This window comes from Barbus barbus, assembly GCF_936440315.1.
Source record: "Barbus barbus genome assembly, chromosome: 13".
Taxonomy (NCBI): Eukaryota; Metazoa; Chordata; class Actinopteri; order Cypriniformes; family Cyprinidae; genus Barbus; species Barbus barbus.
In genome coordinates, this window is record NC_136741.1 from 4,449,377 (window position 1) to 4,593,555 (window position 144,179).

General features: G+C 37.5%; 6 protein-coding genes across 8 annotated transcripts; 2 read left to right on the top strand and 4 right to left on the bottom strand.

The window, feature by feature from the left end:
- Positions 1 to 18,584: 18,584 nt before the first annotated feature.
- On the bottom strand, positions 18,585 to 32,283 carry LOC306878929 (reticulon-1-A-like). Of its 3 annotated transcripts, none has more exons than XM_079431542.1 (7): positions 31,642 to 32,283; positions 24,960 to 25,167; positions 23,477 to 23,615; positions 20,676 to 20,745; positions 20,509 to 20,555; positions 20,305 to 20,363; positions 18,585 to 19,588 (listed from the first exon to the last, which is right to left on the bottom strand). In XM_079431542.1, the coding sequence occupies exons 1-7, from the start codon at positions 32,102 to 32,104 to the stop codon at positions 19,546 to 19,548; spliced, it is 1,029 nt and encodes a 342-aa protein (XP_079287668.1). In that variant the 5' UTR covers positions 32,105 to 32,283; the 3' UTR covers positions 18,585 to 19,545. The 3 variants fall into 3 exon arrangements, with proteins under 3 accessions (XP_079287668.1, XP_079287669.1, XP_079287670.1); XM_079431543.1 differs by lacking the exon at positions 31,642 to 32,283 and adding an exon at positions 29,796 to 30,005; XM_079431544.1 differs by lacking the exon at positions 31,642 to 32,283 and adding an exon at positions 26,772 to 26,877.
- A 4,906-nt stretch (positions 32,284 to 37,189) lies between these two features.
- LOC306878875 (ubiquitin-ribosomal protein eS31 fusion protein) lies at positions 37,190 to 40,137 on the top strand. The gene is made up of 7 exons (XM_079431454.1): positions 37,190 to 37,821; positions 38,394 to 38,481; positions 38,585 to 38,649; positions 39,208 to 39,262; positions 39,476 to 39,561; positions 39,660 to 39,791; positions 39,898 to 40,137. Exons 3-7 carry the CDS (start codon positions 38,602 to 38,604, stop codon positions 40,045 to 40,047), a joined length of 471 nt encoding a protein of 156 aa, XP_079287580.1. The 5' UTR covers positions 37,190 to 37,821; positions 38,394 to 38,481; positions 38,585 to 38,601; the 3' UTR covers positions 40,048 to 40,137.
- Positions 40,138 to 43,017: 2,880 nt separating this feature from the next.
- LOC306879083 (girdin-like) lies at positions 43,018 to 61,927 on the bottom strand. The gene is made up of 27 exons (XM_079431788.1): positions 61,687 to 61,927; positions 60,952 to 61,052; positions 59,814 to 59,919; positions 57,939 to 58,008; positions 57,560 to 57,618; positions 57,331 to 57,414; positions 56,842 to 56,982; positions 56,421 to 56,587; positions 54,401 to 54,482; positions 54,012 to 54,170; positions 53,532 to 53,678; positions 53,265 to 53,406; positions 52,368 to 53,035; positions 52,154 to 52,281; positions 51,888 to 52,029; positions 51,504 to 51,656; positions 51,118 to 51,279; positions 50,339 to 50,616; positions 50,054 to 50,197; positions 48,999 to 49,185; positions 48,638 to 48,783; positions 47,914 to 48,006; positions 47,585 to 47,808; positions 46,468 to 46,551; positions 46,035 to 46,214; positions 45,335 to 45,400; positions 43,018 to 44,387 (listed from the first exon to the last, which is right to left on the bottom strand). Exons 1-27 carry the CDS (start codon positions 61,744 to 61,746, stop codon positions 43,714 to 43,716), a joined length of 4,647 nt encoding a protein of 1,548 aa, XP_079287914.1. The 5' UTR covers positions 61,747 to 61,927; the 3' UTR covers positions 43,018 to 43,713.
- Positions 61,928 to 64,183: 2,256 nt separating this feature from the next.
- pld5 (phospholipase D family member 5) lies at positions 64,184 to 85,029 on the bottom strand. The gene is made up of 10 exons (XM_079431456.1): positions 84,729 to 85,029; positions 72,599 to 72,735; positions 71,370 to 71,553; positions 71,041 to 71,149; positions 70,596 to 70,723; positions 70,088 to 70,285; positions 69,125 to 69,276; positions 67,743 to 67,908; positions 65,910 to 66,000; positions 64,184 to 65,555 (listed from the first exon to the last, which is right to left on the bottom strand). Exons 1-10 carry the CDS (start codon positions 84,894 to 84,896, stop codon positions 65,305 to 65,307), a joined length of 1,584 nt encoding a protein of 527 aa, XP_079287582.1. The 5' UTR covers positions 84,897 to 85,029; the 3' UTR covers positions 64,184 to 65,304.
- A 2,584-nt stretch (positions 85,030 to 87,613) lies between these two features.
- Positions 87,614 to 103,430, bottom strand: LOC306878947 (centrosomal protein of 170 kDa-like; the record flags this gene model as incomplete). Its single annotated transcript, XM_079431573.1, has 18 exons — positions 87,614 to 89,975; positions 91,006 to 91,057; positions 92,004 to 92,097; positions 92,435 to 92,523; positions 93,117 to 93,254; positions 94,197 to 94,302; positions 95,742 to 95,985; positions 96,081 to 97,448; positions 97,531 to 97,666; positions 98,046 to 98,174; positions 98,316 to 98,701; positions 100,857 to 101,330; positions 101,507 to 101,644; positions 101,718 to 101,871; positions 102,379 to 102,430; positions 102,606 to 102,703; positions 102,798 to 102,887; positions 103,326 to 103,430. 18 exons carry the CDS (start codon positions 103,428 to 103,430, stop codon positions 89,737 to 89,739), a joined length of 4,092 nt encoding a protein of 1,363 aa, XP_079287699.1. The 3' UTR covers positions 87,614 to 89,736.
- A 3,766-nt stretch (positions 103,431 to 107,196) lies between these two features.
- On the top strand, positions 107,197 to 132,189 carry LOC306878939 (B-cell lymphoma/leukemia 11A-like; the record flags this gene model as incomplete). The annotated part of the gene is made up of 3 exons (XM_079431563.1): positions 107,197 to 107,251; positions 109,944 to 110,279; positions 127,825 to 132,189. 3 exons carry the CDS (start codon positions 107,197 to 107,199, stop codon positions 129,780 to 129,782), a joined length of 2,349 nt encoding a protein of 782 aa, XP_079287689.1. The 3' UTR covers positions 129,783 to 132,189.
- Between the last annotated feature and the right edge of the window lie 11,990 nt (positions 132,190 to 144,179).

The window sequence follows — 144,179 nt, forward strand, 5'->3', positions numbered from 1 at the left end:
CAAAATGACGACTGCACACATTCAACATGCAATCATGTAGAGAGAGAAAGAGACTGGAGAAACTGGGTGCTTACGGTACCCAAGGGACTCGATGTAAATTAATATAAACGAAAAATAAAAGGGTGTCACAGTTATAACGAGACAGGTGGTTTCAGCAGCTGGAGAGAAAGAAGAGAGGATGATAAAAAGAAAGACGCATAGAGAGAGAGAGAGAGAGGGAAAAGAGGAAACTGAGTAAATTAACAGAGGCGAGAAATACGCTGAGAAGCAATGGAGCAGGCAATCGCAAAACATGCATGCGTACTGTCACATTAAACAGCAGAATGCAAAACAACAGAATGCAGAGAAAGGAAAATGTAATACAGTCGATGGAGTCGGTTATTACTGTACACCAAAACAATAACAGTAACTGACATAAAACAATTACTGCTGTGTAATCAGGCAACAAACTAAAAACTGAAAACAGTGGCTAAAATAGTAACATAAAATAAGTCTTAAGTCAGAATTTGTAGTAATGGATGAAAAGGGGAAAAAAGTTGTCTGTGGGGAAAAAGTGTTCTCACAAATATTGTACGATAGTTACAGGTTTGCTTTTTTGTTTTTACAAATATCCAGTTTTTAATGATCAGTTGTCTATTGCACAAAATACTAACAGGCTTGACTTTTTAACACAGTCCCCTACTGACAACATAACAAAATATTAGATAAGACCGGAGGGGTCTGTTGATTGCTTCGCTTTCAATCAGACCCCAAAGGACAAGAACCCAGAGGTCACTGTCACACACACACACACACACAATCATTATAGATGAGGTCTGGTTTTATAGCTCATGCTTATGTTTATGAATGCCTTGTGTTCAGTTCATTTGTATTGATTATCTAAAGACTGAACAGAACAGCTCACCACCGGTCAGGTGAACGCAAAGGGCATGAGGGAGGGTTTGGCGTGAGACGCCGTCTGCCCGGCAGCTGTGACCTTCTGAAGGTCACAGACGATAAAGAAAAAGCATACAGGCTCGGTGACAGGCGTGCCGCAGACCCAGGGGACTGGATGGCCCACTTGTCAGGTGTGGCTTGAAATACACACACACACACACATATGCCCACAAACACAGACACACACACTCTCTCTACAGGTGTTACGGTAGTGATGGGTGATAAAGACAGCCAAGAGGAGGAGAGGAGATGGAGTAAGAGCTCATAACTCTTCGCACGCTTTTTCAGCTGATACATCAAGCTCTGCACACGCAGACAGTAATGAGCTGTACCTGTGAAAGAATGAGTTAGGGTCACACTCACGCACACGCGCACACCTGTCAAGAGCAATAGGGGAGCCCTCAAACAAAGACAAACTGTTTCTGGAGTGGGCAAACAGGCAGATGCTTATGCTAAAGCACACTATACAGAGATGAGCCAACACACTGAGATGCAACAAAATGAGAACACTCCCAATGCATATTACCTACTTACCTACTATTTTAGTAAGATAGTAGCATGCAGTATGTATACTGTGAACAGTGCAAAATATGAGCACTGCACAAAATACTGTATCCCACAATGCACTCCACCTTCCATTTCCAATGTAATAATTTAAGGAATATCAGCCATGATTTTGATGATTTATGTTATTGTTTTGCCAAAGCTTAAGACATTTTTACACAAAATTGGATCACCATTCAAAAGTTTGGGGTCATCTTTTGTTTTTTTTTTGTTTTTTTTTATGTCTTATGCTCACTACGGGTGTATGTATGTAATCAAAAATGCAATAAAAACAATAATATTGGGAAATATTATCACAAAGTTCCTTCTGAAATCATTCCAATTTGCTGATTTAGGGCTCAAGAAACATTTCTTATTATAAATGCTGAAATCAATTGTGTTGCTTAAAATTTTTCTGAATTTTAGTGGGGGATTTTTTCACGATTCTTTCATAAATAAAACTATAATTTAAAAAAATCTGCATTTATTTGAAATAGAATGGAGTAAGAATGTAAAAATGGTAGACTACCAAATGAAAAAAAAATCTTAAAAATCTTTAAAAATCTTGTTGTTTGTTTGTTTGTTTATTTTTGTTTTAAATCGGACTCCAAACTTTTTGAACAATAATGTAAATGCAAATAATATTAGTATTATTGCACTGGTATTAAAGTGGTGGTTCACCCAAAATTTTATATTTTATCATAATCTATTCATACTTCTATACCAAACCCATACCACAAAGGAAATGTGTTGTACAATGTTCTGACTACTCAGTAAAAATGAATGGGGACCAGGAAAGTCAAGCTCTAAAAAGAACAATGAAGGAACATAAAGGCACCTTAGAAGTAGTCTGCACAACTGACAAGCAATGTTCCAAGTGCTTTGAGGTCATGTGACATTCTGTGAGGAACAGGCCTAAATTTGAGTTGTTATTCACTGATGTTCCTCTCTGCAGGAGCTTTCAAATGTCATTAATGCTCAAAAATACGGCATGCCAAGGAGAAGTGCGGAGCCCCTAAGGGACAAATACGAGATAGGAGGACAAAATATATTCAAATGATTTTGCTTTTGCGTGCAAAACTGCATGATTGCGTACTACATTCTGTTGCACATACTATTTGTAAACAACTATTTGCATACGACAGTACACACCCTGCTCTATTCTGTGAGAAATACGCTATATTCCATTCCAAACAAATCCTGTAAGAATTTCAGAGCATAACAGCTCTTAAAAACACAAAGTCTGAGACAGATGTTATGTTAATGGGAGCTTTCCCTCTTGACAGAATAGGTAGCGCTGAAATGCCACGAGGCTAAATTAATGTATCACTTGACATAAAAGCAAGCAGGAACCCAACACGAAAGGCCTCAGGCATGTTTTACTGAAGTAACCTAACCAAAGTTACAAGATTGCTTCGTTTTTTAAGTTAGTGCTAATGGTTTTTGCTCATATGGGACATTTAGGGCAAGGTACCATGGCTCAAGGCCTCATCTTGCACATTTTATACAAAAATCCTTCAATCAAACTAGGCTTCTCATGACTTTGCTCGTTTGCTCTAAGAGGGTGTGCGCACACACAGTCAGTTAATCATCCTTCTGGTGCAACAGGAGAGGAGGAGAGAGAAGCTAGGTCATTAGGGGAGGTTGGAGAGATGCAAGATGCATCTTAACGTAACATGCACACTGCTTGGTATGCCGGCCACATGAGGGACAGTGCTTTTTTATTTAACACGAGCACACACACACACACACACACTCTCAGTGAGGGTCCACGGTAAATTGATCAAAAGCGACCTTCAACAGGCGATCCCAAAAGGTTAGGCCTCACACCAAATAAAGTCATATGAATAATCATGCTCGCTGTATCTGTGTAAATCAAGCTCGGTTAATCTTCTGTGAAGCCATATTTCAAGGACCATAAAATGAAGGCATAATTTCCTGGCGAATTGTATATTTAAAGAGTTTTAAAGAGACGAGGAAGAAACAAGACATTTTCCTTTCCTTCCAAGACGTGGAAGGAAAGGAAAATGATAAAGAGAAGAGATGAAGAAGAGACTAAAATGAGAAGATGCAGTGGAGGAAACAAGCGTTTAGGAAGAGAAGAGCATAGAAAAAAAAACATGAAGAAAGACACTAGATAAAATGCGATAAAAAATGGGACAAGTGAAGACAAAGGAGGAGACGGAGAGAAGCAAAAAGAAAAGACGACGATGAAGAAGAGCAGGGAAGAGAGAAAAGGAGATGAAAGGACAAGACAGGAAGAGAAGATGCAGAGGAAGAGAGGATGGAAGGGATGATACAAAGGTAAGTTCAGAAGACGAGAACGAGAAAAAGAAGAGATGAGGACTAGACGAGCATTAACAAAACTTGAGAAGGTGACAAGACAGAAGAAGGGATAAAGAGATGAGGTGAGATGAGGAGGGGAAAATGTTGAAGATAAGGGAAGATGAGAGAGAAGAAAGGAAGAGAAGAGATTAAATGAAATTAAGTGATGAGACAAGATGAGATGATGCAGAGTAAGAGATGATGGAAAAGTTGAAGGAACGAGAGACTAGACAAGACAAGATGAGAAGACACAGGAAGAGTGGAAGAGAATCAAAGAGAAAAGATGAGACAATACGACGTCAAATGTCAAAGAGAAGAGACGAGATGAAGAGGAATAAGGAAGGGAAAAATGAGATAAATGGACGAGACAAGATGAGAAGATGCAGAGAGAGAGAACATGGAAGGGATAATATGAAATGGAAGATCAGAAGAGACGAGGAAAAAGAAATAATAGAAAATAATAGATTGAGAAAAGGATGAGACAAAACGAGAATATGCAGAGAAAGAGATGATGGAAGGCTTGATGAAAATTAACACAAAAAAGAATAAATGAGAAAGAGGAGAATATGAGATGAGGAAAAGAAAGAACTGAAAGAAAGTATCCAAAATGAAACAAAGGGCTAGAAGACTGAGGAAGAGAACAGAACTAAAGAGGAGAGAAGAGACGAGACATTCATTCTGAGTTTTATTCCAGCCTTTATCTGCTAACAAAAGCTTGACCAAACAAAAGCTTAAACTTTTGGGCTTTATGTCTTCTTACTTGTCTCAGGCATTTGATTTATTTTCTCCTCCTTGTGGGAAAAGCATATGAATCATAACTGAACTTGAAGAGAGGAACAAATGTTCAAAAGCATTTGGGAGAGAAAAAAAAAATGAAAGAAAGGCAAGGCCTTGAATGCGTTAGTCTATTTCTCAAAAGACGTGTGTTGACCTTGTTTTGACAGGAGTCACTGCGTTTAAATTTCAGGGTTTTAGAAGCATGGATTTTGTTTTATGCCTTTTTAATGGAAGCCTCACCTTCTATTTTAGACCTCGTCCCGTTGACCTTTCTTCCTCCTTCGCTCTCTTCTTCCGTGATCTTCCTCCGTCACCCTCCCTCCCCTTTCCCTGCTCTGTAATTTCAGATGGAGTTTGTGGAGGCAATAAATGTAATTAGTATCGTATTTCAGATGGACTAGACACAGAGAGGGAGGGAGATATTATGAGAGAGACCCTCCCTTTCCCTCTTTCTTGTTCTGAGCGTGCTCGGTCTCTCTCCCCCTCTCTTTTTCTCCATTGTTGTGCCAGTGTCCCCTCTGTCCTGTCCTCGTAGCGGTGTCACCGTAGTGCTGGCTTGACTCTGTCTCTCTCCATTTATCCGCTCGGTTCTCCTTGCTCCACACTGGATGGACTCAGAAAGGTCACGCAGACCAGAGTTGCTTATTTACCAGAGAGCCGGTGACTCCCTGGACTGCAGTAGAGGCGGGCAGACAAGCAGGAGCAGATGAGGAATGTGTCATACACCAGACCCACTCAGAGGCTGTGATGGGAATGCATTCAGACCACATAAACACACACATAAGGGATCAACGAAAACTCATACACACACATTCATGCACACAGGCAGGCAGCCAGTTCTAACATTAATGGACAGCCCTGAACAGACTATATCTGTGGCCTATAAACAACTTTACACATAAGGTTAAATGCAGAGGACAGTCTTGCTGTAGATCTCAGAGAGGACAGATGAGACCACATGAAAAGAGAAATCAAAATTGCTTTGACTATTTTCTTTAAAAAAAAAAGAGAGAGAGAAGAAGAAGGGGGGGGGGGGGGGGGGGGTTGGGAGGACTATGCAGACACGTGAAGCTTATAATTTTATAAAAGCATATTCATTTAATATTTATCACATTCATTTGTGTGACAAAACTGCATTATTTGAGATGTAAAGTAATTTTTACAGTTATTTTATACAATGTTGCATTGTCATGGAAATGTATAAATATTTGTGCTAAAAAAATGCTAAATGCTAATTGGTTAACAGAAGTTATCTTACCATAAACACTGAAAAATGTGTAATGGTTTATAACATTGCATTGTACGTACATTTAAAATGCTATCAAATTCATGGTTTTTGCTGGTAAAAACTATGAATTATTCTATCATTTTTGGTGAAAAACTGTAAAAGGACATTCAAGTCGATGCACTTTTTAGCTAGACCGTTTTTACATACCTTACTGCACGTTTCGCCGCAGTTTCAAAGAGAAATGTCCTCTGAGTGGCGCTAAAACACGGGTTCAATACGTGAACCCTGGCATGTTTTTATTACGTTGATATAGGCACGTATTGCTGTGTTTTTATTACGTTGCTTCAGGTAGGCTACGTATTGCGGCAGTTCAGAATTCAAATATCCAGGGACCGTCGCTAAAAATGAATGCTCTATCGTATTGGAAATATGCCCTACACCAAACCCAACCCTAAACCTACCCGATAGTGTTAACAAATCCAAAACTGATCTAAAACGCATTTGTTGATGCAACCATGTTATCTGAACTTATTTATATGCAGATTTGAACTGTTTTAGCTCCTCACGTCTCAAGTACGTCTCCGTACTCTGTGAGCTACTAAACAAACCTACCGTCTATGAAAACCTATAGAAATGAAGCTGGATATGTGCGATGCTAACATTCAAAAACATCAGTTTTCAAATATCCCAGCATATTAATATTGCTTTGAAGTCATAACATGTTATTCTTCAAGTAATTGTGCGAAAATCACGCTTTATTAATCGGAACTCTGTAAATTTGTGTGAAAAGTAATAAAAGGCGTCAGAGTTTTACTGCCTCTAGTGTTCATTTCTTTTGGAAGCTGCAGTGATATGTACTTATTGAAATTGTCAACATATTTTTGATGAAAATTTCTAGCAACTACACCTTACCATAAATTTCATATTTAACTGTCTCACTGTAGCTTAGATGTTTGCTTTTTTTATGAAAGAATGTAAGTTAATTTATTTTTGGTAATCAACATTAGGTCACAAGTGCTGTTGATTGAGCTTAACTTGTACTGATCCGGAATATTCCTTTAATTTGGCAGTGTGTCTTAGAACTGTAAAAGCTAAATTAATAAGACATTTCCCTATGGATAGAGCAACATTTCATTATGTTCCAGAGTAAAGAGGTCTTGTTTTGCAGTTCTTAACAACAGCTTTAACTCATTTCATGATGGCAACACTATTTTTCTGTCTTAATTTGACATGTTTCTTAGGTACACTCTAAAAAAATCCTGTATTTTATTTTTATTTTTTTAAGCACAAATGCTGGGTTGAGCCTTTTGGGTCATTTTTTCAGTGTTTTTAGTGTAACCCAGCTCCTGGGTCAAATGTAACAAACCAATGTTTGGGTAGTTTTTTAGCGATACACAGCTCCTGGGTCACACATAACCTAATGTTTGGGTAGTTTTTGTGTTACTCAACCGCTGGGTTACGTCTGACCCAGGATCTGAGTTATTTATCTCGGGGATTTTTCGTACTCTTCAGGACAGAGCAGATCTAAGTGCTGTCGAATTGATGCATTTCTTCAGTAAAAAACAGTAAAATGCTTTTGAACATTTGTGTACATTTTGTTTTATCTATAAAATCATTACTATGCTGTATATCGTTCATTTTTATCCAGAGCAACATAAAGGCTATCTGTCACCTAAACGAGTGTCGCTCACGTCAGTCTTATCGCGTGATGGAAAAGCTTGATGCTTTGCATAAAATAAACTATTTTATTCATGAAGATATGAATACAAATACTTTGGATGTTACCAACCCAACCCAAATTGTAGAAGCACCTTCAACCACAATCAGAAATATCTCTTCTTTAAGATAGATGCATGTGTATTAAGTAAATAGTACCAATTTTGATTTCATGTTGAGTTTAACAAATCAATGACCTCTTCCATTATTTCCAACATAATTGAGTTTAAACTCCAGATTGTTCAAGTTAATCTCCATTCATTCTTTTTAGCCTGTTTGCTCTGTCGCTCTCTTTGTTCTCATCAATCTCCCAAAAAGAACATGACATAACTGCCATCTCAATCTCCTCTTTAGCAAATCAAACAAACCTTGGTCATTTCTGGATACTTTCAGGCAACTTTTGAAATGCTATTTAAGAACAAATTTAACCCCCATGCCACCACGGAGATAGTCAGAGACAGCTCTTTCTCTCTTGTTGGGAATCTGTGACAGGAAGAGAGAACAAATGAATTTCCTGTTATTACATTGCAGGGTGGTATTAGTAACTGTACCCTAGAGGTGGTCTCCTAATTAACTCCTGCCAAGTGACACTTCCTACAAGTCTCCCCTGGATTACAGAGTCGACCTTTGATCCGCATTTTAATTTCCCATGGAAGGAGAGGCTAACAAAAAAAGACAGAACGGAAAGGGGAAAAAACATGATGTCTATTTTTAATAAATGAGAAAATGGACACTGTGGGGAGTGGCTATTTAACGAGACGCAAACAAACATCACACAGGCTGGTGAAATATGTCATAAAATAAACTTTAAGTAAAATGTCAGCACTGTGTAATCACAATATAAAGGTGAGCATGTGTTAACAAAAACACTGGCTCGTTTCATTGAGGAGATTCAAATTGTCTAGCAATAAATGTATTAGCAGCAGTGGGCAAATGTTTACCATGGCCTTTTTTTTAATCCTTCCTATTTCTATCATCTCTATTCTCGGTTCAAATACGAGCAAAATCCCTACAGATAATACACTCATCCGTCAGAGAACCAGAATGTATTTCTCTTTTCCTTTTGTCTGTCCTCTCACCACTGGACAGATCTGAAATGACAGGGTGGACCTGAGCGATGAAGCAGACACACTCTCTTTAGGCCGGTGAGGTGTTTTCACCTTATGTCCATTCAGCTGCCATTCAGACAGCCTGCATTGCCACCTGCTGGAAAGATGCATTTTTTCCCAAAAAATCTCAAATTAAATGTTCTTTTAATGCTTTTTTAATTGTACTAATCATAGCCTCAGCATGCTGATAGAGACACTATACATAATCATTAAAAAAAAACAAATTGGAGGCTTTTGATAACGTGAGTTTTATAAATGTGTGTGTGTGTGTGTGTGTGTCTTCAGCAAGGTACTAGCAATGATGGTAACAGGGTTGACAGTTTTTCAGCCTACTTTGACATTATTAGAGCCTCTAAACTGGTATACAAATTGCTGCTTAGTAAGAGCATTAAATGCTATTATTTAAACAAATGTATAATTTTAATTATCAGTTGTGCACCATATAAATTCATGATTACAGAGATGGAACAGAGCATAAAATATTATTTAAAAATCATGCCATTCATAATAAAATTAAAAAATATATATGATATGACAGCAATATCACATTCGTAGCGGTGCGATATGGCAGGCTATAAATGTCACGAATCCTGGCCATGAACTTCCATTCGCTCACCACCAGAGGTCACTCGCTCACTGCATGGACTCTTGCACTACACTACACTACTGGCACTTCACCATTGGACTACAGTTCCCATCATCCATTGCACTGACGACACACACAGCTGATTTCACTGATCACACAATCACACACTCTTTATAAGCCTTGGACTTCCTCTCTGTAATCGCCCAGTATTGTTTAGCATATATCCTAGCGATAGCTACTCTACAGAGGCCTCTCATTTGTTATAGTTTTACCTTGTTAGTTGTTAGTTAGACTTTGTTTGCCCCTCGTTTGGATTATTGCTGTGTACCTGGATTATCTCTCTTGCCTTTCCCCTGTTGGATATTGTTCGCCGATCGAAGAACCACGCTTGCCCTAGGACTACTCTTGTCTTGCCATTTATATACCTGTTTGCCAATGTTTGACCCATGTCTGTTTGATGACCTTGCCTTTGAATAAAGCTTGCACATGGATCCGCATGTCTCACTTCTTGTTCGCCCCGTTACAATATATCAGCACGGCTGTGATTCAGCCATAGGTAATCACAGCGTGCTAATATACAGCCACATTGCACTGCTATGAGTGTGATATTGCAGTTATACAACAGTTTGATGGCATGAATGTGTAAATGCATAAGAAAAAACAACAAGTGTCTTTAAAAAAATCTCTCTTGTGTGGAACTACTTCCTCCACGGATTCAAATCTCAGTTTAACATCTGAGCCCAAGCATCCATTACTAATTCGAAAACGTCACTTTAGAACTAGTAATTGAGTTACTTCATTAAAAGTTTATTGTATTACTGTATTAAAAGCTCACTGTATTATGTAGAATAGAGTATTATATGAGAGATTGACTGAGCAAGTGTGATTACCTGCATTTTATACAGCATTCATTCAGTCAAAAGTACAAAGGCAGCGCTCTGATATACAGCATTAAACTGTTATGATACTTTGCCGTCAACCAAAACTATTTGCTCTGGAACAAATTATAGATTCATGAGACCAAATACTGCATGTTAGATTTACCCAAAACAAATGATCTCTCATGTTTAACCACTATAGAGACATCAGAGGCATCAGCAAATTCCAGAAGATCTGGCTGAGGTGAGTCGTTCTCGACGGATTTATGAGCACCGAACAGCCGCTGACCAGGGGGCCGTGTCCCCCCCAAACGAGTTACTGTGCCCCCACCCCCCACCCCCCATCCTCTCCCCACCTTGCTGAACGCGATCGATTTTGAAAGCGAAAGTACCGATAAAACAGCGCACATAAGAAAGCGATTGCACGCTTTAGCGAGCGTCAGCAACTGCACGAGATCACAGATTGCAGCCCCCCCCCCCCACACACACACACACACACACACACACAACGTGATTTGTGAGAAATTTAAATGCCCCCCCGATGGAGGTGCCCTGGCGCCGGCTCTGCCGCTGACACCCTGGAACTCACATCTCTGAAAACGTTGAAGCAAATTTTCAAATAGACATTATCTTTATTAACAAACCACATATTTGAAGTCTAAACAGTGACATTCTCAGCTAAAAACTCCTAAAACTACATTCCATTACAAAAAAAAATAATAAAACTGGGTCCCACTTTATATTGTGTCCCTAATACCTGTGTACTTACATAGTAACTAGATGTGTACGTAGTATGTAATCACAGTGTAAGTACACATTGGTACATAGTATCTACAGCTGTAATATTTCTGTAACTACACACATGTAGCAACCCTAAAAATGATATGTGTAAGTACAAATGTGTAACAGGACATTGTTAACAACACTTTTTTCACTTCACAAAGTGCTCATGTAACAGGAATTATATTACTACATTTTGTAACAACAGTATGTATAAGAGTAATTGGAACAATTTGATCCAGGGGGTGGAAACGGGTAGGTTTAGTGATATGTAAAGTGGGAGGAGTTGGATCTCGAATTGGTGGAGTTGGTGCACCACTGTAATACCAGTGTACTTACATGGTAACTCCTCAGGAACTGTCTACTTAATATAAAGTGTAACATTCTGGACACCAACCACAATTTATATGTAAAGCCTAACTTACTGGCCGCTGCTGTGTAACATCAGAGTAATTACATGGTAAATCCATAGGAATTGTTTACTTAATATAAAGTGTAACACTTTTCTTTACCAAAAAGTGCTGTTAGTCCTGTTACACATTTGTACTTTCATTACCAAAAGGTGTTGTTACCAATGTCCTGTTACACATTTGTACTTACACATACCATTCAGTGGGTTGTTACATATGTGTAGTTACACAAACATTACAATTGTAGATATTATGTACCAATGTGTACTTACACTGTGGTTACATACTAAGTACAGTAGTTACTATGTAAGTACACAGGTATTAGGGACACAATATAAAGTGGGATCAAAAACTGTAATATTTATAAAATTATAGTGGATTTGGGTGTCTGCCATGACACTCACTATGATAAATACCGCAAGCGGAGTGATACAAACACTAAAACGGTTCTGTTATCACTAGAATATCGCACCACTGGAAAAGGCTCTCAGCCAATCAGATCCGAGGACCAGAAAGAACTGTTGAATAAATCAATTATATTTAGGCCTATGTATTTATTCTAATTATATATATGTAATCTTGTATATAAAAGTAATTGTGGTGCTATAATTCATTTGATAATATAGCTTTTATTTAATCAATGCACTGGTGGACAGAAAAACGTTGATGTCTGTCAGTGAAGGTGTTTGGAATCACAGGGTTTTTACACCCCAGGGCAGAGGTAGATGGGGTAATATTCATTGCTGGATATGAGACTCTGCCACACATCCAAACAGCATCTGTGAAGGGTTAGCAGGAATGAGATCGAGATTACAGCCCTGGATGTAAAGACAGACATGTAGCCTACTGAATCCAGTATCCAGGTATAAACACAGCATACGTTCAGAAAGCTCAATACTTCGCCTTCTGAATACTGTGCAGTATAACCAGGGCTGTATAAAGTGTGCAATCATCGTAAAGACACCTTTCTGAAACACTCTAGCAACAACACAGCAAAGAAAAAGGGGGGACGGGGATGCTGGGAACCCCTTGGAAACTGCACCACTCAAGTAGGATACACCATAAGAGATGTTCTAGAAAATAAAGGAGAATTCCGTCACATAAACAATTCTTATTGTACATAACTGTCATCAGTACTTCACGATATTCAAAATTATTAAGCAAAAACATATCAAATTAATTCAGACTCATTACAAATGAAAACTTACACGAGCAGCATCTTTAGATTCCATAATGGAGATTGTTTGGCGTGCTTGTCTTGAGATTTAAACTCAGATTCGTGACTCCGTTTCAGACTCTTTGCGAACCCCTTTGACAGTTTCAAAAGAATCGTATTTAACCGAAGATTCGACTCAACTGATTGATTCGCGAATTAGGTATACCCACATGCCGCCTACATTTCCAGCTGTTTGCAGTAGCAAATGTTGTGAAACCATCTGCACTGAAAAAAAAAGATCCATTGAATTTACAAATTTTTTGTAAGGTAAGTGGTTCCAAACTATTTCATTTTAGCTACATTTAAAAAAAAAATGTTGAAAGTTAGTCAACTAAATTTGTTTATTTAAAGCTGCAGTCCGTACGTTTTGCCTCTTTGTCGCCATCTCTGTTTGAAAACCTGGAATTGCAGTTACTTGCGGAATTATCTTGATTGTGTGGGATGTGCTCTGGTACAGCTCCAGCGTGGATGAATCTAATGTTTTGAGGTGAATGTGGCAGTCAGTCACCGCACCGGTGAGAATATTCACTGTACTTCAGAATCACAGATTCTAGACTATGTCTTGGAATATATGACCCAAATAAGATTTTTCACCGGATATAGTCATCTGAACAAGTAAGTAACAAGTCTGCCACATTTGTTCTGACCAACTGAGGAAAAAAGCATTACAATAAATCACGCTACCAATGGTGATTTAATCTAAAGATCGGACAGCTCATATCACACCAAACCGTGCAAATTGATATTATTGTATTGTTATACTTTATTCTCAAATGATTAATGTTAACAACATCAGCATTGCGTGACTATGGGTATAGTGTGTATTAGCGTGTAGATTTCAATTTATGCACAGCCTAATCTAATTGTCATGCCATTCGAATTTCATATTAAGAAATTATTTTAACCCAAAAAGCTAATTATGCTCTCTTCGAACTGGTTTTCTTTCAAATACAAATCTTGTGTAATTCCAGGCTATCTGTAATCAGCACATTTAAAACTGGAATATATTTTAATTTCATTCACATGTGTTTCATAAACACATAATCCTTTCTGGATTACAATCCACCATCAAAATGATATATTTAATTATTCTAGCTGCTGTGAGAAAAGGCTATAAACGAGCCGCCAACTGCAGGATCCTCATGTGTGATAGCCTAGTAGCTGGGACAACTTCTTTATGTTTACAGACGTGACGTAATGACGCTGTGCCATGCTCGAATTTCCTGCGAAAACCTACCCTTACCACTCAAATTAGAAAGCATTATTATTAGCTAACCGTTGTGAATCAGGCTAAAGTAAGGCGATAGTTTTGAACACTGGCTGGTTATGTACTTGCTCAAATATTGATTGCAGATCATTTTTAACCAAAAACGTTACGGACTGCAGCTTTAAATGTAGCTAAAATAAATTGATTACAACCATTTACCTTAAAAAAATTAGTAAATTCAATTAATCTTTTTTTTTTTCAGTGTGGAGAAAATTTTCCAGTGTAAAAGTATTAATTTCCTTTTCAAAATATTGAGATGTAAAGTCAATAGAAACATTTATACTCAAGTAAAGTACTTAAAACTTTACTGGAGTAGTGTTTATAATCGCTTAAAATTGTTAATAATTGCAGATTGAAAACTCAAACTTTCAGGGAAAAGTTTTAAAATGAAGATTGAAAGAGAATTGGTAGTGATGTTGAAGTCATGCAACAGTGGTGTAGTTGATTTATAGCTAATGTTTGTATAGGCTACTAAAAGGGATTGTGTCTAGGCTTCAAAATCCAGAGTTGTGTTCATTTGTTAAGATTATCATGAACAAAACGTGTTAATCATAAACTTTTGTTGGTCACGGAGGTTATTTTCTGCAATAATCCAAAAGCCAAAGGAAAAATCCTAGTGGGTTTTTCTAAAGGGAACGAACTAGGTTGATATGAACTTGCAGGTTGGCCTACAAAAATACGTTACTTCAGTGCTTTATTCCATGCATACATAAAAATTGCATTCTGCATGAACCTATGTCAGCCTACTGCAGATATAGTATGCTAGGATTCTATTTCGAAATGCACACACACACACAACACACTCAAGTATGACATACCTTTATCCTGAAAGCGGAGGTTCAACATGACACAAAGTGTGTGTGAGTCTATTACCTTAGCATCATTTTCAATTATCTGTCAGCATTGTCAGAGGGAAATTAAAAGAACCCAATTTCCGCTTCGGGTTCCTAGTTTTGGACACATATGCAGACACTGTTATTACAAGAATTCTGTGTGAGTGGCGTGACTCTTCAGAAATCTTCAGTGGTTGTGTAAAATCGGCATATTTGCAGTCATACACTGTGAGAGTGTTTTCATTTTTGGGGGGGGGGGGGTTGCAAAGTCGGTTGGCTGCTGTCTGTATTCGTTTTATCATATTTGGAGAGATGCTAACCGGCTCTGACAGGGGCACATACAAGGGGTCCATAAGGTCACATATTTGGAAAAACGCAATGGAAAAATTTATTCACTATCATTTTGACAATTCTCTATCAAAATCAACTTTGACAGCACATTGCTTGCGTCCTATTTTTGTCTTTCTTTTGGTTTATTTCCTTTTTTTCTTATAGTTTCTTGCCTCAGGTCATAAAAACATCTCAGGAAAAACACTAGAAAAGCCAGAATACAAGATTATGTCCCGTTTTTATTAGTGCCATATGAATGTAATCCTTTAGCCCCCCTGGTATTTTTCATTTGATGTAACTTTCTAATTTATTCCTGAGTAAATAGCAGTCATAATGCGAATGGAATGAAGAGCAGGCAAGAGGCGCGTGCCAATGAGAGGAAAGCGGCCCACCGTGCAGCAAATTATCTTCCCAGCACGGAAGCATCTGTGCTCAGCCGAGACGAGAGAAAAACAAGGCTTACCTCTCCTCTCCTGCTCCCTAAAAAAAGGCCAGCAATCAATAGAAAGTTCATTTCAGAAAGGCAGTCTGGTAATCTGTTTGGCTGCACGCGCACCTGTCCTTAATGATCTTTCCAGCACAACAGAATGACCTAATCTTCATTCAAATGAATGGCTGCACAACACGGACAATACTTTATCACTCTCTCTCTCTTACGCACTCAAAGTGATTGGAGGCATGAAGCCCAGTGGAAGACTGATCTGAGTTCAGTGAGTTAAAGGCAGCTTAAGAACATTACTTTTTTTTAGAGTTAGAAAATGGCTACTGAAAATAGGCCCATGCTGTTTATCAGTGCTTAAACTGGTTGTTTCAGGTTATTTCTTTTATATCTGTTTTCATGAACATGTAGAAATTGGGGAAATTCATTCTAAGTATTACATAAAATAATTTTTTTTTAGTACCATATGTCATACAATTAATCATAACAAAAAGGTCATTAAACACATCAAATGCTTAGCTTATGTCAGACACAAACATACTACCGCTACATGTAGTTTGGGGTCATTAAGATATTTTTCCTATAGAAATGAATACTTTTGATCAATTTAATTTGTGATTGCTGTCTGAATAAAAGTAATAGTAAAGACTTTCATAATTGTACAGTTTTCAAATACATTGTTGTTGTTATTTTTAACTTTTATTGATCAAAAAATATTTTCTTTTTTTTTTTGGTGATTTCCACAAAAATTATATAACATCACAACTGTTTTTACCAGCATATTAAAATAATTTCTGAAGGATTGTGTGACACTGCAGACTGGAGTAATGATGCTGAAAATTCAGCTTTGATATTACAGGAATAAATTACATTTTAAAATAAATTTAGATACAATTATTTTAAATTGTAAAAAAAAACATCACTACTACTTCTACTGTATTTTTGGTCAAATAAATGCAAATAAAAATGTTTATTTCAAAAACACATACACACACACACATACATACATGTGTATATATATATATATACATACAGTGGGGAAAAACAATTATTTGATCCCCTGCTGATTTTGTACGTTTGCCCACTGAGATAGAAATGATCAGTCTATAATTTTAATGGTAGGTTTATTTGAACAGTGAGAGACAGAATAACAACAACAACAAAAATCCAGAAAAATGCATTTCAAAAAAGTTATAAAATAATTTGCATTTTAATGAGTGAAATAAGTATTTGATCCCCTATCAATCAGCAAGATTTCTGGCTCCCAGGTGTCTTTTATACAGGTAAGGAGCTGACATTAGGAGCACTCTCTTAAAGGGAGTCTCAGTTTGTTACCTGTATAAAAGACACCTGTCCACAGAAGCAATCAATCAATCAGATTCCAAACTCTCCACCATGGCCGAGACCAAAGAGCTGTCCAAGGATGTCAGGGACAAGAGTGTAGACCTACACAATCCTGGAATGGGCTTCAAGACCATCACCAAGCAGCTTTGTGAGAAGGTGACAACAGTTGGTGTGATTATTCGCAAATGGAAGAAACACAAATAACTGTCAATCTCCCTCAGACTGGGGCTCCATGCAAGATCTCAGCTCGTGGAGTTTCACTGATCATGAGAACGGTGAGGAATCAGCCCAGAACTGCACGGGAGGATCTTGTCAATGATCTCAAGGCAGCTGGGACCATAGTCACCAAGAAAACAATTAATAACACACTACGCCGTGAAGGACTGAAATCCTGCAGCGCCCGCAAGGTCCCCCTGCTCAAGAAAGCACATGTACAGCCCGTCTGAAGTTTGCCAATGATTCAGAGGAGAACTGGGTGAAAGTGTTGTGGTCAGACGAGACCAAAATCCAGCTCTTTGTCATCAACTGAACTCGCCGTGCTGGGAGGAGGAGGAATGCTGCCTATGACCCCAAGAACACCATCCGCACCGTCAAACATAGAGGTGGAAACATTAAGCTTTGGGGGTGTTTTTCTGCTAAGGGGACAACTGCACCGCATCAAAGGGACCGGGGCCGTGTACCGTCAGGGCCAGGGCATTGAAGCCAGCCAGGGCATTACAAAATGGGTCGTGGAGGGGTATTCCAGCATGAAAATTACCCTAAACACACGGCCAAGGCAACAAAGGAGTGGCTCAAGAAGAAGCACATTAAGGTTCTGGAGTGGCCGAGCCAGTCTCCAGACCTTCATCCCAGAGAAAATCTGTGGAAGGAGCTGAAGGTTCGAGTTGCCAAACGTCAGCCTCGAAACCTAAATGACTTGGAGAGGATCTGCAAAGAGGAGTGGGACAAAATCCCTCCAGAGATGTGTTCAAACCTGGTGGCCAACATCAAGAAACATCTGACCTCTGTGATTGCCAACAAGGGTTTTTCCATCAAGAACCAAGTCATGTTTTGCAAAGGGGTCAAATACTTACTTCACACATTAAAATGCAAATCGATTTATAACTTTTTTAAAATACTTTTTCTGGATTTTTTTGTTGTTATTCTGTCTCACTGTTCAAGTAAACCTAGCATTAAAATTATAGACTGATCATTTCTTTGTCAGTGGGCAAATGTACAAAATCAGAAGGGGATCAAATAATTTTTCCCCCACTGTGTGTGTGTGTATATAAATAAGTATGTTTTAATTTAACTAAACCATAAAATGCTGCTTTTGTCCTTTTATATTTACATATCACATACATAACACTATTTTTAAATTTTTTTCAAATGCATTTCGACATGGCCAAATGTCTAATATATATATATATATATATATATATATATATATATATATACACAATTTAAAATACACCATATTTTTTCTTACTTTTCTACAGGTTTTGAAAGCACCTTTATCCAAAAATAATTTGCTGAGAGAGAGGAAATAAATGGGAGCATTTTATCGTGATTTTCATTTGAAGAGCCTGACTGTTACACGCTATTATAAGGGTAGAAAAAAGCTCATTTTTGTTCCCAGAATAACCAGCTTGCTTTCTCTCATGTAAATATCTCATGCCATAGAAACTATACAAGGTAAATGTCATTTACAGTATCTCTGAGATTTGAAATATCAAAATTCTTGTTAATGTCAGGAATAAATCTGATGCTCAAAATGACAAAATCAGATCAAATTCCACACAACGCCACTGGATGACACCAAAGTACATATGACAGACTGCATTGTAATTATCAAATAAAGCTTCAAATTAGGCACAAAAGCCAAATAGTTTGTCTACAAGCTTTATTGGTACTTTATTGGCTTATGTTCACAATGCATTTCACAGACAGTCTTCAGCATATTTTCATCAAAACTGAATTATCATTTACAAATGACCTGCATGAAGAAACAGTGCTTGAAGTTTGCAAGTTTTTAGAGCGTGTGCCGTTTCAGGTATTCGATCCACGATGGAGACGGCAAATTCTGCAAACATGCTGATTTTGACACGACAGGAAGGTGATAGGCCAACACAGCATACATTCTAGTTTGCTTTATTTTATTTTTTTACTAAACGGCTAAAAACAATTAATAGTTGGGTGCAATATGACGTAACAGATCCCTTTGAAGACAAGTGTGAAATAAAATTGCTCTTAAACTCTGCTACAGAAGACTAGAAGCCTCTTCACCTCTAACACAACTGAACTGCATCAACTTGAACACAGTTACACCACAACACACTGTGTTCTAGCACGCCAAGTACAAACGAAAAGGAAAAAAAATAGCTAAAAACAAGACTTGTTGTGAAGGAACTTCATAACCAAAACAATTCACTCCCTTTATCATACTGAAATGAATCAAAATGGCCTTCAAACAAGGTGAACGCTTCACTGACCAAATAGTAAACGAAAAAACCTCATCGATTCCTGCTTTTGCCGACATCAGTTTCTTAGACTACATTCTGTAATGGTGTTACGTAGCTGCGTTTACTTCAAACATGGAGAACTAGATCTACTGTGAAAGACAGTGTTGACTCTGCTTGTGTGAGAAACTGATAAGAGGTTTAAAGATTTCATTCTCAGTTGCGCTAACAATTCAAACGCTGGGGGGATGGGGAGGGGGGGGGGGGGGGGGGGTAAAGTTTACATTGCATCGTCTAAGGCCTTTTTCCAAATCAAACACGATTCTGTCCATCTTCGCTTGTTCCACCGTAACTTCTCGTGCACGGAAATAACACACTAGCTAACTTTCTTCACTCTGTCTTTGGCTTTGCTCCGGGAATCTTGGCCTGGATCCTGTAATGACACAAACAAAAGAACATGACTACACTCCACAAGGAACAGGAAAAACATCCATTTATGCAACTAATCATTTATTTAGTAGTAGTCTAGTTTAGTCATTTATGGAGAAAATGTATACTACTGTCAAAAACAGTATACCTTGTGCATGTGTATATATAGGCTACTACATATATACTGTACTGTTTATATATCTATAATTTACACTAGTCAACATTTGAAGTGGATCAAACATTTTCAAAGTTATCCTATAACCTAAAAGCCTTCTTGTCTTAGGACAACTTTGGTGAACTTTTTTCATCCACTTCAAATGTGGATTTGATCCACTTCCAAAAATAAGTAAATATATAAAAAGTTTTATTACTTGAAATAATAAAGTGAAAAAAAAAAATATTACACAATACATACGCCATTTGCCAAGAAATCATTCATTTTTAATTTAAACCATTTATATTAAATATTAATAGACACCATATATAGATAAATTAAGTTTTCTTCAAGATAAAAAAAAAAAAAAAAACAACATTCAACCACATGGCAACCACCCAACATTAACACTTTTAAAATTAAAGTGGAAAACTGATATAAAAATTAAAAAAATAACACTATTTTGTCTACAATTATTTTAAATATGCTACAAAATAACATTTTTTTGTCTGGTTTATTGAAGAAAACACCCAGTCATATATATTTCACAGTGTAAACAGACTTACTTTCCCAAAACATCTTTGATTTGCTTGCTCACCAGTCCATAGTAATGGTCAATTTGTGCCTGTATTAGGAGTGAAAAAGAATAATTACGGCATTCAGGTATACATTATAGTGTTTACTGAAACTGAAGACTCTGATAAATACTTAATCAGCCATGACAGCTGCCTGAGCCAGAAGTTAGCAATGCATACACATTCCAAACATACCTGATGCTTTTCATAGATCACTGGCCAACTGAAAACACCTATGAGACCTAAAGAAAAAACACATTTTGAAAATTATGGCATTATCTTATAATTCTGACAAGTGCCAATTAACTGCAAAAACATGTATCGATTTAAACTAATGGGACTACAGTCCCAAATGGACTTACCCAAAATAAGAAGGGTCAGACCATTGAACAAGGCACCAACATAGGTCAGGATCCACATGAGCACTGCAAACTGGAAGAAGAGAGGAAACATGTCAACATACAACAGGCCAGAGGAAACACTGTAGTTACGTGTGAGAAACATGTCAAACTCATGCAAGCTGTAACAGTATAAAAAAATAAAAAATTATAAAAAGAAATATGTTCTGCTCTAATAAAAAAATAAAATATCACAGTTGCAATCAAGTAAATAAACATTAGGGTTAAGGTTGCTGCTTTATTTCTTTCTCAACACTGAGAAGTGTTATTTGACCACATCATAAACCATGCCTGCTGAACGTTCAACAGTCAACAGTTCTTCTAAATTGTAATATTTTACACAATATTACTGCTTTGCTTTCACTATCTTTTAACAGATAAAAACAGCCTTGGGGAAAAAACTATTACATTTTGTGTTTGGCTTCAAAATTTCCTTAACTCTCAAGAGTCAGAAAGATTGTCAAAATTGTAGTGAAAGCTAAATTATAATTGATTAAAAAAAAAGATTGCAATTAAAAATACACTTTCAGAATACTATTGTAAACTCGAAAACATTTCACTTGAACTCAAAATAGAAGGGCGACCCCTTTTTTGCAAGTTGACCCAACAAATGGCAGAGCCTGTTCAAAACCCACCGGCACACAAACGGTCACTCGTAACTGGACACGTCACTCAATATAGCCGTCTGACCACAGAGAGACTGAATGCTGGGACGCAATCTATCCGTCCAGCTGCGGAAGACCTCCAGAGCTCTGAAAGGGCAGCGGGGTCTGGCTGTAACTCTATCCACAGCCCATAACCACTTCCCCCTTCACGGGGCAGTAAATCTCCTTACACGGATGCTTCCATCCACTGGGCTCCCCGGCGTTTGAGACGTGGGTCAATGCAACGCCAAGAAAAGCCACGAGGTGCTGATTTATCATTAATATTAGTGGCGCTTTTCCAGTACACCACAAACTTTGCTTGGAACACGGCGACTCCTTAAAATGTCAGACGATTTGACGCAAGATTAAGCAGCGCTTATCCCTGGATACAAACACGTATTTTAGAACTTTAGAACATGTATTTTACCAAATAAGCCAAGTTTATTTCAGTTAGTCTGACTTATTGTCAGTTGATTTGGTTCAAAATAAGTCAGACCAACTGAAATAAGCCTGGCTTATTTGATAAGTCATCTGGGGCCTGTTTCATAAAGCAAGTTTGAGACCTCTAGTTCTGCTACTGTCAAAAATTTTAGGCTTACAGGCCCAGAGTGAATTTTCAGAAGTAATAATTGTTATTGTTATTAAATATATTTTAAAAAATTCAGGATTTTGATTATTGGAAAGTAAAAAAAGAACAGCAGTTATTTAAAACCGATAAATATACATGTTACAAAAGAGTCCTATTTATTTAACTTGTTTTTTTTGAATGGCCCACTCATCAGAACTGGAATGCCCTCAGCATGGCAACATGGACATTTGAGCAACAATCCATAGTGGGCTGGAAAGTTTATTCCAGCTATTCATTCACGATCATTCAGCCTTGCAGCTATCCTGGTCATGTGACTGCATTAAAAACAGAGAGCATCACATGACTGGCATTCCTCAATGCTCTATCACAGCTGATACTTTAACCCCGCCACCTCCAATAAAAAGAGTTGGCTGTGGCGAGAGAGAGAGAGAGGGGTCTCTTTGGCACCATTTCTATCCCATCAGAGCGCAGTCCAAATCCTCTCGGCCTGATCAACAAAGGCTTCTTTGTGGAGCCGTTTATGACCCGCTTCTGCAACACATGACCAAACACCCCAAACCTGACCACCAACCCGGCCGACTAAAAACAAATGGGAAACCCTGTTTCTTATTCAATGTCTTAAGGACAAAATTCAGTATACACAATGGGAGAATTACAGCTGACAATATGAAGTAACGTTAGCTAATGTTTGGAGACGGTAAGGTTGCTTATGCTCATAAAGGTTGCATTTATTTGATCAAAAATGCAATTAAAATCAGTAATACTGAAAATACTACCATTTTCTATATTAATATATTTTAAAATATAATTTATTCCTGTCATGGCAAAGCTGAATTTTCAGCACCATTACTCCAGTCTTTAGTGTCACATGATCCTTCAGAAATCTTTCTAATATGCTGATTTGGTGAAGAAACATTTCTTACTTTTAGCAATATTGAAAACAGCTGTTCTCCTTAATATTTTGCAGAAACTGATATACATTTAAGGATTCTTTGATTAATAGAAAGTAAAAAGAACTGCTTATTTAAAACAGGACTCTTTTGTAACATTATAAATGTCTTAACTGTCAATTACCACTTTTATGCATCCTCGTGGAATAAAAGAATACATTTCTCTCTTTTAAAAAAATAAATAAATAGTAACTCAGTTACTCAAGAAAATAGAAATGTGCATGGAGGAATTAAGTGGATGTCAGATTTTGAACAGTCCATTGAATTGGCTAAGCTAGCTCAATTTTAAAATATCACAATATTGGCTGGACTGTAATATAAATGCATATCTGTCAATCCAACACCTCATAAGCAGAACTGTTTTCATGTACATGTGTACGGAGGCCAGTTTCTAGCCCACTTCTTCAGAAAACTCTTTTTATCAAATTTAGCATAAACTGTACAGCTTACAGAGGCATTATTATTCAACAGCCTCATGAAAAACATCAATCTTCACCCTGAGAGCAGATATGGAGCCCCAAATCAAATAAAAGAGGCTAAGCTGAAAGCAGCAGGCTTCTCTGGTCTCCTGGAAGAACAAACCTTGAGCGAGTCCACCAGATCCTCCACCAGGAAGAGTCGTCGCAGCTCCTTAATCACACGGTTGATGTGCGCCAGACCCGTGTCACTGTACTTATGAACCAACTCTGAAGAGATCCCGATATCTTTATCCAGATACATCCTGTAGGAAGAGAAAGAAGGTTTAGCGTGAGACCGGAGCCCTGTTCCATGAACCTAGCGAGTTAGCAACTAGTTATGGGTGCTTGCTTCATGAAACTTTGACGGTTTAATACATGCTTGGTCGCTGGTTTAAAACAAATGATTCACAGGTTTCAAAGTCACAAGATTTAGTAAACAAGGCTTCATTACATTTATTACAAGGCTTCAGTAAACAACGTTTTATTACAAATTTGCTGCAATCTCCGGACCCGTGAACTAGTCTCTATATGGTTTTTACCTGATCTCAGATGAGTATTACAAATTTGTGTTTGACAATTGTAATTGACACATTTGTATACTTAAAAATATTGTAGTTATAAACTTTTATTGCCTTGATTATGCAAGAAACAAAACAAGTCCTAGTTATACAGACACTTCACGTTTGGAGATATTAAATGATTTGCATTTAATAGATTACACATTCAATAAAACAGTTGAAACTGGTTTGTCAAAGGAGTTATGTATGTATGTTTGGCCTGAGTATTGACACCATTCTGACCACTTCAAAACAGCAAATCATTTGCAAAGTTCAATACCAAGTTTTCCACTTTTTAGTTAGCCATTTAATTTTTTTTTTTTAAAGACAACACCATTTACCTAGTTTTACGATTCGTTTTTGTCTTGTGGTTATTTATACCCATTTAAAATGGCTTTTTATTTCTGCTATTTTCCTGCAGTGAACATGATTGTAAGTAATTCTCTTTTTGTCATTTAGAGAAAAGCTGTAGAAAACAATCTATGTTTTGGCCATATCAAAACAATTAGCCATATACTTTTTGAAACAAGTTAACATCAAAGTGTGAGTCAGGACGCCTGTGTGCTTTGCTTAAGAAGCCTCGTTTGTGTAGATCAAGAAGGTTGCTGCCAATGTAGAGCCTTTCAAATGTACTACTTAAGAGGCTTCATTTCAATTAAGATGTTGCCTCTGAAGGTAGCTGACTATGCAGTAGACAGCAAAGCAGCTCACTAGGTTTGAAACAGAGCCTGAAACAGGCTTTCTGAGAGATACAAAAGATACCGCTACCACTTTACTTCCAAAACAACTTTAAGATTCTTTAAGTGGTTGGATTTTTTTCTATTTCACAAGCGAGGCTTAATTTTGGCAGGGAAACAAAACCAAGCACCTCATGTAAGCCCAGAAGCTAAGCTCCACAGATCTGCCTTCTTACAGAAACTGGAACACAAACTGATCAAAGCAGGATTATCCTAACCGTTTTACACTTGGGCAACGCAACGTGAACAAAACATGGTGTGGAAATATGCGAGACTGATGCAACTACAATATGTGGCACGTGTGGGTCCTCACTTGAAGGGGTGTCCATCCTCTGACTTCTGAACAGCCTGTAAAATGCCTTTGTATATCCTGAAGGAGACGGTGACAGACAGCAGGGCAAGGGCCACGTAGGAGATCACGCTGATAATACTGCACACGCTGAGGGACAGCAGCAGGAACAGACTGGCTCCAAACACCACCCCCGTCCTCTGCAGATCTCGCCAATACAGCAGGTCCACCACTGCCGGCAGAAAACAGGAGTTACGTCAGCCCCAAACAGACAGATGATGCACCTTTCTGCTTTCATGCAAATATGAATTTTTACATGAACATAACATTTTTAAAAAGTACTCAGTGACTCATGACCTTCATTTTTTCAAATTGTGGGTTAACAAGAATGGATTTAAATTACGGTGTAAAATTGTAACTATAATTTATAAAATAACATTTTACATATTGCTTGGTGTTTCAATTCAGTAATTTTGTAAAAAAAAAAAAAATATTACACAAACAATATTGTGTAAATATTGCTTAAGTGCAAGTTCAACAATAAAAATATATATTTTACACACACAAACCAATATATTTTAAATATTGCCTAAATGTTTAAATTCAGCAATTTTGTAAAAAATATATTTTATATAAACAAACTCAATATATAAAATTGCTTAATTTAAACATGTCAATGAATTGTTTCATTTCATATACACACACACACCTCTGAAAACTTTACTTAATATATTTACAACATTGATGAACTTAAACACTATTACATTCTTATATAATAATAATAATAATAATAATAAATTTCATAAAATAATTTAATAGTAATTCTGCACAGTTATTTAACTCAATTCACATTAATTATAATATTCATTGCAAGCAGAAATATAAAACCAATCAGGCAGTTATTTATCGATCTCAAAATTGCCAATATAAATCAATGAATCTAAAATAATGCTGTCAATACCTGGCCTTTTTATATCAAAATGTGTTGATAGCTATTAATGCATTCCTGCATTTGTGTGCAGTCAAGCATTAAAACACTAATTTTTCTTAGTAGAGGCTTAGACAGAATACAGATTATAAACAGAAAGTGATGTGCAAGTAAACAAGCTCAGTAGCTGCAGAGCTGAAAAGAGGATAAATATGTGGAAATATGCTATAGATGTGCTGGTGGCTTCCCAGAGGAGCATGTGGAACAGATCATTTCAATATACAAATTATTTGGACCACATTGAACATCAAAACTCCATTCAGAAACAGAAATTCTGGCTTTACAGCAAACCTAGTCTGCTCGTGCTGAGGGAGGATAAAAATAGGACAGAAACCTCACAGTCAGTCAAGGACCCTTCAATAATTAAATCTAATCTACAATATGTGCCAATATGTCTGATCAGAGTCCATAGCCTCTCCTCTCACTGCATTTCTAAAGACAAACATCATCCATCCAAAAATCCGATGCATTTAATCAATAACTCAGGAGCACTTGTGTTCGTTGCCCTTCCTCTTGTACTCTTGCCAACAGACCGTTGCATAAGCTTATCGAAACTGAGCAGTTCACAAAGTATTAATGCATCACATTTTCGAAAACCAACGCATAATGCATGCATGTCTGCTCATAAATATTAATGTTACTGTGTACCGTTACAATGCACGCCTGAAAACATGTTAAGTCCTGGGGCCTTAGCAAGACCCCCGCAATAAAAACTGCATTTTATCATCATGATTTCATCCTAAATCATCGACAGTGCGTGTAAACACAAATTGAAGTGCAAATGGCATAACTGAAGTGTACCGGCTGGAGGAGGGACGCAATTACAGAGCGTTTACTCACTAACTAACCTTGTTTGGACTCCATCTCGCTCAGCTGCGGTCTGACAGCCAGGGCCAAGAACACACGAGAGGCACGCAGAGACACTGACAAATAGCACTTCCGGTCGAATTTGATGACTTCAAAACAAGAGTCCCTGCGTAATCCAGCACATTTCAGATCAAGAAAAGATACAAAATAAACGTCCCCAAAATATCGGCGTCCGTGCATCTATCAGGAAAACAGAAACAAACACGTTCGGCCAGCTGATCTTTTTTAAACTAAAAATGTATTTATATATTTTTATTTTATGTCCAACACAGATTGCTAGATAGCCATCAATTGGCCAGATTTTATAATACTTTTGAAAAAAGTCTCTGCATTTATTTGGTTAAAAGACAAGTAATATTGATGTATTAGAATTGTTTTCTATTTTAATACATTTTAAAATGCAATTTATTCCTGTGATGGCAATGCAAAATTTTCAGCATTATTACTGCAGTTTGTCACATTATATTTTAGAAATCATAATTTGCTGATTTGGTGCTCAAGAAATATTTGTTATTGTCAATGATGAAAAAAAAAGTTGTGCTGCTTAATATTTTTGTAGAAATTTTTTCCTCTCTCCCCAGGATTCAGTGTTGAATAGAAAGTTAAAAAGAGCATTAATTTGAAGTAAAATTAACACCTTGTCTTTGTCACATTTTAACAGTTAAATGCGTTCCTAATGTATGTATATTACACACACATATACAGTCATGGCCAAAAATATCGGCACCCTTGGTAAATATGATCAAATAAAGCTGTGAAAATTCATCTGCATTGTTAATTCTTTTGATCTTTTATTTTAATTCACAAAAATCTAACCTTTCATTGGATACTAAGAATTTAAAATGGGTGGAAACATCATTATGACATCTCTAATACACTTTGGCCACAATTAACGGCACCCTTTTATCCAACACTTTTTGAAACCTCCATTTGCCAGTTTAACAGCTCTAAATGTTCTCCTATAATGCCTGATGAGGTTAGAGAACACCTAACAAGAGATCAGAGACCATTCCTTCATCCAGAATCACTCCAGATCCTTCAGATTCACAGCTCCAATGACGGTGCTTCTTCTCTTCAGTTCACCTCATTCATTTTCTACAGGGTTCAGGTCAGAGGACTGGAATGGCCAGCAGAAGCTTGGTTTTGTGCCCAGTGACCAATTTTTGTGTTGTTTTTTAGGTTTGTTTTTGGATTATTGCATGGCTGGACGATCCAAATATGGCCCATTATAAGATTTCTAACAGAGTCCGTCACTTTTTGATTTTTTCTCTGTTGGTATTTGATAGAATCCATGATGCCATGTATCTAAACAAGATGTCCAGGACCTCCAGCAGAAATACAGGACCACAACATCAAAAATACAGCAGTATATTTCATTGTACACATGGGGTACTTTTTATCCCGGTGTTCACCAAACCCATCTTGAGTGTTTGCTGCTAAAAAGCTCATTTTTGTGTTTCATCTGACCATAGACGCCAGTCCCATTTGAAGTGCCAGTCCTGTCTGATAACTGAATATGCTGGAGTTTGTTTTTGGATGAGTGAGGATAATTTTTCTTCAATATGTGCTGATGTAGGTGCTGTTTGACAATTTTTAAGGTTTTCTGACCCCAAGACTCAACTATTTTCTGCTATTTTCCAGCTGTGGTCCTTGGAGAGTCTTTAGCCACTCAAACTCTCCTCCTCACCGTGCATTAGGACGATATAGACACACGTCCTCTTCCAGGCAGTTTTGTAACATTTTATGTTGATTGGAAATTCTTAATTATTGCCCTGATGGTGGAAATGGGAATTTTCACTGCTCTAGCTCTTTTCATAAAGCCACTTCATTAATTTGTGAAGCTCAATTATCTTTTGCTGCACATCAGAAATATATTCTTTGTTTTTTCTCATTGTGATGGATGATTAAGGGAATTTGGACTTTGTTTTCCCTCCTATTTATATTTCTGTGAAACAGGAAGCCATGGCTGGATAACTTCATGTTCATAATCACCCTGGAGTGCTCAAAATTGTGAATATGAATGGGAATATACTGTATTTGAGAAAAACACTTCATAATGAGATTTCCCCCCCATTTTAAATTCTTATTATCCAATGAAAGGTTAGATTTTTGTGATTTTTTTTTTTTATAAAAGACCAAAAGGATTAACAATGCAGATTAATTTTCACAGCCGCCTTTGATCATATTTACCCAGGGTGCCAATATTTTTGGCCATGACTGTGTATGTATGTGTAATATATACATATATTTTTTATTTCTGCCCTCAAACATTTTAACAGTATAGTGTATATTAAATGTTTATCATTACTTGTCACTGCAGCAAAAATACTTCCTACTCGAGGAAGCCTAGAAAACAAAAACTAATAACCAGCCATTTTACAACTTTTACATAAAATTCAACTGGAACTCATGAAATGCAAAATGATGAATCTTGACCCCAAACAGCCATGTTCTAGTCAGGCACTGTAGGTGTATCTATCCAGGAAACCCTTTCATAAGCCAGCATTCAGGGTTCACAAAAGTTTACCATAGACGTCACCCTTCATTACATGTTCCCAGCTTGATTTCATTGCCACAATCAGTGCCAACTTGCATAAACAATTTAAACCGCACTGCCTCCCCTTCCGAGAATCTGAGAAGAGCTGTGGTAAATGGCTTTGACATGCTGCATCCAATATTCTTTAACTTCTTTGAAAAATGCCCTGAATTCAGAAAATGCAGTCAGTACAACATTCTGTGCAGCAAACAGGCAACATTGCCTAGAGAATTCTCTGGCAGAGGGATAAATGCTTGCCGTTGCAATATGCTTTGTAATCAAGACACCCCAGACCATTTACTCAGCGCAACTAGAACATTCTCTCCCACAAGCACCTTTGCAAGCAAGACCTCAAAACTGAGCAAAACTCACTCACAGCTTTCCCTAATAACATTTATGGACAAGGCAAGCAGAAAAATGGTCTCCTTAGTCCATTTTCAGGCTTTTTTAGGGCAAAACAAGCATGTACCCTGTTCTTTCCAGTGCTTGATCTCCATCCCTGAGGTTGTCACAGAAGGCGTGTTATCTGAATTGGCGTGCATCGGTCATATATTCCAGTCACAGGTCTGCAGAAGAGGTGGTCAGGGGTGAGGAAGGAGGCACGAGTCTCTGGCTGGGGCAGGACAGGACTGAAGGGTAGAGAGAGACAGTACGGCTCTCCTAGCAGAGTTGTCTGATCACATTCTGCAAAGGCCAGCACTGCTGAGGTCAGCTGACCACATTCAAAGGTGTTGAACGCCGTGTACTAGTAACATGAGGTTTTAGCACATCAGCTGGGTCGCTCACAAACCAGGCACCGTTTGTGTTCCTAACACACATACATTTAATTCTTCTAAATGCATTATTAAAAATAACTTGCTGTGGATGTCCTTTTTGGCCTGTCCTCAGCATTCCTACGAGCAAATGCGCACATTCTGAATTAAATGGAATATATAGAAAAGAAAAAAAATTTTGATTTTCTTTACAGAAACAGTAAGTACCTGGATTCCTATTATTATTCACTAAAACTGAAACGATCGAGCATTTGTATTTATTGATAAAGCTGAAATAAAATTTAAAACAAAATAAATGAAAAACAAACCATTTAAAAATATTGTCTTGGGAACTAGTTGAAAGAATATTAAGTTGAAGCACTAAAAACACACACACACATATAGCACTAATACGAAATAGATACATGAAGCTAATTTTAAATGTTAAGAACATTGTAAATTAATTAATAATATATATATATATATATATATATATATATATATATATATATATCCATCCATTTAATTAATGCCATGTTACCATTACCTTTGTTGGGACAAATTATGAAAAGTAAACATGTTAAAAATCAAGATGACAATGCTATTTATTAATACGTTTTACTTGATTTATCTGGGAAAAAAACACCTCATCATAACTTGCCTACAACTCACGTATGAAGATGGTGTGTGCAAAGTCTTGGTTTAGTAGGACATTAAGAAAAGTGGGCATTTTACTGCTTTAGTAACAGGTTAGTGTTCAGACAGTCTGTCATTTAGGCTGTAATGATTATGACAGGCTTTCACTGAAGTATGAATATCTAATGAATGATTTATGAAGTCCATTGTGACTATGGGTCACTGCGTTTTCCTCGAGGTCAAAGACACTTCTGAGTAAACTCGGTCACTCAACTAAACTGACCTTGGTCCAGCCTGTATTTACAATAGAGAGGTGACCATTAAGTATGTGGAGCTGAATTAAAAACGGATTTACACAAATAGACACACAATTAAAAATTAAAATACTAATAATTCAAAAACAGTGAACAACTAGCACAATTTCGTGGGTTTAGGTTATTTTCCTGTCAGTAACACATCATACTCCACGAGATGGCAGTAAAGGGACGCCATCAAGATGACTTGGATATTTTAAAGATTCCCCAATGATCATCGTTTCAAAATGCTGTTCAAAGTATGTAGCAACGAAGCTGACAAACATTATTAGTAATCATATGAGTCAGTATTATATGGCAATTTCTAGACTGTAACGGTTCATAAAATCTGTATTTTTTAACTGATGCTGCATAAGCAATAAAACAATTGTTGAGATAAGCCCAATAAATATGAATCAGAAACCTCACTGCAATTTAAAAGGAAGTTGAAAAGTCAATCAGTTTTGATGAATGCATGTAATTCAAACGGATCTGACGTCATGTCAATGGTTTCTGGTGTAACATGTTGGGTGGAGTAAAAATAAGAAAAGTTGATTATACTTATTGTAGTTAGTGATAATACTTCCAGATCCTCGATTCAAATGAGAATTTATAAATACATAAATGTACTTACATGAACAACAAGAGTTAGATTTAGATGACGTGACTGTTGTTTTCTCATCTTTTTCTTCTGATTTCGTCGGTTTTGTAGTTGCGTCTCCAAAAGCACTGATCGGTGCTGGTTTGACAGCTTCAGGCTCTGGTTTGGAGGATGGTTCTGGTTTGGAGGTGGAGGATGGTTCTGGTTTGAAGGATGGTTCTGGTTCTGGTTTGAAGGATGGCTCTGGTAGTGTAAAGTCCAGCAGAGGCTCTTCGGTACGTGGCAATGTGGACCTGTGCCTCTCCAGCGCATCTTTCGCTCCTCCAGCCAGATCTAAGATATCATCGTCTTCTAAAACATTAGCCTCTGCCTCTCTTTTCGAAAAATCAGCTCCTTCATCCATCAACGAGTTCTTGTGTTTGTCTGCTAGGTATTCTTCATCATGCTGAAAGCCATATGAGGGTGTCGTGGAGCTTATATCCATCTGATCATCCATCGTTAAGAATAATTTCACACCGTTATATAAGAGTAACTTTTTTTAAAACGTATTTTCGATTTGAAAATATCTTTTCAAAACTTCACCAGCACACCAGCGAGTGTGCGTCAGGTTCAACACGGGCCTAAATCGCAGAAACGGCGCAACTGTTTGACTAGACGCTTAGTTAGAGGAAGTATATGCAAATTTAGCCAACTCTTTTATTGGCTGAACAGTGAAAATGGGCGGTTCTGCGACAAGCACTTCGTTGCGTTCAAGGTTACGCGTTTAATTAGGGGCGGAGTATGGAAGTTTGTTGGTATTTCATTGGATGAGCGGTGAAAGGGGCGGGGCGCGCCCACATGCTTTCTCTTCTTGAGTAAAATTATGAAAATTCCATTTCAAGCATTTTTAAAATTCTCAGTGGTTTGAAAGCTCACAATATGGCAACATCTCGTGCGTTGATTGTGAAATCATTGAATATTGTTGCGAATACATTTATTCAGATGATTCAGAGTTTATCGATCAGCATAAACTAAACAGACTCGTGTGATCAAATCTTTTGTATCATATCACCTTTATATGATGTACTTTGCTGAATTTTTTTTTTTTTTAGCAAGTAAAAAAGCCTTTTATAATTTCAAACATATCTCCCTTGAGATCGTGGTACATGGCTTTTGTGAAATATTTGGTGATTTTTTTTATCTAAATAAACATAAGCATATTTTTACATTTTTAGTAATATGTCAAGATAAACATTTAGTGGACTGAAGCAACTTAGGTTAATTGATTATCCATACAACATACAAAAAAAAAAAATGTCAAAGTGTTCAAATGTCAATATGATAAAACAGGCTGTTGTGAAACTTTTATCAGATTTTTCACAATCATCATTGCATTGCATTATGTTTTGCTCTCCCAAAATAAAAACTATAGGGATTTGATTAAGTATTTAAATATATTCTTACTGCAATAGATTAAGAGATACAGAGTGGCATACTGTTATAGGGATCTCATTGAATTACATTACAAGCTATCAGAAATACGTTTTACTTTTTGGCCATATACAAATAACAGAAACTGACAAATTGAATATTTCTTAATAAAACTGAGATTTTTGTTTCCCCCCTCCTCAAGTATGAGCTCCATATTCCCACCATATCATATCGGCCATACAGTGGGGAAAAAAATGATTTGATCCCCTGCTGATTTTGTACGTCTGCCCACTGACAAAGAAATGATCAGTCTATTATTTTAATGGTAGGTTTATTTTAACAGTGCGAGACAGAATAACAACAAAATAATCCAGAAAAAGCATTTTAAAAAAGTTATAAATTGATTTGCATTTTAATGATTTAAATAAGTATTTGACCCCTTCGCAAAACATGGCACATCTCTGGAGGGACTTTGTCCCACTCCTCTTTGCAGATCCTCTCCAAGTCATTTAGGTTTCGAGGCTGACGTTTGGCAACTCGAACCTTCAGCTCCCTTCACAGATTTTCTCTGGGATGAAGGTCTGGAGACTGGCTCGGCCACTCCAGGACCTTAATGTGCTTCTTCTTGAGCCACTCCTTTGTTGCCTTGGCCATGTGTTTGGGGTCATTTTCATACTGGAATACCCCTCCACATGGCCCCGTCCATGGTCCCTTTGATGTGGTGCAGTTGTCCTGTCCCCTTAGCAGAAAAACTCCCCCAAAGCATAATGTTTCCACCTCCATGTTTGACGGTGGGGATGGTGTTCTTGGGGTCATAGGCAGCATTCCTCCTCCTCCCAGCACGGCGAGTTCAGTTGATGCCAAAGAGCTGGATTTTGGTCTCATCTGACCACAACACTTTCACCCAGTTCTCCTCTGAATCATTGGCAAACTTCAGACGGGGCTGTACATGTGCTTTCTTGAGCAGGGGGACCTTTTCGGTCCTTCAAAAACATGTTTTTTAGATTTTATCTAAAGGTTCAATTACTTTTCTTTTTTTTTTTGTTTTACTATTATTATTATTATTATTTATTGACTATTATTTCATATTTCTTCTCAGGCTTCGCCTGTTCTGCTATGCTCTAGGAAATTCTGACCATTGTGTACTTGGAGCACATACTGTATGTAATGTAAATGTTTTCCTTGTCACACTTGCAAGTGAAAGATCAGTCAACAAAGGAATCCAGGTGTGACGAGACATCTAGTAAAATTACTTTATTCCCTCATCATTATATATAGATACAGTATGTCTCAGGTCTCTCCTTTATTGTGAGTAAAAACTGTAAGTCTGGTCACTTGAAAAATGTATAGTGCACTTAAAAACCTTAACAAAAGCAATATGAGTAAGTCTTAGCAACCACTAAATTATGGTAAAAAAAAAAAAAAGAAATAGCACAACTTATGTGCTATTGATCATTAGCTCTTTTAATACATTAAGTTAATCTTTTAAGTCTTCTTGTTATCTTGTTTTATTGCAGATGGTGAGTCAGTGCATGTCTGCTGGACAGATGTCATTGTCTGTCCTCTGTGCTCTGAAAAGGAGACAAAGGCAGATTTGAGGGATAGTTTGTCCTCTCCAGATACTGCAGTCTCCATTGTCATCCAGACACCAATGGGGAAGCAAAGCACCAAACCGGTTCTGCAGGGTCTTTGTACTGCCCTGGAGTCCTGCCAGCGTGGGCTAACTGATAACCTGCTCTTTGCTTACTGATTGATTAATCTTAGAGATGTTTGGTGCACATCTTCTAATCTGGCCTGCTAGTTAGCTCTTCCTGATCTTATCTTTTTTTGCTTGTGTAAAAGTCATGTCATAATCCATCTTCTGTAAGAGAAAGGATGCAGGAATATATTTTTAGATCTCAGAATAGAACCATTTTACAGTGAAAAGATTAGCTTTAATCACCTTATTCAAGTTGCTGATTCATGTAGCAGTAATCTTGAAATTCATGGCAGTGAGTCAATGTAGTGCAATAATTATTTCCCAGAAAACAGAGTGCTATCATCTTAGTCATCTTAAAGGGAGTCTCCCAGACCTTCCTTTCTTAAACATTCACAATCATTATGATCTTTGATGATCTAAGGCTCGTTGTAATAGTTTATTTGAATCATTTATGCAATGAAGGTCACTTATAAGTAAGGTCACGCCATAGATTTAGTGTTTAAATTCCCAACATACTTAAGCTTGGCTATATTTTGCGGTCTATATCAGTGAGAATGGAAAAATAAAAATAGGCCTATTAAAGGGATAGTTCATCCAAATTCTGTCAAAATTTAATCAACACATTTTCCAAACCTTTATGAGTTTTTCTTCTTCTGTTTAACACAAAAGATGATAGTTTGAAGAATGAAGAATGACGGTAGCCATTGACTTCCATAGTATTTTTTCTATACTACAGCAGTCAATGGCTACCGTCAACTGTTCGGTTAGCAACATTCTTCAAAATATTTAATTTTTTGTGCTCAACAGAAGAAAGAAACTCATAGGAGTTTGGAACAATTTGACGGGTGAGTAAATGTTGACAGAATTGTAATTTTTGGGTGCAGTATCTTTTTAATGACAAATTTCCATCAAAACATGATTTTAAGCAAATCAGTTAAATGTCATCCAAATATTTCCTGTCAAAAGTAGTATAGGGAGGAAGAGACATTCCACTCATAGAAAACTTATGGATAATTGAGGCTCCATCTCTCTGTCAAGATATTTCAGCAGGTTTCTTTGGGAGTAACATTAGTCTTCTTCTGTTCAGGGTATTTTGTTGGTTTGTTGTTCCAAATTTGGAAGAAGAATCTGGCTGGTACTTAATAGAGGAATTTACAGGGCAATGAACTGTGATCTTTCAAGACTCACTTACAGCAGGTGTGGCTCCACTTGGCAACGAACAGCATTCACATAAGCAAACAATCTGTTATTATCACACTGCACAAGCTTATCTGTCTAACTTCTATTTAGTTAACTATTTAATTCTAAGTGAGACACAAACAACCCAATCATAAAATTATGGCTTAGGGGATTTCACCAGGAACTACCTTGCAGACAGAAATAAGACTCATTATAATTGCTGAGATATATTACTAAACTGAATGTTCATGCATCATATCCTAAATTTAGGATGCTCCCAATGAAATAAAAACTGTTTTAAAAGCGAAAGAATATTGAAAATTCTGTTATTATTTACTCACCCTCAATCATTTTGTTATTGGTAATTAAAACAATTCATCATCTGTAACTGAAATATAGCTGAAATCAAATAAAATATAAATATTAGCTTAAACTTTTTTTTAAAATATTGTCCTCTGCAGTGAATGGGTGCCGTCAGAATGAGAGCCAACATGACACCAGTTCATCAACTAATGCCTTCTGAAGCAAAAAGATGCATGCTAGTAATAAACAAGTTCACCATTAAGACGTTTTTATTTTAAAATGTATGTGTACAATTTTATCTTATAATATTGCTTTCTCCAAGTCGTCTCGTCTGAATCAGGAGAGAAATATGCACACATGAAGCACCACTTATAAAACAGTTCAAAATAGTTCTAAACAAATATGTGGGTGGATTTTAATGTGAGAGGACAACTAGAGGATTCATTATTAAGGATTCATATTTTTGCGTTATTATGGATTCGTATATTGTGGCCAGAAGAGATGGATTTGTTACTACAAATATGCAGCTTTTTACTTCACAAGACGTTAACTGATGGACCGGAATGGTGTGGATTACTTGTGGATTATTGTGATGTTTTTATCAGCTGTTTGGACTCTCATTCTGACGGCACCCATTCACTGCAGAGGATCCATTGGAAAGTAAAATTCCCCCAATTTGTTCTGATGATTAAAAAAACACATCTATATCTTGGATGAGTAAATTGTAAGCGCAGTCATTTTTGGGTGAACTATAAGCATTAGTTTCAAACAGTGAGTGTAGTGTGTACATTTTATCTACAGTGAAAGTATGCAATGCATCCCATCTAGCTCTTTGTAACTTTTATCTGCCGTTATCCTTTGTCTGAGAGTATAGTAAGTGACGCAGAAATAGTGCATGCCTGCTCTCTCATGACAGATCTATGACTGCTACACTGCTGTTTAGATCTGACTCCACCCTTGTTTCTCAGCTGTGTTCTGTATCTACTTGCTCCTTCCCCCTGAGCATTTATCACAGGCGGAGGCTGTCCTGTTTTTGGAACAGGTCATGGCACACACAGTTTGCAGGCTTGCACTGGCTGCTTTCTTCATGAAGCAACTCTATAACACCACGTAGCACCTAGATGTCAACAGTAATCACTCATGCCTGCTGGGTCACTTGTCTCGTATCTAAAGGCCATTGCATATTCATGTGTAAATAGAGTTTTAGTGTGCTACATTCTTTTAAATGGTGTGCTGAAGTCTATATGGGAACATGCTGTTCAGAAACTCATGTCATTCAGCACTGGATGCACAACTACAAAGCACCCAATTTCCTCGTTCTGCTTCTGCAGAGCAAAATATTCGATTTTTGGCAATGAGAGATGAAACAGGAGCCATGTTATACACAGGCTGTTGTCTCTGGTTACAAAACCAAGATTACACAATATTCACATAGGAAGTGTTGTGCAGTTAACTGGGTATGTTGGCCAAAGACCATATGCTTCATCAAGGACTGCAAAGGACGTATTATGTAATACAACAAAGAGGAAGAAAAACCTTAGCATGCTTGTCAGGAAGACTTTTTAGGACATTGCATGCATATGAAAGAGCTTGAAGACCAGAGAATGCACCAAGCGACCACAGTGAGTCAACTAAATCCATTTTCATTTCTGGTGTGCAACTCTCAAATCCTCATCTTTCAACATGTATGTAGTGCCAAAACTTGTTATAGCGCCCCTGGAGCCGGATATACATATCTACCGTTCATGCTCAAGATATGAATTCCAAAATATAATCGGAGCAGTAAACAACACTTAGGCAGCAAGTTTTTAAATACTATTAATACAAAATAAAAAAAACGAGTTTTTTTATCCTATGGGGCAAGAGTGTTTTGAGGAAATCTAATAATATGAAGTTTTAGCTGTTAAGTCAATATTATTTGTATAGCGCTTTTAACAATGCAAATTGTGTCAAGCTGTAGAAACACACATTTATCAGTCGACATATGTTTGAATCTGCAGACAGTGTAATATGTTCAGTATCATTAAAACAATCGATTTTAAAAGCTTGATAAAATGTAAATACAAAATAAAATAGTTAACGGTTATATGGTAATGGTTAAAATAACAGCCTATATACGACTAGTCAAAAACTAAAATTAAACATTTTCAACACTGTTAAATACTTACAATATGTGGACTTTTTTTCTCTTCAGGCAGTTCGTCGGGCAGCCTTGCAGCGCTGAAGAGCACGTTGTAAGGTTTGAAGGACCCTTTTCGATTTCCGCCATCTAAGAGCTGGTGGTGAGTGACTCTTGCGAACGAATAATGGCGAAATAAATATGATATTCGCGTATATAAATGCTTTAAAATGACCCAGAAACATTTATATCTGTCTTATACACAGGTGGATTGAACTTCAACATGCAGATTTTCGTGAAAACCCTAACGGGGAAAACCATCACCCTCGAGGTGAGGCGCAGACACGATTCAACACTTTATATTGGATTTTATTGCAATGCGAGGATAATTATATTGCATTATATGCATCTTTAAGTATAAATGTATAAGATAGGTAGCGTTGAAACGTAAGTAAAAGCTATATTTGTGTAGTTATACGGAAGCCCTAAATAATGCTAACGACAATGTGGCTCCGCTAACTTTACATTCATACAGGAGATACATGTGAATTAGATGCTAAATGTGCACAATTTAATGCTTAAAATAAATAATTTTAATTGAGTTATGCAGTTTTAACTGAAATTTCCCTTCAGTTCACAGCCTCAATATTAATAGGAGCCAGTTACAGTGTAAGAATTGATCATCTACATGTAAAAAATACAGATTAATTTAAAAGACGCATCAACGATATCATTTTAAATTCAAAACGTTCAATAAAATGAAAACAAAAATATCAGGATTAACGTTAGACCTCAGAGTCTGTGGTTTTGGTCTCCTGTACATTAATGATAATAGCTATTGGTTTAAGTGCAGTTAACTGTTAAGACAAATGTATCTTATGTTTTATAGGTTGAGCCCTCTGATACTATTGAAAATGTCAAGGCTAAGATTCAAGACAAGGAAGGTAAGTTCCCTTCTATCTATACACACACACAGACAGACACGGTAGTCAACATTTGAACTGGATCAAAAAAAATTAATCAAAGTCCTAAGATAAGAACACTTTTTGTTTTTAGGACAACTTTGATGAAAGGTTTTGATCCACTTCAAATGTTGATTAGTGCATATTTATTTATATATATGACAAAATGCTGACTGCTGCATGTATTGAATGCAGGAATCCCTCCTGATCAGCAGAGGTTGATCTTTGCTGGCAAACAGCTGGAGGATGGACGCACCCTGTCTGACTACAACATTCAGAAGGTTAGTGAATAATGGTACTATCATACAGAATTTTAGGTTCATTGCTTTTCCTATCATGTAATATACTTCAGCTAACTCTATTGTGATCATGCATTCAGGAGTCCACACTGCATCTTGTGCTGAGACTGCGTGGTGGTGCTAAGAAGAGGAAGAAGAAGTCCTACACCACCCCCAAGAAGAACAAGCACAAGAGAAAGAAGGTCAAGCTCGCTGTGCTGAAATATTACAAGGTCAGTTTCAACATCTGAACTCAGTCTTTTTTGCCAGCTGCATGTGTTCTGTTTTCAGCTCTGGGAGTTTCTAGTATGATTTCATGTTGTCTGTCTTGGTCCTCAGGTTGATGAGAATGGCAAGATCCACCGCCTGCGCCGCGAGTGTCCTGCAGATGAGTGTGGAGCCGGGGTGTTCATGGCCAGCCACTTTGACCGTCACTACTGCGGGAAGTGCTGCCTGACTTACTGCTTCAACAAACCAGAGGACAAGTGAAGTACAGTCCTGACAACATGCTCTGTGTAATACAGGAGATCTGTTTTGGAAGTTGTACTTTGTAAATAAAATTGGCCTGCCACAATTAAAAACAAATCTCTTGAGTCTTGATTAATATTACTATTTTGAGTAATATAGAACGTGTCCAGAACTGAGGCCTCCCCTGAAGCGCGAGGGAGAAAACACAATGTTCAAGGGCAAGAAAGACAGCCAGCCTCATTCTTTCATTTACACAGCACTAGTTTAAATTTGAGTCAGTGACTCGTCAGTAGGCCCACATGGAGTCTCCACCTGCAGAACTGTGATGTTCATTTCACTTCAAGTATTTTGACTAATTGGTCATGCTTTCAGTTACCAATGTTGTCTGTAGCACTCTCAGCTCCATTTAACATATTTTACTATGTTTATGTGTCAATTTGCAGATCAATATCAGCGCAGGAAAGTCTATATATTATATCTAGGCCTGGTTGTAAGGGAAGCATGACTGGTGAAGCTAAAGAATTAACCTTTAATAGTTTAAAATTAACAATATGTCATGGAAGTTGCACTTACCGATTATATTTTCATCTGTGCTTGGAGGCAGTTTGCTGCTCAGGTCGTCTTTTAGTTGGTCTATGAGTTTGTAGATGACTCTGTGTAATCTTAAAGGATTGCCCTTCTTCGCAGCCAAGTAAATTAAATATTTAAAATGATGAAGCTTTTATCTTGTTTTTTTAGCTGTAATGGCTTAAAATAATTTGAAATAAGCTATGTTATGCCATTTTATGGCACTTGGAAGTGTGTGGAAGTCCCCCAGGGCGTCTCTGGTTGAGAATCACTGATTTGAATGAATGAAAGCAGCGATTTCATTTCCAGCGGCTGTTGTGGATTCCTACCTGAGAACGTCTCTGCCAAGTTAATGTCTCTTTCTGAGATGTCGCCCACACCAAAATGTACAACATCCAACTCACACTGGTCATCATCAGCATCGTAACTTTCCAGGATGTTCAAAATAGCCTCTACTGAGCCGTCAACATCACCTAAAAAAGAGCAGCCAGTCAAATAATATGTACTTCGCACTCTGTATTCTAATGCCCCATTCTGATTAAAATAGTGTGGAGCTTCATTTTGCCCATCATTAAATATTATTGGTCAACCATGAAATGGAAATCATCCTTATCTATTGTAAAAATTTCATCATGCATTTCATTTTGGCTTGAATGTTTTCTAAACTTCAGACCTGTTTTTGCTAAAATGATCAAACTCTTCTTGAAGCAGAGGATCTATCGCCTCACCTTTGACGATAATGGGCAGTGTGAGTTCCTCTATATCGGTTTTCTCACTGACGCTGTGGGAGAGTTTGTGTTTGTTGGCCTGGTACAGGGAGTTGTGTTTGTTTGTACCGCCCTCCTCTGTCTCCAGGAGAGATGGGCCATGCTCTCCCTGTCCTTCTTATAGCTCTCCTGATGCTGCTTCTGCTTGGCGTCGATGGCCTGCTGGTCTTCTTTCATCTTGTCCTGTTCTTCCATGTAGCTGCGCCACTCCACCACCTCACGCGCCCTTTGCTGAGAGAAATAAACAAAAAACAAAACTATGTGAACTATGCCAGCATGGAGTCATAACCATAACATCATAACATCACACTACTGGTCAAAAGTCTGGAATCATTGGAAGTCTCATATGCTCACAAAGGCTGCACTTATTTGATAAAAATACAGTAAAAACAGCAATATTGTGAAATATTATTACAATTTTAAATAACCATTTTCTATGAGAATATATTTTAAAATGAAATTTATTCTTGTGATCAAAGCTGAATTTTCTGCATAGTTACTTTAGTCTTCAGTCTCACATAATCTTTCAGAAATCATTCTAAAATGCTGATTTGATGCTCAAGAATTTTTTATTAATAGCAAACGTTAAAAATAGTTTTTGCTGCTTAATTTTTGTAGAAACTGTGAAATAGCTGTTCAAAAGTTTGGTGTAAGATAAAAAAAAACAATACTTTTATTCAGCAAGATGCATTAATAAATGCATTGGCACTGAATGATTACTGTATGTGTCAATGTATTTACATGGTACTCCAGCTAATTCAAAGAACAATGCCAAAAAACTTTTTATCACCACAGTATACGTTCATATAAAATGGTTTTACCGTGATAAATGTCATACTCATAAAAATCAAGGCACTTTTAGCATCTTTACATACATCTGTAGAGCTGACATTATGTTACAGTACATTATATTACATTACAGTAGCTCAAGGCAGATTAAAAGCATGATTATTTTCCTTCGTGTGACGTTTTCTACTCACTAAATTAGAGGAAGTGCACTCAACACAGTCACCGTTGAATTCATTCAGTATACAGACTCTGAAAGCAGAGGTGTGAAGACAAAATCAACTTAAGCAACTAATATCTTAAGTCAGATGTCATTTCTGCTGAAAGGGCGCCACCATAACAGTGTATCCCTCAGTTCAAAACACAAACACGCGGTGGCGACATAAACCACTGTTATAAAAAAATATTACCTCAGAAATATTTGGATAAAAAAAAAAATAATGCCCAATACACTATTTATACTTGTATTTTTGTATAGTTTTTTTTTTTCTCTGTACTGGAAGCTTCACAAAGACAAAGCTCTTATTTGTGCAAGCAAACTTTAAGTATGTACTTTTTGCTTGCTTTGTACGTATTTTTGTTGTTATTTTATGAAACATTATATTCCAAATTGTTTGAAAATGTGTGTAAGGCTACTAAAGCGCGTGGTACCTGTTACTTTTCTCAGCCCTTGTCAGGATGAACCAATCACAGTTGTTTGCGCTTAGTGGAGGAAAACATCTGGGGTGGATTTCTATTTGATGCAATTAATATTTTTAATTGATACCTTTAAACGATTAGCTTTTAGTGTTCAAATGTCTCCTATATGTCAGAAAATGTCCTGACATTTCAATGGATGAAAATTGCAACTTACTGAGCCACCAAAGTCATTAAAAAACACATAGTGAGGATTTATTATTCATCAAAAATCAGTCTTTTTATTTCTATTTCAAATCTGTTTTCAAATCGAGAAACATGAGCACAAACCAGCACAACAAACAAACTACTCTTATTTCGTTAGAAGGAAAACATAATTAAACTTAAGCAAGATACACAGGTACTCTGAGATATTTACTGGTTTTTAACAAACACAAGGTGCATTTCAGCTAAAAATACTGCTCTTCTATACTGCAAAAAATTAAAATGACTGCAATATACAGTAATCAGACAGCACAGCAATTTGATGCCACATGCACAGAGGGACACTTGTATTTTAATTTTTTAGATGTAAACTTCATGCATGTAGTTTGAGGAAAAAACTAAAAAAAACAAAAAAAACATGGGATCAGTTACCACACAGTTAAAATGCAAAAAAAAAAAAATAAGATTAGGAGACAATATATGGAGTGATCAGGGAAGAATATACATTTAATTAAGGACCGTAGTTGAGGATTGTTCAAGGATGAGGATTGTTTCTTGGCTTCCTGACTGATTATGCCTGAAATCACCTCAGAGATGGCATAATCATAGTGCATAGTTGCCTTTCACATGGTCAGCATAAGATGTTAGTATTTATATGATTCTGGTATGATTTCAGTAAAGGGGTTTAGCCTACATAGAACCTTTTATAACTAGTATCAGTTCCACTTCACTCACTGAAAATTGTGTTTGTGAAGACCGAATCGATGGTGAACGGTGAATCAAAAAGCTGTTCTGGTTTGTGGTCTTCCTCTTCCAAGACGGGGCTTTCTTTTGATACCTCAACACTGGGGTCAGGCTGAGGTTCAGCACCGTTCTTACTTAACACCAATCCCGCTGACTTCACTGACATAGTGCTGTGGACACTGGCACGTCGACTGTTGCCCTCTGATGTTGAGATGACACAGCTGGCGTGGGGCAGATCGGACAAAACCTGGCCTGTTTTAGGGCTTCGCATCGGTGTGCCAAAGCAGTTCAAACACCCCGATACGGAGGACGACTTCCCCTGCGTCTCAAGAGCAGGTTTAGATTCAGACCCTGTACTTTGCACACTCTGAGTTTTATACAGTCCAATGCTTGCTTTGTCCAGCTTTCGGGCTGAACGTTCTCCAGCGGATCTCCCACTGCTGGTTCTGCGTACTCCACTCCCCGAGGAGCTGTAGCCCTGCCTGAGATCCTCATGGTTGGGTCGAGCTGGGGAAGGGGAGTCACTGAATCGTTGCCGGCTGGATGAGAGTGGATCCGGAAGGGGGCTGCTATCACTGGACCAGGCCTCATTCTCCAGGCTTATGCTGAATTCGCCACTGCTCGCACTTGGGGCACGACTCGATTTGCCATTCAGGCCTAGTGAAAATGTAAATTAGAGGAAGAAGGAGAAGTTCACTTCCAGAATGAAAATTTCCTGACAATTTACTCACCCCCATATCATCCGAGATCCAAGTCTTTCTTTCTTCGATCGAAAATAAACTTTTTTTGAGGAAAACATTTTTCTTTATATAGTGGACTTCAACGGCGGCCAACGGGTTGAAGATCAAAATTGCAGCTTCAAAGGGCTCTACACGCTCCCAGCTAAGGAATAAGGGTCTTATTCTAGCAAAACTATCTGTCATTTTCTAAGAAAAACACAACTTTTATACTTTTTATCCACAAATGCTTGCCTTGCACTAGCTAGACCTCACTCATTATGTAATCACGTACGTGTGATGTAGGCGGAAGTACCAGTGTTTACAAAAGGAACGTGTAAAGAAAGTCACACGTCCTTGACAAAAAATGATTAAACAACGATGTCGGACGATTTGGAGTTTTTTGTGCTACCCTACCTTTTTGAAACAAAGTACACAGACGAAAAACTAACCACGCGTGACCTTTCCAATGAGATCACGCAATACGTGAACGCCTGCGCATCGCAGAGCTAGTACAAGATGAGCATTTGTGATTAAAAAGTATATCAATTTCTATTTTTTAAAGAAAATTACCTATCATTTTGCTAAATAAGACCCTTATTCCTCGCCTGGAATTGCGTAGATCCCTTTGAAGCTGCATTAAACTGCAATTTAGACCTTCAACCCATTGGTCCCAGTTAAAGTCCACTATATCGAGAAAATTCCTGTAATGTTTTTGTCAAAAAAACTTATTTTCTTTGCTACTGAAGAAAGAAAGACATGAATATCTTGGATGACATGGGGGTGAGTAAATTATCAGCAATTTTTCATTTTAGAAGTGAAATTCTCCTTTAAGTTCAACAGGATCATGCATCACTCTGAAAGTGTAGTCTACCTACAAATTATTACCATGATCTTGGCCTTCAGTGCCATTTGCAAGCCTTGGTGGAATGGTGTCTCCTTGAAAATCTTTACCTGAATTGAAAAATGTGTAAACAGGCAGTTAGATACTCTAGATATACACTGTATTCCAGTTACTCTTTAAAACAGACATATCAAAGGTGGATAATTACTAATAAGACTTTTATTTTGCAAAGTAGTGAAGCACCAAAGTGGTGAGATGGTGCTTGCCCATGCAAAAGTTGTGGGCATAATGCAAAGTTATTGGTTGGCAGAATGTTTCTTTGTGGTTGTTAAGGTGAATGGCTTTTAGGATGTTGCTAGGGTACTTTATTGCCAGGGCATTTCTAAAAGTGCATCTCAATTTGCATAATTGTGCACTACAAGATTGCGTGCGTAAGTACATAGTGTATAAGTGCATAGGGTATAGTGTGTCATTTGGGACACAACTTAGTGTTTCTTTCAAGGTGTTGCTATGCAGTTGCAAAAAGTGTCCTGAGTGGTTTTTATCTTACAGTATATAGCTTTATAGTTGCTATAGAGTTCTGGGTTGTCAAAATGTTTGTTTGCAGCTACTAAGGTGTTAAGAATGGTTTTTGGCATGTTTCTATGGTGCTTTGGAGTTTGTTTGTTTTTTACCTTGCTGCTTTTTGGTAGTAATAGGACAGATAAACTGCATCATGTGCTAACGTGCATTTTGACTTAATACCTTGATTACAGATTACTGTATGATTATCTATGGAAGAGTAGTGATGAAATGATGATGATGATGTGGAGTGTTTTTTTGAAATGGCAATGGTGTGCTGCATTATTTGCTCTTCTGGCTGATCTTCCTGCTTCCCAGAGTCCTCATCCAAACATCCCTCTGACTGCAGCAGGTCATTCATGGCTGAGAGGGAACATGACAAGAGATGAAGATGACATGAGATGAGGTCTGCGGGGAGGCAGCATTTGTCTTGCATTATCACTTTCTCTTCACTGAAGAATAAAAGGCATTGATTTACTTCTAAAATGCTAAAAACAGTTTTGCTCATATTTAAGCTCTAACGGCTGATGATTATTAATCTTATCATGTATTCAAATAAAAAGCAATGAAAGTGAAGGCACAGCTGTTACAGGAAGGGCAGGATGTGAGGTCTTACACAGAGATCGGCGGAAGAGAGACTTGACTTTGTCTTTATCCTTTGGTTTGTTACGCTTAACGTGAAACATTTTCGGGGTGCTGACTTGATCACCACAATGGAAAACATGAAGACAAGAAACGAGGGAGGAAACAATATGACATTAAGAACATTTGTGAACATAGTCATAGTGAAAGAAGGAAATTCTTTTGAAGGAAAGAACATGGAAAATCACAAAACAACCACAGACACTCATCTTTTTTGCTACCTACTTTCAATTTTAAGACATTTTGCTAAATTCTATGATTTTATGACACATGTATTTCTTTTTTTAAAGAGGCCATTTCATAAAAAAAAATATGATTAAATATTTGTTTTTGTTTTGTTTGTTTTTTTGCTTTAAACCCCGTTGACTTGCAATGTTTGACTGAATTTCTGATATCAGAGTTCTGAGTTTTGAAAATTAAAGTACATTATCTTTTCATACAGCTCTTTTATCTTAAGCAACATTTGATTCCTCATGATATGACCCCTTTAAAAACATAAGAAATATTTGTTAAGGTGTCCTTGTTAGAGAGTAATTGTGCATTTAAGTACTAAGTAATATTAATGAACTACATGTACTTACTATAAGGTTAGGATTAGGGTTTGGCTTAGGGCTACTTGCATGTAATTATGCATAATTTATTGTTATTATAATAGTAAGTACATGTAACATGTGTAACAAGAAGGACACGTTAAAATAAAGTGTTACCGAAATATTGTGTGGAAAACAACGGAGGGCCAAAAAAGATGATAGACTCACAGACTTCACATAAATCAGGAAACATAGGTCAAATAACTCTTTATTTTGTAGAACTGAACTCTTCTTTAAGTTTTCTGTGGCAGGTTTGCTTAGGGCAGAGTTTGAGGAGTTTTCTAATCCGCAGAGGTGATTTGTGGGGTGATTTACTATGGTAGCTATGCTTTGCTTGGCTACCCCACGTCAGTCGCCTGACACAAATTGTTCCGTTCTCCTTCTCCTGACCTTGGGATGTTGGGATGAAGGCTTTGCTGCTGACCGAGTGGCTTGTTTCTAGATGTTCCTGGCTGGAATGGCTGGACTGTGACAGTTTCATGTAACTGAGGTTATACTCACTGCTGCTCCTCTTAGGGGACACGGTGTCACCGTTAAGGGAGTTGGAAGCAGATTCCTCAGAGCCCTGGGAACCCATAAAGGAGCCGTTGTCGTTGCAGCGCAGGTCATCCAGACCCTCACATGACTCGGAGCGGAGCTGGGGAGTTGAGGAACTAACATGCTCCTGATCACGAGACCTCGTCTTTATCAACTTCCTCATCTTCAGCGTTATCCAGTTGCCCCGTCTGCATTGATTCAATATTTGTAGACAGAAAACGTGAAAAATTAGCATCTGATCTTGACTTTTTTATGCAAAAAGCCTCTGGTAACATCACATCATGAGATGGTACCTGCGTGGTGGTGATGGGTCATAGAACTTGTACTGATCCATGATTTTCTCTTCCAGCTTTTCCTTCTGCCTTCTGAGTTCATTTAGTTTGTCTCTGTCAAAAAAACTTTTCAGTATAGTGCTTACATGCCATAATGTGCCATAAAAGCTTTCAATCTTTTTGATTCCTTTTGACATCCATTGTCCACAACAATATGAATTTTCCAGTTGATTGTGATTTACTTTTTACAGATATTTTTACTAAAAATGTATACAAAAATGTCATGCTTTAAAAAAGTTCACGCTCTTGTTAATTCACTGCACAAAACAAACAGTGGTCAGCTCACCCCATGTTTATCTGCAAGTCAACCCATATTTATTGTCATCTGGGTTATGTTTTTTGACATTGCATAGTTTTGTTTATGGTTTTCGAGGATAAGGGCATGTCGAAGAACCTGCCCATGTTAGCATCTACGTAATTTGATTGGGTTCAAGCAAGCAGCAGATAAATTTGTGCTAAAATTCTAAACTCTGGATGCACAGTCATTGATGTCAACAACTAAAGATATAGGAATTGTTTTGTCTCCCCTTTAATGGTTTATTTGTTGTGTTATCCTAACTATGTATAAATAACTTTGGTAATAAATCATAATGTGAGAGCCACTGCTTTTATATTTTTCAGAATATTATTAAGCTGTATTTAACTGATTTCTATGCTGCATAGAAGAAGAAAAAAAGTCTCTCACATATATTGTCTCTGCTCCACATGAAACAAGTCCTTGCTCTCCATGGTCTGATCTAGCAGGGTTCGGTTCTGCAGCATCAGGCTCTGGATCTGGTCCAGCAAGTGTCGGTTCTCTTCCTCCATGTTCGCCTTCAGCTGGGTCAGCAACTGAACAGAAGCACAAAAGAAGGTGATTCATCATGAACTTACAGTATTTAATCAGTAGTTTTGTTTGAAATGCAACAAAGTACAGATGGCAAGACTTTGTCCAGTTGCTACCAGCACTAACCAGCAAGGATGATGACATGATCTGCAGGTGTGTAAAAGATGGAAGTAAAATCTTCCAAGAACATTCTGCTTTGATTGAGTGAACTGCTACGCACCTCACACTGGTTGGTCAGTTTAATGCTGGTGATTTCCAGCTGCTGGTTCAGCTCCTTGAGTTTGGACAGCTCTGACTCTAGCTGTGTCTGCTCCAGTTTGCAGGAGTTCAACTGGCTCTTTATGCTCTTGTGCTCAACATGAAGTTCCTCATTCTCTGCCAACAGCTTCTGGTAGGTTTGATTCAGCCTGGGTGGAGGATAAAGCACAATGTTTTGTGCGGTTAATCAAATAATATGTGAATCTAATTCTCTATTCATATGTAATATAATATTTATATATTTAAGTAATTGTATTACTGTAGATCAACACTAGCTCTAAAATATTATGTTTACCATTTGTACACACTATGCAGAAAATAGCTATCATTATGCCACATTATCACCAAATCTTGGATTCAATCTTTTTGTCATCTTGTTTTCTTTCAATCAGTATAGGTTTTGTATTTATTTTTGTAACTGATTGATCATAGGTCTCAATTACCTGAGCTTATGCACCTGTTTTTGAGTGAAAAAAATAAAATAAAATAATTATTTGTGGATAATTATGCCAATGTTCACTCAAATACTAATGTGCATAAGCTCAGATCAATGAGACAATCAATCAGCTCCTAAAATAAATACAAAACCTGTGCTAATTGAAAGAAAACAAGTTGATAAAAAAAATACTGAATTCAAATTTGGTGATAATATAGAATGAGACATTAATAAGCAATTTTTGTAGACCAGGAACACCACAAATGAAACAAGCTGGGAAAAAAATCCCAAACATTATTTAAAACATTTGCCTTTTTTAACCTGTGTAAGCAAAGTCAGTAAGTTTTTGTCCAATGCAATAACACTGACTTACATGTTTGGCAAAAAGGAAATCCTCTCTGGGTCATAATGACCATAACACAACATAGAGACATAATTGAGTTCCGTTATGTTCAATGTGACAGCTATTTTCTGAACTTGGCGTACATCAAGGGAACAAACAAAGTATGAAAACACAGTCACACGCATACAGTACAGTATATGAACACTCACACACACACACACACACACACAACACTGACCAGTCTTTCTCGTCTCTGAGCCTTTGGCACTCTGCTGTTGTGTTCCTGTTTGTCCATATCTCATTCTGCATCTTCTGCTGTTCTTCTCTGAGAGCTTTCTCTAACCCCTCCAGCTGAGCGCGCTGCTGAAGTAGTGTGTTATACCTGCAGTCAGGCAGACATAAACAGCGTCATAGTTTAATGGCACTTGTCTAAAGCTGAATATAGCATTATATCTTTACACAGAACTTAAAATTAGCATCTTAACCTGTCATTGTAAAGACATCATATGTTGTGTGTACTAACCTGTCCTCCAGTGATGTGTGCTCTATCTCCAGGGTTCGGTGACTGTCCTCCATCGTGGAGTACCTGTGAGAGAGCACCTCCAACTCTGCTCCCTGTCTCTCATGCAGGACACTCAATCTCTCGTGGTCCCGGAGAAGAAGTTCATTAACGGTGCGCAGATCTTCTCTCTCCCGTATCGCGCCCTCCCTCTCGGCCTCGGAACTCTGCCGTTCCCGCTGTATCTGTGCATTATGGGCCATCAGAGAGGAATTCTGGGAAGTTACAGTGGACTTCTCAACCTAACAGAAAATGAGGATTTATTAGAAAGAAAGAAATTAATACTTTTATTTAACGCAGCATTAAATTGATTAAAAGTGAAAGACATTTAAAATGGTATAAAAGTTATATTTTTCAAATGAATGCTGTTCTTTTTAATTTTCTATTTATCAAAGAATCCTAAAAACGAAATTTAGCATGATTTCCACAAATAATAAGATAATAATAATAATTTTAGTTGTCTTTGAGGCATCATATGACATTAGAAATTGGAATAACAGCCGCTGAAAATGCTGAAAAAACTTACATTTTAATATATATTAACATAGAAAACAGTTATTTAATAATACTAGTCTTCTGCTGTATTTTTGATCAAATAAATGCAGCATTAGTGAACCTAAATTACTTTCTCTAACCACACCCAAACTTTTGAATGGTAGTGTATATGTAACTTTTATCATATTTTATAATACCTATATGTGCAATGCATTTAAGGCAATAGGATTTGGTTTAATGTGACTTACCTGCAGTTGAGCATTGTGTGTCTGCAGTGCTGTGTTGCTCTCCTGCAATGAAGCCGTCTGCTGTTGTAACGCGATTATTTGTGCCTGTAACCCATCCGACTGCATCTGCAATGTCTGCAGTTGTGTTTGCAATGACTGTTTCTCAGCCTGCAAAGTTGCATTCTGCACAACAAAAACCAAAGGCAGACATGTCAGATTTCTGTAGCTTAATTAGTACAGCATGATGCTTACAACACCAATGCTGTGGGTTTGATTTCGAAAAACGTATATCTTGAATGCGCTAAAATTATGAAGATGCTTAGCAGGTATACAACATTATTTCATGCTAAAATGCCCCCTTAAGTTTTTAAACAGATTGTGGACGCTGGCTCCTTCATGAGACTCACATTTCTCTCCACCTCAATGAGCCGATCTTTGAGCTTAAGCAATGCCCACGTGGCCTCCTGACTCTCTCGGTGCCATGTCCTCTCTGGTGGAGAACATTGTCCTGCCTTTTCCTCCTCATCCCTCTGAAGCAATGCCTCATAGCTCTGTTTGACCTGCAAAAAAATCACATATATGTTGAAAAATGAAAAAAGCCTTGGCTTGGCTCTCATGTTATCTGGACCAAGCTAAAAACAAAAGTACAGTTTTTCGCCTGAATTAATTTTGGTCAGATTTTTACTCGTTTTAAAAATATTTGAAACATACGTTTGGTACACTGTTTTGGTCTTTCCCCATTCAAGGACGGCTACCAAATAAATCTTGATTTTGATTTGGCTTCAACTCACAGTTTTAAGATCCTGTCGTAGTTGCTGGTTTATCTTAGCCGATTCTTGCAGACGGGCCTCAAGGGCAGCCATTCTCTCTTTTTTGATCTTTAGGGATTTCATTAGAGAAGACTCCAGCTCTGACTCCAACTGCTTACACTGACTGAGAGTGGGAGAGAGAGTGACAGAGACAAAGACAAAGGTGGTCATTCGACATTTCTAAGGAATCTGACATTTAAAAGCATCACCTTGGGCTTCGCTGAATATATAAGTAAATGTCTGCATACCTCTGGTCTACAGCCTCGTGATCTCCCATTCGCATCTCCTGGTTTAACCTCATCCTCTCTAGTTCATAAGTCAATTTCTCAAGATCAGATTCTTTCTGTTGCAATTTCAACCTCTGGTCCAGCAGCTCCTGGAGCGGAAAACAGTAAATTTTAGAAAAATAAGAGAATATTGAGAAAGTGTCATAATCTACAATGTATTTGCTGTAGTGGTAACCTCTCTTAATGGCATCAGCATCCTCTTGTCCACTCCAGCCTGTTGAATCAGCTCCTGGTTTTCCTTCTCAAGCTCTTTGTTCTTAGCACAGGATTCAATAAGACAGTTAGTCTTTTTAACCAGGGTACGGTTCTCCTTCTCAAGAACCATCAACTTCAGGTTGCTACTATCCAATGAGGCCTCCTGGATCTTCACTTGCTGCCGCAATCTCCGATTCTCCTTCTCCAGACAACTCCTATCATGTTCCAGATGTCCATTCTCATGCACTACACCTTGGTTTTCCATATCTAATTGTCCTTGGTTTTGGTTGAAATTAAAATGAGGACTCTGGTTTTCAGCCTCCAATTCATGGAGCTCTACTTCAAGACAATGAAGATTGCCATTAGTATTTTCCAAGGATGTATTCAAATGTTCTGTGTCAAGGGAATGATTGCTGGTCTTTTGAGTCGGTGTGATAATTTGGCCATAATGTATGCTGGCAAATGCTGGAGTATATTCGTGAGTCTTACAGTCCACTACATCCGTCTGCCCATTTTCCTCAAAATCCAATGGACGACTGGTTCCTTGAAGTTCTTCCAGGGTCTTCAACAACCTCTGGTTCTCTTTCTCCAGTTTCAGCAACCTGCTACACGTCTTTTCAGTTACCTCTTGGCCCAAAGACTTCAGCTCTACAACCATAGACACATTTTAGGTTTATTAAAGTTTTTTGTTTTTTATTCTGAGTAAAAAAAAAAAAAAATGTTTTGTAAGCTACCGTAAGCTTCTATGCAATAGCAAGATCTTGGTTTCAAAGTATGGTTTGGAGTAACGTAGGGTCTTTAATTGCACTGTGCTCCACAAGCATCACATTTTTAAGATGCCTTGTCAAATTGGCAGTGCTAATGTTTTCATATATACCTGAATTCTGCTGGGGGTTCTTGGCAAGTTCTAGCTCCCAGCCCAAACGTTGTAATTCTTCCATACTCCTTTTCTGAGAGAGCTCCAGGATGACGTTCCTTTCCAGCAGCTCTTCTATTCGTCTTCTGTCCACAGTCCTTTCCTAAAATACATTAGACAACTAAGTCAAGCAGATAAAAATAATAATTTGGAACGGCAATAACAGAAAATGGTATATAGTAATATTGTGGTATATCTTTTTCACAGATATCATTTCTTCTTCTTCACCTCTTCCATATCATTAAGTTTTGAATCTAGTAGGAGTTTGTGTTTATCCAGATGGTGCAGTTTGTCAGATCGTGCTTTGACACTCTGTAGCTCTTCCTCCAGCATGGCCTTACTTTCCATCAACACTTGATTATCCTCCTTCAGCTCCTGTCAACGGCAAAAAGAAAGTTAAGGTGAGATTTCTCACTCATGCACATACACTAGAAGCTTGGGGACAGTAAGATTTTATCAGCAAAACTTTAAATAAATGCTCTTTTTTAGAACTTTACATTCATCAAAGAATTCAGATTTATCAAATAATTCTATTTTTTAAGCACCAAATCAGCATATTAAGAATGATTTCTGAAGGATCATGTGATGCTGATAACTGCCGCCTTGGTGAACCTAAGTGACTTCTTTCAAAAACATAAAAAAAAACCTTACCAACCCCAAACTTTTGAATGGTACTGTGTGCACACATAAACATTGTTCTATACACACCTCCAGTTTGACTTTATAAAAGTTCATGTTGTGAAGTTTATCTCGGTAGCGAGCCACTTCACTCTCCAGTTTGTCTGCTCTGATGGCTCTTTCTTTCATTGCATCCAGCTCATCACGGTACATCCTAGCTGCTCGTGCATCTGTTAACAGCTGCAAGTTCTGACCATGGACAAAAGTAGATGGGATAGAAAGAGCAAGGAAGAAAAAAACAAACCTTAAAATAACAACCATAGCCATTTATAAATAAATATAGCACAACTGAACTGGAAGTTGTCATGTCTATAACATAAAACCATGAGCATGTATCAAAATATAAGTTGCGACAAAAGTGAAAGTTCCTTGTTGGAGCTTTGGATCAGACATATTTATAAATATTTTCTTTTCAGTACCTCTTGCTGAAGTCTTTTATGCTCCGCCTCCACACTGTCTAAGTCCTGCCTGCAGTCTAAGAGCTGTTCACTTTTCTCCTCTCTGTTGCAACACAGGAAACAGATGTTTGGAAGATTTAAAGATTCAATACTCACACAGGTTTAGAGGAGTGATTAACATGCAATCACTTAATCAGAGAACAAGTACGTACAAAACCGCACAACAAAATATGTGTGCACATAAGCATAAGTACATGCAAACATAACCAATGCAAGTGTGCACACAAATGCACAACTACTACAAGCACATGCAAGCCAAACAAGAGGCACAGCGTTCCTATGTTTGAGGGCAGTCGTGACCTAATGGATAGAGAGTCAGACTTGTAACCCAAAGGCCGTGGGTTCGAGTCTCAGGTCCGGCAGGGATTGTAGGTGGGGGGAGTGAACAACCAACACTCAATACCATGACTTTGGTGAGACCCGAACCCCCAACTGCTCCCCGGACACCACAGCATTGGCTGCCCACTGCTCTGGGTGTATGTTCATTACTAATGGTTAAATGCAGAGCACAAATTCCGAGTATGGGTCACCATACTTGGCCACACACCACTTTTCTTTCCCCCTTTCCCTATACATACACAAAGATAAAAAGCCGAACCTGCTACTTTAAGATATCCAAAGAAACTTTGACATGAAAAAACTGCACAATGTAATACAGAAAATACATTTGCATTTTCCCTAGAAATTATAGCCCTCATAGATACTGGCTCATTAATAAAGAGCATTTCCCATTGTCAAACAGATGGTGCACATGTACTTGTCTGGCCCATACATTACACAGACAGTGAGAGACAAATTATATCTCACGCTATACATATGTGCTTTTATTAACTATACAAAAATCAGAAAGAGAGTTATTTTAAAATCATTGTGATCTGTTTTCTGCATAGTGCTCTGTTTTTGTAAGATTATGTCAAAAGTCAATTGCATTTATCACATCAGTATATATCATATTTATAAAAATATTAAATGTTTTAATTAAATTAATATTTTATGTTATTGTAAAGTTACACCAGAATGTTAGTATAATCACGTAAAAATGATTGTATCATTGATTTTCCAAACTCAGTTGTTTCATAGCTCAGTATGCCTAGAATTTTCATTACAAAAGATGTTTTATCCCCAAATGAACCTGACTTTTGACTAAACTGAAGTCTACTTCCTATAAATTATGATTGACACAAGACGTATTCACTTTGAAACATTGAGAAAAAGCCATGTTGTTTTGTTCAGACATTAACACTCAATTGCTGCTCGAGAATATACTCCGAAATAGAAGTTCAAGAATGCAGCAGTGTGAGCAGTACTATACAGTGGGTTTGTGGATGGATGGAAAAAAATTGATGGATAGAAGGCTGGATGGGTGGAAACGAGGGGGGTTAACTGTCTGTAGCATTACACTAAGAGGATAAAAGTGGGTCAGCAGAATAAGGACGGACCCTGCACTGTGCCAGGGTCTATTTAATCTGGGGCAAGCTTCCTTTTACCGTAACCACAAAACCAGCTATTATAGATTACTCAGTGAAGCTTTATTTATTATCAAATAAGTAAATCAATGAAAAATAAGATAATATACAAGACTACATTTTATTTGAAGTCCGGTGTAGTGCAAGTGATTATTAATTGCATAAAGAATGTTGAAGTAATATGAAATATATTGTTTTGAACACTGGAAACCAATAAGATAAGCATTCAATATTAATTTAAAAATTAAAAATAAAATATCATGAATGTTGACAAATGCAGAAATGGCTGCGAATATATTGTCTATCACTAACAGTTACAGACACCAGGAAATGTCTTGATAAGTGCAGTTTTCTTTCCTGTGTTGACATATTTCCTATTGAAACAGGAAGTCACAGTCATGAACCATGATTTTCTGCTTGCTAAATTGATTGCAATCATATACCCACATAAACAGTTTGATCTTCATCATATCTGTGCATGTGTAGATCATTTTAGTGTGTGTGCATTTGCTCACAGCTCCTGTCTGAGGCGTTTGATCTTGGCTTTAGCGTCCGTCAGCTCTAGTGCCAGATGCTGCTGGGATAAAGGGAGCCGGCTGCTGGTGGACTCTGTGAGGGAGGAGTCATCACCAAACACTACAGACTTTATCGTCTCTTTCCCCTGCATCAGCTCCACGATGGCCTACCAGCAGAGAACGAGTGAGAGGGGTCAGACAAGAGAATCAATTAGCTAGCTAACTAAACTGTTTTGGCTTCACCCAATAGACATTTGCAGTCAAATGCACTGGCTGTTTATCATTTTATACACCGGCTAATATTTATTTTCCTTCATACTGCAGCCAAGCACAATAAACCATTTTGAAACTGAATGATCATCTCCTAGAAAAGTGGGGAAGGGAATGCATTTTGTCATTTCTAAATGACTTTTGAAGATACCTCAAATTGCCGGTCTCGCTGGTTCACTAACATTTTGAGGTTGATGCTCAAACTTCTGCAGAGATTTTCCCATTCCTCTGCACACAGACCCTCCATCTCCAACCAATGCAGATCAAACACGTTCTCTTGACAATGAGTCACCTGGAGTGCAAAAAGATGTCTCAATCAGCATTTTGTATAGCTTTATAAAAGTACCTACCTACTGCTTAATTCTTAATTCAAAACATCTCCTGGCAAGAAAGTACATATAGATAATAGAAGTTACATGCTGCTGACAATCTGCAAACAAAAAGGTTTCTGATGTATTATCTTGTTAAGTTATTAAGACACGCATTATGCCTGTAAGTGGCTTCTTTCAGGCAGACATGATTTTAATCAGTTCTCCCTGAGAAGTCCAATCAAATATAATTACTACATGACTATACAGATAATCAGCCATATGTGCTATATTTGCCAAGCAATTATGTCTCTTGTAGTCTATTCCAGTACCTCTTGGATATGAGCTGCGACTGCTGCTTTTGTGTCAAAATCAAGACTTTGTATCTTCTCGATATACTCCTCTTTTCTTTCACACTGTAAAACAGACAGTTTTAGGTCTACATACTAGAAGTTGCACTGCTTCAGTTTGATGAAAATGTACAATGAAAAACAGAAAAGTTAAATGAATAGTCAAGTGCTCGGTTTAATACTATCTATAGTGCCCACAATGGCATATTACCTGCACAGCACAGCCAAGCAACAGTAGCAGAAACTTCCTGATCTCTTCTAGGCCTTCCTCTAGAAAAAGGTGTCATTTGTCAAGTGCTTTACAATGGAATGCTAATGATTCTGAATCTGCTTAATCACAGTTGTCTGGTTCGCTCCAATATGTTTTTAAAAGAAATCTCTTATGGTCACCAAGGTTGCATTTCTTTAATTAAAAATACAGTAAACACAGTAATATTGTGAAGTATTATTACAATTTAAAATGACTGTTTTGTATTAGAACATATTTTAAAAAAGTAATTTATTCCTGTGATGCAAAGCTGAATTTGCTGAATTCTATTGTGCACTTTCTCAGAATCTGTTTTTTTTTTTTTTTTAAAGAGCTGACTTACCACAGAGCGGGTTCCTGCCCAGCAGCAGAACATTGGGAGAAGGCGTCATAATCAGCTGATGCAGGGTCTCCTACAGTAAATCAGAAACAGGAGATAAGAGAGAGGAGATCTGCAGAATCTTGTCCAAAAATCAGCAGCTCTGAGTTTTATTAAAGAGCAAAAACAGACCCAGCTGCCATCAGTTTCTTTGCATTCAACCGTTTTAAGCAGTAAATTACCAGGGACTGGGGTAGTTGTTCAGAGACGTCTAAAAGAGTTCAGGAAACTTGGGGGGTGGTTTAAATCAAGACAATTATTAAAACTTTGAAGTGGTGCTTCAGATGAACTTGAATGTTGTGGCCACCGTTATCTGCAATCTTATTAATTTATTTAAAGAAAAAAAAAACACACACACACACACATTAAAGGTCCAATGCAGAGGTAATTCAAGAAGTTAGATTACACTGCACTCACTAAAAGATTTATTAGTCCTTCTTAAAAGGCCACTTAACCAAACAACCACAGTGTTTGAGAGCATTCATTACAGAGCATTCCAGCTTAAATCAGCATGACAATGTGTATTATTCATTATGTAATATTCATTATGTTATTCATTATGTAAGTTATGCTAACACAAATCACTTTTCCATATGGGAATTCGTTAATGCCGATTCTTCTTGGGCAAAATCGTTTTCAGTTTCGCTGCATAAGCTAGATCAGTGATTGAATGCTCTGAATTTCCTCAGGCTAACAAAACTCAAGGGAAGATAAAGTCAGTTCCAAAGAAGATTCAAGATGCTGAGCACAAACAACTCTGTCACACTATTTTACATTAACTTAAAAGTATGTGCATTTATTTTCCCAGCTTTGCTTTGGATTTGCATTTTGAAAATGTGACCACTAAAGGCAACACAAGGGTTTTACAAAGCCATAATTTGCACCAATTAAAAACCTAGTGAAAATTAAGCAACAGGAAATAATTCCATTATTTGGCTGGTCTGTTTTTTTTTAGGGTACTTTCATTAGTTTGACCGCTTTAGCCAGCACCGTGAGAGACAGGGATGTAAAATGGGTCATTTTCCAGCTTTGCTCCGGGCCATTGCTGTTTCCTAGCTACTGATTACACAGATGTTGGCTCGGCGCACTGATATCTAGGCCAGCCTCTTTGAGGGGAGCTTGTAGGTCTGGTGGCGAGGCTATTTCCACACGGACAGATGTGCAGGATGCAGGATAGGTAGCAGGAACTTTAGGGTAAGACTTCAAATCCTGCCCTTCCACACAGAGGGCCTCCATTTGGGAATATACAGAATCCAGTATAGTAAAGAAGGAAACTTTACATTGAACTTGCATGCAGCAAAAACTTATTTGAAAGAATGACTTGGGTTATACAACTTTTTGAATGCATAGAGGGTACAGAGAGCAATACAGCCCACTTTTAAGTAGTCTTGGTTTTGGTAGTGTTTCTCTCTTTCATTCATTTCCAAAGATTCTTCAATATATACCTTTGAAACAATCTAACTATCTCAAAGATGAATAACAAATGGGGAAACAATGTATACAAAAAAGAAAAATACTGTGTATTTATCTCTTTTATTAGCTGTAAGTCGTTGATTATAAGTAGACATTATGTTTGCTGTTTATTGCAAAATATTTAAACAACTACAAACCTAACCTTTTTTCTATTATAATGTTAACTTATCTGATTTATCTTCAGGAATTATGGGTAGAGTAGTTCTTAAACAGGAATTCAGCAATAAATTATTATTTTTGTATAAAAATAAATATATATATATATAAATTCTTATTATATTTATGATATTTTATTTTATTTTTTAATAAACTCTTTTATTGTTTTGATATTTATTTATTTAATTATTAATTTTCTCTGTGCCTTACCTGGTAGTATGATTTGATGTGGTAAATGAGAACAGACAGGTTTTGCGCTCTCTGGCCGACGTCATTGTTCACTTTGTTTAAACCTTGAACAGCCCCTTCGGGATTTCTGTGAAAAAAAGACATGAACTTATTCCTGCAATATAAAACTCAGCAAGAAGCAACTGAGACATCTTGTTTCTGAAGGCCTGTTTAGTACATTAACCTGGACTAAGGGGCACGAGTAATAATAGCAACAAAACACAATCTGTTCATTCATTCCTTTTTTTTTCACATGACTTCATTCCTCAACTAGCCAGCACTCAGGCAGACACAGTCAGAGGCAAAAGCAGCAACATTCAGTTCAGGTCAAATCTTGAGACTTTAACTCTACTAGTTCAGCAGCTCAAGGTCCGAGTCCTGACACAGTGATCTGAAACGCTGCTGTCCCTTGATAAACTTCAGTCTGGGATGCTATCCAAGCCATCATCAAAAAAACAGTCTACAATCAAGCTCTAATCCATCAGCCTCCCTGAATCTGTGGGATTACTGTGGCCGGCTTGATACTGTACGGTTTACTACCTCAGCATCTTTACAGATTATTTTGCTTTTGAAAATACATGTTCTGGGCATTAACTATCCTTTAAATGGCAGCAAAATACACGTTACCTAAAGGCATGGTTGGGTTTTAACATTTAAATACAGCTATGGATTTTTGTCTGAGATGGAAATAGAATTTGGGGCAAAAACAACCCACCCATATGCACCCATCCAAATTCTGTCAAGCCGAACAGTGTGACGGACCAACTACAAAGTGTTCCTTCATGACCATGACAAAGCATACAGTGTTTTTGGTCTCCTGCATGGAATGAGTCATTTAAAAGCTGAAACTCATGCTGTCTACAACACTGCTCGATATTACATGTGAACGACACCAAAGGGTGGTGGTAACTTCACAGTATGGGGTCTGGAATGGGGGCACACAAATTGGATCACATGTAGAGACAACCTGTGAACTGAAAAGTCACTAAGAGAACCCTTTCAACAATATGCCCTTAAGCAATGCACTCAGCTAAAACCTCAAATACTGTACATTTAAACAGAATGCTTACTATTGATTTGAGTGTTTGTATAATATAATTGTGTGCAAATAGATACTTACATTTGATTCATGACCTTGTTCAAGAATATGCCATCCACTAACTCAGTGTATTCAGAGAGCATGTTCCCCTCTTTGTCACCTAGTTGACCAAATGTCTTAACCTTTGGAACACAGATATATATGGGAAATTAAAAAGATATGTCATGAAGTGACAGCAGTGTGACATGCTCTTAAAACAACAATTTTTGAATTAAACAAGCAGTTTTGTGGCATTTCTGAGACTGAGACAATATACTGACAAACTACATGGGATATTCATACTTTTAAACACTCATTAGTTACATTAAGGAAACTGCACAAATATAATTATCAGTGAAGTCTGGGCTGTTCACCACACTTCATTTGAATGAATATTTCTTGTGGCAGGTTTATGACCTCTAATAAAGAGATCAGTGGTAGAGACATACTTTAAAGTCTTGGCTACATAAATTTGATCACCATTATATAGTTTATACTTTCTTGTGACAACATGCCCCAATCATGGGAAAGCTGTTACAGTAAATGGAGTAAGCTGTCAGAATGGAACCTTCCACTGAACAGACTATTATAAGCTTTTTAGATAAATTGTTTTGCCCAACAATATATACATACATACATACACTACACATCAGAGATTGTCAGTTGTCATGAGAAAGATACAGCTTGATCTTCCAATGAGACACTGATACAATCTGATACAATGTTAGCTATGTTCTGCAGAATCTGCACATAACAAACAGAAAAATAGCAACTTACCCAAGTGACAAGAGGGCTGCTCATGAACTGCTCTAATAAGACTGGAATCTCACCCTCCATATTAATATTGCACGATCAAAGAGATTGGAAGAAACACATCAAATCCATATAAATCCAGCACTGGTGGTTTACCCTTCTCCATATGCAGCTGAGCAGAGGAAATCTTGCTGCATCACTGAACAAGGGACAAATCTGCCGTTCACAGCGATGCAAGATTTCACATTCATGTAGCTCGTTCCTCGTCAACAAACTGGTATCTGTTATTAGATTGAAAATAAACGCAGAATGTTGCCTTTTAAATGTTCCATCAGGACTGCAGCATCCTCCGGTGCCGCTCACACATCAGTGCAGCCTGCAGGGTGCTCTGCTCACTGGAGATCCATCCTCACTTACTAGTGCATGGGAAGTTTTAAAGTAAACCACCAACCATTAGAACCCAAATAACACAGGATTTGAATAACTAAATGTAAACTTGAAACATTCAGTGCAGTCTCGTGCTTCCTTCATCAAAGGGAAATATCCCAAAAGGATGTAAAGTCTAGTTTTAGTAGGTTTTTATGTATTTTCCGTCCCACAGCATCCGCCTGATCTGGACAGCAGTGGTTGTGGTTTAGTACATCTCTGACCGTAATCTGTTACCATAACAACAGCCGTCAACCCCCTCAATCACCAGTTAAAATATCATAACAGGCTTATTGAGAGTAGCCTAATCTGTCCCGGTCTGTGCTTTAAATCGTCACCAATGAGGGATGAGTAGAATAATGAGCACCTCCACACATTCTGCTACATTAAACTGTACTGGCGTGTAGTTTGGAAAGGGGGGGAAACCAGTTAGTCTGTGATGTTAATATCTCATAATATAGATAAATTAAATAAAGATTAATAATAATGTAATGTAAGGCTTTGGCGCCACCTTGCGGAAGAGTTAAGATGGACTGTCTGCTGTGAACGCGCAAGAAATGATTGACAGAAAGACAGCCCTCAAAAGTATATACAGTGGTGGTCAGAATACCATCCCCACCCCCTAGATGTGGATCCAACCCCGCTCCATGCAGTGAGGGGCTACTGGAATTATTGGCAGCCTTGGTAAATATGATCAAAGAAGCTGTGAAAATGAATCTGCATTGTTAATCCTTTTGATCTTTTATTTAAAAATAATCACAAAAATCTAACCTTTCATTGGATAATAAGAATTTAAAATGGGGGGGGGGGGATATCATTATGAAATAAATGTTTTTCTCTAATACACTTTGGCCACAATTAACGGCACCCTTTTATTGAACACTTTTTGAAACCTCCATTTGCCAGTTTAACAGCTCTAAATGTTCTCCTATAATGCCTGATGAGGTTAGAGAACACCTGACAAGAGATCAAGAGACCATTCCTTCATCCAGAATCACTCCAGATCCTTTAGATTCACAGCTCCATGACGGTGCTTCTTCTCTTCAGTTCACCTCACTCATTTTCTACAGGGTTCAGGTCAGAGGACTGGAATGGCCAGCAGAAGCTTGGTTTTGTGCCCAGTGACCAATTTTTGTGTTGTTTTTGAGGTTTGTGTTTGGATTATTGTACGGTTGGAAGATCCAAACATGGCCCATAATAAGATTTCTAACAGAGTCAGTCACTTATTGATCTTTTATCTGTTGGTATTTGATAGAATCCATGATGCCATGTGTCTGAACAAGATGTCCAGGACCTCCAGCAGAAATACAGGCCCACAACATCAAAAATACAGCAGTATATTTCATTGTACACATGGGGTACTTTTTATCCCTGTGTTCACCAAACCCATCTTGAGTGTTTGCTGCTAAAAAGCTAATTTTTTTGTTTCATCTGACCATAGACACCAGTCCCATTTGAAGTTCCAGTCGTGTCTGATAACTGAATATGCTGGAGTTTGTTTTTGGATGAGTGAGGAGAATTTTTCTTCAACGTGTGCTGATGTAGGTGCTGTTTGACAATTTTTTTAAAGGTTTTCTGACCTCAAAACTCAACCTTTCTCTACAATTCTCCAGCTGTGGTCCTTGGAGAGTCTTTAGCCGCTCAAATTCTCCTTCTCACCGTGCATTAGGACGATATAGACACACGTCCTCTTCCAGGCAGATTCATAACATTTTATGCTGACTGGAAATTCTTAATTATTGCCCTGATGGTGGAAATGGGAATTTTCACTGCTCTAGCTCTTTTCATAAAGCCACTTCACTAATTTGTGAAGCGCAATAATCTTTTGCTGCACATCAGAAATATTAGTTTTTTTTTTAATAAAAGATCAAAAGGATTAATAATGCAGGTTTATTTTCAGAGCCTTCTTTGATCAATAATTCTGACCACGACTGTATATATACACACACACAGATTTGTGTAGGTGATATGATGTTTAGAAAGAGTATTAACCATTTGTCCAATGGATTTCCGTGTGTTCACTGATGAGAAGAATGAAGGAATTCAGGCAATTTGTTATTGCTTTGAATGTGCCAAATAAATTGCTCCCCCAAGAGACGCTTTAAATTGTCAATTTTTAATGAACTCTTTAATATTTAATTATAACAGTCGGTTAAGGTGCTATGCATTTAATCACATCATAAATTGTGCATTCCATGTAAGAAAATCAGTATCTTATGCACATGGGGCTGTAATTCAGTTCAATATATGACCCATGCTGCAGCAAGCAGTTTTATTATATATGATTATATTTATACACTATATCATAGATGCATTGTATCATAGGAGGTAGTCATCCAGAAAGCAACAGCAGCTACAGTTTATGGCAGCATATATAAGGCAAAACATGCTAAAGCATCAGGCCACAAACTACTGAGAAATGCAACATATATGGCCTGTATTATAAGATCAGCAATCAGCAGTGACTGTTTAACAAAAACATTACTGTTCCATTAAAACAGTCAATTAAAGGATACTATAAAGCTACATATAAAAGCTACTCTATAAAGCTACATTTAAAGGGTGTAAGCTTAAGTTAGTATTCAATAAGAAAAACAGTCTCTTCTTGTGCGTATATGTACATTACTTCAAGGCTGTGCATGCTGCATCATGTAAACATTTTATATATACAGTGTCAGATATGCCATAATATCTAGTCAATCAGAAAGTAATGATAGCTACAGTATGAGGCTGCATATGTAATGAGCAAGTTTGTTGGTGTATATGCAGATTTTTTCAAAATGTCTTTCAGTAAAAATGTGCTTGATTTAAAAAAAGGATGACTAATGAACATCTTGAGAAAAGTAATTTACACAATGATTATAAAATTTTGGCAATGTCCTTTCTCAAATTTTTCTTGAGTCTCTGAATAATTTGTCTTAAAATAAGAAAAGTCTAAATATTGGAGTAAATGATTTCCACAGTTCTCTGTTAATGTTAGTGTTTCTTATCCAAATAAACATGCATTATATAATGGTTATTAGTATTTGAGTATTTCTTTGAAAGTGCTGTACTGTAATTTTAAAAAGCATACAAAAAAAACTTTTACTTCAGGGATTATTATTCCGTTCCATTGACAGCATTTGAAAATTCGAATGGTAAGAGTCATGGCGCAGATGTTCTGAGGCACAAAGTCCTTGGCTTATTGGTCCTGCGTCAGAGAGAAATTTGTGCCACTCATTCATGCTCTCTGCTCTCTGGTTTTGTCTTTAGAGCTTGCAGTTTCTGACTCCCATGTTGGCTCTCGTGTAGGGCCGTGCTGCCAGAGAGCAGGCTTATTGTGTAGGGTGAAAACCAGTCTCTTTCAAAAGAAGCAGTCAGCTGCTGTACAATCGAGTCCTGCCCTTCCCGCTGATTCTCCGATTCTTGAATCACCAGCCCGGCTCCTGCATTGAAAGCCAACTCACTGCCAACCCAGTCCAGATTCCCTTAAATGACAGAAAATTAGAATAGTAATGTGCGATATGATAAATTTTACATGAATTAATATAATACAAAAGACAAATGCCTCATTATGTATATTTATTTTTAGAATTATTGCATATTTAGGTTTATTTTTTATTTTGTTTACTGCTTTTAATATTACATTTAATAAAAAAAGAATGCAATAAAATATTGAGTTCATTTGATTTGTTAATACTTTTTCTTTTACACATTTGCACTACTGTTATTTGCTTTTTTAAAACTTATTTTGTTCTGCTTTGGCAATACAAATTAATTTTTTTTTGTCAGGCCAGTGAACCACACTAAATTAAGTGTGTGTGCAAGAGAGAGAGTCTTACCGATGTATGCTGTGTTGTCAGTCACCATAAATTTATTCTCATTTATCCTGTGCTGAAATCCTCCCATCTGCTCCTTGCCTCTGTAAAATCTCTGTTTCAAAACAGACAGGTATATATAAAACATATAAATATATACAGTGCCCTCCATAAGTATTGGAATAGTGAAGACAAAATTGCTCTGTTGGCTGTGGAGTCAAGACATTTGCAAATATGATTAAAAGATGAATATGAGACAAATCTACAGAATGTCACATTTTATTATTGGGTGATTCAACACATAGATGTTTTACCAGCTAAGAAGTTCAGCACTTTTAGAGTTCATCCCACTCATTGATGTGAGCATAAGTATTGGGACAGTTGAACATAAGGCAGATATAAAAGATTAAAAGCTATTATTTAGTTGCAGATCCCTTGCGCACAATCACAGCAGTGAGTCTGTGACCCATAGACATCACCAGACTCTTGCTCTCATCCTTTGAAAGACTTTTCCCAGCCTTTAATGCAGCCAATCCCAATTGTTGCTTGTTTTGGGGAGTTTCTGCCTTTACTCTCTCCAGCTGGTGAAATTCATGTTCAATCAGATTTAAATCTGGAGATTGACTTGGGCAATCTAAGACTTTCCATTTCTTTGCCCTTATAATTTCCTTGACTGAACTGGCAGGGTGTTTTGGGTCATTGTCCTGATGCAATATGAAGCACTTCCCAATGAATCTGGTGGCATTTTCTTGAATATTGGTAGGCAAGATGGTTTTGTACCCTTCCAAATTCATTCTGCTACTGCCATCATACATTAAGTCATCAGTAAAGTTGAGAGGGCCTGTTCCAGAGACAGCCATGCATGCCCATGCCATGACACCACCTCCACCATGCTTTACAGATGAGGCTGTATGCTTGGGATCATTGCAGTTCCCTTTATTTCTCCACATTTTTGCTTTCCCATCACTTAGATAAAGGTTCATCTTTGTCTCATCAGTCCATAAATACAGTTCCAAAACTCTTCTGGCTCACCTTTGTGCTTTTTTGCAAACTCTAATCTTGCCTTTCTATGTTTGGTGCTGGTCAGAGGTTTGCATCTTGCTGTGTAGCATCTGTAATTCTGTGTCAAAGTCTCCTGAGGACAGTAGATTGTCAGAGCATCACCCCAGCTTTCTGGAAGTTGTTGGTGATTTTACAGACACGTCTTTTAGGGTTCATTTTCACAGCTTTTATGATTTGTCTGTCATCAACTACTGTTGTTTTCTCAGCCGATCAAGTCGTTGTTGGTTGCTGGTGTCGCTGGTGGTTTCCAAACTCTTGATTTCTCCATGCCCTTTGTTTTTGCTAGAGCTCTAATTGACTTCCTCTTTTCTTTTAGCATCCAAGCTGCTTGCTTTTCTCTCAAAGTCAGCTCCCTCGTCTTCAACCTGGTTTGTGTGTGTCATCATCGCATGCAAGTTTCATAATGCAGAAGTAATGGATATAATTGATACAACACACTCCCTGCTTTTAATATGTGAAGAATTAATGCAACAGGACACAGCTGATCACTTAGAAAGGCCTGTGAGGCAACTGTTCCAATACTTATGCTCACATCAGATAGAGGGATGAACTCTAAAAGTGCTGAACTTCTTAGCTGGTAAAACATCTATGTGTTGAATCACCCAATAATAAAATGTGACATTCTGTAGTTTTGTCTCATATTCATCTTTTAATCATATTTGTAAATGTCTTGACTCCACAGCCAACAGAGCAATTTTGTCTTTACTGTTCCAATACTTTTGGAGGGCACTGTATGTTTGGGTATGTGTGTGTGTGTGTGTATTAACAGATCAATCAAATAGATTCTTTCCTCACCACTTCTATAGAGCATAATGGCAGTCCAGTGCATAGGGCCTGCATTGATGTCATAAAGTTAAAGGTCAGTGGATGTGTACGTGTCCACAGACTGATTAAGAGACGAACTTTGACCTCTCTCAGTAACGCAGCCTCTCGGAGCATCTCGTCTATTGGCGACCAATACCTGAACCAAAAAATATAACAAGCCAAATGAGTGTTGATGTACGGAAGTAGCCTACAGAGAAGTCATAAATCTTCAAAAGAGCAAATTTGTCCATTTATAAATAGCTTCAAAGATTCACAGATAAAAAATAAATAAATCTGTTTTTAGTATCTGTGTCTTGTTTTCAAGTGAAAGTACCTAAATGTCTTTTAAGACAAATTCACTTGAGAAACAAAAATAAGACCTTTCAAAGTTGAATATTTAGATGCATAAACCTGACAACATATATTTATTTATTTGAGTGATATCTCAATTAAATTTCTTGGCAAGAGCTTTCACAAATAATTCAGTGAACATCAAGATAAACATTCTTGTTTGAAGAGTCATAAGGGACAATTTTTCGAAATTGAGATTTATACATCATCTGAAGGCTAAATAAATAAGCTTTCTGATGATATGGTTTGTTAGGATAGGACAATATTTGGCAGAGATGCAACTATTTGAAAATCTGGAATCTGAGGGTGCAAAAAAAAAAAATCAAAATACTGAGAAAAACGCCTTTATAGTTGTCCAAACGAAGTTCTTAGCAATGCATATAACTAATCAAAAATTAAGTTTTGATATATTTACAGTAGGAAATTTACAAAATATCTTCATGGAACATGATCTTTACTTAATATCCTAATGATTTTTGGCATAAAAGAAAAATCAATACTTTTGACCCGTACAATGTATTTTTGGCTACTGCTATAAATATACCCCAGCGACTTGTTTTGTGGTCCAGGGTCACTTATTGGATATCAAACTGAATGATCAGTCAATTAAAGATGGCTAAAACACATAATGACAATAAACAAGTTGTAGAAGATTTTGAGATTTAATTCACTTTTTAAAAGCAAATTTAAAATGATTTTGAAAAAATAAGTAAACAAAAATCAAGTTAATTAATATTAAATAATACGTAAAAATAGAAAAATATAGCATGCTTACTTGAGAAATATCTTACCTTAACACTAAACAAAACGTTAAAATGTGTTACAGAACTTGATTTTTCAAATAATTTCAATGTATTTTATTTTGAAATGTGTAAACCTTTTCATGTTTTCTTTTCCTTTTTTTTATTTGCAGTTTTTGCTTGTTTGAACAAATCTCACTAAATAGATTATTTCCTTTATTAACAGCCATTTTTAATGCTGAAACATATAAATGACCCAGTGCCTGTGAAAACCAGCATTACCGTATGATTGGTGATCCTCTGAAGCTGCGGTTGACTAAGGGCAGGTAATCTGTTACAGAAATGTAGATGAATCTCTTGGCTTCTCGGATCACATGCCGTATGGCATCTAAATCTCTACTTCGACCCTTGGAGCAAAACAGCTCTGGTGATGTCTATGAAGAAAAGTTGTGGAAAAAAAGATAAAACAGCAGTTTTCTTTTTAAAGTTTTTTTTCAGCTTCAATTTGTATTGCCAGTACACCAGAGCAAGGTAATGAGATGGCCGTCTGCGTACATACATCATTGTCAGGAGAAATTTTTTATCGCTGAGCTAGAAATGTCTCCCAGCAGCCTATAACATTACAGCACAATTCATTTGAATGGGATGAGGGATGTCTCAGATGTGTCGAGTAAACATCCTGTTGCTGGAAGGGAATCAAGATTCATTATGCTCAAATTAGAATCCGATAGCTATAGTGTCTTCACATGTGACGCAGCTTGACATGGAACAGAGTCACCGGGATAAATTACCTGTCGAGTGAGTGAATTCACCTTAATCAAATTATATCCCATGGGAGCCAATGAAAAAGCCGTTTACATAAAAAATCTTTGTAATAAGAACAGACATAGATGTAAACAAATTTCAATGTGCATGGAACTGGATAATCGATCATGACATGTTTATGCAATAAACTGTCAAATGCATTAGCAAAATATACTGTACAAAATACGTTTATATTTCATTTTGGAGGCATAATGCCATTTAGGTGTTAGCTGTCACACAGGGAAGTTGTCACAAGGACTGTATCTCAGTAACTATATTAAAAATAAATCTGCCCTGAGAAGTGGGTAGCAGGATACTGAAGATAACAGAGTAAAATTTATGGCAACTATCCCCTGTCTTCCCTTTTTATTTTAAAAATAGATGTACACTGGCAGATCACCCGAGTCAGGCAAAGACTAGAGAGTTATTTATTGATCTCACCGACACATAGGCAGAAGCATTTGTATTGTTGAGTCTGAGCTGAAGCGGCTCGTCTCTGCTGAACACGGCCGTGACTCTCTTGGACCAGATTGAAGGGATGTAGTCCCTGTACTGCAGCTGCCAGTAGAAAGAAAAGATCCTGTGCAGGTCCAGAGCCAAACAACTACAATCGTACAATATAACTCCGAGCTCCTTCAGCTGAAAAAAAACAAAAATCAGGAGCAAAAATTTCTCAATATGAAATGTGAAAAGTTTTACTTGAAAAATACGTTTGGTCACGGATGGCTTCAAGATACAAATTTGCAGGGCAGCATTCATCTAACTTGAACTTTTAAATGCAGTGAAATTTGAATAAGCTTTCTCTCTCGCAGGTATGTGAATGGAAGTCAATTGAACAAAGAGTGTACTGTGACCGGCCCTTAAATGCTCCCAGGTTTCATATTTTGTTACGTTTATACAATAGCTCTCATACATCAACCAAGTACCTTTCGAGGCCGAAATTCTTTACCTTGGACAGAGCTTTCCAGTTCATGCCAGCACTGCCAATGTAAATGTGCTTCCTGTCCACCACCCAAAAGGAGGAAAGCAGTCTTCCTCTGGTGAGGGCCGTCATGTTGACGTAGTGCACTTCTGCATCTGGGAGAAACCGAGCCATGTGGGCAATGGTTGGGGAACTGTTAAGCGCTCAACCTTGGCGAGAGATCTGTCTGTCATTCAACTCTGGCATAAACAATATTGCACATTCGTGATGTTTTGACCTTGTGTGTAGCCTTGAGGGACTGGAGCAGCGAAAAGCCCAAAGAGTTATGCCAGTTTATGACAGACAGATGCCTGTGTGTGTGATCTTACACTGTTTGCCTCGAGAGAACTGCTTTAGTACAGTATTCAGCACTTCAGCAGACACAAATCAATGCATCTCTTAACATAAACGAGAGAGATTTGAGTTCACTTACAGCGGTCAGACATGGTCTTCAGCTCAATGGAGTTGGGCTTGTCACTGACGATCTTTAATTTGACACCTCGAGACTTCAGGCTTAACAATCTCTGAAACAAATACTGACCCTAGAAAACAGAAAAAGATTGTGGAATATTAATTCCATATGTTAGTTAGAATATCAGTGCATCCCTTATAAAGTTAAATCACACATTATTGTAGACCTATAGTTTGTCTAGGTAAGACAAAGTTATGATAACTATATTGCTAATAGAGTATATAAATAAAAAAGTATCACTTTAAGTGTTGATATTGCGTATTTTGCATATTAACCATACGCTAACTAACCTGATAGGAAGAATAAATCCGTGACCCCTGATCGGTGGAGGTCAGAGCCCAGTATGGTGACACTATCTCAACTGAGAGTTTTGCTTGGTCCAAAAGGTGGTTAAGACCCATGGCAAGTGGGAGATGGGTTGAACTATTGGGGTTGAATGACAGCTCTCCTGGGACGTTCTCCACGAGGACAATACTAAGAGCACATTGATGCAAGTCAGGAAATGTTAGTTTGTGGAATATGTTCATAGTTTTATGTACAACATATATTGAAGTCACCATGAAATCAAAATTGAACCTGTTTACTTTCTTAATGCACGTCTGATTCAATGTATGATTCATTGTTGCATATTTTTCTTAAAAACTGTTGGGTAAGCAGTTAAGGCTTAAAGAAAAATTTCATTCATTTACATTATGCTACAATTGTTCATTTAGCAGACATGTTGCCATATGATTTCCTTTCTATATATAAAAAAAAAAGGTGAATCTGGCCACACTTTTTAATATACAGTACAGAATATGAATGTGGAATAAGGCTGTTAAGTTCCAAAATGAAAGTCCTCACAACAATGCAATTCAGTTCAAGTCCTGTGTGAGGAACAGACCGAATTTTAATTGATTAAACGACTGAATTAATCATCTCACCTTGGGAGGTTCATGAGGGAATTATTCCTTTTAGCCAGATCTTTTCTTTCAATCAGTCACTTCAGTTCTGAATGATTTGTTGATGAGTTCAGCTCTCTGACAGAATGAATGAGCGGTTAACAGCTCACTAAAGGGAACTTATTTTTGATTAAATTTCAGTCTGTTCTTCACAAAACGCTATGGTATTGTATGGATTCAGGAACACAGCAATGATCATTTTATGAAACATTGTGCAATTTTTGGAAGTATGAAAGCTCAAGTCCCCATTTATTGTAAAAAAAGTTGAGTTGGCCTGTGTTATTCAGAATTTTCTTTTTGTTCTACAAAAAAGTCATATAGGTTGGATGAGATAATGACACAACTCTCATTTTTGAGTGAACTATCCTTTTTAATCAGCCATGAAGTCTAAAATTATTCCTAATCAAGATAATACACTGCCAAGATACAATTAACAAGCTCATGTTGGCTAAAGGTACAAAACACAGAGCTGAATATGTAGTGCTCCCTGGTGTACTTTTTGCTTCGTTATACTGTATTCAATATGCACGGTAGAAAATAACATCATCAGGGTATGATCTGTGAGAACTGCTTCTTACCGACAATTTTTGCTGCAGTTCTCCACAGTGACACCATCCTCATCCTCTCCCCAGACATCCACAGCAGAGAAAATTAGAGCCACCAGGACAGCAAAGCAGCAAACCAGAGCAAACACAGCAATACATTTCTGCTGGGACTGCATAAGACATAGAAAGAGAGCTCTGACAATTACATATGCCAGGTTTTAGATAACCTTGTCTTGACTTATTTGTTTAAAATATTAATATGTTTTCTGACTTTGGTGACAGTTTAAATGTGCAGGGTCAAGATTTATTGTATTCAAAATTGTACTTCTCTGCTCTGGAATCTTTTCCTAGCTATAATTTCATTTTATGACTGAGAGAATGATAGAGCGTCTCTGTCAAATTTCCGCCTGAATTCTATTATACAGAAGGATGGCTTTTTTAAAAAGAGCTTTCCTAATATGCTTGGTGGTTTTTTCTAAGGTAGATAAATCTGTTGTTGGTGAGTGTTCTCACTATGCAGCATTCTCTCCAATCCGCCGCTGTAAACAAGCATCAGCACGAAACCGAGGAAAGTGTCTATAAATATTAATGTGGTCATGGATAAAACGTGGTGTGTGCTGTTGGGCAGTAGTTCTCACATATGGTGGGTTGCTGATAGGGTCGTGGACAGCAGAAAAAGAACCATACTAAATATGAATAATAATTCATATAATTATGCATATTTAGGACAGTAAAACAGGTTTATCAACAATACAGTACCGTTCAAAAGTTTGAGGTCAGTGTGATATAATAATAAAATAATATTTCACAATGTTACTGTTTTTACCATATTTTTGATTAAATAAATGAAGCCCGTGGTCATTTGTACAATAAAAACTTATGGTGTTTTGTCATCATTTGATGACCAATGTGGGTCCTGAGGCAACACTACTTAAGAACCAGCGCTGTAATCAACTGAGAACTTTTTATTTTCCCTCCCAAAAAAAAAAAAAAGAACACAAGTGACTTGATTTTTTGCTTAGCACTGCACTTCCCTGAACATATCTCTCCTGAGAGAGATTGTCTCCCATCCCATCTGCTGGCCTCGATCAGAGTCCCAGCTTTACAGCTGTCTGCCGAGTGACATATACATCGTATATCATGTTCCTCTGAAGGAGACAGGCAAAGTGAAGTTTAATTAAAGAGCAGGGAGTACACGAAGCGAGCAGAGTAATGCACGGCATTAACCTTCTTACAATTCAAATGGATTTGGTCAATTAGTGTCCCCTTTATTAACCTTAAACACTCATGTCATAATTTACTTTATGTTTGGATTTTTACTTTATGTTAAGTTTGACATTCAAGATATTATTGAAGGTGTTTCCTTTTTATTTATAAAGGATTTTTGAACCTTGGTTTGGTTTAAAATCAGTTCAGTAGCACTGGGGAATATCCCTGAATACAGTAACACTGAAGTATCTTTGTTTATTTCAGCCATTACAAGTTATTGGGGTGTTTCATACCTTTAAGAGAATGTGATATTTTGAATGCATTTGTCTTTCAGTATTTTTTTTTATTCACTTCAGTAGTCAAACGATATGTCAGATTTCCTCCACTGTAATAAAAATGAAATCGGTGTCTTGCCAGAGGCAAAGGAAGGATTAAAGTTGTCTGTAAACACAGACTTTCTCCGCCTGAAGGGAAATATGTCAAATTAATGCTGTGTTTGCATTGAGCTGTCTGTGCTGATGGCTTTGAGTGACAGGATGATGTGCTGCTTCTTCCAACCTTATCTGTTACTTTACAGAGTTCAGTCTTGCCGAGTTAAGTGTTCTAACATACAATCAAAAAGGCCTGACATGCAGCTTAGTCAGACTACTGTAAACCACCATGCTGTACTTGCGAATCAACGTGTGAGAGAAAAATTAATTAAAACATATTCTCCTCTCAGACTTAATCTTCTTTAATAGAACAAAATAAACCAGAGAAACTGACTAAATGTAATTGCACACATAGCATTTTCATATGTGTGTTTTTAAAAATAAAATGAATTGCCTACACAACATAAACAATTGCAGACACCACTGAATTTTTTTTTTTTAATTCTCACTTATAAATGTTCAGGTCGTATTTCATATTATATTATATTACGCTTTTAGAAACATTGGGATTTTTCTGTAGTTGTGAAAAATGTGACATTTATTTTCATATAAATAAAGAATATTGTCTAAAAAATGTACCGTTACTGTTGAAAATGTAAAAAAAAAAAAATTATATAATTATATAATTTTTATATATATATATATATATATATATATATATATATATATATATATATATATACACATACACACTTGCATATATTAATTATATACTGACAAATTGGAAATTAATGCATTTGTTATGAAAATACACAATCCAAACATTTAAAATGTTGATATTAATTAGTAGTGCTAAAATAACTTTCTTTATGCAAAATGTAATTTACTTTCCCCCCTCACTTTTTTGGGGGGATGAAATTCGACCCAAACATTTCTGGGAGTTTTGAGTCACCCAATATCGAAATCACATTCCGTGCAGCTGAGCACAAAATCAATTCATTTCAATTTAAATGCAGACTTTCTGCAAAAATATTCTGATGGGGTATGTGGAGCCTGAAGTGAAAGTTAAGCCTCACCTTCATGATGTTCTCCTGATTGGCAGAGCCTGGCATAACAGCTTTTAAGTTCCTTCAGACTTCAGGAAACATGGAAAACGAGACGCTAGTGCATTTCATCATTGTAGTCTCCTTGGTAACGTGTACCGCTCAGCCTCTCTCTTACGCTCATCGCTGTAATGGACGTGCAAGTCCACGGAATGATATAGTGGGTGATAGATAGTGTGCCTTTTGTTTTAGCACCCTGAGCTCACGCATGCTTCCACTGGCTTTGTGGTTTCCTCGCCTCAACTCCATAGTGATGGAGACAGAGAAAGAGAGAGGAGGAGCGAGAGAAAGACACGGTCCACTCCCTCTCTCGAAACATCCAATGCTGGGCTAACACAGACAATCCCCCTCCCTTCTGCATCTTTCTCACCTGCCGTGAAGCAAAACTCTCCCGGCAGAGTGCAAATGGATTTGACTTCAGCAGAAGAAAGAAAGGGGGGGGGGGGGCATGTTATAAAATGCAACCTTCTGACTCCAAGCATCTCTAAGGTATTGTCTCTTTTCCTTCCAGCACGACAGAGGGAAGTTCAGCACAAGCATAAATGAGCTTGACACATTCACCCTATAAATAATTCAGCATCGTTACAACTGGCTGGCCAGCTTCTGAACTAATCTATCAAGTAAGTTGTTTATTAGAGTCACTGGTATGCAATCTCAGAATCTGAAGTACCTTACAGGAAGGAAAAACCCCAGAGGAGACCTTATTAACACCTGTCTTCTCTCAGATAGCAAATTACATTCAATGGAAAGCAATCTGAGATTTATACTGAAGTCTCCTGATTCTCAGATTGTTTTAAAGAGAAAAAGATCCCAGTAATCTCCGAAAGTATATCTTCAGAATAGATGTCAATTATGTCTCAAACTGAGCTTACTGGGAAAACACGAAAGTTTGCAAAGGTCAGAGAGCTCCCATACTTCTCATCAAAGACCAATTATCCAGACTAAGCGTTCTACTTCAATTTTATAGCTCTGTACTCACGCTGTAATGTCTCATTTGTGTTTAATTTAGGATCGTTAAATCTGCCTGGCAAGCTTGTGAACTAATCTATCAAGCCTGTATAAGAGATTCACTGGTCTGCAACTCCTATAGGAAAGAAAAATCAAAAAGGAAATCTTTTATTGTCTCGGTTGTTCCTTGAAAACAATAAATTAGAACAAATTGTTTAGGTTTACTGATTTTATTGTTGACCAGTTGTCTCACTCTCACATCTGCTTCATCTTCTGAAGACATCTCAATGGTTTACCAAGATCAAATGTCAATGATTTCAATATGAACTCTTCCAAAACCAAATCATCTGAACTATGCTAACCACAATCATTTTAGAAAGTGAAATATTAGAAATATTAAAGATATATATTAGAAATATAATTTTTATACAACTAGAATATTTATTAACATTTTTAATTGCTTTTTTATATTTTCTTTCTTTTTTTTAGAGTTTTTTAAGTTTTAGTAATCATGTAAAATAAATCTATTTCTATTTTGCTTTTATTTATTGTTATTTTAATTTTAGTCATTTTAGTACTTCAAGTAATTATTTCAGGTAATTCTTAATTCTTGAGTTTCTACTAAGTGATTTAAACATAATATATATATATATATATATATATATATATATATATATATATATATATATATAATTACAGTAATTAATAACAATTGCATTGTGGACAGTGGGGGACTGTTGAGTCAAACAGGTTGAGAACTTCTGCATTGTTATGTTTCAAAAACAGTTAGCTGCTAGACGCATGTGTAGCATGATAGATGCAAAAAAAGGGCAAGAGCTTGAAGTAATCAAAGTTTTGATTATGGAATCACTCAGCAGATGTTCCTGGCACACTATCGTAATGGAATGGAGCATATGCTGCCTACAGCAGGAGACTCCTGCTGAATCTCACCTCACTTACTCACTGTTAATTACTGCCTATACTCACGAGATACAGACGACCTCCTTCGATGGGATTTGTATCATTGCTTAATGAGATATCACCTTCTTAAATCAGTGCATACTCTTCTCAGTCCTGGGATTACAGAGTGGAGTTTGTGGGGTAAGCTTATTTAAAAGCAACTAATTCCCATTCTTGACCACATTCGAGTCTGCAAAAGCTGTCTGATAAAACTAGACGTTGACAGACCACAAGACTTGATTGCACTTACGTTGGTGATGCATTGAGGAGAGCTGGCAGGACGTTAGACAGGAGATATATGCACCTGTGTTTTGGGACATTCGTTGCGTAACTTTTCATCGAAGGAAACGAGAGCGAAACGAAGCGGGAATGACCCTGCCCATATAACCACAAGTCAGAATAGAGGTCACTGTCAGCGTGACGTCCATTAGTTTCAGCTGAGCCCCTCACCTTAAAACACCAAGCACTTCATCACTGCACAGCAGATGCACTGTACATACAGTAGAGTGCAGGAGTACAGTGTTTATTATTTATTATATGTTATGGATGGATGATGGATGATAATCAAAAAAAAAAAAGAAAAGCAAACACCTTAGAAACTGCACAGCACAGGCCTGGAACCACCGACAGCACTTTAGTATCATGGCAAAGAGTTTAGCACAAGCCAACAGCACTCATGATGTCTTCAGAAAATAATTGTATGGCTGTTCCTATGAGTTCTGTGTTGATTGAATACTTGCAAAAAAGTGTTAAAGCGAAAAAATGTACTGAATTAAAAACAGAGAGTGAAAAAGAGAGAGAGAAAAAAAGAGGCTGATGGCCCAGACAATGCCAGGTGAGTCGTTTCTCCAGGGAGAGGTGAAGCAGACAGTGTGTAATATATAATAAAAATGAGGAAAGCAAACTTGACTGTGTCCTTGTCAGACAGAGGACCCTATACGGCCAGGAGGAAAACTTATTTTAGGCCTTGGCACTGTACATCCTGAAAATGGACTTTAAAGTAAAGCTTTTAATTTTAAATTATTACAAAGTGCACTTTTTTAAAAGCGTTTATAAGTTTGTTTTTTTAATACAGTAATGCAGATTTGAGGTACAATACAAGTGTACATTAAGTACAATTAAGTGCACTTTTTTCACAAGTGCTTCAGATGTTCACCTCCATCAGCACTGAAAAGCAGAAATAATGTATAGAGTCTGTCTGGGCCTGATTATAGGGACAGTCCACCTGAAGTAACCTTAAACCAATTGGCAGCTCTGAGCTTTAACCCAATACATCACACCATCATCTAGTCTAATGATCAGAGACCATTTTCAATATAACTTCATCTTTCCCAGTGACAACAGCTGTCAAAATCCTCAGCATCCTTACAGAATTTATCCAGGACAAAGACTCAGAGCTGAAGCATCTGATCCATAGCAACACCTCTGGCAGAAGAGCATGATTAGAGGACAGAACTGAGATGGTCTTTCTCCCACAAGACTCATTAGGACCGCTTTACCTGACCTCCCTGTCCACTGGGAGTTGAGAGATCCCGCTGCATGAAACACAGTGTTCAGAAACCTGATCGGAGTGTAACGACACATGCCTCCATGCATTATTAATCAATATGAACATTGGCTGTGATTTTCATGAGAGCCTTTTCTGGGATGTCAGAAACATTCCCGTTGTAATGCCTGACTCATTTGCCCCTGCTGTGCGTTTGTGTGTGTTTTAAGGTCAGCGAATGTGTGTGGGCGTCACACATACTGAGGGTCACATCAGTGTATAGTGTATATGCTGTGCTCCTGTCTGCAGGATGTCGCACTTTAAACCCCGGGAAACAGCTAACGGTCAGGCTGACTTTGATGAAAGGGCAGAATTCACCCGGTAAATTGCACAGGAAGATCTCGAATGAGCAAAAATTGATATAAATGGGGGGTTCCACATGAGAGACTCATAAAATCACTGTGCCTGTATTGAAAAAGCAGGCCCCGCTGAACAAGGTCTCATTATTTTTATATAAAAAACGGCTGGAGAGGGCAAGAAGTTTAATGCATCTCAGCCTGGAAAAAGCTTTCCCTTTTCTTTCTTGGATCATGTTTTTGCTTTTAAGAACCGTAAAAAGGAAGATATTCAGCATGCATTAATTATAATGTTTCACTTGCTGCTGCTTTTTAACTCTTATGATGAACTTTAGATTGTAAAATCTGATTGAATGATCTGATATGAAGCCATTGTATATGGCTAATAATCCAAGGACAGTATAAAGGGGAAGAGATTTAAAAACAAAAACAAATATTTGCAACTTAAGCTAATGCTAATGAACTGTTAAGCTATATATGGAGATCAAAAATAGAGAACAATCTGAAAATACTTGATTTTTCTGAAATATTTTTAACCTTAATCGCTCAAAATTTAAAGGAATATTAGCTGTGGGTATACCACTGTTATACTAACATGTTCTACAAAATAACCAAGACATTTCAACAAAACCTTTATTTTGTGGAAAACACAGTGATCAGAATTAGAGAACAGTAACCACTATAGCATATTAGAAGACTAAAACTAAAATTTTGGAGGGTTACAGCAGTCTGAAATTAATAGGAAGTGTAGAGGCTCTTGCTATGAATGACTTCAGCATATCTGCAGCTGCAGGACATTCCAGCAATTCCAGCTGGAGTGTTGAACTGATTTCCCACTGAGCGTTTCTGCATTATCCTGTCTTCTCGTGCATTTGTCTTACATGGATGACCAGACTTTTTGGGGGACTTGAATGAATTTGTGTCATTGTAACCTGCAATATTCAAGAAATCACAGATTTGGAATGACCAACTCCTCTTGCAATGGCTGAAAGGATCATCCTTTTGGCCGTTGTCTCGACAACCTCCTGCCGCAGGGTTTCAGTCACCTTAGAGCAGCCTGCCTATTTGTAATCTCAGTGAAAATTGGAGGAATGCTGACAGTTAAATAGGGTTTGTCAAATAATTATGGAAATTAGCACCAGTTGCCAGATTAACACCAATAACTTGGAGATATCTTGAGGTAATATGCTTCAGAATATAATATGTGACCGTGGACCACAAAACCAGCCATAACTGTAAATTTTTCGAAAGAATCTAAATACTGAGAAAATCGCCTCTAAATTTGTCCAAATTAAGTTCTTAGCAATGCATATTATTAATCAAAAATTAAGCTTTAATATATTTATGGTAGGAAATTTACTAAATATTTTAATGGAACATGATGTTTACTTAAATTATATTTTGTGGTCCAGGGTCACATATATGAAATATGCTTAAAAAACTGCCCTTCTACTCCTACAGTATATATATATATATATATATATATATATAGATATATAAATTCAAGGCATTAATGTTTGCCTACAAAACCACCACTGGCTCTGCATCCCTTTACCTAAATTCATTACTTCAGACGTATGTCCCCTCTAGAAGCTTGCGTTCTGCAAGTGAACAATGCATTATTGTGCCATCCCAAAGAGGCACAAAATCACTCTCACAGACTTTTACATTAAATATTCCCTCCTGGTGGAATGGCCCAACTCAATCCGAGTCTTTAGCCATCTTCAAGAATTGGCTAAAAACACATATCTTCCATCTTTATTTGACCCTCTAACTCTTTATTTTTTACTAATTATTATTATTTTCATATGTTATACAGTTTCATGTTTTGCACCATCAGTAAAATCTCTGTAAAAAACAACCTCTCAGAACTTACAGCTAATGCATGCTTCCTTCATTAAACACTTTACACATTTGTACAAGACATGTACGCATCTAAAAGAGGTGTGTGTGTGTGTGTGTGTGCACGTTTTTGTGACATACGAGGACACAAATTTGTATAATGACATGGGTATGACATAGATATTACAAGGAGAAGGTGACTTACGAGGACATTGCCCCATGTCCCCATTTTTCAAAATGCTTAAAAATCATACAAAGTGAGTTTTGAGAAAGTAAAAATGCACAAGGTTTCCTGTAAGGGGTAGGTTTAGGTGTAGGGTTGGTGTAGGGCAATTTCACATACAGTTTGTACAGTATAAAAACCATTACGCCTATGGGATGTCCCCACAAAAACAAACCTGAGTGTGTGTGTGTGTGTGTGTGTGTGTGTGTGTGTGTGTGTGTGATCGGGCTGTCTAAGGACAAGATGTCCCTCCTGAGCAGGATATTTAAAACAACCGTAGCTTTATCTCAAAGATTTCACTCTGAACCCAAAGGCTAAACAGAGCTCATTTAAACAGCAAGATCTATAGAACCAGGAATAAATCTTCTGCTTTGATCAAGCACTAGACACTTTTACAACAGCCAAAGGTGCTACTCTCACAGGTATAGTGGCCTGGTTATGTAATTGGGTTTTAGGTTGAAGGAGAAGTCAAAGATTGGGAACTGAGCGTGATTTATATTTATATCAAAGAAACACAGACAGAGAAGCAGAGAAGGTGATCAATTCTTATTGGTGAAGGCACAGCACAGCACACTTCCCTCCACGCAACTCCCGAGTGGCTCATTTCACTAAGAAAGACATATAGAGAGAGACCCAGCAAGCCAAATGAGAGTGCCTGCAACAGTACACAGCTAACAGAAAACATGAAGAAATGCTTTAGTTTACTGCAACCTGCTAGGATCATCCAGATATATGTCAACCTCACAAAACTCACCAAGGCCATCGACACAAATGCAAAAGAATTCAAAAAAGAAAAGAAATAATTTTTTGCATAAAGAAAATGAAGCCTATTTTAGGACCATTCCGGTTTTTTTCGTTATCAAATTCTCAGTAATGAAAGTTTTGCTCATCTTTTATGATAGTAATTCTCATCATTGTCATTAATTCTTTCTAGATCCTCATTACTGCAATACAGTATCGCACTCATGTTTTATATATATCGCATATTTAAATTTTCTTTTGCAAGTATAAAATTTTTGACTGCTTAAGCCCTGTCACCTAAATGATTTAGCGGATGTTTTAAAATAATGTTTTAAACATTCCATGAATATAATGAATAATGCATTTAGTTACTTATTTTGTATACAAGATAAAAGTATAATGTTTTGACTGTATTTTGTAATTTTACATGTTGTAAAATGGGGAACAATAGGTAAGATGTACCCATCCTTTCTCATATTGACCACAGATTACACCTAATCGTATTTATAGAATCCACCAAAGAGCAAAAAAAAACCTCAATTTTTGAAACTCGTTTGCTATGTATCTAAATAAAAGCATGACATGCCAAGATACTAGCAATATACACAATCTCACAAAAAAGTGCTCAGTGCATGTTAAAATCAACAGACGATTCGGTCACGCAGGACCTTCCTCAGTGTTGACATTCTATCGAAATGCTTCTTTTTTATATTCAATTCCTTTTTTTTCCCATATCTATTCCATATGTTGGTCGATTATTATGATTGATTGTATGAAGATTTTGAATGACATTTTTTCTTCTTCTTCGTCTTCTGTATCTCCTCTGGAAATATTTGGAAATTTCCAATGAAGTAACTGATCTGTCACCGATTAATTAATTGAATTGATTAGATACACGTGTGTTGATATGTGAGGAACCAAAGGAAAATTGCCTTTAAAATTGTCCAAGTTCTTGGCAATGCATATTACTAATCAAAAATTAAGTTTTGATATATTTACGGTAGGAACAATATCTTCATGGAACATGATCTTTACTTAATATCCTAATGATTTTTGGTATAAAAGAAAAATCGATCATTTTGACCCATACAATGTATTTTTGGCTATCGCTAAGACTGGTTTTGTGGTCCAGGGTCACATTTAAGAACATTTACTGAACAGCTGTTTCATCTAAACCTCAACATCTGTGAGATTTGTTTCAACAGACCAGTTTTGATGTAAACACTAAAAATGTTAGCACAAAACCAGTCATATATAGCACGGGTATATTTGCAGCAATAGCCAACAATGCATTGTATGGGTCAAAATGATCGATTTTTCTTTTATACCAAAAATCATTAGGATGTTAAGTACAGATCATGTTCCATGAAGATATCTAGTAAATTTCTTACCGTAAATATATCAGAACTTAATTATTGCATATTAATATGCATTGCTAAGAACTTAATTTGGACAACTTTAAAGGCGATTTTCTCAATATTTCGATTTTTTTGCACCCTCAGATTCCAGATTTTCAAATAATTGTATCTCGGCCAAATATTGTCTTATCCTAACAAACCATACATCAATGGAAAGCTTATCTATTCAGCTTTCAGAGAGTGTATGAATCATTTTTTTTTATTTATTTACCCTTATGACTGGTTTTGTTGTCCAGGGTCACAAATAGTCTAATTTAAAATTGCAGCCTATTTATAGTGATAATAAAAAAATTATTATAATATAAACCATTTAAAATAATTAATAATAATAAAAAATATTCATAATCAGAATCTATATAATAAAATAATATTTTGCCATTGCATATATTTCATGTTGAGCATGAAAATGTATGTTGTCATAGAGAGATTTGTGGACACAGTTAACTATTTATAATTGTAGAATAAAAAATATTGTAAAATGGTTAGAGCTTTGAGGATCCACTCTGTATTATGGAAGATAGGTCTTCAGTGGTTTTGCATGTTTGCTGGTGTAAGCGTTATTTCATTTTATTGAATAATTCCAGGTCACATTACAGACATTTTCATTATTTTCCATTACCTATAGGTCAACTGAGTGAAATCATTCAATATGAATGGATTGTTTATTACTATTCTGACATCTTTTAATTTAAATATTTGCCTATATGGATATTCATATCTTTTAGATGTATTTTATTTTGACAGGTACTTGATAAAATTGTCAAAATGAATAAAAAGCTGAATTATACAATGTAACTTTTAAATAAATCAGTCAATTGTGATATTAGATGTATTTTTACATTACATATATTTACATCATACTGTACATGTTAAAGTCATTTCTAAATATGTTGTATTTAAAAAGTAAATGCATATTGTTTTTTTTTTTTGTTTTTTGCATTTTTTGTGTAAGTAACATTTCTATGCCAATAGTTTGAACCTCAACAGTAAGAGGTTGTGTATGCATAAAGTTCTAGATAGATAGATAGATAGATAGATAGATAGATAGATAGATAGATAGATAGATAGATAGATAGATAGATAGATAGATAGATAGATCGATGCCTGAGCTTCTAGAGAGTCTAGTGAGATTGATTTATAAGCAGCTAGACTTCATTAAAAATCAGAAAGTGTTTTGGCATCACTCATGCTACAAGCTGCACCATTACAAGCCAAACATGAACATGTTCTTTCAGCTCCTCTCCAAAAACCTAAACTTAAGACTGCTACTAACATTAACATTCACATAACATTAAAACTGAAAATGTTAGTGAATGAATTTCAGTTATATAGTGTCAAAAAACAATATATTCTCCACACAGACCTGCCCACTGCACCCTGTTCAGGACAGTGTGTGCTTTGTGTGCCTTTATGGTTACAGGTGGAGGGTTTCTGTGCTGAGGGGAAAAGGGCAGCAGTCAGCAGTTACTGTCAATATCAGCGTCAGTCATTAAAGGTCAGCCTTACCCGTTCCATTCTATCTCTTCTTTTAAGCCAGATCATAGCAGAGTAGTCCTGCTGCTGGACGGTGCTGAAGATGCTGTTACCCTGCCGGGCGAGAGGCGTGGAGAAGAACCCCGTTTCGGGTAGAGCCTTCATCACCGGACCCTCTGAAACAAACCTCCTATCTTGCATTTTTCCACTTTATCAAGTATCCAAATACTCCTACTTTATCTCCATAAGATGTTCACCCCAAGTAGTTCGGTCCCCGAGGAAAATACTCTAAGCCTGTGCTAGCAACAAACGCTGTTGGAGTCTGTGCTAGACTGAGCCGTGTCTTGCAGAGAGCCTGATTTCTTTGGATTTCATCCACACACAGGCAGAAAGGGGTCTCCCTGTCCTGTTGGGAGGGGCTGGCAAAGTCTAAGTGGGCATAGTGACTGAGAATGTGTGTGGGAGTGGATGCAGAGACCCCACGTCCTGCACCTGGTACCCTCCCCTCCGTTCAGTGTGTTCATGGTGCTCTGATGCATATCTGTGAGTCCAACACACTCACTCGCAAGAAAAGGCATCAGTGCATATTAAGTCAGAAGTGCTGCGGGCAAACTCAATAAAGTATTCATTTGGCATCACCCAGAAGTTCACAGCCGTCTGCCTGCGTGCTGTACACTCATTCAAAAAACAAATACCCATCCGTATTTTTGGTTGATGAGAGGAAATGATTTTGTAATAAAACTCTACACTGGAGAAATCAGTTGTGATTGCTTTTGACTGATTCATATTTCCTTGTTTGCCTCATGCGCATTTCTCCCCAGTGATCAAAGAAGTACTTCAATCTATTATGATCCTTGAGATAAGCAATATGTCAATGCAATACTGATGAAACTCATAATGTAAGCAGCAGTAGTGTTGTGAAGCAGAGTCTGCCAATAGAAACAGATAAAAACAAACAACACTGACAAAAATTGGTGTATGGACAATTTTCACTCAGAAAATGCCAGAAGATTTCACACATATACAAAGAAATTACAACATATAAGAAATTTTGTTGTAAAAGTTTATTGTAAAATGTACTCTAATCACTATATAACAACAACTTGAAAAATCGTTTTGTACCAATCTACTGATAGAAAAACCAAGACTCATAAAAAGTATCGTAGACGTCTAAAAGTAGATTTTTAGTAGTTGGCTATTTATCATTTCCAGGCCTTAAAACAACTGTATTTAAGATACCCCCTTGAAATATGAGTTTCAAAATCATTCTGATGGTACACTTACTTTTGAATGGTTTCACTTTCTTTCATTAGCTCCTGAGAAAACGTGAGTTCCAAGTTTGGTAAGCGGGTACGAAATTCCGCGAAAAGTGCGGATTGCTTTACGACAGCAACAACTATACGACAGTGTTATTTTTACGACAATACATTTCACTTAACTGTAGGGCGCTCCAAAGTCGCAAAAATAGACAAAACTACACTCAGTTGCTTTAAAATCAATATGAAGCTGCATTCAAAACCAATTCAACTTCGATTGTGTGGTGTATTGTGTGAAACAGGAAATTCAACAAGCAAATTGTATGGCGGCACAGTAAGTTGTGTATTAGAAAAGGAATTCATTTTCATGTCATGTTTGACTTGAAAAGATAAGATCAGCTTATTTTAAATATTTTCTGTGATCTCTGCTTTATACTTTGCTTTCTGACCAATTTCTTCAGACTGTGTGGTCTTTCCCACATGCTCTCTACCATGAATACTAATTCCTCCTCCCTTGGTCCGTTAGCATAATTAAACCAATGACTCAGCACTTTTTTTCCACTCTGTTCTCCTGAAACACAATCAGACCCTCAGCAATAACTGCCTATCGACCAAATGCACAGAATATGTAAATGTGCTTTCCCTCTGTGCATCCAAAATCCTCCGGGAAGACATGTGTCTTTCTGAGATGCTGTTTGAATGATTTGTCGTGATTATCAAACACTGTGGAAATTCTCTTTTTAAATGTAAAATAAGGGCTATGCTTTACTCTGAGATATTACTCCAAAAGTTAGTTAGCATCCTTTTTTGCTCCAGCACTTCTGTCAAATGCAGGGCTTGTACTGAAAAAAAGAGAGGATTAATAGCCTACATCAGGACTACAATACCTGAACTAAAGCCTCATGGGATGTTAAACTTAATTTATTTTAAAAGTCTTCATCTATTTAATTGCAAATCAGTCTTGCCTTATCTTTGAAGTGAATGTATAGTGTGTGTGTGTGTGCGTGCGTGTGTGTGTGTGTGTGTGTGTGTGTGTGTGTGTGTGTATTTATAGGGCTAACCCATTCAAACAGGACTTAGTTTTTAACTAATGCAACAGTTCCAAGCAAAACAGAAATAGGGTACAGAGGGGGAAAACGCCCCCCTTAAGGATTATCATTTTTTTCAGTGAAAGTTAAATGTGTTCAGAAAAGTTATAGTTTTAGTGACAATGGCATAAATTATAAACCAAGTATGAAAAATGTCCAGAGTTTTCATATTCGATTTTTTAACAAAAATTTAATTTGTGCCAAGGGGGCGTTTTGATGGGGTACGGTGGAGTAAAATGCCTCCCAGTTTTACCCCACACACTATGTTTGGGGAAAACAATTGTGTAATTCTGAAAAATACAATTATATTTTTTTAAATCAATCTCTATCTACAGGCCCTACTGTTCTAGTTCATAGTTACAATACAAATTTATTTTGACTTTATCTTGTGGTTATTTTGGGAAAATAGTAAGGAGGGGGTTGGGTTGGGGTTACCCCATGGGGGCATTTTCCCCCACTCTACCCTACCTACATGTCCGTGCGCATGTGTGTGTGTGTGTGTGTGTGTGTGTAAAATTCTTTAATTAGGAAAAAGGTGAATCTTAGATAAATAAATGATGACATCAAGCGTCCAGGGATATGAAAGTTCTTTATTAAATCAATATTATTAGTTTTACATTCATGTGTAAACACCACTGGTATGAGGCAGACGGAAGCTAAGAGGACAGAAAAACGACCATGCTACCTATCTAACCAGATGACCTGCAAAGACATTTGACATAAAATGAGCCGTTTTTCAATCTGTCAAAAGTACCCAGTTCACAACACTCATTTGAGCAGGTTGATTCATTGGCATGTGCAAAATAACATGATGTTTAACATCTACATCATCAGATTATGGGCACTTTGTGACATAACAAGCTTGATCGACATCTGGCTAAATCCAGGCCCTCCTATTGGCTATCACATGGCAGAGACAACTTGTGTATTCCTAACTGGTTATTATATATTCCCATATATGAAGAGGGTGTCGGAGGAACATGGCAACTGTTATAAGAACTACAGGTAAACAGTAACGTTAAAATATTAGGTAATGAAATGTATGCAGAGGAATGTTTTACGATTAAATTTACAAAAGATAATCAAAGTGTTAAAGATCAAATTGAAGGACTGGTCCAAATATGAATGCTTGATTTTTACACTTCACATATTAGACTGGGCGGTTTCTAAGACTCTAAAAGAAGAAACATTAAAAAATGTATCAAATATAAAGGCCAGTGTAATACACAGTTTAGCTTTGTCTTGACATATCAGCGTTCTCATAAATCACAAATTCACTGCAGCAAAACAACTGTGATATTGTTTTTTAGATGATCATTTTCAGTTAGTCAACCTCAATGTCTAAAGATCTGATTACACAGTAGGTGTATTAAATATTTGCCAGAATTTGGCTTTAAATATTTTGACTGAAATATGTTAAATATTGGTTTTTGGTTCACTTCTGTGTAAACAGGAAAATGTTTGCATTATTTTTTATTCAAATATTCACTATTATGCTCAAAAGTTTGAAGTCAATTAGATTTTGTGTTGTATTAGTATTTATTTTCAAGAAATTAATACTTTTACTAAGCTAGGATGCATTAAATTGATCAAAAGTGACAGTAAAGTATAAATAAATGCTGTTCTTTTAAACGAATGCTTAAAAATGTATAACAGTTTTCACAAAAATAATAAGTAGCACAACTGCTTTCAACATTAATATATTAATAATAAGAAACGTTTCTTGAGAATCAAATCCACACATAGATTATTATTTTTTTCTGAAGGATCATGCAACACTAGAAGACTAAATGAATGGCTGCTCAACATTCAGCTTTGCCATCAAAGGAATAAATTACAATTTAAAATATATTACAACAGAAAACAGTTATTTTATATTGTAATATTTTATATATGTTTTACTGTATTTTGATCAAATAAATGCAGTCTTAGTGAGCATACATCTGTCAAAAGATGTCTTTCTGACCCCAAACTTTTGATTGGTATAGTGCCTGTTGACAATGGGATTTCATTGCATATTTGTGACAGACAGCACAGGTCATTGTGTCACTTTGCTTCTTAGTTTTGGTGCCTTAATGTGAGAAATATTCCACATATGTGTCTCCACATGGAGTTCTGGAAAAAACAAGAACTCTATGCATCCTAGATAAACTTAGGTTGGAAAATTCTCCACTGAGGTAAAAGTTGTCTGACATGTTTTCTTTAGTACATGGTTTGACTTGAATTGCATATTTTGTTGCCGCCCAACTGGTCAATTTAATGCTTGGACAGTGTTAATTTTGAACCCTTTGAATAAGGAGTTTGGCTCAATACTTGACAATACACAGCATGACCTAAATTTTGAGTAAATCATAGCGCAACGTTTTCACATTTCATTTCCTATTCAACAGTCATGTGCTCAGTATCTTCCTGGGCACATCTACAGTACTGCCGATTCTTAAGACGGACACTCACAATCTTTAATGCTTGTCTGCAGTAATTCTGGCTATGGGGTGTTACAGTTGATTGATATTTCAAAATATTTTCTTTAATTCTTGAAAATATGTTCAAGGATATATAGAATTTTTGAAGCAAACTTTTAAATGCATTGCCATATAGGAAGTTTTACAGCATACCTCACATTATTCACATACAAGTACCGTTGACCTGGCCTTTGGAAACCAGTGCAGGATCTCAGTGTAAACTGTTCGGAGTAATTTAGCTTTGATCGGCAGTGCTCTGCTCTTTGCTCCTCTCCTGCAGGCCAATATCTCGTTCTGCGACCTCTGAATAGGCAGAGGGCAGTGCTGCCGTACTGGTGGATACGTCTACAGCCTGGTTGCCAGCTGGACCTTGTGAGCCAGGACTAACTCTGTTCTCAGCCATAAGAGGACTGGTCAGACCCAGACTGCTCAGAGCATCCAGTGTGCCATCAGGGTCCACCATTATATCAATCACTGGGGATTGAAAGTTCAAGATATTTTTTATAGTTATTTAAGACAACCAAGGACAATTAATCATTCAGTCAAATAATAAACATACAAACAATAATCCTTGGATTTATACTTTTTTTATGATTGAGACTCTCCATGGAGAACAGTATTTAACAGCTTCAGGTACTTTATAAACTAGTGTGCATACAAAAATACAGAAAAAAGATAAAGATTTTATCTTTCTTCCTGGTCCATATGTCTTCATAGTAAATCATGTATATAAACTCAAATGCTACATATTAAAATACTTATTACTTTTAAATTACCGTTTCTCCAAAAAGTGAAAAATGTCATTACCATTGCAGATTAACCAGCAGTCAACAAACTTATGTGTACACTACATAAGAAAGTTTATTTTTATTTTTTAAGAAATTTGAAATGAATACTTCTAGTTTTAAACATTGCAACTCTTAAAATAGAATGATTTCTGAAGGATCGTGTGACACTGAAGACTGGAGTAATGGCTACTAAAAATTCAGTTTTACCATTTTAAAATGAATTCAAACAGAAAACTGTTTTTTCAAATTGTAATATTTCACAATATTATTGTTTTTACTGTAATTTTGATCAAATAAATTCTTGGTGGGAAAAAGAGTCTCCTTTCAAAAACTATAATCTTACCAACCCCAAACTTCGGTATTATTTATTTGTCTATTAATAAATATTTTACAGTTAACAAAAACTTAGTGGTTTGGTAATGAGGCCAAATAAAGTTCTCGAAAGGCTGGAATAAACAGAATGACTCAAAATCTGAACAGATTTCAGAACACTACGCATCATACGCCTGCTGACTTTGTAAATGGTTGCAGAGAAAAACTGGGCAACATTCACTAAAAAAATTGAGGATCACACACTAGCAGACTTTCAAGTAAACACTTTAAAATAAGGAAAAGTTTTATTATAGTCTACCTTTATATATATTTAATAAGTAGAAAGAAAGAAGAAAAAAAAAAACTTTTTTTCACATCACACAGAACACCTCAGTACTGCTTACCTAGCAGCTGTCGTTCCACTCTCTTCAGATTCTGGAGTATGGAGGAAATCTCCTGCGAGTGATCAAATAAAAATGACCATCATTGGCTGCCAGAACTTAGATATAAGGAAATTAACTTTTTAAAACTTATGAACTTTTTATTTTTTATAATGTAGCTGTAGATTTTCATTTCAGTTTCATAACACTGGGGTGATTTTGGTTAAAATCAGTGTAACTCGAGAATATTCCATTCTGGCCATTGTGGTCATTTGTGCTCCTCCACTGCTTAACATCTTCTTCATTTCAGAAGTTCCAAGAGTTCAGTTCAGGCCAGCCTGCATTACAGCGTTAGATTTACTGGCCTGTCACCGAGCAGAGGTGGTGCGCCTCAGGCCTAATCTGAACGGTGACAAACCATGAGTCAAAAGCTCAGTCTAATTAAACTGAGAGATCCTCAGCTGAAGCGGCTGTGATATATGAACTCTGAAATCTACCAAAACATCAGGACAGCTTCAACGTCAATGGATGAAAAATAAATCTTGTTCCAAAAAAACAACACCACCTGTGCTCAGACCTCTACATTTATATATATATATATATATTGTTGTATGTAACATGGTTGCAAATTCAGGCTAATAAATAGAACCCAAATACACACACACACACACACACATACATTATATATATATATATATATATCTGTGTGTGTGTATTTGGGTTCTATTTATTAGCCTGAATTTGCAACCATGTTACTTACAACACACTCAACCAATTCAGGCTAAATGAGTTGTTTCTTTCATTTTATTCATTGTACCTAAAATGACTTACAACGACTTTTATCCAAAATAACAAACAAGGGAGGTACTTGACACTTTCCACTAATGTGGAACATTTACGTATCCTATGACCTACTTTTCTTTCATTTTTGGGATTATTTAAAAATATATACATATTTAATTTGTAATAAATATTTAATTTGATCTCCTCAGTTTGATGATCAGTGGCTTCTGCCTTCTCACCTGATTAGAGGTCTTGAGGAGAGGCATCTCATTCTCTGCCTGCAGTCTGCTTTCAATCTCCTCCCACTTTCGGTCTTTGTCTTTGAATAAAATCCTGCATGAACAGTAATAATTCAAAATGTGGCCTTCCAAAAGACCTTCCAGAACTAAAACTATGAATGCTGCACATAATAAAAACATATCAAGTCAAGGTCAAAGAAATTCAAGGTCAAATATTCCTTGAAGACAATTTTAACTTGCACATAAAATGCAAAGAATTCAAATAAAAAGGGGCAGTCAATTGATTACGTTTTTAAATCAAACACAATGATTAAAAATTATTGCATAATGTTTTTAAAAAATAACTGATGATAGTACATTAACATGTTACATTCACAGTCTTTATGAAAACTAAAGCTATGCACATTTTGTGGGGTGCAAGAGCAGTGTACCTGATTTTGTTGGCTGTCTTTTCAACGGCTTGTTTGATTTTTGCTGAGAGCTGGGAGACCGATGCCAACAGCAAACTGTCCAGCACACCCTATGAATACAGAATAAGCAGAGAGTGGCACTTTTGTTATGCTGTCACTGTAAGAAATAAGATGCATTAAGAGACTCTCAAGATACCGCTTTCTGTTATAACAAAAAATAAACACAGCACCCTCTTGTGGAACATAAGTGACAAAATAAATTGGAGCTTCCACTAATGCTGGGTACACAACACAAGATAATCGGGCTGATTTTGGGCCGATTTCTCCCCTTCCGATAATCCTAGGTAATGTCCCGATTATCTCAGTGGATCTAAAGAGTATTTTATCAGATTCCTCATTGCTGTGGTGTGAGGTGTGTTAAGAGTGACCAGAGATTTGGAGATTTCCCGTGTTCACAGTCTGGACTTGAAAATCTGTTGGTGTGTGGTGTGCTGTCTTTGTCACATCGCGGCACACCACACACTATCGGAGCAAAACGGTTAAATCTAGGATTTTTTTGTCCTCATGTTTGTGGTCTAATCACATTTTGAAGATCTTATAAGATTTTAAAAATCTTTTAGTGTGTACCCAGCATTACAGATATAATCATGATGTTAACCAACAGGGTACAAGCTGTAAGATTTTTGAGATTCAGAAGATTTACCTCCTCTCTGTTCCAGGTCCTGCGGCGGATGGCACGAGAATCCTGACTGCTGATAGCACCGCGAGATCTTAGTTCCACACCTCGACCAATAATCTCTGGAGCGCTGCCCAGAACATCCTCAAACACACGGCCCTCAACCTGAGAGAGACAGCAAGATGATCGTTTATATCACTGATTACACACTGTAGTAATATTTTGTTATTTTCTATATTAAAAACGTCAAATATGCATCTAAAAATCCAGTATTTAAACAACGTTTGAATGCACTACTGGTAAAGCATGTCCATATGCATGCATTATTGTCCTATATTCTCAAAATAACAGCATTGAATCATGATCTCTTAAACCATCCAGCACACATTTAATTAACTATTGAATTAATTCTGTGAACAATGCACAGTATGCAAAACCAAAGACCTTCACAGCCTTGTCGAAATGTATTTGTCACAAATCCGGTTCGTGGTCTTCTGTCCACTCGCCATCAGAGGTCACTCTTCCATCATATTGACTCTCACACCACACAGACCGTTACATGTCACTCCGGACTACAGTTCCCATCATCCATTGCACTGATTACATATACACAACTGAATGCACTGATTACACATACACAGCTGTACCAATCACACGCTCACCTGAAAGCTAATACACACTATTTAACACCCACTCTTCTAGCGATAGCTACACTATGGAGCCAGTCCACGTTTCCAGTCCTAGTTTCTAGTTGAAGTTCTAGTCTAAGTCTAGTAATTTCTTGTTGCCTTGTTGTCTGTTTCCTGATCTTCTGCTCCTGTTATCGGTTTACCCCTCTTGTCAAGCCCTCTGGATATTATTTGCCGATCAAAGATCCATGCTTGCCCTAGTATTACTCTTGTGCGTTGCCCGTGCCATACCCGTTTGCAGTTGTTTGACCCTGCCTGTGTTTTGACTGTTTACTAATAAAAGCTTGCACTTGGATCCGCCCGCCTCACGTCTCGTCGGCTCCATTACAGTATTGATATAGACCTCTACAGGCACCAAATAATTAAATGGTACATATAAATATCGAAGGCTCTGGTAACGATGTTGCTGTATTCTTACTGAAGCTGCGGGAGCAGAGGAAGGACTAACGGAGTCAATCTCTCCAGCAACGTCATGGATCTCACGCGCTAACATGGCCAGATCCTTAGCCAGGTCTTGACTGATTCTGTAACAATCAAAAGAATCCAAAGATTAATGATCTAAATCAATCATTTACTAGATCAGTTTTTTGTATTATGAGTAAAAGTAGATTTTGCCTGTAATACAAAGGTAGTTGATAGGACTTTTTAAGGCATAAGTAGTGATGGGCTGTAGCATCGCTAAAGATGAAGAAGCTATTAGTGGTAGTTGGAGAGGAGAGAGAAGAACAGCATCAGCAAAGGACCTGCAGTGCTGCTGCACCATATGTCGGATCGCTGCCCACAAGGCTACAGATCTGACACAAGCTATTAGTTTGAGTTTGAATCAGCTGGAGTTGTTCCAGCATACACTGCTATTCAAAAGTTTGTGGTTAGTATGATTTGTTTGGTAACACTTTGCAATAAGGTTCATTAGCTAATGTTAATTAATGCATCAACTAATAGAGCAATACATTTGTTACAGTATTTATTCATATTTGTTAACGTTAATTTAAAAAGTGCAACTGTTCATTGTTAGTTCATGTTAGCTCAGGTCCATTAATTAATATTAACAGAAACAACTTTGGATTTTAATAATGTATTAGTAAATGTTGCAATTAATATTATGAACTGAGATGAATAAATACTTTGCCAGTATTTTTCATTGTTAATTCATGCTAACTAATGTAGTTAACTAATGTAACAAATTTAAATAATAGCCTTAAAGTGTTACTGATTTTTTTAAAGACATTAAAAGCAAAGATGTGTTAAATTGTGTGACAAAAGTGACAGTAAAGACGTTTAAAATGTTAAAAAAAAATTATATTTCAAATAAATGCTTTCTAATCATCAAATAAACCTGATAAAAATGTATCACTGTTTCCACAAAAATATTAAGCAGCACAACCAAGACACCAAAATGAGAACCAAATCAGCATATTAGAATGATTTATGAAGGGTCATGTGATACTGAAGACTTGAGTAATGGCTGCTGAAATTCCATTTTAAAATGTTTAAAAAAAAAGTTACTGTATTTTTGATTCAATAAATGCAGCTTGGTGAGCATTAGAAACGTCTTTCCAAAACATGACAAATCTTACTGACCCCAAAAGTTTGAATGGTAGTGTAAAGGACTTTTTGCACACTGAGAAAACACATGCACATCCAACAAAAACTCTTTTAAATAGAGTTTTATGCTGGCTTCCTGTAGAAATGTTTTGCTCTGACCGTATACAGTGAGGTAATGTCACATTGTTATTACTATATCACCTCAATAGACAAACATGCACAACAAACTGCAATATGATATTTTTACACATCTGTTGGGCATGTTTTTTAATAAACGGGCAATTGAACAAATCACGTTTTATGTAGGCCTATCATTGTAGTAGAAGGTAGTTCTAGCTTCATCTTAGCTTATCAAATTTGTGTGGTTTTGTAGATATATTTTTAAGTAGCTTGCCCAGCACTTGCTGTTAGTTATTACCTGGCGATTTCCTCACTGTGGGCGGTCCAATCTCTCATGTAATCATCCTGTTCTCTGCTAGACTGGTGTCGTAACATGGAGATGCCTCCAGGGCTGGGCGTTGCAGGGGCTGAACCCCCTAGCTGCGTCACCCGTGGAGCCATTGGATGCAGGCGAGTGTGTTGAGTGGGGTGACGGTTGGAGCCATACTCATCCTCTGAGGTAGAAGCGTATTCGATTGGTACCCGGCGCCACTTTCCACCAGCTGTAAGGAAGACGTATAACAGAACAAGATTGTTTAATTGAAACATTTTCATCTAATAATTATCCATTCTAGTACATTTTACCCAAAAATCTGACCTGCAGGTGTACTTTGAACATATGGAGTACCAGGACACTTATCGGGCAGTTTGGAAGCGCTGTTAGCTCTTGCTCTGGGAACTGCGACAGAGGAAGATGCCGCTGTAGAGCGGAGACCAAGCCGCAATGCGCTTTCTGGGGAAGGACGTGGGACAAAGCCCCTAATCTTGCCTGATGTAGCCTCTGAGTCACTCCGAGCTGAAGGAGAGCCCACACGTGGCCTCCGTGGCTGAGCAAGTGCTTCAATCCGAGAGAGGGTCCTGCGGCCAGCCGAAGGCCTCGATGCAGAACTGGCGGTAGAGGCCTCTGAAGCAACAGACATACGATCGACATCAGCGAGGTCAGTGTCAGAAGCTTCGCCCAGTCGTGCACGGCGAAGAAGGGAAGCCCGTGTGGGTCTGGGCCGTGGAAGGGTGGTTGGTTTAGAGCTGGCGGGAGCAGGAGCTACAGTCATCTTTGTTCCTCTAGTTTTGCCACTTGTTGGCTCTGCCTTAGAGCTGGTATTTTGACCACGACCCTGAGGTCGTTTCACCGAAGCGTCCTGGGTAAGAGAAGAGCTTAAGTCATCGTCTGTGAGGTCGAGAGACGTCCAAGCCCTGGAACTAGAGGGTTGAGCTTTGCCTTTTCTTTCTGTGGCACTGGTGTATTTATTGGTTGTTTCACGACCCGGACCTCCGGCTGATCGTTTCCTTTGGGCTGTCTTACGCGCTCCTTCTCCTCCGGCTTGGCTGACTGTGCTTGTCGTATCAATGTCAGATTCCGGTGTTATAGACCCCTCCAAGGAGTAGCTTGGTGGATCTGCAAGGTCTGATAAAGTGGTTTCCAGAAAAGCAGCCACAGCCTCTGAGTCTTTTAGCATGGTGGCAGCGTCAATGCCCTCATTGATGACTCCCATTTCCCTGGGCTGGGTTGAGGCACTGGGCCCATCGATGCAAGGTATGAGCTCTAGGGGAACATTAGCACTCGGCCGCTCCACTGTAAAGCTCTCTTGCCTCAGTAGCAGCTTCTTCTCTCGATCCTCATCTACTTTCTTTCGTCTCATATCATCTTGTTTCTTCTCGTTCTGTCTTGTTTGAGCTCCTTGTTGACCTACTTTACTCTGGATCCTGGGCGGAGTTGGCTTGTTCACTCTGGACCGATCTACATCTGTGCAAGCTGAGGTCATTCCTGAAACTCTTTGTCCCGTTTTAGAGATTCGATTTAGCTGATCTACTTTCTCCTGAAGTTCTAGATCCTGTTTCTCTGATGAAGGGACTTTCTGCCTGGATTGGCTCCGTGTGCCCTCAGGAGCCAGTGGATCCATAGCAGAGCCTTCAGAGGGGAGCTGCGGGAGGGTCCTTCTTTTACGTTCAGATGCACTGATATCAGCTGTTGAAACAAAACAAAATTTGTAAAAATCTAATTGTAATACAAAACCAAAGTGTTTTTAGATGTTTGACAGCCCTTGAACCTTTTTCATCTGATGAAAGCATGGTGGGTTCAGCCCCGGATCCCTCAGGATCAGTCCGTATATGACTTGCAGCTAGAGTAGCCCACTGTGAGACCCACCTTGGACCACCTACTACAACCAAGTCATCTGGTAGCACCTTAAAATAAGAATGGACAGTCAATTTCAGTTTTTTTTAAATCTGAGAAATAAATGATTGAAACAACTTGGGAAGCTTTGTTGTTCCAAGAAGACTATGTAGTCCCTGTTTTTTTTTTGTTTTTTGTTTTTTTATGCCTTTATTCAGACAGGACAGCATTGAGCAGAGAGAGGGGAGCAGCAAAGGACCACAAGACAGGATTTGAACTCAGGTCACCGTGAGCACAGTTGCGCTGTATGTCAGTGCACTAACCACAAGGCTATTCAAGACGCCAACAAGACTACATCGTCTTTTGAAACTAATATTGATGATCTTTAGAGAATATCTTCAAGGATTTAATAATGTCTTCAGAAATGTATGCCAGTTATTACTGATATACCTCTGCACCGACATAATCAGCTTGTCTGGTTTCCATTGCCCCAGATCTTGGACAGATGGTTCCTCTATCTCTCTGGTGTTTTGGAAAACGCAGTTTTGTTAGGGCTTGGTTATCTTCCACCCCAAAAACCTAAAACATAGCACACAGCATCATTATTGCATATCAGAAACTAACTGGCTGACTGCTATTTTACAAAGTATTCCATGTCTATCAATTTTGATATCTTCAAGCATAAAATAAAACATAATTTCTAAGGTTCTGCAGGTCTACCTTATCAATCATACGCCTGGCCTCTTCCTCCTCAGCATTGCCATTTTCCAGCTCAATGGTGTAGGTCCCTCTATCACTTTGGTCATCTATATGTCCCCTATTTGGAGTCTCTTGAGACCCAATGCTTTGCTCTCTGGGCACGTTGGCTTTCTGTGGCGAAGAACGGTGAGCTCTTTTGCCAACTTCACCTCCTACTGGTGCCATCTTTTTAGCTGCAGATGATGGTTTGTGCTGGAAGAGATCTTCCCTCCCACAGAAAGGCCCTTCTGTCCTCTGCACGCCCTGCCTTCCACGGTAAAGCTCCTGCAGGAATGCCCTCCGGCTACTGAGCTGCTCCCCCAGTGCATTCTCTGAGTCACTCTGTGTGCCATCCTCATGTTTACTGCCTGAAAAAGAGGGAGAGAAACATATAGAAGGATGGTCGAAAGCAAGTGACCAATCGCTTGTGACTGCAGGCAATAGCGTCCAGAAGGCATTTCGTCATTCAAAAATATTATATTATACAATGACTTGTTCTTTTTCACTTCCAAAAACCGTAATTTTAACAGTATCGTGCTGTAAAATTACATTAAATGTAATTACAGTTATTCACCATGGAAACTTACTGTTAACCAATTAACAGGTTTTTACTGTAACATTTTTACAGTCTTTTTACAATAATTTTTTACAGTGTATCAGATAATTAGACTTTTTTTAATGGTAAGACAAGGTTATTTCCAATTGTAAAATGTCATGTGGTGCAACTCATTAGATAAGGTAATGACATTTATGTACAGTTGTGACGGAAAGTGGTTGTAGTAACTGGCGCACGACAAAGGAGTAGATGAAAGGACTCTTTAGTAATTGTCATCAATACACGAATTTCCATTGAAATAATATTAAACCAAGAAAAAAGATAAGGGGAGAACTGAGGACTTATAAAGGAACGGAAACAAAGGAGCAAAACAGATGATTGATTAAAACAGGTGATATAAATAAACAAAGATTAACAAAACGAGAACAGGAAATACCAAATAAGGTCAGACAGGAACTAAACAGAAACCAACAAGTAACAACATTATGTTACGTATTATATTTAAAATTCATCATATTTGATTTTTTTGTTGTTACTTTTTGCCTTGAAATATGTGTTTTAAAACATTTAGATCAGGGCTATTCAATTAACTTCATTTGGGGGCTGGATTATCGAATTGAACATTTGAAGGGGGCCAAGGGGGTCGGGGGCCATCCCAATCTTTTTCTGGGGGGCCTATACAATTGGAAATTAAATTTAAATGCATATTCAGCATTAAAATAAACTAATATTACCAACAGTAACATCTATAAAAGGTTAACATTAGTGCTGTCTGCCATTCAATTAAAAAAAAAATAATCACACATTTTTTCTGTAATTAATTTAAAAAATGTGACTAAATGCATATTAATATATTTGTGTTGTCATATTTTCACACTGAACTTCCAAATGAATATAGACACAACATAAAGATTGTATATTTTAAATATGTTTTTAATGACATCTTTTTACTAGCCTATTATTAACGAAGTATCATTGAAACAAATAATGTTACTGTTGTCTCTATTAAATCTATCTTTTCCTTTATTTATAGCCATTAATTATTACAGTATAAATGAAATGTTATGATATTATTTTTTAACATTTAATAGGCTTTGAAAAATATAACAACTTTTTATAAGTGAACTTAAAACAATCTTCACAAACTATAAATTGTATGCATAAGCAATATTGACTATTCTTTATTCAAGCAACAAAAGTTAATCAGCAAGCAGAGCAGTCAAGTGATTTCTCTTTTTCTTTAGTTCTTTGATTTACATCAATCACAGACTGCAGCAGGTTTCACTTTAAAAGCAGCACTGTTTCTTTAATAAAACCTGATGCACATGACGCAGATGTGACACATATCCAATTTTCAATTGGGATTTTATAACTGATTTAAGACTGTGTTTATGAGGTAACTCGCCAAAACCACGTATTTTTACATCATTGTGTGTGGTTTTGTCCATTGAAGCGCTGGTGCACTTGTCTGAAGCATATGAGTACAGCCAAACATGCAGATTTTCAAACTATACTTCCTGCTTTGATAAAAATCTTCGTCCAGTGTCGGCACAATTTATCGCCAGAAGTTATGACCGATAACACTGTCTTTAAACTTGTTTAAACTAATGTTAGAATTGTGGGTATCTCATAACTCCCTCACATAAGCGCTTGTCAAAACTGCCATCTATTGATGTTGCGGTCTCCGGTAGATTGATGTAATTGCGTCTCTCCCTTTTCTTTTTGGCTGGCCCGGGCCAGTGTTGCCACCTTGTGAACAAACTAATTAGTGCAAGAACAATTCAAGGCGAATGTGCAACCTGCATACTCTTCCTCGGGCCGGATGAAGATGATTGGCAGGCCGGATTAGGCCCACAGGCCGCCAGTTGAATAGCCCTGATCTAGATACTTTTATTATTCATTTCTGACCCTTAAACACAGCATCATACGAATAGACTCAACAGTAACTCCTCACTCCTTTACCTTACCTCTAAGACTCCTCAGCTGAACCGGCACATCACTCTTCACGCTGTCTCCATCATCTTCAGCAACGGATTCAGAGCGAGCCAGTGGCAGCTCATTCTGTGCCAGCCAGTCTGCCACCTTTACCTCTGCTGCCACCATGGCAGCCTGCAAGGCACTCAGCTCCTCCCCTGCCCCCGTTTTCGGCCGCTGTCGATGGTCTTGAGATCCCTTTGAATTTCGCTCTTTGCCCTTCCCCGAAGCCACTGTGTCAAATTCTATAGTGAAAGAGGCATGTCCATGGGCTCCGCCCTCCGACGCAGGGATTGTGGAAGCTGAGGCAACTGCCTCTAAACTAGTAGGGAGGCTTTCGCCTGTGTCTCCCCCTACTGGTGGAGCCTCCTTACAGGGGATCTCAAAGTAGCTTGGTTCCTGGGTCCCTAAGTTCTGCGTTGTAGATCCTGGCCCTACCTGCGGCTTTGTTTCAGTGTCCTTACGGCCTGCATGAACGCATAGTAAAGTCAAATTCATGAACTCTGACCAAATTAACTTGACAACAATGTACACTCTCAGAAAACGGTACAAATGCTGTCACTGGGCCAGTACCTTTTCAAATGGTGCACCTTTGTGCCATATGTACCCCTAAAAGGTGCATATTTTTGAGAGTGTATCTTACCTTCTTCACATCTAGCTTGTTTTTGTTCAGAGGCCTTTGCATCGTGCTTCCCAGAATTTTCATCATCTGCGTCCCCGTCACCCCACCAAGATGGCTGTCCATAAAGGGGGGTTCCTCTGTGGAGCACAGCTATGTCTCCTGTTGAAATTTTGAGTTTGTTAAGCTACGTGTAACTATTTGTAAACTCACATACAACCCATCTTCTACTCACCTGGCACTTTCTCTTCTGGTTTTGGTGGTGGTTCTGAAGGTCTAGCCTCAGCATCTTTTCCTCCCTCTGCCCCTTTGACCTCTGGGCTTTTAGTGGTTTCCCCTGAAGGCGAAGGCTTCTTGGTTAGCTGAAGCTGACTGGTGAACTTTTCGTGCTGTCCGTGAAGGTGAAAGTAAGGAAGTCAAGACAGAATATTAGATACTGTCCTATAGGCCTGACTCATATTAATCACAATTTAACAGAGATCATCATATCAAGCCTTGAGTCTGTAAAAAATGTTTTAAACTATTTTGCATTTTAATATATTTTAAAATGCAATTGATTCTTTTGATGGCAAAGATAAATCTCAGCATTATTGCTCAAGTCTTTAGTGTCACATGATCCTTCAGAAATCATTCTAAAATGCTGATTTGATGCTCAAGAAACATATCAATGCTGAAAACAGTTGTGCTGCTTAATATTTTTGTGGAAACTGTGATACATTTTCTGATGATTTTCTTAAATTTATATAAAAAAAAATTAAACACCCCCTTTTGAATATTATAAATGTCTTAATGCCACTTTGGAACAGTTTAATGCATCCATGCAGAATAAAGCTATTAATTTCTTGAACTTAAACCCCAAATTTTTGAATGCTTCTGTATTACTGCATTTTTATTACCTTCAGTGCTTCCTCTGGGACATGTAACTCCCCACGCACAACGGTAAATAGGCTGGTATGTAAGTTGGGTTAAGGAGAAAACAATATATACAGTATATAGTAATGCAAATGCATCAATAGAATTGGTCCAATCATTATTACATAGTACACTATATACTTTTGTCTTTGCATAGCCAATATGTTGTATTGTGTAACAAATCAAACCAAACAATCAAAATGTGATTTACTTTGCACATGAAAGGATATCATAGCCAAACCGTAGCTTGTCATCCATTTTCAAAGTAATATACTGATGTTCCTGTACACGCACATCATTAACAAATGTCTACAGAAGAGAAAAGGTCAGCTTTCACCATATGCTTTCCATCATACCAGCGAAGACTAAACTAATATCTATTATGAATGGACACATTTCTCACCCCATTCAAGCTGCCCAGGTCTTTAACTTTATGTTCATCCGTAGCTTCTTCATAATTGATGACAGCGTGCTGCTTGTCTACACTACGAGACTGGAATTTAAAGAAAATAAAATGAATTATGTGAAGAAATAATTCGCTGTATAACAGATTAGTGGATGCTGGTTGGCTGAAGGAAATTATGTTTGAGCAAATTACTGCATGGCACTTTACGCAAGTGTAGAGTCTAAAATAAGTGATCAATTAACTTGTTTGGCATCAGTTTTCTCATAAATTAAAGAAAAATTGTTTTAGTAACAAGATTGATTGGAAGTGCATGACACATTTGATTGGTTTTCCATGGTATGTTAAATTTATCTTAGATAATGTGATATGTTAGATAAAAGCTTCAGAACACAAAAGTCATGGGTGACACCAAAGTGTACTACACACACACTGCACAGTTATAGATCCAGGGAGAGCTGACTCTAACTTTGAAGGGACAATGACATGATTTTCCTGCTTGTGTATGAGTAACAGTGATCAAGTTACCTGTAGCATAAGCTCACAGTCATCCCGTCCCACGAAGATCATTTCCCGGGGAAGGCGGTGCCTTGTTCCCACACCACTCACCAAGAACCAGGATGTCAAACTCATCTTGACTTAACCAAGCCTCCTCTTTTCCTCCTGATCTCTCTTTAGGTCATTCTGTTGACAGGTCATAGAAGAACCGTTGCCAACATTGACCAGTAAATGAATTCAACAACTCAACTTGCTTTAGGTGAATATAGAGGAAATAAAGTAATGTATCTACTGTACAACGCCAACACCATCAACTATGAGCCTAGTCTTAACTATAAGACCATAATGGAGCCTAGCATAAGCAATGCTTTTCATGAGTTTGTTTTATTTAAAGAGTAGACCATGAGGCTAAATACACTCCGTGGAAGTGAGTTCCTCCATTCCTGAAAAAATTGGATAATCTATTGCCCATGCACCAGACAAGCAGCTGACTCCTCTAACAACTTAAACAATGCACCTCTCTCTTCTTTAAGGCTTTCAATATTTTGAGCAGTTATAAATGTTTTTCAACCAGAAGGGGCATGAAGAGAAACTAAAATTAGTGGTGCTTATACCAATAACAAAGTGCTTAGTAACAAAACCACCCCGAGAATCATTTTCCCAAACAATATTTCATCAATCACATCGCCTGTTGTTTGTCTAGAATCAAGGCCTCATTCGTGATGTCCTGTTTGTGAACGAGTTCTTTTGAACCACTTCTTCTCAAGTGAATCTTGAGCCAGTTCACCAAATCGGTCTGAATCGTTTGAATCAGTGGCTAGCGAATAATTCGGACACTTTATTCATGCACTGAGTGCTTTCTAATTTCTGTTTCAGATACTTTTAGTACACAGAGAACAAAAGAGCGCTGATTTATGTGAATATATACCAATGTCTATTAAAACAAATTGCAAAAACCTCCTCTTTGTTCACAATGAGTATCTTTGTGGCTTGTGAACGACTCTGTACTGAAGGTAAAGACATATCTAAATATTGTAGTATGAAAACACCAACAGCAAACAAAAATTTAAATGGCATTACAATGTTTTTTGCTACCTGATTGTACCATCTGACTGATACCATGTTGAATGTAGGCCTATATGCTTGACAAAATGTTGGGAATGGAACTTGCAGAATGAAAATTGCAGTTGAATTACTTTGCCACAGAATTCTAACTCAGCTTCCTGCTGGATGAGGCCAGTTCAATTTACATACCAAAATTATGTTTTGAAAGGGAGCCATGCAGTTCTTCGATACTGCAGGCTGACCAACCCTGGGACAAATAAGGTATGTCAAGAAGATGATGCATCAGAAAAATTAGACTAATTATCAATATATGTTCATTGCATCTTCCCGTTGCTGTAATGCCAGAACTTCCATTCTCAATTTTGTAATGCGAAAATTTTATCATTTCTAGAATGCATAAATAAATATTATAAATATAAAATAAAAATAAATAAATAATTATCACATAACCTTCTGTTATGGAAATATAGCGTGTTTTTTTTTTTTACCCTTTGAGCGTAAATAGGCTATTTAGGTTAGAATGCAAATGTGCATCATCATCATCATCATCTAAAGAAGCAGCGCATCATTTGCGTGTGAGCGGAGCGTCAGTCTCCGCCTCTGCCTTCAAGCATTGGCCTTGTTCTGCACCAGTAATGACAGATCTGATGTTTATTCTAAGAGACTCACTTTACACCCAGCGCCTATTTCAATATACGCTTCTCATAACGGTGCTCTTTTATTTACACTGTAACGCTCATGAAGAGAAGTAGCCCATATATCGACGCAAGTATAGGCCTAAATATTTTTTAAATAAGGGTGCTACTGTTTTCATCACGCATCAGACGCCGTTAGAGACCTCCAGTCCGTAATAGGCCGGATCGGTCGCCTCTAGAGCTCATGACAGCCAATTATCCATCATGCAAAATATTTGCTCTTAATATTAAAACCGTATATGTACATTAAAATTGTGGTTAGTGTATAAAACACGGTGCATCACTTACCTAATAAATCCCAATGTATTTATTCCATAAATGACACCCGTCTGCTCTTGTGTGCAGCGCTGCTCTGCCCATCCCAGTCTGAGGTGCAGCTGCGCGTCTTGACGCACGGTGGCGCAGCGGTGTCAAGAAAGAACAAGATGACAAGCGCTCCTTGTGGTCATCGTGGATGATTTTAATCATTTGGTTGAGCTTACTTGTGTGTATGCGTTTGTCAGTATTTAGACATAAGAAATTAATGCAGAATTATAGACGGAAGTAGGCTAAAGGCTAAGCAACTTTTTTATTTTTATTTCAACAATTTTTCAATGTATTACAAACAAGACCTAGAGACTTGAATAACAACGACAACAACAACAACAACAACAAAATGGATCATTCCAAACCTTCTCGACATAAAACCACATATACAAAGCGACAGCATGGTATTCTTACTGTTTAAAAACCAAAAGAAAACCAAAAAAAGATTTGTAAAACAACACAACACAACAGCACTGAATCAACAACAGCAAAAAAATAACGCTAAAATAATAATAATAAAAAAATTGGTATGTTTATTTGATTCTACTGTTAGCCTTTATTAATAGGCCATTATGTTTCTTCAGCTACTCGCTATTGATGAATTAGACAATAAATGAATACTTTTTTTTATTAAGTCACCGAACACTAGATGGCGAAATTGTACATGACACTTGGGTTGATTTCTCCAAATGTGTCAACAATAAACTCTATATCCTTACTATCCAACATGATCATTAAGTTCTATTTCTTTGACACCCCATTGATTAAAAATTAGGTTTGTATTTTATTATTTTAAATGTCATATTTTGTGTTGACATTTATTTATTTATTTGGTACAAAACTTTTTCTAAGTAATTTCATCACTTCATGCCTCTTTATGCAACACCTAATTTATTAAACGTTTCTAATGATCCAAAACACCCTTTGATCTAAAGGCTTCTGTTTAAATGGTTTAAGTATAATTTTGTGGCCAAAATATAACTGTGCCTGGACTGAAGAGTAAATGAAAAGCAGCCAACAAGTGTCCAGCATATGTGGGAACTTCTTCAAGACTGCTTGAACAACGAGTTTGCAAAACAGCAGGAACAGATAGATTTGTTAAGGATTATTACCCACAAATGTTGAAAATAGTAATACATAAGAATGAGAGGCACTGTTCTCATTCGTTTATAAGCAAGCAGTGCGAAAATAAATAAATAAAATCAAATAAATGCACAAGAGAAATGAAAGTGTTGAATCATATAGGCTACATCTGCAAAAGGTGGCAGAAAATATAAATTTCTCACATGTGACATATAGGCTATTATTGATTATATGACATGTGATATGTTTTCTATTATTAACAACAACAACAACAACAACAACAACAACAAAGAAATCATGCATTCATGCTCTCTCTCTCTCTCTCTCTCTCTCTCTCTCTCTCTCTCTCTCTCTCCCTCTCTCTGCCCATTGGCTGCTGGGGTCTATGGTTCACATGCAGCCCATCATTGGTTTTTATGAGTCTCACCCCCCCTCCCACTCGCAGCCGTCCTCCTCTTGCCTGTGTTTAGCAGATCCATGTCCATCATCTACCTCTGGACGGTCAAGTTCGCTGGCACGTCACGTCCGCACTTGAACTTGCAGCAGCTCAGGGGGCTTCGCTTACTTTCCATTCCTGTCTTTTGAGTTCTCCAAGAAGCCATGAAGCCCAACTCGAGCGTCTTGTCACTGCACGCGCGTCTTCTGTACTATTCTCTATAATTCATGTGGGATACCCGAAGAAGATTTTTACCCTGGACACTCTGAAGACTCTGGCTCTTCCCAATGTGAACCCAGCTGAGACCGTGTCCAACATGTCTCGCCGCAAGCAGGGCAAACCCCAGCACTTAAGCAAGCGGGAGTTTTCGCGTAAGTTCACGCGGGGAGTTCTTCTTTTTCTTTCTTGATAGCTCAAAATTAATTTATAATAGAGTTCATGAAGGCGCGTCTCTTAAGATGGAACGAAGCGCGTTTTGCTGTTGAGTTGCGCTTCGCAATGATTCACAACTCGTGAAGGTTGATTGTGCATTTATGTGCATATATATGTGTGTGTGTGTGTGTGAAGTAAATTAAGCGTAATTTGTTAGCATTTAAATAACTTTACAAGGAAAATTCCGCTCTAAGTTCACTTTCCCTTTTCGAGATATTTTAACAACCCAAACTAGAGCTTCCCTTGGGCTTTAAGCTAATGTTAGGCTTTATATTCTAAAATTTGTTTTGTTTTAGCCTACGATTATTACTGTTATGGGTAGGCTAACATGTAATGTTTGTTTTCAATAACTAAACAAGAGCATCTAAATACTGAACGTGTTTTTTCTTCTCAACTTGCTACGATTTTCAAGAATTGAAACGGGAATATAAATAACGAGGGGTTGTTATTCGGTGAAAGAAGGTTTGTTATTAAGTGAAACACAATGTATCTGTTTTATACTTACTTGGCACTGGACATGCAAACCTGGTTTATGCATCTATCATGTCAAACCTGTTATAACCCCCCCGGCGACGCGCGCAAAGCACCAAGTGTTGCGCGTCAAAACCTTACAAACTTACAGAGCATTATAAATGAGAAAATCTACATGTACTCCACATGAAAGCGAAGTTTACACTTGATCTATCAGAGTTTGATTTTGTGCCTTTATTTAAATCGCGTTTGAACATGCTCTGTACGGCATCGCGTAACACGAGTTGCAATGTTTAGCCGCTAGGGGGCAGAAAATTAACAAATGATGGTCCATTCAAGATGAGACACTACTAGGTGAACTTGAACTTGAGCCCAGCCTTCTCTCGTTGTGTCTCTCGTTCAATATACATTTACAGTATTTTTTAATGAAAACATTGGTTTAGAGGACATGTGGGTCAATGACAAACCATGTCAGAGATGATAAAAAGGAGAAATCTTTTTAAGATCTAGTTTAAAACACGTGCCATGCTCTTAGATATGTAATCTTTGTATTCGTGTTGATTTAACAAAAAAAGTTTTAAATGCTAAAAAAGTTACTATTAAAATACCTTCCTTGCATGCACCTTGTATAGCCTACACAAGGGTGGTATAGCTTTTTTAAAATTGACATATTCAGATGAAAAAAAAAGATGATATTGTTGACCCGTATGTCTTTTTGGTCATTGCGTTTATCATGTTGACAGAAAATGTATAAAATATTAAATCATTTGAAATAATGTGGTAGTGATTTTGATGTTTTATTTTCCAAATGTTATCTCCTGATGGTTCATTAGAGGTTTGAATTACACCTGTTTGTCCAGTGCACGGTCTGATCCAAGGCTTTGTTCCAGTTCATAATGATAACACAGAACTGTGCATCTTCCAAGCACGTGTTAAAAGAAGAAGAAGAAAAAAAAGCTGTAAAGAGGATTGATTAAAATACTGGAGCATGTTTTTAGTCTTCATCAGAAACTCATGTATTGTCGCCCCCACCTTTTGTGCCACATGACCTGACACAGAATTAGGGTTAACCTACCACCGATGGCAACAATCTCTCTCAGCCCAGTTCAGACACATGATGTGGTTTTGATTGCTCTTTCATATGTTCTGGCTGTCCTTCTGGGAACTACCCCACATACTCCCCTCAATAGCTAACCTCAGTTCAGAGGATTCCAGCACTTTTAACTAAATGGGTTCCAATCATCTTGAAGTCAAATTAGAATCTATTTTTTGATTCTCTGAGGTGTTGGGTTCATTAAGACGTGAGATTGGCAGGATAATGAACAGGGTCATACAACTAAAGCGAGCAACCCCCTCCTCTTTACCATTACTGGGCAACCACTGTTTTTCTCTCCGTCTTTGGTTTCTCATTTTCTCTGCATCTGCCTTTCACTGACAGTCAGTATTCCTCTGATAGAAGTGTCAGCATTTCAATAATAGATAGATATCATTGTCTCCTGGCACAAATGCTGTGCCGATGTATTGTAGCACTGTAAAATGTTATGAATATGAATATTATTGTCTAAATCAGCATCCCAAATAACAGAGATCTTTCTCAGAACTTTTGGTAATGTTCTGGAAAGGTTTTCTTAAAAGTTATGAACAAACGTTAAAACAGTCTTTAATAACGTTCTCCAAATTTGAGCACAAAAGCACTGTTTATACATCGTTCGTGGAATGATTTTTCCTGAAATGTTTTAGTTGGATGCTCATCTAATGTTTTTTTATTACTGTTATTTCTTGTTTCAGAGAATATTCAAAAGTAACGTTATAATGTTTGCCAAAAAAATTAAAATTTGCATTTCTTTAACCAATAATAATAAAAAACTGATTCAGAATTAACGTTTTTATAACTTAAAGGGAACGTTAGCAAAACGTTTTTTCTACCCAACTAAAACTGTGTAAAATCAGTTGATATATATCCATATGAGATATAACACCTCTAACACTACTGCAAATTACAACACCTCTTCCATTTATATGGAAATGAATATAATTATCACTTACGGTACATATATAATTAGCAGTTATCAAGTGTTATCAAGAGGTTTTAGTATGGATATGACAGGAAGTTGTTCTTCTATCTCTCACACCTCCCTTTCTGTGTTTTTCCTACCGTAGCCGAGCCCGTGACGGCAGATATCCCAGAGGACGGGGAAAGCCATCCCGGATCGGAACCATCCACCCCTAAAGGGGATCAGGACCTCCTCACCTGTGGTCAGTGCCACTCCAGGTTTCCTTTGGCCGACATCCTGGTGTTCATTGAGCACAAACGCAGGCAGTGTCAAGGCCGCCTATGCATGGACAAAGGTTCAGACCTGCCACCGTCACCTCCACCCGCAGGCCTGCGGCGAGCCTGCGTCCCGGTGGAGGTGGCAGTTCAAGTTTCGCCCCACAGAGAGGAGCATTTAGCCTCCATGCTGCATGGATTACGACCCAAGCAGGAGAATTTAACAGGTAGAGTACCAGATGTTTGGGTTGGAGAAAATCTATGAGAGAGTTTGCAAAGTGGAAACTTCTAACTGGAAGGCCTTGACGGATAATACGTTTCTACTGATAGCTCATGGTTTTATAGCTTTCCACTTTCCGAGTTTGGTCCATTTCAGGAAAAAAAAGTACTTGACTATATAGTGTTCTTGCTGTCAGTATGAATGGACATTCTCTCAGTTCTCTCATGTGGCCTTCGCAGATGTTGCTGCGTTTAGTGTGGTTTTCACAAGGCCATATCTCACTCCAGTAAATGTATAGCTGCAGAGTGGTAAATTCATGCTGATAAAAAAGAAAAGAAAATCATGTTCAGCTGTCCAAGAAAAGGCCTGCCATAGATTGTTAGTGATTCTAGTCATTTATATAATTATGAGAGAGCACTTCCCATTGCGCTGACCGCAACGTATCCGGAAAGAAGAAAAACATGCAGCACATATTATGATATTATGTAGCAGTTATGCATTTACAGTACCTCTGCTAGTATGCAAATTAATATTTTAGGCTGGCACTTTAAAATAGTTTCCACTGGGATGCTGTTATCAACTTGGATTGTTTGAATTACAATTATATTATAATTTTTGCAAGTTGCTGTTTGTCTTGAGGTCATTTGAGGATGGGGTTTGTTAAAATGTCTATATGTTTTGTTTTGTATTTTTTACATTTTATAGATTAAGAAGTATGGAGACAATTTATTTTACAAATTTCCATCAGTCAGCATGAATCCAGTCCAATTTCAGATTGTGAGATTCTGTTTTTATGATGCATAAACGTTCACATATTCATTTACATGTGCATTACATGTATTCTGAACAAAACTTCAGCACATGCCAACCGGAGAAAGCAACCGTGATAATACCACCAGATCTAGCATGAACATAATTGTCATTTTTGCCATGGTGTAAATATTCATTCTCACCCACTGACCTCATATTCATATGACATAAAACATATATAAACATATGCATCATGGCACAAGGAATTTTTCAGTTTCAGATCGAGCTCAGTCAGTCAATTGAGATTTATACATGAAGGCTTTTCAATCTGATTGAGCAGTGAATCTGATTATAAATGTATTATTAGGGTGCATGTGTCCTTGTTACATGTCCTATAGTAATAACAGTAAATTATGCATAATTGCATGCATCTAACCCTAATCTAACCCTATAGTAAGAACATGTTGGTGATTAATAGTACTAATTGTATAATTAATTACACTGTATCAAGGACAACGTAAAATAAAGTGCAACCGAAAATATTTTTCTTATGTACACCTCTCAGGACGTTCAGTGTTTGCCCATCCCGGTCCAGACAGGTCACACGCTTTCACCGTTACATGTAAAGCACATGCGTGATCTTCAGTCTGCGGTCGCGTCATGTAAGCAGATGTCCATCACAACAGATGGAATTCTGTATCAGTTGTAAATGGTGAATCCGTTAAAGGTTCACGCTTGAAAAAATTTGCATGATAAACAATTTAAGATATGCATGTGGACACAGCAGCTTTTAATAGCCCCCCTTAACAACACCCCATCACACCCCCATTTTATTCAAGTCTGAATGCCCCCAAGCGGCCAGACGATGAGCTCAGGCAATAACCCCCTTCTGCAGACCTCCCTCCCCTGCCCCCTTATCTGCTATCTCTCTGGGGTTATTTTCTTAAGTACATCCATGTGAAGCCATTTTCTGAGGCTGATATAGGTTATCCCGTCTCGTATTGTTGTTTAATAAGCGTTGTGCCGTCTCCTGGTCCCTACAGATTTTAGAAGCGGCTCTTCATTATGCAAACACAATATATTTGATAATAATATTTGATGATAACTGTTATATTTTATTGTGCAGATCATATTTACATTGCAGGTTAACTGCGTGTAACTACTAAATTGTGATGAAATGGACTCTTTCTGTTATGTTATCCGGTGTCTTCTGTTGTTCTTGGCTTTGGTGTCTTGATGTCTTTGGCACAGATCCACTATTATCTTACCAGAGAGAGTTATGGATCATTAGCTGGAGGAGAGCAAGTGGAACGGGAGACAGGAATTAGTTTGGGGATCCCCAACAGTGCACCATTACTGAGGAGCTTTACAGGCTTAGCTCAAAAAAAGAAAAATCAGAAATGACAAATCTTTTTAATATCTCAATATTTTTTTTCTTTGTCCTACACATCAAAGTAAATAAATGGAGCAAATAAAGACTTGTACTGAAGTCTTCTACTTTTCTCCTGAGAAAAAGACCCCTGTTTGGCTCTAGTCGAGTTTCGGAAGAGATCTCAACAATGTCTTTAATTGTACTCAAAACATTTCTCATTGAATTTTTCAAGATCAAATTATATGAGCTGCTATCCACACTCATTTTGTAGCGCTACATTCTTAGTTTGTCTAAAATGGACTTATTTATCTCAAATTTAATTCTTTAAATGAATTACAAAGTTAATTTAATTGACATCTAAACTCACCAACCAATGTTTTCCTGAGTAGTTTTATGCTGATAGTGATTGAATATTGTTTCTTTAATATGTCATAGAAAAAAAGTGTCTGATTGGTTTATTTATGAGAGTCTGAGCAAGAGTGCATGTGTCTGTGTTTGTGTGTGGTTTGCTGAGCTTGTCTCGACGCAACATGACAGCGCATTTGACTTGGCAGTCACTGCCAACGGGTTCCCTTTCAGTGGGCATATGGCAGGACATTGGCACAGAGCAGGCAGGAACGTGTATTGTGGTGAAGTTTATATATTTGTAGCTGACTTGGCATTTCAAGAACTAACAGCAGTGTCCTGCAGTGTGACATTTTGCATTATTGTATAACTATTAAACTTGCAGGTTTATGACCTCATTAATTAAGGGGCTACATGGAACATTAGCAATACTAAAAATTCCATGTGTCACAACACAAGTGCAAAAAAGCTAATAAATGCTCAAAATAATAATAATAATAAACATTAAAAACGCTGTATAACAAAAAAATATACAGCTTGCCTTATTCATATAGTACATTAAAGTCAATTTTGTTTGCATAACAGAACTTGCATGAAAACACATTTATTATAGACACACATGCACATATCTCCATAAGGTTTACTCACTGTGTTTTGGCACACAAATGTTTCAGCATTAAGCTATGCAATCATCAGATCTTTCAGGAGCATATGATATTCTGACTCACCTGTGTGTGCGTTTGTGTACAGATGTGTTTGTGTGTGAGTGTGGCCAGCCAGCTGAACTGTAGACACGTCTATTTAGTGTTTGCCTTGGGAATACAAAACTGCCTGCAGCTCTGTGTTGATGTATTGTAGGTAATATAAAATATACAGTACTTGCTTTATACTGTACTAGCTTTGATTTGACTTTATTTTTCACACACAAAAAAAAACAACATAAAAAATGGGTATAAATGCCATAATAAATGTGCGGTGTAAAGTAAATTAGTTATGAGAAATGGGTAAATGTGCTCTTCTAATAATCTTTTTATTTCCTCTAAAAGAAAATGTTTTACCCATGCATTAGTGTGTTTTTGATGATGTGCAGCTAATTTAGAGAAAAATGTTTTGTTGTTTTGATTCTGGGTATTTTCAGGACGTGGTATTGTTATAACATGGTGGACTCAATATATGTGTGTGTGGTCTGCAGCTGGTCTTATCTGTGTTCTATAGAATGAGATAAAGACCCAAGAGGCCCCTCACTGTCTGAGTCTAGGGTCATGGTTCCCTGAAAGTCTCTCTCTCTCTTGTTACCTGTCTCCATCTAGATTTTATTTTTTTACCTCTTTATTCACGCTTTTGCATGCAAACTCAATTTCTTTTGGGTCAGTTGGTTGCAGTGGAGTTGCACGACATTGTAGTTTTGCAACACTGTGAAATAGAACATATTTTGATGTAGGGAGGAAAGTCAACATCAATGCACATCTGTAAAGATACTTAAGACTCTTAAATCAGGTTTGACTCTGAGCGTTGGACTTGGAAATGACTATAGCCAATGAATAGGAGGGCAAACAATCATTTAATAATATGTCAAGACATCAGCTGTGTAAAGCACAATTCAAGTAGTTCTGTAAAGAGCCTGATTAATTCGTTCAATTCTTTGAACTTGAGTATTTAATTTTGCTCTTTTACTGCAATAGAAGCACTGAAGTGGAATGTAACAAAATGTTTAGTCTTTTATCTTGGGAAACATTCTCTCTCTCGCTCTCTTTCTCTCTCTCTCTCTGAATCTCACTGATAATATTCTGTGGCTCATTTGAATTTGAAGCACTTCTTTAATCTTCAAAGCCTTGATTGCTTTATGAATATGCATGGTACATGCAGACTTTAGTTCATTACCTTGTTGTAAATTCTAATGACCATTAGTCCCTCTAGGTAATTGCCAATTATTTTGCATATTTGATTAGCCCATTATGAGTTCATTCAGTTGATATGCGTCAGGCGAAGAAGGACTGAGTCGCTAGAGAAATAAACAGAGCAGAACAGAGCTGTGCACCATTAAAAGATTTTAAGACTTTAATTCTAACTCTCACAGTTTAAAATAGTAACTTTATATAACAATGAACATTGCATGAAATGTAAACAAACAACTACTGGATTCCCATGTAGCAGCCAAGGTCATAAATGATTGATCGCTCCAAACAGAATGTAGTTGGATTAGTGCTACATGATGCCACATAATGGATTATTTAGTGTTTCTAAAACATTAGCAACCGAAAGGAGATTGAGGTAGCTTGTTGACGTGTAATTCAATGTGTGCCATGATGAATCTTTCATGTGTACATTTGGTCAACCATGCTAAATTAGTTTGGGTTGAATTGCACAACTATATTATTTGAATTGGAATGGAAGACCCCATACATACTCTATGCAAGTATGTGAACGTAAACGCTCTTAATTATGCTAGTTCAATTTCATGCCGTAATTTGTTGCGAAATATCTCAGACTATACTTTCCACTTCTTTTTGTCATCTACTGAGAAAGTAAAGTTGAAATGTTTGTAGCTAGCTACTTGAATCACACGACATCTGATTTAATATCACATTTATAGTTAACTCTAGCACCCCCTTGAGTACCGGAGCTCACAATTATTCAAAACCACATTAAGTAAAGTTTGCTGTCAAAACATTTGCATTTGTGTACTTGCATGAAGAGTTTTGTAGACAAAACAATAGCTTACTTTAAGTTCATTCCTTCACTGTTACTGTGAGACAGACTCACAGTATATTTAAGAAATCAGCACCTGTGTTTCATTTTCAAGTGAGATGCACTGCAGCTGGCGGTACCTTTAGCACCCATCACAGGTGCTGGCTCTCCTCCGGAACCTAACTTAACCCTGTGTCTATGTCATGGGGTGTGAGAAGAGGCCGGCAGGGAGGCCGGCAGGGACACAATGGGGAGATTGTGCTCAGGGCGGGGGCTCGGAGGCTGAGGCAGCCCTGGCTGTGGCCAAACAGGTCGGGCCAGACAGCATGATAGATGGCTTTGTATAAGGGTCCCGGGGTGGGGCCTGAACTTGAGGCACTTTGTTTATCCTGAATAGAGCAGGGGGGAAGACTCCGGAATGATCTATGTCTCGCTCACTGAAGAGCTTTAGAGGGAAGGAGACAGGAACGGAGAGAAACATCCACACAAAAGTGCCCAAAACAAGTCAGGAAATCAGACAGATGAAACGAGAAATTTGAGTAAGTGAAGACCAAAAAAATCTTCACTTACTCAACTGCATGTCATTCCAAAGCTGTCTGGCAGACTTCACACAGCTCTCTTCCATGCATTGAAAGTGGAGGATGAACAAAATTCTAAAACACTATAAAAGTATCATAAAAGTAGTCCTAACATGCACATAACTTTGTGCATGTTAGTCACCTGCATGTCCTTCTAAACATGTCTGACTGACATCTTTCTGTAAAACACAAATATAGACGTTTAGATCAATCTTCATGCTGCACTTTTTCATACATGTAATGTAAATGGTCCCCAAAACTCCAAAGAGTTCAAACTCCAAACCATAAAAGTATCATAAAAATAATCCATGTGAATTATTAGTATGATAATTTGTGTATGTTACTCACCCACATGTCCTTCCAAACCCGTCTGAATGACTTTCTTCTGTCAAAAAAGAATATAGAAGTTTAGATCAATGTCCACGCCACTCTTTTCCATACATTGAATGTGAATGGCGACCAAAAATCCAAAAAGTGCTAAAAAGGGCCATACAAGTATCATAAAAATAATCAATATAAATGATCAGTATGTTTTTGTATTTTATGCATGCTACTCAATGTCGTTTCAAACCTGTCTGACTTTCTTCTGCAAAACCCAAATATAGAAGTTTGATGAATGTTCATGCTGCACTGTTGCATACATTAGTGGTAAACAAACTCCAATAAAAAGGCAAAAAAAGGACCATAAAAGTTTAATAAACAAAATACTCCATATACATTATCATTATGATAACTTACGTAGAACAGACCAACATTTTTTGAAGTTATTTTCTGAAAATTTTGTCGCTACAACCATGGTCACTGTTCACTTTTATTAAATATTTATTGTTCATTACAGCTTGAATTGTCTGCAGTAAATGTCCCCTTTGTGTTCTGTGAAAGAAATAAAGTTATACAGGTTTTGTTTGTATCTATAGATGAACTGTTCCTTAAAAATGTAACAGTTAGTAAGAAGGAATGAGGTAAGGGAAGAGAAGGTGGCTGAGGGAGAGCAGTGCTAGCTGAGCATGTGTTCTTTAGGTTAATGGAGGGTCAAGTTGAGAACTGCTGGAGGGGGAAGGGCCGTCCTCTCACCCTGATGGTGACTGTCCATTTCTAGCTCAACTTGGCTGAGCTCCAGGTCTTTTGAATCTGACTAGACGTCATGTGCACACACACGCAGCCCTCATACCTGCTTCCTGTATTTCAAATACCACTAGGTTTGTTTTGTTTTTTTGAGCCAAAGGCAAAAAGAGGCACTGACTTTTGGACTGGTTAGAACCGGTTGGCTGGCCTTGTCTTCACTTGCATGCCTGTGTTGAAGACAATTCACAAAACACATGCGTACACACAAGAAAGAATACCTGAATGAAGCTCTTTTGAGAGTGCAGGACAATGGAGAGCAGGATAGTGGAGAGATATACATTGTGAATTGAATACGATGGGTGTCATGACACCATTCACAGCTACTAGAGCGAAACAAGACAAATGCAACATGATCAAGCTCATCTGAACTGTGAAAATCACACACTTGTGAAAATATCTGTTTCACATAGAGATGGATAAATATGTTCCTTTGCACGCTCTTCGCTTGTCTATCAGTTGACCCGTACATTTGCATATGTATTTATGCAGATTTTTGAGGGGGCTCTCACACACAGCAGGGGTCTCTGAGTGTCACGGTTTCTCAGAGTGAATTTGTGCGTCATTGTGTTTGATTCTGTTGGGCATGTCTATGTGTGTGTGTGTGTATGTGTGTGTGTGTGTGTGTAAATACGATAGGGTACATTGCTCTGTTTTCTCAGTCTATCTGTTTTGTCTATCCTTCTGTTGATGTCTCTTTTTCACATTCTCGGTTTCAGTGTGTATATATATGTCTGCCATACTGCGTGTCCGACCCCACAAAGTGGGCCACAACTTCCAGATGGTGCTCTGTAGCTTTGTTTGGTAAGGGAATACTTGAGCTGTAGACGGCCTATCAATATCCACTCTGAATGTGGAGAGATGCTAGCTATACATTCACCATGTTCTCTTTTTGCAGCCGTCCATAAACAGTTTTAGTTCTTTCACATCTCTGTTTATGTCAGATGTGATTTATTTTGTGAAAGTGTGGGTTAAACTAGCCAAGGCCATCCACATCATTGATGGAGGTCACTCACATGCGCTCTCCTTGTCCATTGACTTCTTCCTCCATTCTGAAGCGCTGAGGAAACTGGAAATTGTTTGACCTTTCACTGTTACTGCTGCTCCCTGACAGAAATACAACTGTGGAATTACTTTTCTGAAATCACTGAGTCAAAAATCTAACCGTGTCCTTGAGTTTTGCTTTTGGAAAACATATACATACAAGTCTTGGCAATCAGCTTTGAAACCTAGATACCATGACCGCTGAACAGATGACCTAAAAAAAAAAAAAAATTGTCATCATTTAGGCACTGAACAAGGAGATATTAGGAAGAATGATCACATTCAAAGTTCACTCTATTTCTCTACATCGAAAGGTGACTAAATCCAAAAAGAAAGCACTGTAAGAACAGATTAATGATTGTGTTCAATTAAAAGTCTGCCTCTGCAATGGCAAGTTTGGTGTCACTGAGGGCAAAAGTCATTGGTTCTTGCTTGTCACATGGCAAATTGGAATATATGCAGGTCAAACAAGATTACAGAGTTATGGCAGAGGGAAAGATTTTCAGTGAACAAAGACTTGAGACTGTAGAAAACTTGGAATCTAGCACATCATTTGTATGGACTATAACTAGTGGTTAGCCAATATATAAGCCAAGATTTGTCATCGGAATTCTATTTGGAGTCATAAGTGGGACCTTTATTTTGACAGCACTGAAAACACAGTGCCTAAAACTATATGCTAACAATTTCTATATTTAAAAAAAAAAATCCATAATAGAATTACTGAAACAAAAATGTGCTATCTAAAGTATTTTTACAGTTTATTTTACAATGTTCAAGTCATTTTCAAATTGTTTATATCTAATTATTTTAGCAAATATTATGTCCAGTAAATTAAAATTTAATTGTAATAATTGTTGTGCTTGTGTTATTCACTGTCTTTAAATATTCTGATATTATATATATGTATATATTGGCTTAATATCGTCCATCAGCCACCCTGCTTTCTAAGATATCTGCATCCGTCATCAAAAAAATCTATATATTGGTACGACCACTGTATAGAAATTAAAACATCTCCTTTCATGTTTTATAAAGTCTTTAATTATGTTTACTCTATGATTTAATGCCTTTGTTTCTTATTTGTCTTTGACATCCCTTCCATTCATTCGTTAGCTCCGACAAATATATTATACAGTGTCCAGAAGTGCTATCTGTCTAGCCAGGGAGCAGATGTCCCATCATGAGCCTGTAGCGTCTCACCCCTTCAGCTGTCAGCGGCCTGAAACAATCTTTGAGCTAAGAGAGAGCATCGGTCCAATTAAAGAGGTTAATTTGCTTTAGCACTTATCTGTCCATCGATGTATTTCTTTCTGTATCAGCCTCTCCTGCTCTTCTCAGACCAGTCTCTTATTCTTTTGTCTGTTTGCTCTCCTCTCTTTTTCTTTCATTATAGCTCTCATACAATCCCATCTTAGACCCCTTGTCTCATAGTCTCTTTCTTTCCACTGTCTTCTCATCCCTCTTTATGTAGTTTGTTTGCCTCTCTTGCATTTGAGCAACACACCGTGGTGACATTACGGCTGTAACAAATTGAGCACTTGTAGAATGCAGGCATGAAACCGTCACAAAGCTTCCATTCAGCGTCTTACTGACTGAACATAAAGGCCCATGACAGTTTAAGTGGCGTGTTGAGTTTGCATGTGAAAGCGTGCCTGATGTTTACAGCAAGAAATAGGGTTTGATGAGAAGGTTGAAACAATGCATGTGTGTGAAACCCAGACAGACGGTGTAACATGCTTTCATCGTGGAGAAATCTGTCAAACCTTTGAACAGTATGGTATAAATGTGTCGGTGCACTTTATTTGGCATGTGATGTTTGTGTGCATACATGGAGACTCTTGTAGCCAAACTATTCTGTCCAAGAACTGTCTAGGGAACTGAACGATCACAGTTTTTACAAGCCTTTTAGAAGGGCTGGTTTAGAAACCAAAATCTGTCCAAATCTAAACTCTGATCCCTCGTCTCCCATTGCTCTTGTCATGTCATTATCGTCTGGATGAGAATGGATCATCTCCTCTGTCCCCTGCCCTGCTCCGTGAACCCCTGCCCTCCAAGCCTGTCAGAGTGAACTATCGCAGACAGACACACACAGAGACACTGTCACATACACAAAGACACATATAAACCCAGAGGCCCATCACACTGAGAGGACAGATGCCCTCGTTGTGGTGTAGAGCCTCCTCAGGATTTTCCTGTCATGTATTAAGAAGCAGAGTACACGTATGGAAAATAAGGTTTGCAAAGAATATCAAGTTGTGAGAATTCTAGTTTGGAACATTTGGGAACTTCCTGAAGAATTGTTTTAGCAATTAATATTGCTTTTGTTGAGTCTATTTGACTTTTTTGATCAAAATACTCATTGGTCCTGAAGCATTCTCCCTCAACTTTGTTTCGTTAGTACCATAGCATACTGATGGTATCAGATGGTAATACCACAGTGCTTTGATATCGAGCTGAATCAGAACCATATTCATATAACATGTTACTGATCTAAGGCAGAGGTTGTCAACCTGGGGGCCAGGGTCTACTAGGGGCCCTCAAGTAAATTATTATTAATATATTAAAGTGATGAAAGGCTAAATTGAAAAAAAAAAAAAAAATTAAGTAAACTAAATTAATTAAAATATCCACTCATAACTGTTGTTTTTAAATTGTATTAATATCAATACTCATTTCAGATCATTAAAAACCTTTAAAAATAAGGTTTGTCATAATCATTGCAGAAGCACTGGAAAGATGGTAGCTTACAGTATATTGTGTTCGACTATGTGGAGCCTTCAAGCCTAAAAGTTTGATAATCATCCATCTATACAAAGTATTTGATACTAGATTAACATATTGGAAGTCAAAATTGTTGCGTTACATGCCACAAAACAACAGAATAGCTATATACATCTAAGTGCATGTACAACATTTTTAAAGACCCCTATTGAATATTTCCTATTTAAAGTTAGGACAAGACATTGAAACCCTATTTTTAAAATACAGTCCAGTGGCCTTTAATTTATATTGCAAATGTGAATCATTATTTGTACTTTGCTATTGCAAGTAATGTAGTCATAGATGATGTTAGCAGGAGAGACGTTCTCATTCTAGAGTGCATGTGGATTTGATTGGACAAAAATTTATAATTTTTATGTTTGTAATGCAAGATGAGTCATCAATATTTTTGGTCCATTTTTCAAGACCAGAGAGCTTTTAAATGCATATGTCCATTCAGTTTGTCAACTTTTAGGAATGCATTAGCATAATAATGACCTCTAAGCTAACACAAATGAACTAAACGCAACTAAAACACTTCTGTGCCTGTATGTACTGTAATTTCCTCTTAAAATACTTTTAAGTCAAGAGAAGTCAGAAAGCTGCTGAACGTCTGTGCCGCTCTATCAAATACTCTTCCACTTGGCTCCACCACTCACTGAGTTGTGATCCTTGACCTCAGCGGAGCCGTGTATATGTACGGTCTTGCCAGCGCCTCCCTGGAATGTCTGAATTTAAGTGCATCGCTAGAGATGGTGTGCTGTCCTACAGCTGCCTGAATATAAATCCTGCTGTCACCAGAAGGCTAAAGCTCTCCTTCGGTACCCCTTCTTTCACTTGTTGTTTCTATCACTCTCCTCCACTTTTCACTCAATCACTACTTTACTTAACCACACAAGTGTCTCAAACCAGAAATCTGTGCCTCCTGCTCTGTGGCGAATAAGGAAGCTTTTTTGCCTTTTTAACGTCTTCAGAGCTCATTCACAGCCATCGAAGGAGTTCTAACTGTAACCACACACAGATGAAACACTCGCACGTGTAAACAGGTGAAAGTAGACAACTTCACCCTGTATTTTGTGAGGTTAAAAAAAATTTGTTGACATCCGTTTACATGAGCTGGAAGACCTGATGAAAACAGCCCCCTCTCTGCGACCTCTGACCTCCTACAGTCTTTCAAAAGTATGCTCTGTATAAGAGCTGTGAGCTACAAGGCTCCAGACAGATTTCTGGCAAGGGTGCACAGGTAACATTCCAACCCTAGTCGAAATTCCTGAGTTGTATGTTGTTAAAATGATGATTCATCTGTTGCTATAAGTTAATTAATATTCAGTCGTTGCAATTGAAATGTGATAGTGGTGACAGATAACATTCTCATGCAATCTGCCTCAATTTTTCATGACTACATGAACCCAAAATGTTGTAGCTGATTAATTTACCCATGAAAAAATCTTTCATATAAACAGTTTTTCACGATGAACATCCATCCACATGGCATTTTGATTCATTTGCAGACTTTGATTTACAAGAGGCATGTAGGCCTATATTCAGTTGTTATTTGGATATTAAATATGGATTTTCAATTTGGACATACGTGTCAAAACCGAGCGACAAATATTTCAAGCTGTCTCTTCATGTGAGTGTGTCATAACAAACTCTCATGGTAATTCCTAACTGTTTACATACAAATATCACAGTATGAATTTATACGGAATTGCCATTTTGTAAAAGAGTTCATGTAAAAAGTAACTTTCCCCAACACTGGTGATTCAAGGTATTCATTTCAGAATTCACTGGCTATTTTAAACAGTTTCCTCATTGATGCTAAAGCAGTGGCAGTTTGCAGAACTCTCCCATCTGCTACCGTACCGCGATGCAGATCAGAACATATGTATCCAATTAAGTAGCAAAGCAGAGAGCTGGAATCCAGCTTGATGTCAGACAAATGAAGAATTGGGGTGAGTGTGGCCTGTCTTAGCCAAGTGATGGTTGCATCCATCTTACAGCAGCTTATTGATGGTAAATGTTATGTTTCAGCGTGTGCTAGAGCTGTTATATTTTAGATAAAGGGGGACTTGTTGTAATACTATGTCTGATTGTATGCAACAGCTATTTTTGGCTTTCATAGACCCCTTTTTTAAACACCACCTCCAGTAGCTAATGTCAAATTCATTTATACTAGCACAGTGTAGCTTTTTGCTTAACCTTTTCAGTTTCAACTTAACCTTTATCTTATAAATGAGGTGTGCGACTAGTATCACCAAACGGAACTGCAAAAATAAAACTCCATCCATCATTCACTGGTTGGATCATTAGATTCTACTGGTTGAGATAGTGATGCAATAGCGGTTTGGGGACTCTAACCACGAATTATGTAATTATTGTTGCCTTTATTAACTGAACTGAAGAAAATTTGGTGGTGAAACAATATTTACTCAGAAATTTCTTGTAAATTTCATAAGCAATTACAACAAAATGGCACAGTGAATTAAACATGAAATTTTTAAGCAGAAAGATTGAAATAGTTTAAAAAACGTTTTATCGTGTATGAATGACTTAATTATAGTTGTCTTGATATATTTAGCCAGGAGAGGATAAATTATTTCATTTAATTCTAGATTTACTACATCACTTGTGCCCGGGATGCGCCAGATGGGAAGCCTTAAATATTGACCCCGTGGCTGTAATGTGAATGGGGAACACTGGTCTTTTTGTACTGGTCCCAGTACCAGAGCTCTGCCTGAGGGGGGCTTCCTGAATGAATCCTCTCACTAGACCTGACTATCACATGCCCGTTTAAGCCTGTAGTCCTCTCATGGATCAGGAGAATGCAAAGAAAGGGACAGGATGACTTGAAATAATCTTTGTTGAGCAGTGTGGAAATGTTGGCATGGTGGTAACATTTAGAGCTATACTGGACCTCTCATTGTACACTATACATCAGTGCAGAAGGCCAGCTGTGTTAATGGACTTTTAGGGACTCTTTAGAGTAACAGTTCTAAATAAAGCAGTAAGCCACTCAAGGCCATGCATTACATGGTTAAGGGTGTTGTTAGCCTTGGCAAGAAGTGGAGTTATTGTCAACGAAAACAACAGATATTTAATGTTTAATGCACAGTTATGTGAAGCAGGATTTTGGATCAATAACATTTTATAATGGACTGGATTGACAAAAAGGTCCTATAGGGTTGTCCTGATTGTGAAAAAAACCCTCAGATTTACATTAGACAGTTTATCTCTTCTTCTCTGTTTTATGATTCCATGCCTTGTTAAGATGAATTTCACAAAAACCATTTGTCCTTTAACCACAAAATCAAATTAAATATTTTGCATAAAGAAATTGAAGCCTATTTCAGGACCTATTTTTAAGCCTATTTTCAAGTTTTTTTTTGCTTTCTTAACTTCTTATTTTCATGAAAAAAGCGAATTTTCCCACACATTATCTGTACATAATGCAATTTCACTCGAGTTGTTTTTTAATATCTATGATTCTCAGTGGTGATTTAAAAAATCTGCAATACACTGACTTGAAGTTCAATGCATAAAATAAAGGCAGTACAACAAATATTGCCATGATGATGATATATAAATACTTTTTACATGTGCTTAATTGTCACAAATCTTTAAAAATAGGCTTCAATTTCTATAAGCAAAATAAAATGTCTTATTCATTTTGTTTTATTTTGAGATCTTTTAGAGATGTTTTTTATAGGTTTTTGAGACATTCACTCAGTATGTGTGTTAAAATTCTGTTTGAGGTTGCTTTAACTGATTTACAACAGCTTTGGCTCATCCAATCAGATTTTAGAATCAGAATTAACCATTTTCTAATGAGTATTTCATAAGAAGCAGATTATTGCTCGTAGATATTTGCTGGAGTCAAACTGTCTCAACCATATGTTCCACTCTTCACTGGTTTTCAGGCTTCAGTGTTTGCTCTGTCTGTGGGACAGTCCCGTGTGCTAACAAAACTTCCACCTCTGCCCTGTGCAGACTAGTCTAGTTCATCTTTCCCAGTAGCCACCTCTTTCTTTTTCTCAGACTGCCACCTCCCCCAGTCAATACCTCCACCCGTCTGTGGGCTTTAAACGCCATCCCCTTCACCTCTCCGTCTGGTCCACTCCTTTTTGTCTGTCTGCCTCTTTAATGTGCGTTGCTAAGGTGACTGCTGACCCATTGCTTGGCGCTCTTTGAGAGGCCCCATTCCAAGATGGCTATCCTCTTAGACACTTTCAATTTGCAGTGGGGGGTAGGGTGTGTGTCCAGTGCTGGTATTGAGATCACTGGAAATTAAACCCTTGGACCAACACATGTTTATGGGCACTGACAAGAATATACCAGCTGCCAGATGAATGCATTCTTTCTTGTGGCCAAATACGTTTTTCTCACCTTGTCCCCAGAGTATCCATATGGTGCTTGGAGCATTTCATTACATTGATTTGAATATGAGAATAATCATGTCTAGATTAAACTAGGGTCAGGTGTGAGGGCACAGATGCTTGAGTGAAGTGTAATTATTTTCTGGTAAATTATGCATAATTGTAGTCTTATCATAGTCCTCATCTTGAACGTGTTTTCATGGTGTCAAACGTTCTGGGCCTTTTAAGTACAAAGTTCAAGTCTTCGGTTTCACATTGATGTTTATCTTTGTGTATTTAAGAAAATAACTGTATAATAAAGGGTCTGAGTGCTTGTGCAGTGACTTGCATGTGGTGCTCTGCGATTCAGGAATAACCTGATATAACGTGAAGTGCAGAGGTTCCAATTACACTATTTCCGTGTATTTTTATCTGTAGCTGGAAAGAAGTCTTTACACATGATAGATCTGCAAATATCTATTGTATAATACATTGAATATAGGTCAGTTGCTCTAATCAGTTTAAATAGGACATAAACCTTGTGCAAAAAAAATGTGCAAACAACTAAAAAGGCGAAAAAGACTAAACACTGAAATTGATGGGAGTTTGTCAGAGTAAATGTCTTTTGTACTCTACCTCAAAAAGAAAAAAATGATCCAAGTGCGATTGCTCTCCACATAAGTCTTGTAGAGCAATAAAAATGTCATATCACACCAATCTGTCCTTTGTGTTTGTATTTGTCAAATAGGTTTTTGTCTGTGGTCAGGCACTCAATGCAACATATTGAGTCTGACCAGGACAAAAAGAGAATAACTGAGAAAGAATGAAAGAAAAAAAAACAGACTGCCTCTTGGCTTGCTGTTTGGTATGAATGGAATTATATTATACTATATATAATCACCAAAAATTGCATACAAGTCATCAATTTATCCTAGAAAAGGATATTTTGCTGATTCTTCAAGCAGACACAAAACGGTTCCTTTCTTTCCTGTTCTCAAAATCTGGACGGACAAATGCCCACAAATTGTTCTGCCAGACCTCCCCTCACCTTTTAGCATATCACTAAAGAAAATGTGATTGTTGGCCATGTGCTGAAAGTAATCAATAAGTCGGCCTCTCAGACAAGGCCACCAAGTAATAGCTGCTGTTGGTGATGTGGGTGTTTTAAATGTCAGCGACGCAGGATGATTATATGTCTAGGGAGAACACTTCCCTTATTTTAGGGTGTTTTCACACTTTGTTTGATTGCTTGGTCCAAACTTAAGTATGATTTCTTTCTTTCTCTCCCTGCCCTGCGCTTCTCTTGCACATATTATTTTGGGGCACCACTGTATTTGTCTTCTTGTTAGATTTAGCAGTACATTTACACAGAATGGAATGGCTTTTTGTTTTCATCTGCTGCAAATGCACTGAAATACATGCAAAGAATGTGAGCTGCTCTCTGAATGCAATTTGCAATTAGTATTTCACTACTACAAGTTAGGGCAGATTGCTTTCATACTGGTTACCGTGAACCTTACCCTAGACCCAACAAGTGGATTTGTTGTTCGCTGGAGTTCAGAAAACTCCTTTTAACACAAGGTGTTAACAGACAGGAAATGCTTAGGGTGTGCTCTCTGTGTTTGCTTGTGTATGGAGTATGAAAGCTAACAAGATGACCAAAAATGAGTTACACCTTTATCCTTATTTTTTTTGTCATGTACATTGGAAATCCTCAATACAGTTTGCCAGTTATGCTTTATTGCTGTACTAGTGATGAAGAACATTATACACTGTAATGATTGTTGTCTTATAGAATAGCATGTATTTTTAATTCTTCAAATATAAAGCATTGGCCTGCTCATATGATTCATGCGATAATGGTATATGATTTAACTGGAGTAAGCATGAGAATAGACAGGCAAAGAGTGGCCTTTTTATGATGGAAAATCTCCCGAGGAGGTCAAATCCCACACAGGTGGCAGCAATTAACTGTAATTTTTGCAGATTGTAATGATCCATAATATACCAGCCTCCCCCTTGCATCACTTATGCAGTAAAAAGTGTTGTGATTGGGTACAGGTTTTTGTTCACTCTGTCCTTTGTGTCAGATATCTCAAAGACAGGCAAGGCAGTTTACAGGTGGAGTGATGTTCATAAACTGAACAACCTTACTTCGAGTTTCAAAGGCTGAGTTTAGCCTTTACAGTTGTGATTTATCATGTCAAGATTTTAAGGTAAGAACATAACTGTATAAATAATAGCAATGTAAAACATTTTCTAATACACTGGAGGATAGAGGTAGTGGCTAAAGCTCAGGATTGGAAAGTGAAAGGTTACTGGTTTGAGCTTCACAACTGTGCCACTAAGCAAGGTACCTAAACAATTGCTACTCCAAGGGGACTGGTCTTGTAATAAATGTGCTGGTAAATGTGTGTGATCAACTGCTACTTTCTTGCTGCCTTTCTATAGAGAGATCTTACTGAGCCTTTGTAGTAAAATAAGAACATTTCCTAAATGGACAACTAACCTTCTCCCTCTGATTTTGTCTTGCAGAAAAAGATGAGCCTAGCAGCTACACATGCACAACTTGTAAGCAGTCCTTCAGCACGGCTTGGTTCCTGCTACAGCATGCCCAGAATACCCATGGTTTCCGAATATATCTGGAGAGCGAACCTGGAAGTCCATTAACTCCTCGGGTGGCCTCCGCTCCAGGCATGGGTGGTGACTGTGCCTCGCAGCCACCGCTACATGCAGCCCACCTGGCAGACAGTAGTCCCTATAGCCTGATGAGGATAGCCAACAGAGATGGGTCATCGGTTCCTAGAGAAGGCCGATATCCCAGGACACCTCCGCTCTTTAGTCCCCCACCACGGCATCACATGAGCCCAGACGATCTGGCTTTGGCCCCCCACCACCCAAGCGCTTTTGAAAGGGTAATGCGTCTTAATTCGGTACCCTTGGATTCCCCATCTATGGACTTCTCGAGACGACTACGGGAACTAGCAGGCAACTCTGCTGGGTCTTCTCCGCCCATGTCACCCAACAGGCCTAGCCCTATGCAACAGCTACTGCAGCCATTTCAACCAGGGGCGTCTCTTTCTCCTTCTGGATCTCGCTCAACGCCTACTCAACAAACTCCAACCATGCCAGCTGTGAAGGCAAAGTCTTGCGAGTTTTGTGGAAAGTCCTTTAAATTCCAGAGCAACTTAATCGTCCACAGGCGTAGTCATACCGGAGAGAAACCTTACAAGTGCCACCTCTGCAACCATGCCTGCACTCAGGCCAGCAAGTTGAAGCGCCACATGAAGACTCATCGGCACAAATCCTCCTCTACTACCTCCAAATCAGATGATGGCCTTTCAACTGCCAGTTCACCAGAGCCAGGCACAAGCGATTTGCTAAGCAGTGCCACCAATGCTCTGAAATCTGTGGTGGCAAAGTTTAAAAGTGAGAATAACGGCGTGATCCCGGAAAATGGACAGGAGGAAGATGAAGAAGATGACGAGGAAGAAGAGGAGGAGGAGGAGGAGGAAGAGGAGGAAGGGGAGGAAGAGGAGGAGGAAGAAGAAGAAGAAGAAGAAGAGGAAGAAGAGAATGAGAGCGAGGCCGGCGAGAGGAATGATATAAACTTTAGCCTGAGCCTAGAAGGTGCACGTCACCATGAGAACAATAGACAGCGACACAACAAAAGTATCGAGGGAATTCAGGATTATCGAGATGCCCTGAAACTTTACAAACGAGGAGACCACAGATCAGCTAGTGAGACAGGTGGGGACGAATCCCCACAAGAGTCTGATCAAGTCAACAAGGGATACCTACCCATTGTAAATGGAACAGCCAACTACCCAAACGATGACCTTTCAAGGAAACTTCTTGCTGGAAGTCCAGAATCTGACAGCCCTCTCTCCAAACGCATCAAGGTGGAAAAGGACCTTGACCTTCCAACTCCTACAATCCCCAACTCAGAAAACGTTTACTCACAGTGGCTGGCTGGATACGCAGCGTCACGCCAGCTCAAGGATCCTATTCTCAACTTTGGGGACTCAAGACAATCACCTTTCGCCACGTCTTCTGAGCACTCCTCGGAGAATGGAAGTCTCAGGTTCTCCACTCCCCCTGGGGAGCTAGATGGAGGGACAGCCTCTGGGCGCAGTGGCACGGAAAGTAGGGCCAGTACACCCCACCTTTCCACTGGTCGACCCAGCTCCAAGGATGGTCGACGTAGTGACACGTGTGAGTTTTGTGGCAAGGTCTTCAAAAACTGCAGCAACTTGACAGTGCATCGGCGCAGCCACACTGGCGAGAGGCCGTACAAGTGTGGGCTTTGTAGCTACGCCTGTGCTCAGAGCAGCAAGCTAACACGGCACATGAAGACGCATGGACAGACAGGCAAGGACGTTTACAAATGTGAGATATGCCACATGCCTTTTAGCGTCTACAGCACTCTGGAGAAGCACATGAAAAAATGGCACAACGATCGGCCCTTAAGCATTGAAATTAAAACAGAGTAAACTTTATGATGTCTTTCGCAGTCCTAGGAAAAAAAAAATTTAAAGCACAGCGTCAGTTAATTATGCTGGTTGAAAATTTGTCAAAATGACGCAAGACTCTGAGCCTCTCTAATGTGCAATAACTAAATGTTTTGTACTTCTTTTCTTACTGGTTGGCATGTTTTCGTGTGTTAGCTTGATTGATAAGCATTAGCTGTGTTGCTGTTGTTACTGTCTTTTATCAAACAGGACATTTCATGCTGCAAACAATTCATTTTTACATATCATACCTAGTTGTATTTTGTCATTTAAGCTGTAATATTTTGACTACCTACATTCACACTGGGGTTTACACTGTTCATTAGGGGTATAGACGAACTGTTGGGTTACCGACGAACGTTTAAACGGTAACATTTTACTAAAATACAATTTTTTTTTATTGTTGCTTGTGAAAAAGAGTGCCTTGGGTGTTTAAAGCATCTATGGTTTCTGCCATTTGCCATAAGCCTGGGGATATTATTCAATGCAAAATTAGGTTCTTGCATCAAGTACCTATTGTGAATTCGCTAAATGCAGGAATCCAGCATATGTTCTTATGTATATCATTTACTAGTATAACATATTGTGTTTCTTTAAGTATGATTCTTTTGTTGGCATGTTCATGCCTTGGTGAGATTTTACCTTGTGTTTTGGTGTCAAATGGCCAGGTTTTCTTTTAACTTAGGGTCTCAATGTTTCTTTGGGTTTTCTGTGAAGGTTTTTTAGTAAGTAGCCCTGAAAATGTGTTTTACTCAGTAGATAGCCAATTAATTGGACTATACTGATAAATTTCTATTTGGTGCATGGAACAAAAAGCATATTATGTAAATATGTCAATTTTTATAGAATTAATTTCTTGACAGGGTCATCCACGAAAATTTTACAAACAGTCCCTGAATAAGCTGTTAAAGAATTGTCTGGATTGAAAATCCTTTATGTTTCAAATTAAACTCAGATTGGCTAGAAATAGAAGTAGTTTAGCAACACCAGTTTTGATGGAGCAATGCAGGAATGCATTTCAGGACATTTACACATTATTGAATGAAAGTCTGAATACTTTACAGTTAACTTGCTTGCAAACTGTTGTGTACTTCCACAACGTCTTATTTTATCCTACACTCTTCAGTTTCTAAAGCTATGTACTGTATATACCCCTGTTTATTAGCAAAGCACTTAGCAACGCTCACATATTTTGTGCCCGTCGAGTTGACATTCAGACTACATTATCCCATAGTGAATTTTATGAATAGCACTTGCCACTCAGCCTAAAACTCTGTATCTGTCCTGCTAATCTACGGGCAGGTGGTTGAGTATAAAACAAAACCGTTCTCCAATGGCACAAAAAACCTGCACTGTTCAAATTTTTTCCTGTTTACAAGAGACACTTAAGAGATATTTCCTCTCATATGACCAACTTGTTGAGGTGTAAGCATATGTGAAATAGAGTTAGATTAGAATCGTGATCAGCAAAAAAGGACTTAAAAGAAGCTTAAAAAGATAAAATGACAAAGACGACTGCTCACTTAGAAGCTAGGCTTTAAACTGGAACAGTGTAAGTATGTTTATCTCAGTGACTATACTCCAAACCCGCTACTTAAACAGCCATTTTTATCGTACTTTTTTTAATAATTGAATGTTTTGGGGCTTCTTTTTGTAATACTATGGTGTCTTTAACAGGAAATTAATTTAAAGTGTTCCATTTTTTGCCACTCATCTTCATTTCTTGGTGGGTTATAATGTACTATGTAAATACTAAATGTTCTGTTCTGTTCTTTTTCCCCCGTTTGGCATACACAGTCCATCAGGATGCATTATAATGAGATTGTAGGAGTACATTTGACATTTTATAGGGCTGACTTATGGTCTGTCAAAAGCTATTGTGACACACTTCAGTTTGCCATGTCAGTGTGTATAGAAGATCTGGATTTAATTGTTCATCAAAAGTAGTCAAGATCGTATTTATATAGAGACTAGAATTCCAGACTGTTCCTTGTTCACTTTAAAGGTACAAAAATACCTGTAGTTGAGCTCAGCATGCTGCCACCATTTTGCGTTTCTCCTTTACTTGGCAGGATAATATAGTGAGAATCATTTTAATGTATGGATCTTGAAAATGAGTTTCTAAGAAAAGCTATGTGGGGGTTATACAGATAAAAGGCTATACAATGGTCTGTTGGTGCAATCCTCTTTGAAATAACACGATGATGAGGAACAGGTGGTTTTATGATCTCTGGCCTTTGGATATGCAGTAAAGTTTCATAGTTAGTGGGTTTCCCTCTTTATTTTGAAGTGTCCCTGTCTCCCCCACAACCTGAAACATTCCAGTCATCTTTGAAAGAATGGATGTCATATGCAATGAATCAAGAGTCAATAAATACATTTAAAATGCATTTTGAAATACAACTGCACAGTTTGTCTTGGTTTGTTTTATTAGTGTCCAGACCCACCCGGAAACTACGCCCACAGAACTCCTGCAGATTTCCACAGAATTGGATTGTCTGTCATTCATAATGTTCTGCACTTCCCCCTTGCATGTTTCTTTATTGAATATTTCACCTAATGTGATTATGCTTTTAGCTACCAATATAAGGGAGTACTGTACTCTCAGCTCTGTTTAACACATTTGACCAGATTTAATTCCATTCCTCAATATTTTCCCCAAAATAAACAGAACATCAGTTTTGAACTTATTACACAAACGTAATTACTGATACTTTTTTGTTAGAGGTTTATGATTTTTATTCTTTTCTTTTTACACTGGTTTCACGACATTCAGCTTTATTGTTGTCTGTTTAATTGGATCCATTTTCTTATTTTTTTTATTCAAGTGGTTAGTATTATTTATACTTATTACTAGTTTGATAGTTTGATAATTAGCTTTTATTTTATTTTATTTATTTTATTTTAAATTTTAATCAGTTATTGCATTTTATTATTTATTATATTATATTATATATATATGTGTGTGTGTGTGTGTGTGTTTGTATGTATTAAATATTTTTTTTATATATATTTATTTTTACTTCTATTTCAGTTTTAATAGCCTTAGTCATTTTAATACTTCAACTTATTTCAGTTACTCGACAAAACTACTGATTTAGCCTTACTTTTAAAAGTATGAACAAAGATATAAGTGATGAAAAAAAGGAAAATGTCAAGTTGTTCGTATTAATATACAGGGTGCATTTTTGAATGGAATTGAGTTTTTCTTGAAACTGTGTGTAAAATAATAGCCGGTGCGTTTAAGCTACTCCGGGTGTATGTGTAGCCCACATGCGAGTGTATGTGTACACACGAGTATTAACACCAGGTGTGTTTGCTTTGGACCCAAACGAAAAGACGGAAGTTGGCTGCTTTATCTTTTGTCGCAGGCTTTGTGTGGTCATTTGGATGTCTGTTTTATAACTTTAACAGCCTCTTTTTTCTTTCATTTTTGCACTCTTTGCTTTTCCTTTATGGACTGGCACCAACGTGACAAAGTAATCTCTCTCTCTCTCTGTCTCTTTATCTATCTCTCTGCCCTTGCTTTAGCTCTTTATGTTTACTGACCTAAAAGTGATTAAAGTCCAGCCTTAGAAAAGGATCCAGCTTTTTAAACTGTTGACAGTTGAGATAAAAGCCCTTAAGACTTGTGGATGGGCACTATGGGCTGTGGCATGTTTGTGTGTGTGTTTTACGGGGCTTAAGAGCCGAGCCTGCTTTCTGCTCCCCTCTTCCAAGTTCAATGTCAAAGGGTGAACAATGGCAGGTCACAGGGATCCTGAGCCCAAACAGAGCGTGCATAGCCTGCATACTTTTCCCATAGCAGGTCCTGACCTCTGCTCTCTGCCTTTCTCCCGCCCTAAAGAATATATTTTCAGGCTCTCAGGGAAGATCTGTCAGTATTGCTTTCCTGACATAGTAAACTTGCTAAGAAGCCCACCTGGTACAGCATTGAACTCGTATATGAGTCGTGTGAAACACGAGTCATGATAAAAGTACTGAAAGAATTGTAGAAGCGAGTAAAAATGACATGGTTGCTTCTGCAGATGTGTTTTATCTTGTGTTTACAACCCTATCGGTTGGGTTTAGGGTAGTACGATAAGACAACAGAGAATTAACCTTTTAGCATCAATCCCTGGACATTTCCGAACTGCCATGATACATAAAACCAACATAATGAAATGTTGCCACGTTTACATTCATCTTTTTAGAACAAAATTTAATACCATTTTAAATGCCACTCACTAAACATTTAAATCTGAAAGTGCATAAAGCATACAAGAAACAACATATTGTCATTTTGCAGAAATGTCACCATAGCCATGTTTTTCCAATGAACCTGGGTTGTTGTTGTTTTTTGGACTCGTATACGTTTTTTGGCCACCAGTATTTTAATGTTTATCCTTATTAGAGTTTTGTACTGTTAGCTTCGGAACATGCTAGCACAAAACTCTATTAAAATCAATTGTGAGAAAAGTCAGCTTGCAGCTTTGTGTGAGTAGTGCTATTTGTATGACATTATTGCTTATTTAAAGTTTCCAAATCAGTTCCTTATCAGTAAGGATGCCGCTTTAGAAGGCAGCGGACTTTATAGGCAGTAGAGTTCACTAGATTTGGAACAAAGCCAGTTTGTTACTCTCTTGAATGCCCTAGTCTCTGTTCTGTCTTGCCTCAGTGTTTATACTCTACAGGGCATTGCATCGATGACAGGGGAGCCCCCGTCTCAGCCCGTCTCAGGGATCTATGAGGTAATCCCATGTGTGTGTGTGTGTGTGTGTGTGTGTATACAGTATGTATTTTTCTCTAGCAGTAAGGCTGGACTTGTGGACTGGTTGCAGCTGCTTACCCTTTTGATTCCAGGAGTCTCGTCCCCTTAAGATCACATGAACACACAGATTTATCACTTGGCTGAGGTGCTTCTATGTTTGCCCAGACAGAAGTTGAGGCTGGGGTCTGTGTTTTGTCTAGGATGGAAAAAATGCAGTAAAAGGGGTGCTCCTTTTCACAAACAGGAACATGCACACACATATGTCCGCACACGTGTGCTCAGGCAGTCTTGGGGGACGCGACCTCTCTCTCCAATGCCTCCGATCCTGGCCCCTTCTCCTTGGGTGAAGGCAGAGAAAGGTCAAAGGTGATTTTTGGGGGGTTCAAGATTAAGTTTCACATGACTGAGCACCTTTGTTGAGGCCATCCAGCAGAAAGGAAACGTCCAGGAGGCCTTCATGTCTGTCTGAGAAGGGCCCCAAAAGCACCCTTCCCCCTTCTCTTCTCTTCTCTTCTCTTCTCTTCTCTTCTCTTCTCTTCTCTTCTCTTCTCTTCTCTTCTCTTCTCTTCTCTTGAACATCTTGTCATTCCAAACCTGCATAACTTCTTATGACATTTTCACACTGCCCTTTTCCATGCATTAATGTCCAACTCTATATTCCAAGTCTTCAGATGTCTTTCAATACTTTGTGTCAGGAAATCACCCTTTTTGTTGGTGTTCATTAAAAATCTTCCCCTTACAAAAGATAATAAATATAATTTACATAGTTACAAAGAATACAAAGAACCACCGTTTTTTCTGGATTATTTGCATTGAATATTATTTATATACTATTATAGTTTATGTTGTGTTAGCTTTTATTTTATATTTTCAGTTTATATTTAGTTTTAGTAATTTTTTTTGTTTGTTTTGATCTAATTTATTTTTATTTCAGTATGCAAGCTTGAGTTTTGGTTAGCTGCTTAGGTTTGTCATTTAACATGTTTATTTTCCTATATTTTTAAAATATTTTTATTTTAATATTATGCATTTTGAGTTTTAGTTAACAATAACAACATTGTTTTTTTTATTAAAAGGAAAATCAAAAGAACTGCATTTATTCGAAATACAAAGTTGAAATAGAAAGTTTTAACTGTCATTTTTTATTAATGTAATGTGCCCTGGCTGAATAATTTATTTGAAAAAATCATACTGAAACTAAAATTTTGAATGGTAGTGTATAAGCACATTATATCTTTAAATACATATATTTGTCTACTTTTAGCTTAACAGCCATACATGTTTGAGATGATGTAAGGGTGGGGAAAATTATACCAGAATTATCCTTTTTGGGTGAACTATATTGCTCTGTTTGAACATTCCAGCCTGGCCATAGGCTCATCCAATGATGTGAGTCTGACCAATGGCAGACAGTAGCAAACATTAATAACTTTTTTTTTGTTTTAGACATTGACATTTATCCAAATCAACTGACAATGATTTAAGATAAACTTTTTTCTCAGTTTATGCATTCCCAGAGAATCAAACCCATAACTTTGGTCTTGCACACGCTATTGCTTTTCACCAATTGCAGTTCTAAATGTTTCTTGCAAACTCCACCATCCAATCAGCACGGACACAATAAAGAGAGCCGCCACTGGTGATGTGAAGCATTGCATGCCCTGCCAGATAACAACGGCTATCCTGCAAATCCAGTAGCAGCAGGTCCTGATATCTGTCTGTGTGAAAACAAGAGGGTCATTTATCGCTGACCTCTGGCCCGGGCGTCTGTGTACAGTTCTGGTGAGACAGTAGGGCGCCAGCTTTACAGCCCTATCAATAACAGAGCCAAAGTTCATTCCTCTTTTTCTTATCGGTTTCATTTTTGAACTCCACCTGAGACCAGACCGGACGATGTTTAGGTTGACCCACTTACCCCTCACCCCAAAACCGCGAGCTTTGTCGCAAACGGGTGAGAGTCGATGCTGGCATTCATGCATAATTCATCACAGCACCGATAATCCCAGACTGCACCAGGAGGGATGGGAGCAGTTTGATTGGACAGACAAAAAGGGGTGTGTGGGGTGAAAGCTAGGGGGGCAGAAGGAGGATTAGACAGTGAAAATATGCCTTTGATAGCTTTCACAGTCTGAGAGGTCTTTGGTTTACGGTTATTCATATTGTGTCTAATCTAATCTGGAACAATCCCGGTCAGGGAGGGGAAAGTTCTGACAGAGAGCATGAAACTGTCTTAGCTTCTTTAAAGAGACAACAGAGGCGTTTGGGGAGAGGGGTGAACCAAAACCACAGACGGGTGGTAATCATGCACGATTCGGCAAACAGGACCCAAGACACCAAGAATCATACTGTGACCAAGACACACTTTTACGCAAACATGCATATCCCCAAATACACACACATCAACAAAAGCACAAGGACACTTCAGGTGATTAATTGGTCTGTGGCTTTCAGCTCCGTCTGTGGTGTTTGTACAGTTCCATCTTTGTGGCAGCTGGTGTTTGTGACGGAGACACTTTTATTAGCATGCAGAAGACACATGACAATGGACATAAAACAAAGAGAAAGAAAAAGCTAAATTACACAGCGCTAACTGCAAAAGGAAGTGGACAGACAGTTTTGTCTGTTAATGAGAACACTCTTTATCACTATTATTATCGCTCAGTTAGAGATATGAATACATTCCTAATTCTAACTCAAACTTTGATTGGTACTTCATATCCTATGGCATGTTCTTGCATTCGTTTTCTAAGCGATCCAAATTAAGGCAGATGATTAAAACAGGGAGAAAATGAATGACGGAGCAGAGAGATGTTCAAAAGTTCAAGGTCATTATAAGGTCTCTCATTCTCACCAAGGCTGTATTTATATGATTAAAAACTCAGTAAAACAGTAATATTGTGAAATATTACAATTTAACATAACTGTTTTGCGTTTAATGTGTAATTTACTCCTGTGATGCAAAGCTGAATTTTCAGCATCATTACTCCAGAATTCAGTGTCACACGATCCTTCAGAAATCATTCTAATGTGCTAATTTGCTGCTCAAGAAACATCTCTTATTATTAATATTGAAAACAGATATGCAGCTTAATATTTTTGGGGAATAGAAAGTTTCAAATGACAGAATTAATTTGAAACGGAATTTTTGTAACAATGTAAAATTCTTCACTTCTGTTAAATTTAATGCACCCTTATGGAATAAAATTATAATTTTTTTTTTTTTTTAAAGTACCACAAACTTTTGAATTGTAGCACTTTTTTTTTGAACAGAATATCATAGAGACTAGACTTGGACCTATACGCAACACCCAAAGCACCCTAACAATGACCCTAGCATTGAGTTTTTTACAAAGAGGCAGCTCTCATCACATTTTCTTAGAAAATATAGTGTAGAGTGAATGTTCTGTGCTTATTTATTTCCTTTTACAAGCATTACATTGAATAAAAAGCATTGTATGATGACTTTCATTTTATCTAAAAAGGAATAATTGTACAAACAGAAAGACAATTTTCCAGGAGTTTAGTTGTATATGAGGGTGGCTACTCTTCAACACAGCCAGCTGGGGACCCTGCCGCCCCCCCGCCAAGACCCCCCCCCCCCCCCCCCCCCCTCCCTCCGTTCTGTCTATGGTAAAATCAGCGGGTCAATAGGTTTAAAGAATATAGAGCTGCCCTGTGTCTAGCTGCAATCTCACATCACAAGACAACAGCTCTGAATACATAAAACGGGACTTTATTGAGATAACATGCAATACAACTACAGTTGCATGAAGTTATGTGAATACTTCCTACCTGTTGTCACAGAGGTGAAAGTTTACATGCTTATATTATTTAACATTTTATATTGAAGTTATTTAATCTATGCATAATGAATGCATTTTATGTTGTCGTGTTTGCATATGGAGTTGTGGTCATTTGATCATATGTTTGGAAAGAGCATAAGAGTGACCTTTAAAAAAGGATTTAATAAAACTCCGCTTTTCCCAGACATGCACTGACCTTTCCGACCAGACGAGGCCAGAGGGGAAGGGTAAGAGTATGTGAGTGTGTGTGTGTGCGTGTGTGTTTGTGAGAGTGCGGGGATCGTGAACTATGAACCAGCCCTTTTCCCGTTCCCCTGCTGTGGCCCGGGTTTTGCCCACTCCCTCCCACAAACACACACACACACACACACACACACTCATGTTTACCTTGCTGTCTAAATGAGGACATAGCATAGACTTCTATTGTTTTATAAAAACAATAATTTAATTTAAATATTAATAATTTATATAAATAACTTCTCTATGTATAACAGTTACCACAAAAATAGTAAGCACCACAACTGTTTTTAACATTGATAATAATAATATTTTTTATTATAGCAGCAAATCAGCATATTACAATGATTTCTGAAGGATCATGTGACTCTGAAGACTGAAGAAATTATGCTGAAAATTCAGCTTTACCATGAGAGGAATAAATTGCATTTTAATATATATTAAAATATAAAACAGTTATTTTAAATTTTAATAAATATTTAAAAACATTATTGTATTTACAGCATCTTTAATGCAGCCTTGGTAAGCATATACTCACCCAAACCCACATTTTTGAACTGTATAATTTTAAAAATTCTAAATTATATAAAATAAGTGATTATAATTCTGAAGAGCAATCCAACATCTAAAAAAAAATATCTAATGAGTAAATAGAAACTACTTTATTGAATATTTACTAAAAATATTTACATATTAAACTTTATTGGTACTTTGAAGATGTTCCAAAAAGGCAGTTTTGTCACATTTAGCTCACCTTTGGGACAATTTTGTTACCATAGTATAGTTAAATAAACACATATCTTTACTAACACATATCTTGTTCAATTATTACACATTTTTGTTGATTTCAGAAGACTGATGATAACCTTGTCATGAAAAAAGCAATTCCCTATTGACCCCCCGATAAAGCAGCGTATCATCCCCCACCCAAGCTTTTTTGAAAACAGCACAATATTGAGAGGTGCAGTGCCCAGCAGGAAAGAAACAATCCCCAATCAATCTGGAATTCCTTTTCACTCGGACTGTCTGAGCGCATCAAGGACCCCCATCCCCCAACACACGCATTTACCTAGCCATTTAAGACCTCTGCATGTGTGTCAGGCCATTGATCAATAGCTGTCGTACCCAGGACCAGTCTTGGTAAGTTTTCCGTGCCCCTCACCCCCAGCTTCCATAGACACCCGGATTATAATGAGGGATCCAGCTTTCACAGACAATCTGGGGGGGGGGGGGATGTCTGACAGAGCCAAGGACCCAGACGGGGGGCCCCATGCCGGGTCACGCCACAAGGCCAAGGTCTTTGTCCCCACCCCCTCGCTCCATTTCACCGTCGCTTTCTCTATCCCAGCTTCTCTGACCCACAAGGACCGTCTGTGAAGGAAGGGGGGTTTGTGGCCAAATTCAATAATTGTGGTTGTCATTGATTTTGCATGTGTAGTATGTGTTAAGTTTGTGTGCATCAACAGTCCTTCCATTGCTATAAATGCCATGTGCAGTTATATTCACCTTTTACAAATTGTTTGAAAATTCACATAAATTTATAAATCACCATTTTATTTGCATGCACTTGGCACTTCAAGACATGCTGCACCAGGTCTGATGTCAATAGATAGTATTCAGAAAGGATTATTATTATTTCTTACAAGTAAGTTGAACTAAAATAACAAACTAAATAAAATAAGTTATTTAAAAAAAACGTACAAGTTTAACAAAAACCAAAAACTAATAAAAAGATAAAAACACACAACAAAATTAACTAAAATTAAAATGAAAACAGAAAATATGCAAATAAAATCTAATTCAAAATATTAACAAAAATTAGGCTATAATATTATAACAATCATATTAAAATAACACTATAGGTTCAGTTACACGTTGGTAATATTTGCCACTTTTATTGTTCTTTTTTTTCGTATATGGTAGTTGCTTTCATTGTATACAAAAAAAAAAAATACAAAAAAAAAATATATAGAATAGTTGCTTAAAATATAATTTTTCAACAGTAACTGGGTTGTTAAAACATTTTTGTTTTACTTAAAACGTACTTGTTCCTTTAAACCATTGTACAATCTCAACATCAGATCAGTTTATACCTTTGTGTAAACAACATGTAAGAAAAATAATAGAAACAAATTTTAAAGTTGGCTATGATCATTCTCCACTTGTTGTTAATGTTGATTCTCCCTGCTTCCTGCTCTTGTCCTCAGAAGACATCGTGGTCAGCTCAGAGCTAAAGATAAGAAGAATAGAGACAGGGTTTACCACCACTGATAAAATATAATTGGCAAGTAATAAAAAGATAACCAGAAAGCAGAAAGGCCGCACAGACAGAGAAACCAACTGAGAACTCCTGGAAATGATTGATAGTGCAGTTGACACCTTTGTCCACTGACAGCCACAATCATCAACTGTGTGTGTACGTGCAAGTGTGTGTGTGTGTGTATGCGCAGTGAAGCATTCAATCTACCTTTTATGACAATTTTACAACGTAAGACTCTTCTGGGAAGTGAGAAATATTAGATGTCTTTTACAGTATATGTTCAGAAGATGATAAGTCTTTCTGAAGAAACTGTCCTTTGGCCAACACACACACACACACACACACACACAATCCTCTGGGAATTCAGTATAGAATTTGTCCGCATGTAAAGTTGCTCTGGGGAGACACAGGGGTCAGATGTGTCACCATTTCTGGAAGGAGAAAAAATGCACCTTTGCTGATCTGTCCCTAAAGCGACACACTGCATGATTTTCAGCTGTCTGACGAAAGACTGGCATCGTGAAGCAATTGTGGTGATTTCTGATTCGCCACGATTGTTTCACGATGCCAATCTTTCGTCTGGGACAGCCGGAAATCATGCAGTGTGTCTCTGACTTAAAGCAGACACACACACACACCTGTCTTTATTAGCCCATGGCTTTGTCGTATCCACACAAGTTATGCTATGAAAACATAAAACATGCTGTACTGCATCACATTCACATTACGTCACGAACCCTGTTTAATTTCTGCTAGTTTGAAGCTGAATGGTTTAGACTGGTCCAAACGGATGGACTAGTTGCAGGACTCTTTTGGTCACATGCAAATCAAAACAATCTTAAAAATGATCTTTATATGACTGTGAAAGAGACTGTTTTAACTACTCAGTGTAGTTAAATGAACCACCTGTGGAGTTTACAGAAGATTTGTTAAGTAATGGTTCAAAAAGAAGGTGACTAATAATTAACGATAATAGAAATACGACAATAGAAATAAAAGAGACACAAAATATTATTAATGTATCATTACATATTATTCATGCATTAAAAAGCCAAACTAAGATCTGGGACTTTACCTCCTTGTTTGCTGTTGGTGTATAAATATACACACTAGCATTCACAGAGATCATCACTTCTGTAAGTTCTTTGCTTTAAAGGAATAGTTCACCCAAGAAAATTGACTTATTGCTATCAGTTCAAACAGTTGATAAAAGCATCATAATAATCTACAAATAAACCAGACAACTCCATTCCATCAATTAAGGAAAATTATGAAATTAAAAGCTGTGTGCTTAGAAACAAATCCATTATTAAGAAGTTTTTAAATATTCATGGCTAAAATATGAGTCTTCTAGTCATAATATTGTTTTCTCCAGTGAAGAAGTCGTCTGAATCAGGAGAGGAATATGCACAGATCAAGTACTGTTTACAAGTGAAAACAGTTGTAAACAAACATGTCAGAATTTCTTTTACTGGTGGAAGCATTATGGATTATGAACTCATATTTGGGCTACTTTAAAGTTATAATGTCTTAGTGATGCATTTGTTTCTTACAAACATATATGTTTATTGATAGACTGGAGTCATGTGTATTATTGTGATGTTTTTATCAGCTTTATGGACTCTCATTCTGATGGCAAACATTCACTGCAGAGGATCCATTGGTGAGCAAGTGATGTAATGCTAAATTTCTCCAAATCTGTTCCTATTAAGAAAGAAACCTCCAGCAAATATTCATTTTTGGGTGAACAGTTCCTTTCACACTTTGTAATTTTTGTTTATGAAAGCTGACATACAAACACACAGATCAAACACACATTCACAGATGCATGGACACAGAAAAATAGCTATGATGTCTCTTGGATCAAGCTACGATGGTCCTCTGTAATCCAGACTGCCCCCCCAGAGCAAAGCATGCTGGATCCCAGCCAACAGGACCAGACAAGCACTTCTGGAAAGCATTCATTCAGACTCAAAAAGCACTTTTTTGGCTGGCATAGTGAGCGGTTGAACTTCTGAAGTGGTCTGGATCTGCTTAGGTAAATAATGTGGCTTCTTATTTTATGTGTGTGTGGCTTTGTATGTTCTTGTAATTATGTGTCATTTTCTCTCTCTTTTGATCTTTTCCTGTGCACGTGTATCATATTTACAAGAGGTGATATGACACTTTCCAAAGTTTTCAAATGCTGCACCTTTTTTAAGCGTTAGATGCACAACTGTCATCTTCATTTGAGTGAGAAATATTGCAAATGAATAAACTATCGTAACAAAATGAACATAGCATCACAAGTTAAATGTGTGAATGTTCGTTCACACATCAGAGTTTCATGGCTTTCTCACGTGCATCGATAAATCAATAAATATACAAAAGTGACAACACTGATATTCAAGTCTCCATAGACTTTTAACTGATTTTATTTCCTTTGTATCACATTTTGCGCAAAATCCAGTTATTGTTAAAAAAAAGATTTTTTACAATTATTTTTCATGTTTTTTATTAAATGCTTTGTGTTTATTTAATCTTCACTGGTAAAAGAAATGACACAAATCAGTGTTTTTAAATTTTGACTGTGATTTTTACTAAAAGTTTTGTGTTTATTTAATCTTTTAAAAAACAAACAACAAAAAAACACACACAAATTGGGATATTAACCTATGTCCCAAATTTTTACGGAAAATCTCCTGTAAAATGAATGTAAAGCAAAACAGCTCATACGGTATAATATTTAGTTTAAACTCCTGAATGAGCAACATTTGAACACCTTTTCACTTAACATTAGCTTGAAGCAGAAATATTTTAAGTTTCTGGTCCTATTTTGTAGCATTTATGCAAAATGCCACATGATGTTCAACACTGATTTCTGCATCAAAGATAAAGTGTAGCCACCTGCAATTTCTGAGTTCATTTTGAAAGTTAAACTGTGAAAGGCTATTCTTCAGCAAGGCCTAGATCTCTTCAGATATTCCCTGATCCTGATTCTGTAAACATTTAATAGTTCACAGCTGTCCTTGACTGAATGGCTGTTTTATATGAAAAGTCTGGCTATACAAGATTAGGTGATTTGAAGCTCCTCCGTTCGGAGTTGGTTGCTGAAGTGGAAAGCTGAACGCTGTTGGTTTAGCTGTGAGATGAGATTAAATGGATCATTGACGGTGGTGTAGACTGTGAAGTGATCCAACTCTCTCCAGAGGATGAGCCCATCAGGCTAAACAAACACCATTCGCACTACAGACACAGTCCGCTTGCTTTAGGATGGGATTTTACAGTTAGGAATGGAAGTGAAAAGTAGGCCTGTTACAAGCCAAAAGTTGCCTGTTGTTTACAAAGGA

Excerpts from the sequence above, each read along its gene's own strand:
- LOC306878875 (XM_079431454.1), top strand. The coding sequence starts at position 38,602 with ATGCAGATTTTCGTGAAAACCCTAACGGGGAAAACCATCACCCTCGAG. Across the intron at positions 38,650-39,207 it reads GGAAAACCATCACCCTCGAG|GTTGAGCCCTCTGATACTAT; the intron begins GTGAGGCGCAGA and ends TATGTTTTATAG. Across the intron at positions 39,562-39,659 it reads CTGACTACAACATTCAGAAG|GAGTCCACACTGCATCTTGT; the intron begins GTTAGTGAATAA and ends TCATGCATTCAG.
- LOC306879083 (XM_079431788.1), bottom strand. The coding sequence starts at position 61,746 with ATGGAGGGTGAGATTCCAGTCTTATTAGAGCAGTTCATGAGCAGCCCT. Across the intron at positions 52,030-52,153 it reads CACGAGGCTGTAGACCAGAG|TCAGTGTAAGCAGTTGGAGT; the intron begins GTATGCAGACAT and ends TCCCACTCTCAG. Across the intron at positions 51,657-51,887 it reads TACGACAGGATCTTAAAACT|GTCAAACAGAGCTATGAGGC; the intron begins GTGAGTTGAAGC and ends ATTTTTTTGCAG.
- pld5 (XM_079431456.1), bottom strand. The coding sequence starts at position 84,896 with ATGCAAGATAGGAGGTTTGTTTCAGAGGGTCCGGTGATGAAGGCTCTA. Across the intron at positions 71,554-72,598 it reads AACTGCAGCAAAAATTGTCG|TATTGTCCTCGTGGAGAACG; the intron begins GTAAGAAGCAGT and ends ATGTGCTCTTAG. Across the intron at positions 65,556-65,909 it reads TGACAACACAGCATACATCG|GGAATCTGGACTGGGTTGGC; the intron begins GTAAGACTCTCT and ends CTGTCATTTAAG.
- LOC306878929 (XM_079431542.1), bottom strand. The coding sequence starts at position 32,104 with ATGGATGATCAGATGGATATAAGCTCCACGACACCCTCATATGGCTTT. Across the intron at positions 23,616-24,959 it reads GAGGATGGACACCCCTTCAA|GATGTATCTGGATAAAGATA; the intron begins GTGAGGACCCAC and ends CTCTTCCTACAG. Across the intron at positions 19,589-20,304 it reads ATCAAAGATGTTTTGGGAAA|GATCCAGGCCAAGATTCCCG; the intron begins GTAAGTCTGTTT and ends GTGTCATTACAG.